Below are 144,179 nucleotides of genomic sequence, written 5' to 3' on the forward strand. Positions count from 1 at the left end.
TCCTGAATGATGAGACAACTTATTTGAAACTTTCCAGTAATCCAACCAAAGTCTTACAAGCCGAACTGGATAGTCATCTTCAAATGGGCCTCCAAAAAGGTGTTATATGCAAAGAGGAATACGATTACATGATGGTCAAATTTCCAACAGTTCCGATCTTCTATCACATCTCGAAGGTGCACAAAAACGAACAGCAGGCTGCAGATACCCCAGGAGGCGATGTCACTTTGTGGGGTGCAGACGGACTTCAGGGTACCGGCAGGAGGCCACGGGCAAGTAGCACTGGTATCACCGGCAAACAAGCAGGAAGGCACGGAGAGGTCAGGATTCCCAGAGTCAGTAACAGGGCGGACTAAGGTGAAGGCTTAGGTGAAGGTGCAGTGGACAGGAGTAGCCAGGAGTCTCCAACTGCACAAGGCTAGGAAACCTTTGCACTGACACCAGTTCACCAGGACAGATCCCCTAAATACATAGTGGATAGCTGTCATTGGTTTAGACGGTGCAGGAGGGCAGGAAACCTGAACCTGGCATCCAATCTGCATTTTGCCCACATCCAAGATGGTGGCGCCGGCCTCCCGGCACCTCTTCAGTCACAACTCCCCTGAGACTCACAGGGACCCGCCCCCAACACACAGTGCCTCCCGGCCAGCCAGGACACAGCAGCGCGCCTGCACCAGAGCCCCAGAACGGACAGGCGTCAGCGGGCACGGAGGGGTGAGTACAGGACCCGCCGTGCCCCGCCACGGCCTTCCGTGACAAGGACTCTATTCTTCAATACCACATTCAAAAGGCCTTGAGTCAATCAGAAACATCCTAAAAGCAGATCCCAATAAGAGCTGTTCCGATATTTCCTTCTTAACCAGCAGTATCAAGTTTATACTTAGTCACAACTTCAACTGGGAATTTTTTCTCCAGCAGCAAGGAATGGCAATGGGGACAAAGTTTGCCCCTGCCTATGCCAATTTGCATATGAGGGCGTGGGAAGATCAACATGTTTTTGGCTCAGCTTTTAAAGACATCATCATATTGTACGGCAGATACATTGATGATCTCCTCCTCATATGGCAGAGAGATGAGACAAGCATAACTAACTTTATGTCTTACATTCAAGTGAATGATTTCAATCTTAAGTTCACACATAAAACTGACCCAAGAAAAATCTAATTCCTGGATCTGGAATTGGAGGGCAACCCCGACAATGAAATTGTGACGAGGACACACTTTCAAACTGTAGAAGCCAATAGTTTCATTTCAGCTGAAAGTTGTCATCATCCTACCTGAAAAAACGACCTCCCCTACACCCAATTTTTAAGAATCAGATGTACCTGCAGCACCAGCGATGACTACTGGTTACAATCAGAACTTCTATATACAAGATTTCTGGAGAGGGGTTATAAAAAAGATTTCATTGAGATCTAATGCAAGATCTAATGCTGCAATTAAGGAAAGAGATACACTGCTAGAACAAACTCAAAAAATATAAAAAACATGGATAGCAGACTTTTTGTAACTCAATATAACTGTGACAATAAATCTATCAAAAAAATTCTAGAACGCCATTGGAATACACTCCTGAGAGATCCTATTTTGGACCAACACCTTCCCCCAAAACCAAACGTCGTATATCGAAGAGCCTCTAATTTAAAAATCTATTTTGGCACCCAGCAAGCTGAAACCGATAGACACAACCAAAACTTGCAGCCAAAACAACTTTTTAGTAAAAAAAGCAGGTGTCACGACCTGCAACAAATGCATCAGCTGCAAATTTTTGGACAAAACCCCTCTCAACCTCACTCTGGATGACGGACGAGTTTACTCCATCAAAGATGCAGTCATGTGCGATTCAGACTACATTGTCTACATGATTACTTGTGGCTGCGGCCTCAAATATATCGGAAAGACCATCAGACAGGCCAAAATCCGCATACAGGAGCATATGCGAAATATCAAAAACAAAGTGAAAATACATAGCCTCCCTAGGCATTTCTTGGAGAAGCATAACTCAACAATAACCAAAGAAAATGTCTCATTCACGATTCTAGAAAAGATCTCTCCAAACCCTAGAGGGGGAAATAGGGGACAAGAATTGATAAAAAGGGAGAGCTTTTGGATTTATACAATCGACACCTTAACACCAAAAGGCCTTAATGAAGGAATAGATGTAGTGGCATTCATATGATCTTTGTCACACCCAGATCCCTTTTCTGTTCTTTTCTTTATCTCTTATTTTACCCAACATCCCATACTCTTTATAACTAATAATTCATCCCTGATGTGTAAGAGCCATATAAGCCATAGGTTGTGTAAAAGCCATATAGGTCATATGAGTTTAAGACCTGTATGTGTTATTGTATAAATAAAGCGTAATTTTCCTTAAGTTATGGTACATACAACCATTGTACACCACTACATGAAATTGAAATCGCTTAAAGACCTATAGGCTGTATACAAACCCATTGTAAATGCTAGTTCAGTTTAACGGGTATGTCCCCTTTTTTCCTTTTTTTCCTTTTCCCTGTTTCCTTTTTTCTTGTGGAAATTTGGCATATATTGTACATATATTATTTGTACATATATTCATTGTACATTTGCTCTCTTTAATATTTTTGTACATATATACTCATTTTAGCCTATTAGAAGTCACAATACTTGCATATAGACATTTTTTTCCTAGTTAGGTAATTTCACGTTATAAAAGGTAGATGGCGCCATTTATAGGTCCATCTATGATATTTCAATATAGCTGCAAATTTCATTATAATCAGCGGCACACAGTAGTCACTTAAATTATAGCACATTAATACATGCCGATAGGGGCAAACACTAAGATAAGAGATAAGATAAGATAACATTTATTGTCATTGTTACACAATATAAAAATTGGACAACAACAAAATTACATCTAGGACACAGAAAGAAACAATTAACAATCTTGGTTAAAATCGGTAATTGCCATAGGGAAGAAGCTATTTCTCATTCGCGTAGTTCTAGACCTAAGACATCTTAGCCTTTTTTCTGATGGTAAGAAAGAAAATATATCATTATAAGGATGGTAAAAATCATGCATAATACTATCTCTCTTCCGTCAGCAGTTTTTAACAAAGATTTCCTCAACAGAGGTCAGATCACAGCCAATAATGGTCGCTGCAGTCCGAATCACCCTATCCAATTTCTTAAGGTGTTTTTTTGTGCTATTTCCAAACCACCCCACAATGCAATATGATATGATGCTTTCAATTACACCCTTGTAAAACCTAATCAAATTTTCCTGAGAAAATTTAGCTGCTTTGAGCTTTCTCAGAAAAAATAAACGTTGATGAACTTTCTTGACCATCATAGTAATATTTACAGACCAGGAAAGATCATGTGAGATAGTAACCCCCAGTAACTTAAAATCCGTAACCCTCTCCACTACCAGGTTATTAATCTGAAGGGGCTCTAATTCCATCTTCCTACCTCGCCTGAAGTCAATAATAATTTCCTTAGTCTTACACAAATTTAGTAGCAGGTTATTTCCAGTGCTCCACTTGACCAGATTATCAACTTCTTCTCTATAAGCCCTCTCATCCCCATCCTTAATAAGTCCTACTACTGTAGTATCATCCGCAAACTTTATAATTAAGTTGGTATCCGCCTGCGGATAACAATCAAAGGTAAAAAGAGAAAATAAAAGCGGACTCAAAACACACCCCTGTGGCGTATCTGTACTAATCTTGATAACAGAGGATACAAGTTCGCCAAGTTTTATTTGTTGAGGCCTGTTGATAAGGAAACCTAAGATCCAATTGCATAAAGTCACAGAAAACCCTAAACTGCGTAATTTGTTTATCAATATATTAGGAAGAATAGTATTAAACGCAGAACTGTAATCTATAAAGAGTAGTCTAACGTACACATTGGGTTTATCTAGATGGGATAGAGAGGAATGGACCACTGACAATAGTGCATCCTCCGTTGATCTTTTTGGTGTATACGCAAATTGATTATTATCAAAACCGGCAGGTAAATACCTCTTCATGTGTGACATAACTAACCTTTCAAAACATTTCATAATAAGGGGGGTCAGGGCAATTGGGCAAAAGTCGTTTAGGCTTTCTATTTTAGTTTTCTTAGGAATAGGGACCACTAAGGTGGTTTTAAACACTTCTGGGACAATACTAGTCTTGAGAGCCAATTCACCAGCACAGCCTTTCAGGACCCTTCCCGGGATTCCATCTGGGCTGGCTGCTTTCCTAGAATTAACCCCTAACAAACCCATCCTGACCTCATGTACAGAAAGAACAAGTGTTGGTTCATCTTCTATCGGGGGAAGTTTATGACCTGTAGTCCTATTGTCCCTATCAAATCTAGCATAGAATTGACTCAGGTCATCCACCAAAGATGCCTCAGCCCCTTCTGGCAAGTGAATACTTTATAGTTGGTTAAATTATGAATACCCCTCCACATACTTCTAGAGTCATGATCTTTGTTAAATTGGCGTTCTATTTTTTCTGAATATTCTTTTTTTGCCTTGCATATCCCCTTTCTTAACAGGGTTCTAGCTTCCCAATATGCCATCACATCCCCACCCTTAAAATCCTGATCTCTGGTCCTCAGCAAGGATCTCACCTCCCCGCTTGATATAGAATTAAACCTATTTAGCTACTTTCATCAACTGTACACATTAGTCACTCAGCACACTAATATATGCCACTAGAACGTATCTCCGCCAGGTGGAATGCAGTATATGCCAAATTGCGTTCCACCCGCTAAAATCATCACTCCCTCGAACCCAGTATAATGCGGAACAGGATATCCACCAGCTGGAACGCATATGCGTTTCACACACGGAGTGTATCATTGACTCCGTCCCGCTTCCTCAGGACAAAGATGGCAACCAGGTGGAATGCACGCTAGGTTAATTATGCGTTCCACTTGCTCCATTTTTTCCTATAAACTCTCTTACCATTCTCCACCATTAAAATTGACCTATGTTAGATTTATAAGTTGGGCAAGAGATAGTAAGTAAGGTTCATCTCCGCATAAGAGACAGAAATCAGTGTTTTTAGGGATTTAGTAATATATTGATCCCGGAAGTGAGGTCATCCAGCTTTTGCTATATAACCACGCTGGACAGGCAGTGCTGTCATTCCCTGTGGTGAACTCCTGCTGTATGCTACTGCTCCTGAATACATTGTATACATTTCATACCCTTTTTGAATTATGCCTGTGGATTTATCCCATGGACTGAACTAGCATAATCTATCTTTGTTGTTGCATTATTATCTGCTAAAACTTAGTCAATTTTGTTACTAGATTGTGGGGATATCATCCAGCAAACCCTCTAAATAATTCTACTTAATTTAAGGAAGAATCTTTTGTTGTTCCGGTATGTAAAAACATTTTTCAATGAAGTGGTATCATGTATACAATATTGTCCAAATTTTGATTATATGTCAAATTTATGTATAGAATTATTGGGATTGTTCCGGACTGTGTTTGAAATCCTCACCTCTGGATACCCCTATATAGGACACACATAGATATGTGTTTAATATTATACCACCATGTGGTGTTCTGGGATACTCTATGTTTTCTAAAGGTGATATATCCATCTTGGTCTTTGTTCTTCTCCTCCATTTCCAACCCTGTTCCTGCATCCTTCATTCTCATTGTATTTCCTCCTTTTTTTCGACTTTTTCACTTATTATATACTATTATGACTTACACTTATTATCGGTTGCATTCTTGCCCCTGATGAAGTCATGACCATGACAAAACGTTTTGGACTTCTTACTTCAACCGAACTGACCAACTAACGAGAGTTGTACTTACTTCTGTGATTGTTCACCACCTGTATATTTATGATACCCCATATATATATATATATATATATATATATATACATACAGAGTAGTCCAGTCAATATGCGCAAATAGTTCCTTGTTTAAAAGAAAAGTCCATATGATGGTGGTTCATGCAGTGCAGCTGTTTTTCTGGTGAGAGGTAACACCAAAACCTCAAGAAGACGGACATGCAGGAGAAAAACCAGAAAGCGCACGATGTGAGTATAATGCAAAGAGTACTTTACTGTAATAATAAGGTCACATACATGTAAGTTTAAAATAGCAGGTATGCAGGTATAATAACCCGGGGAAGCAGATCAGGCATCAACACGCTCACAGAGTATAGCGCGGCAGCAGCTGAAGGAACTGTCCTGGTCCCGGTCTGGAGCCTTCAGCTGCTGCCGCGCTATACTCTGTGAGCGTGTTGATGCCTGATCTGCTTCCCCGGGTTATTATACCTGCATACCTGCTATTTTAAACTTACATGTATGTGACCTTATTATTACAGTAAAGTACTCTTTGCATTATACTCACATCGTGCGCTTTCTGGTTTTTCTCCTGCATATATATATATATATATATATATATATATATATATATTAAATGTCAAAACGTTGCTGTAGATTTTGAGATTTTGTGACCATGTCTTCATTTCTGAGTGCTGCTGCTTGTGGATATATATATATATATATATATATATATATATATATATATATAGGCAGGTAAGCAGCATTATAGGGGCCACACGTTCTATAATATATGTCTACATATATATATATATATATATATATATATATATATATATATATATATACATATATACACTGTATATATGTGTGTGTAGCAGATGGTCTGGCACAGCCACAGTAAATCCAATACTTTGGTGGGTGCCCCCACACAGCCAAAAGCAGGTACAGAGATGCAGAGTGCAGTGCTCCAATCAGGATAAATACATAGTTTGTAATGAAAAGTGCTTATTACAATGTTTCAGTACAGAGTAGTATTGTCATCAGGCTACTACACATACAACATTTTTACCATAATTACTGTCAAACAGCATCCATCGGCCTGCGTGTCCCTTACTGGATGATGTCATACTACAGGCGTCTGAAAACGGTGCTTCTGTCAAGTCAAATGTATCACCATAATGACATATAAACACACATGTACTGTACAATATATACAATAAAAATAACAGAACAATAACAAAATTAAAAACAAAATCGTAATTAGCGGAGAATAAAACAATTAAGGACATCATACAATATACATTACTGTATATTTTATTGAAAGCTTCTTATTTTCTCATTTCATTGCATTCTTTAATTAATCTCTCTTTTTTTATTTAAAAAACTGTTTTTTTTATTTTTTTTTATAGATTTATTATTTATTTAGTGGATTTAGCCCAAATCAAAATGCCCTTACACTTTAAATGAAGGTCATTTTGCATCTAAGGAGTTACAAGAATAGCTACTGATATGAAAACATGTTGCACATTTTATTCCCTTGGTTTTAGCCTTTAGTTCACTGCCAATACGCTACCAAGTTCCATTTATCACTTCTTGCTCCCAACACTGACATTATCTTGTCTTGTGGTGTAGATCTTGAGTAGTAAAAATACAAGTGTTTTTTTTAATGTTTACATTTTTTTTTTAAGAATTATAGTTTTAATTTTTTACTTTATTATTTCATTTTCATTGAAACTCAAATGCATTTGTTAATGTGCATTTGTTTTGGAAATGGAGTTAAACTCCAATCTGATTTGTTTTATATTCTAAAGCATATTCTTTAAATAAGTCCCTTTATAAATACCTTGTTTTATCATTAAAATAATAAAATTACTATAATGATAATATAATATATGATGATACTATAATGGTAATAGTATAATATTATGGTAATAAAATGTTTTCTGATATTTAAAATTGACTGTTGGGTCAACTTTTTTTCTTTTACCATTCAACGAGTGAAATGATCAGGCTATTGATGGCTTACTTTTTATTATCTCTGGCATTGACGACTTTTCCTACCAGAGTAATTGATTCTACTATTGGCCTTTCTATAAAGTACCTTATATGGGTGGAAAGCTTTAGAGAATGATCTGTTCTAGACAAATTCAAAACTGCTAAATATGTTTTTTTTTCTTTTACAATATCTTATTTAAACTATACCCTAAATAGACGCTTTGCAATCATCTTGTTCTCTGATTTGCTTTAACTGTTCTCTGATCTTCATGATGGTGCCCTTGTTGAGAAATACACTAATGAACTGTGTGGCTTTTCATGGGTTTATTTTTAATGTAATGAAATCATTTTTTAAACAGCTGGACTCCAATCAATTCACTACTTGACATCTGAAGATGATTGGTTACACCAGGGTTTAAATATACTGTATATACTGTATACTGCTCCACACTACTACTATTACTACACCCATCCTGCATCTTAATCCACACGACTACTATTCCCATGCTGCTCCCAGCAGTGGCAGCATGTATGAAGCTTATGTTCCATACCTCACAGTGTTCACCCTAAATCACCATACCCTGCCACATGGAGATACCTGTAGCTTATCCTACTCCTGGCTTCCAGAACATTCCCTAACACTTTTATTACCTGACCCCGAAGATGTCCTGTACCTTCTAGGCCAGAGACATACAATACATATACTGTGCGCTGCCGCAGCGGGCTGTCCCAGAAAATTTCCAGGCATACCACTATGTAGTAGGTGCGTGCCAGTGGTGCCTCCAGTGGAGTACCACTGTACACTATGGGAGTTATTCTGGTTGACACAGTGCGCTGCAAAGTTTGCAGAGATGCATGTCATTTTTAGCCTGCCCGCAACTCGATCATTCATATGCTGTGAATTCGTCCGCACAGCTGTGAATGGATGTTTTGCATAAATATCCATTCACACCCTACAGGGTGACACCCACCTCATTCGATGGTTGCCGACCATCAGATAATGTGGTGTGCATATGCAAAACTAAGACACTCTCAGGTGTCTTAGGCTTGTGTGTATCCTGGAGGGGAACATGGTGGTTAGCTGACATCTGGAGATGTCAGCTGCCCGCCCCCAGCTCCTGAGTCATCAGTCCATTAGCATTAGAACGCTCAGCGTTTTCATTGGAACACCCATAAAATGCTCAGCGCTCCCATGGGCGCAACTACCCGTCATCTCCCCATGCCCCCCGTCTGCACTGGTGGGTGCGAGCGCCCGGCAAACACTCTGTTCGCCGTGGCCACTTGCACCCAGCACGTGCACTTGCACAGAAATGTGCATGCACAGTAAAGAAACATCATGCTCCTGTACACATTTACACAGGTGCACATGGACCAGAATAAGGTCCTATACATTATAAAAGTGGTGGCAGCAGATGACAATGGTGTTAGAGCAAGGGGCCTGAGGCTGCGGCCCTGTGGGAAGGAGACAAGTGGCGGGGTGGGGAACAGTTGACCAGGAAGGAGGGGAGGGGAGAAGGCAACCAGCATTACATTGGATGGGATTACAAAGGATAAAAAGTGATGCCTGTCACCCTTTCAAATTCCTGCTCTTTTATATAATTATAGATGGCCTTTTAACCAAGATTTGGTACTCTTTACCTAGAAGGGCGCCCACGATTTTGATCGTGGGCATCGTTATTAAAAACAAAGCGTGGCGAGCGGACGCGGACAGCTGTGAAGCCCGCGAGGGGACGCGTATACCTGTGAAGGTGTCCGCGTCCGCTTGCCACGCTTCGGGCTCGGTGGCTCGCTGCACTCGCCACACTTTCTATTCTCAACTCCACACCGACGTGGATAGTGGGGGTATGAAAAGGTCGTAGGGTGCGTACCGACGCCCCTCGCGGGCTTGCTGCGCTCGCCACGCTTCGGGTTCACGTTGATCGTGGGGTGGCGTTAACAATTGTGGGGGCCATTTCACACTTCAGGGTGCCTATTTGGCCTCTGTGGGCCATTTAACATTGTTTCCTATGGAAAAATCGGGTCAATTGAGACATTAAACAGGAAAATCGGGTCAATTGGGACATTTAACATTGTTCCCTATGGGAAATCGCGGGCATCGCGTTGGTCGCATCGCATGCAATTTTTTAGTGCATGCGATGCCCGCGATGGCCGCGATGGGCGCCCTTCTAGGTATAGAGTACCCAAGATTTTGTTTAACATAATTCATACTGCTTTCAATAGTTTCCCAAGTTTATTCAGTATATTCTCAATGTTTTTATGATTACTGCTATAAGTGGTTATAAAAGAACTGTATAAATCTATTTCTTTCTTTTTAGTTTTCCCTTTTAATAGGATCACTCTAGCTATCTGATCTACATTTTCTAATATGGCCTCGGGGAATTTTCATAATTCCTTTTACTCAGGAACTCATTTTTTTCTGTTGGCAATAGCCCTCTATCATTTTGTATTATTGTATATAGTTCACACATTTGCCATTATTAATATATCACATTGTTTCCATAATATATTTCCTAATTTATTTATATTGTCCTGGGTATCTTTTAAATATGCATTTCACCAATTCAATTTGTGTACATTTTTAGACTGTTGGAAAATTGAGCACGGTATGAAAACTTTTTAGTTAAAAATGCATCTGCTTTTTACTCTTTTCCACTGATGCAGATTAAACTTTATTACAGTTGAAACTGCATCTGTGGAAAACCATATTGAATAGCCTAAAAATCCAGACATGATTGATATCCTCTCTTATCTTTAAGGGGGGTATTCAATCACCCACAGCCATCTCCCGACGGGGGAGATGGCTGCGGCGCCCTATTCAATGCTGTCTCCCCCGACAGCATTGAACAGTGGATCTTGCAGAACGAGCCCGACTTCACAAGCAGTCAGGCTCTTCTGCCAAAAACAGCTGGGAAGTGACGAGCTCCCGGCTGCAGCTCGCCTCTTTCCGTTCGCGGCTCGTGGCCACGCCCCCTTCTCATCCCGCGGCAGGTGGGACATTGAATCCCACCTATGACTTCTCAGTCGAACAGACCAAGAACAGGACAGAAGTGTGGAGAATAATTACGTTTATGAAAGGTAAGCCCGCTAAAGTTCCAGTGAGCTGTGTTTACATATATATATATATTCACTTACCACTATAATCTGGAACAATCCTGTAGGTGAACTGTGAATTATGACACATGGGGCCAAATGTATTAGGGTGTGGGAATCATTTTTGAAACGGCAATCATTTTAATGAAAAGCCAGGTTGATTTTGCCAAATAATTGATTGCCGCTTTAATAAAATGGAAAAACTAACCGAAAAGCTCTCATTTTCTGATTTTCACACCCTATTACATTTGGTCCATGAACTGTGTTTTAACCCTTTGAGTGCCAACGTTGCTGTGAGAGATGTGCAAAATATCCGCTACAAATGCCAGGGCTGTAGTCAAGGAATATGAATCATTTTTATTATTGCTGGCAAATGATCTGAAGTCAATTAATTGATGTTTAGTTAAATATAGCACCAAATAAAGCTTCGCAGTGAGCGAGGCAGGCTATTTTGCACATCTCTCACAGCAACATTGGCACTCAAAGGCAACTTTTTATACAATTAAATATATTTAGTTTTTTTATTGTAATGATATTCAGAAGTTAATATATACTTTAAACACCTAAAAATATTAGAATCATAGAAAGGGGACATTCATTACAGCACAGTGATTTTCTTTCTATCTATCTATCTATCTATCTATCTATCTATCTATCTATCTATCTATCTATCTATCATAGGTGAATCTAAGGGGTGGTCCGGGGGTCATAGGTGCCGATTTATGTTTTTGCTGGTGGGTGCTCAAGCCAAAAATATAGGGGAGTGGCTTAAAGGGGAAGGGGCGTGGCCACAAAATAATACCAGAACGCAGCAAAGTTGTCTCCTATATTCAAATTACGGCAACAGTGTTCCCCTTTTTACATATAACTTGTGGACCTGCCGCTGTTTCTCTATGAAAACCGTGCATACCCCCATGCACAGGAATGCTGGGAAGATGCTTCTGTCAGCTCTGTTAATGGAGCTGGGCAGCATCTTTTGTGCGGCAGCCGCTGGGTCACTAAAGAGCGGATGGAATACACTCTTCCCGGCATACTGTTTGCCAGGCGGCAGGGCAGTCGATGTGGGTGCTGCAGCTGCAAATTAGCAAGTTAATATGGCGGCCCAGCAGCGCGACTCGGGCCCGTGGGTGCTCATCAATTTCCATGGGTGCTCGGGCCCTTGAGCACCCACAGAATCGGCACCTATGCCAGGGGTGCACCGAACCACACAATTTAAAGAAATGACAGCCAGGCAGAGAGAGCTGTGAGCTGCTTGGCTGTATAGTCTAAGCAGGTCTGTCGATATTTTAAATTCTCCCACTGGACCGTGAGCCAAAAGGAGCTCACTGTCCGGCAGCCAATCAGGAGAGGTCACCAATACCACCAATGCCACTCTTGATTGGTTGCCGGACCACGAGCTCCTATTGGCTCCTGGTCCAGCGGGAGAATTTAAAATATCCACGGACCAGCTTAGACTATACAGCTGGACAGCACACATCTCCCTCTGCCTACTGTCATTTCTTTAAATTGTGTTCGTCCAGCAGCTGTCGTTCTCACTCCCCCCTTGGCAACGAGCTATTCCCTCCCACTTGGCAACAAGCAATTTCACTCCCCCTTGGCAATGAGCAATCCCCCCCCCCCCAAGGTATGTTATGGGCATAATGATGTGTGGGACAATGGGCGGGATTCTCTAAAATCCGCAGCCCTCTTCGCCGGCCACCGCATTTCTAATGACCGCATATTCTCTAAAATATGCGGACATTAACGCAAGGGACAGCTCTTGCGGTAAGAGCTGTCCCTTGCGATGCGGCGCCGTTGCTGGACTTCCGGGTCTATGACCCGGGAGTCCGCCTGCGCATGCGCAGACTGACGCGCCGGCCGCAGGGCATGCTGGGAGGGATCCGTGACGGATCCCTCACACACCGCTGCGGTAAGAAGCCCATAGGCTTCTGCAGGGAACCGCCAGCTTTTGCTGGCGATTCCCTCCGCAGCGGTGACACTGCGGAGGGACATTAGAGAATACAGAAATGCGGTAAAAACCCCGATAACGGGGTTTTTACCGCATTTCTGTAATAGAGAATCTCGCCCAATGTGTAATGGGAATTACAGTGTGTGGCCTTATGTGTATTTATGTGGCTTTATGTGTATGGGTAATGGGTATTACAGAGTTTGCATCTGGGCATCTGAGTCTGGGAATTACGGTGTGTGGTCTAATGTGTAATACCACGCCCCTTTTTGTGATGCCAAGCCTCCTACCCATGAGGCCATGCCCCCTTTTTGCTGCGCAGCTTTGCCACTCAAGGGTCTGTCTTGCTTATGTATTTGCATCTGGGAAAATACATTACCATATTTATAGATTTGCCTATGCTATCTATAATATATAGGACACAATACACAAAAGAGTATAAACATACTGTAAATTACAGTAATATACTGTTTCTTTTAAGTCAGGAGCATTTTGCAGTATTTATTTATTCACAGATTCTTATATAGCGCAGCAGATTCCGCTGCGTTTTACAATTGAAGACTGTGATAAAACAAACTTGGTAACAACAGACAGACTTGGAGCTAAGAGGGCAGCAAAACTAGATAAGGTGGAGGGACATGAAGGCTCACCCTGTGTGCACTGAAGTCCCATTGGAAGTACAGTACTAGCCACCAGGAAGCAGAGCAAGGATGGTTTAGGGATATTTCTACAGGACCTGAACAGGGTCAACAATGTGATTACTGACAAATTAAAGGGACCACACTTTACAAGAAATTATTGATTGGGCAGTCGCTGGACTCAACCTGGCGAATGCACATAAGTGTTTCATACAGTATCATGTGAGTGTCATGGGAGTATAGTGGGTGTGTACGCTGACTTTCTTGCTTGACAATAGCATGTGGATGGATATGGTAAACTTGTTTCAGGAACTTTTCTATGTACAATGGGTGAAGTCCAATTATCATGATGGTTGTGGCTGCAGACAATAAAACAGTGGGCAGGATAGCCTACCACATGCAGTGGTTTTTTTTTTTTTTATCCAAGGGCAGATTCTGACATTAGCTTAGCCCTTTGAGTGCCAAGTGCATTTGTCAAAATAGGTGAAAAAATTGGCAAGACAACATTTTTAATTCATCATTATGACCAATAATGTTCACATTTATATAGGAAATATAATCTTTTTTTTTCTTTGCATAGCATTTCTAATTTGAATTTATATAAACAATGTGAGCAACGCTGGAATTTGTAGCCGATATTTTGCACATCTCTCACAGAGATGTTGGCACTCAAAGGGTTAATAAGTAGCATATCATAGCCGATTGAAAAAGCAAGACTTCATGCCAAAGGTAATAATAATTATTATCCTAGCTATGTTTCCTAAGTATCTAAATGTAGTTAATAATATAGAATGATTATCCCGAGACACGTCAGATTGTTTCCGTATGTTCCTTGCCCTTTTACAAAAATTATGTGTTCTTACATCCAAACAGTTATAAGATTATAAAAGTGATTATTTTAACTGTCGTTATCTGTCTCCTAGGCAGTTCCTGTAAATAAATAAGAAGGATAACAACTTCAACTAAAATTAGATGTTGTTACTCTCCGGTGACTTAAAACAAAATAAAAAGTTTTTCCAAATGTATTTATTCGAAATTTATTGTCACTGCACTTAGGTATTGATATAATTGTCTCATGAATGGATTTAATTCTAATTACTGAATCAAGTAACACAGCTTAAAGTTCATTGTGCAACACATATGTGAATGTGAATCCGATGTATTGTACTTAGAAAACTTTCCAGGTTAGGAAATTAATTCTGTACACGTACAGCCATAAAAATTCAGCACAGGTTGCTTCAAAGAACCTATTGCTGATCCATGTTGTTGAAAGATGAAATCCCAACCAAATCTAAATGAGTTTTTCACAAATACCATGTCAAACAATGGCAAATAAAACTGCAATAGCACAAATAGAAAGATTAGAATCCACGATGAGAGATGTCAAACACTGACTAAGACTACATTATGTTAAATAAATGTATGCAAACTGCTACCATCAAAAGGACATACAAAGTACAAATATGTTATGTAAGGTCAAGAATAGAAGTAATAAGAAAATCAGTAAAATAATCTCTTATGAGCACTCAGGTATTCTAGCAGCTTACTATTCTGTACTTTCTCTGGAACTCATAACTTGGTTGTTGCTGAAGGAAAAAACGGTTAAGTACAAAAGGTCACTGCTGACAGCTGTAATGAATCTTATTTAAAATATTTAATGTACGTATCTATCCTACAGTATTCCACAGAGAAAGAGTCGGACACAAACCAATCAATAAGCTCAGCTCCTTCTCTCTCTTAAATGGCAACTATTTAATTTTATGTATGTTTCAAAATCACTCAATTTTGCAAATATATTAAAACCAGTCTATCAGAAATATAAACGTTATTACCACATCTGTTCCCTTACTTTAATGCATCCCAAAATTCAGCAATATCCTTTTTTTAAAGAATTAATAAAAGTATCAAGATCAGTAAAGGCTGTGCTGACCATGTAATGGTTCCTGTTGGTAGGCCAACTGTGTCTAAGTAGTCAATAAGTCGACCACTACTGGTCAACAGACATGAAAAAAGGATTGACGTGCACTAGGTCGACAATGACAAATGGTTTAAACAATCAATAGTTCGATGTAGCAATTGTCGACACATGAAACATGTTGACATGAGTTTTTCAGGATTTTTTTTCATACAACGGTATTGCTCATACTTTACAATCCACGTGGACTACAATTGGGAATGGTTAAGTGTGTGTACGCGTTTCTACAACAGATGTTGACATAGACAACAAAAGAGTGAAAAACTAATTTTGACTACCATTTACATGTCAAACTTTTGCTTGTGTCAACTTTTTGTCAATGCCAAATTAGCGCATGCCGACATTTTTAATGCGTTGATTTTTTCAGTGTCGACCAATAGTGTTTGAGCTAATTACTGTCAATCCAATACCAGTCTTTCTAATAATGCAGACTCCCACATAGCAGTAAGGACTGCTTATCACATACTGTATAAACATACGTGTTGTGATTTATGTACTCTACTGAGTGTGCTGGATAGTTCCCCCAGGGATCAGCATTGGGTGTGGATTTACTCACAGTCAGTGTCTAGTGCGATAGTCATTTGGTTGACATTGAAAGGTAGGCATGCACAAGATCAACATTGACAAAGGGTAGAAACCAGCAAAATGTCAACACGTGAAAAGGTTGACATGAGTTTTCACAGGGACCTCCAATTAGAGTCTTGCCTACCCTCACATGGCTCCCTTGGTTTCCATGCTTCAGTCCAGGTGAACGTTTCCATTCCCAATCGAGGGCCACGTGGATGCTAAAATATGGAAAAGTTTCAAATGTAAATAAATAAAAAAAATTCCCCAAAATGCATGTCGACCTTTTCAATTGTCAACATTTTCCATGTTAAGTTTTTGCATGTGTCGACCAATTCTCAATGTTGACCTTGTGTATGTCGATCTTGTGGTCGATCTTGTGGTGTCAACCTATTGACTGCTGACCTAGTCAGTCAACCATCTGGATGACATCAAGATTATCATTATCTGATGTAATTGGGCTGATTCTATGTGGGCTGTAAAGCGAATAAAAAAATTCAAGTAACTTTGTAAGTGGACAAACCATTTTGCAGTGCAAGGCATGAAAATACATTTATTAATGGTTTTTTTTTATTTGAATGCAGAGTAAATATTTGCTTCTTTTGCATGTATCCCACAAATGCTGGACAGTCACTTAATCAGTCAGATATATGAAAGAAGGTACAGTAGGTTTATGTGCTTAAGAAACAGAATTTTCTCTCTACATACTTGAACTACAGTATATTATATTGAAGCATTGACATGCTGCTGTTTCTTTCTTTGATTGTGTGCATTAGGGGATATACACAGTATATATGCAGTTGTGGTGCAAGGCCATTTGCCTATCTAGTGTTGTTATTTACATTTATTTCTTGAAATTGAAGGCATTAGTAAGACCTGAAGGTATAACTCAGATATTTACATTGGCATTTTACAGACTGGGCTGTCAGATTACATAGAGAAACAGTTGTTGATGAATTGTCTGTAACACATAGCAAAGTGTAAGCTGTATTATTAGTAAGATTCTCAACAGGATTGTGCATAAAATGTAAAGTGGCACTAATATTACTATAGGAGAGAAGCCTGGTGTGTATGGCCATAATATTAATGCTGCCTTACATTTTGAAGTCAAACTTGCAGGGAATTAGAAACAATTTCTTATTAAATATACTGCCAGCAGTCACTGTTTTTTACCGCCCATCGATTCAATGGAATTTTTAAAATCTCCTGCCAACCTGCAGCTGCCTGTTCATAGGGCAGTATTCAATGAAAAAAATTCGCCGTGCATGGCGAGAGATTTTTTCTCTCGCCATGCACTCGCCCTGTTCCGGAGGGCTCGCTGCCACTCCTGCTCCCTCTATTCAATGTGGTTAAGACTCGCCGCCACTCGCGGCGAGTCTTAACCCCTGCAGCGGACAAACGTCCGCAACAGGGAGCTGGCAGGGAGCCGTGGGACGGTGGCAGCCAGGGAGATTAAAGTCTCCCTGGCTGCCCCAGAACATATGTGGAGGGGAGGTGGGCTCCCCGGGACCCAGGCAGCACAAGCTGCCCCCCCCTATAGCCAGCGGGGGACCCAGTATTCACTGCACCCGATCGTGCATATGTAATGATCAGATGCAGTGAATAAATATATATATATATATATATATATATATATATGTATAAAAAAAAAATTTAAATTAAATATATATTCATGTGCTATAAGCACATGAATAAAAATAACATGCCCCTTCACAGAAAAAAAATCCTGATTTTTTGACACCAAAATTAAAAAAAAAAACCTTTTAGTTTAAAAGTTCACATTCCAGCTCTCCATGAAAAGATGGAGAATTGCTACACGGAGAGAGACGGCGAAAATCACTTAGAAAGACGGCGAATATTTCACATTGAATAGGGTTACTCACTTTTGGAGAGAAAAATGCCCCGTCCAAGGCGAAAAAAGCACAAATTCGCCATAAAACTGGGCAAATTTTTCTCATTGAATACTGCCCATAGATGGCGCTGCGGATGCTCCCACAGTGCAGATGCACTATGGGCAAGGCAATGTTGGCACACCTAGTTACAGCCCTGTACAAAGGATATTTCCCTTTGATCCATCTCTATATATCTGGTACAAATGAAAAAGCTAATAAAGGGTACATTACCTTTTCGAACTTCACACACACACACACACACACACACATAATGTAATATAACTGTAATATCCCAATAGCATGTACAAATTATAAAAAGCAACTTTTTGAAGTGGAAGATCCGTCCTCATCTCCCTTCACATAGAAAGACACTGGCCACTCTTCTTCCACTTTGCACTTTGCTTCCTAGTCTTGGAGGTAGAGAACTTCATAGTTCCCTTCACCTTTGAGCAGAAAGAATTTTTGTCATGCAAGTAAGATGGCATTCCAGAGCTGTAATCCCTTGCAGTGCCAGCTGTCACACAAGCAGGGAACTCATTAACTTCAGAGGCGGATAGAGCCCCTGCACTGCAGTAATGGTGCTAGTTACAAGGAGATTAACAGCAACTGTACCGTTGTTACACTGATTGGTAATCCTCTGATTGCAAGACCTTTGAGATGTACATATCATTAAATAATAGACTTAATGGAACATACAGAAATGAAAGTCACTTCCTGCACAGGGATTCTCGAACACAGAGTTAAACAAAAGTGGAAAAAAGATTAAACTCCTTCCCTCATCTCTTATCAGTCTTTTTGTCAGTCTACAGTGTGCCTTCGCATATGCGGGTATTTAGGTGCATTCGCATGCTCAGTAGAGTTCAGGTGCTTGGGCGCATTCGCACAGTCGGGTATTTGGGAGTCCTCTCCATTTGCCCGCCCAGCTTGCAGGGGGTTTCTGGCTTCCTCTACAGCCATGGCACCATCACCAGACTGCTGAGAGGTAATGGTGAACAATCCTGCGTTTAGGTGGATCAGCTCCTGCCATGTGCTCAGCTTCCTGTCCCACAGCAGGTGAGTCCTAACCTGGACAGCAGTGTCAGTAGGGGACCGGAGCTGTGGGTTGATCATTGCAGCATCTGTGCCTTTGTCAGCAGCTCATGTGTGTCTTAACTTGATGTAATTAAATGCACATTCAGACATGTAAAACTATGCTGTTGCTCACTCCAAAGATGTTTGCTTCCACAAAGATCTGGTTCACGCTCTGTAGAAATTTGGTTAACCCGCTTAGTGCTTGAGTCTGGCCTGCGACGGACAGTACAGTGACTGTATGCTCGCTCTATCCCATAGCCCCTATGTGTTTTAAATAGTGAAATGAGATGGAAATTCAGAAGCACATGCAATGTCGATTCTTTTGCTATAGTATTTAATTGGACATCTCACACATGTGCAGTGGTGATTTTACAAAGTGACATCTTGTCGCCATTTGCCTTGCTGTGCGTCTAGTTGCATCGCCTTGCTCCCATGCACAATGTGACACCATTATCGGGACAAATGTCAAATGTGGGCTAGGTGAGGCTCTTTCAGTATCCTTTGGATTGTGCACAATGATATGCAGCTTGTGCCTCGGGGTGCCCCCACTCCTAAATTCACCCCTGATTCCATGCAAATTAGAACAAACAGTGTGAAACTATTCTTTTTTTTTCTTTTCATGCTCACTTGACAGTCCACGAGCCTTTATTGATCTTTACAGATTTCCAGCTGCTTTTTTGTATAATTGATTATGTCTCATTTAATAGACATCATTGTTACTCTAGGTCAATCATTTATTCAGCATGAAGACATCAGAAAAGGTCAGACGCTATTTATAATCATTTTTAAATATATTAACTCGATGCACAGTATTATGCATATGGGCTCCAAGCCATTATATAATGATACGTATCTGATCTAAAAGTTAATATTTTGATGTCCAATAAATATTGCCGTTGCATGATTCCAAATGTTTCAGTACTAACATTGGATTTAAAATTATATTTGGAAATAAAAATGTTTTTTTTTTTTTTTGTTGCTATATTCTTGGTGAAGATAAGACAATACATCTGTGCAGTGTTAGCCAACTATCGAATAACATTCATATGATGACATGCATGCACTGCTAAGAACTAACTCATATTTACCTTTCTTCTGAAAAATCTATTTATTTGAGTTATTATGTTAGGACCAAACTTATATTCCTGATAAATTAGTATACATAGAAACAGAGTAACATAGTAATTAAGGCTGAAAAAAGACGTTAGTCCATCAAGTTCAACCTATCTAACTTGTAACTACTGACTTGAGTAAGTTATATCTATAGGATTCCCTTAGTGGCCAAAAATGTATCCAGTTGTGATTTAAATTCATTAACAGTAGTTGCTGTAACCACCCCCACCGGCAATGAGTTCCAGAATTTTACTGCTCTAATGGTGAAGAATCCCTTACTTAATTCAGTGCGGAATTTATTTTCCTCTAGCCTCAGTACATGCCCACATGTCCTAAGTACAGTAACTGTTACTGATCAAAGCATCTCCCAGTTCCATATGATTCCCAATTCTGTATTTGAACATACTAATCATATCTCCTCTCAACCTCCGTTTCTCCAGTGAAAACATATTCAGTCTGGTTAACCTACAGTATCTTCTCTGTACCTGTTCCAATTCATTTATGTCCTTTTTAAGGTGCGGTGCCCAGAACTGAACACAATATTCCAAGTGTGGTCTCACCAATGCCTTGTAAAGAGGCACTATCACATTGGCATCCCTGGAATCCATACCCCTTTTAATGCATACCAGTGTCCGGTTTGCTTTTGCTGTTGCACTTGAGCAGTGTGCACTATTACCCAACTTTTCATCTTTGATGACCCCCATAGATTTATGTAAAAAGATTAAAGTGATGAGGTCAATAAATAATTGATGTTTAATCTTTATGAGATCTCCAGTATACAGTACCTCTGGAGGACCTGACAAATCAGACAAGAAGACATTAGTGAAAGTAGACAAAATGGTCAACCTAACATGGAGGAGTAATACATTTTAATTTGATTATGTGAGTGGCTGATAACAATATTTTGTCAATGTCAGGTGCTATTTATAATCATTAGTCAGTGTCAAATTTTGTTGGGAATGAGTAACTTCAGAAAATTGTAAGGACAATGGGGATACCATGGTCCATTCCAAGGTGGAGAATCTGAAGAAGATTGAGCAATGTAGCCCTTTCATTTTTAAGGACTATCAACTGTTGTAACATAACACTGTCTAAGCTGCTATATGAGACCAGTGCTCCAAGGTAGAGGATGAGTAGTAGACCCATTTGTAGTCGGTTACTACTAAAGAAAAAGCTACTCCATCAGTACAACAGCCAAAGACATGGCTGATACACTCCTCTAAAGGTATGACTAGTATTATTAGTATTATTCCCTATCTTGTAGGGAACACAGCTATGGAGGAGCAAATGGAGTACACTGAAATTGGATGAGAGGGAGTGGCTTGCAATCTCCATTACAGTTCATCCCAAAGGTTCTCGATGGGGTAGAGATCAAGGCTCTATGTAGGCCAGCCAAGATCTTCCACATTGAACTCTTCAAACCATTTCTTTATAGTCCTTAATTTGTGTATTGGACACAGACATGTTGGAATGGAAAAGGGCCTTCCCAAAACTGTTGCCACATAGGTGGAAGCATAGCTAGTAAGCATTAAGATTGACCTTCACTGGAGATAAGGAGCCCTGCCCAAACCCTGAAAAACAGCCCTATGCCATTATCCCTCCTCTTTCAAAATTCACAGTTGGCATAAAGTAGTCATGCAGGTAATTTTCTCATGGTATACGCCAAATCCAGACTCCTCCACCTGACTGCCAAACAGAGAAGTGTGATTCCTCAATCCACAGAAAACTGCTCCACAGTCCAGTGTCTTTGTGCTTTACACTACTCCATCCGACACTTGGCATTGGACTTAGTGATGTGAGGCTTGCATAGCACTGCTTGGTTATAGAAAACTATTCCATTAGCTCCCACCACACAGTTTTTGTGCTTACAAAAAATACAGAGGCATTTCAGAACTCTTCAGCTACTGCATGTAATTAGCAGAGCATTGGTGACTTTCACGCACTATGCCCCTTAGCAGTCGTTGTCCCCGCTCTGTGATTTTATGTCATCCTCTACTTTGTGACTGAGCTGCTGTTTCTAAACTGCTTACGATTTCTAATAATATCACTTACAGTTGACCATGAAATATTCAGCAGGGATGACATTTCCCATATTACAAAGGTGGCATCCTATCACAGTACTACACTTAAAATCACTTAGCTCTTCAGAATGACCCATTTTGTATTGCAAATATTTACAAATGCATCCTGCATTGCTAGGTGCATGATTTTATATACCTTTATATAATCCAAAAATATACTGCTAGCTTAATTGGCTCTCAACAAAACTAACCCTAGAATGTCTGTGTGTGTGCGTGTAGATGTGATAGAGAGCATAGATTGTAAACTCCACTGGGGCAGGGACTGATGTCAATGTTGAAATATTCTTTCTGTAAAGCTATGTGGAATAAATGTGCGCTATATAAATTAGGGATGAGTGAGTTCGGATTGGGGGAATCTGGATACCCCTAATCAGGGCCGGATTAACAATGGGCCTGATGGAGCTACAGCTCCAGGCCCACTCTCCAAATAGGCCCATTTTGTAGCTGAGGGCAAGGGCTTTCCAATGAGCCCAGCTCCGCGTCGCTAGCCCCCCGGGAACCAGAGATGCATCCAGGCAAAGCTGGAACATTTTCCCCATAGGATAACATGGGACCAGCTAATTCCGACCCCAACCTGGTTCCAATGGCTGCCAGTTGCCCCTCCGGCATCACAGAAGTTCGAGGTTGATCTCATTGGAACCCAAATTGCTGGGCCTTCAATCTGATATCAGATTGGCCCATATAGGTTCATTGGTTCTAGAGATATTGTGGGTAAAAACAAAATAATTTCTAAAATGTAATTTCATGGCTGTTCATTTTGTTTGGAGGACAGATTTCTCTGGAACCAAACGGCCCAGTTTCATGGGACCAAAATCATTCGACACCTACATGTAAATGGGTCAGTTGGTTCCAGAGAGGCCACCCCAGAAATGTCTCTGCATGATCCGGGGACCATATTCCCAGGTAACTCCCTGCATTTTCTGGTGTGAAAGGGGTATTATTTCAAATAGCCAGGACCTGCAGTGCTCTGAATACAGCCGGGCAGCCCCCTGCTCTCTGCCCAGCTGTCAATGGCTGTCATGTCTGCCCAGCGGCGGCTGTCCCCCAGTTACTGTAAGCATGTATTCCACCTTGGCAATGAGCATGTAATCCCACATGGCAACAAGCATGGAACCCGATGAGCATGGAACCCTTGGCAATAAGCATGTAGATAAGCAGCAACATTTTTAATAGGCATTATGGTGTTTGGCATAATATGTAATGGACATTATGGTGTGTGCCTTAACATGTAATGGGCATTATGGTGTCAATTTTTTATGTCCCTGTTTATGCATTTTGTGCATTATTGCTCAGTCTGTTTGGTATAGTGTGTATTTTGGCTCAATCCATGTGGCAAAATGTGAATTTTGCCTTAAACTGTGTGGCATAACGTGAAATTTTATTTAATCCATGTGCCATATTGTGAATTTTGGCTCAGTCTGTGTGAATTTTGGCTCATTACATGTAACATAATGTGTAAGAGGCAAGTACAGTATAAGGGGGTTACTATTGTGTTGCATGATTTGTATAAGGGGTATATGGTGTGGTACATTTAGGTGACCACATAAAAGGTGCTGAAATGTTGTCTACCAAGTTTCGGCTTTCAGTATTTTTTTTATGACTGGAGTGCCGCCTCACCCCGCAAGTATCTTAGGACATCGGTGCCCTGCTGGTGCACCTTTGGAGGGCACCTGACAATATATCTCCCTTGCATTTTTCCTATTCCAGCCCCCTGCCTTATCCAGGCATATATTATTAGTTGAAAGTATTTACACAAATAGAGACACAACCATGAGCAGACCACCCAATTAGAACACTGGTCACGCCCCCATATTATTAGATGCTGGCCACAACCAGTATTATTGCGCATAATAGGCCCTTGATAATTGATCAGCTCCAGGCCCATTTAGACCTTAATCTGGCACTGCCCCTAATCCGAACCCACTTTACAAGCCTGTTCGGGATTTCCCGCCCAGGCTCGGAGCGCGGGTCTCGGGATCTGGAGAGATCCAGACCCTATATACAGTCAGGTCCATAAATATTGGGACATCAACCCAATTCATATACTGTATTATGGGCTCTATATACCACCTAAATGGATTTGAAAGTTGTTCTTTAACGGCACACTTTCAGCTTTAATAGGATGCGAATTTGGAATTCGCCTCTGATTTTTTACTAAAAATCACCACATGAACAGACCAGGTTGTGATGGGCGGTTTTGAAACAGACCAACTTGAAAAAAAATTGAAATGGTTATTTTTTACACAGGTGTCCCCTACTATCATCCAAAACTCCCCTACATCATTAAGGGTACGTGTGAGAGTCTGAGAGATGGAATTTTGCAGTCTGGAGTTGAGCTGGTTGTCTGTGTGATTGGCCGTTTAGAGGAGGTGCGCAGGTGGAGGGAGCAAGCCAGATCCAGGTCCCCAGACCAATTAATGCTTCATGTAGGTGTGTACCTGGACTCCCTCTCTAATCAACAGGTGGTGGGAATGTTTTGGCTGAACCGCACTAACCTCTTGAACTTATATGAGCAGGTGAGAAATGATTTGGAGTCTTTTGGGGCTGCCAACTATGCTGTGTCTGGGCCATAAAAATTGTGTGCCCTCCACTTCTTTGCCACAGGCTCCACTCAGTGTGTGAGCTTAAGGTCTTTGGGTTTTCACAAGCCATTTTCTCAAAGCAATTTACTCATGTGTTATATGTCTTGAAGAAGCTGTGGCACACATATATCACATATATCACATTCCCATGTTGTGAGTCCGAGTGGCAGTAGCTGAAGGTGGCATTCTGTCAGCCCTCAGCATACCCTAATGTGCTGGGAGCAATTGACTGCACCCACATTGAGATTCTGGCACCACATGTGTATGTCGTCATCAATAGACGTGGGCGCAACTCCCTCATCGTGCAGGTGGTTGGTGATGCTTACCTGCCATGATGCCTATATCCTGCATCACTGCATGGCCTTTGGGACTGCTTCCGGGAGCACACCATACCCATGGAGTTTATGTCTGCCCCACATTTTTACACTGTTTTGTTCATACCTGTTAATTTTATCAACTAAAATTTGACTTCAGAACCTCACAAACTCTCAGTTAAGGAGTAGCATGAGGATATCATAAATCTCTATTTGTCTTTACAAATGTAGCATAAATTTAGCTCAATTAGGAATTATTATCCCTGTAAAGCGCACATTAAAGCTCATTTACATATCACTCCGGACAAAGGGATTACTGAAGCACAAAAGAACAATTTAATACAGTGTTTTAGCATATTGCCCTGAAAGAAATGCTCCCTTTAATGATTCATAAATAATCACAAGGAGAAGTCCGCACAGCAGGGCCCCACTGTGTAAGGATTTAATATCCTTTTTAAATTCACACTGTCTCTGTCTTTATATGTTTGTTTTGTGTCAATATTTTGCAACATTTTTATGAATTGTTCTAATAAAAGTTACATTTTATCAACCTCCTCTTAGTGCACCACACAGAGACATTCTTTCTCTTTCCCATTGAATTGACTTGGGATATAGGTGTCTCCCTTGGCTAATGACACCTCTACGTAACCCACAAGGTCCTGCACAGTACCACTGCAATGATTCACACTTTACCACCCACAATGTTGTATTAGGACTGATTATCCGTTACACTGCTTAACCACCCAGAAAACGTGGTGATTATAACCCAGGCTTGCTGCATGCTGCATAACATTGCCCTTGGCCAAGGCAATTATGAAGAGGAAGGCATTGCAGCAGTTGTGGAAGAAGCTGAATCTACCCAACATGGGAGTATGCGGAGGGGGATGTGATTCGGAATGAGCTGATACGGCAGAATGTCTCATGTATTTGGATGTGTCAAATGGGCTAAATCAAAATGTTTAAGAAAAAAACACAATTTACATCCCTTCATGGATATTACCATTTTTAATGTTAATGTCCACAATATTTGCGGGATTAAGGACCAACCCTTAAGAAATTCTGCCATACTTATTGGATTATTTCATGCCCTACATGCTGGTAGGTATGGTGAGAAAATGTTGAAAATACCATTGTCAATGTACTTTACCTTTTTTACCCATTTAAAATCATATCAGTGCAACAAAAGTATTTATACATTTTTTGGACATATTTCAAAGCAATTATTAACATTGAAAGAAATAAAAAAAGACCAAACTGCAGGTTTGAGTAGCCAAACGTGTTTTACTCTTGAGCGGAATGCACACATATACATTCACAGTGTACTTTAAGAAAAGTACATTCAAGAAATGTCAGAGAAAGACAACAAACCTCCCCCCCCCCCCCCCCCCTCTATAATTAAGGCTTTCTGGACTGGGTTCTACTACGGACCCCTCTTCCACCTTTGCCAACACCACCCCTGCTTTCAGAGGTCATCTACGTGACAGAGTAGTTGGGGAGGTACTGATAGGTGTGCTTGAGACACTGCTGATAGTTGAAGGGGCAGTGAGAATTATATTATCTGCCTGGGTTATAAATTGGGTGTGTAATGACACCAAAGCAGTGGTGTCATTACACACCTGACTGATTTCCAATAGTTAGCTATCCTTAGTGGCAGCCATGTGTATTTTTGTGCCATCAGTTATGAGGATTGTGTTGGCTACCTTACGCCATTGCTGGCACATATTTCTAAGATACCACTGCACGTGTTGCATCTGATTTGTTTGGTTTGCCATGAACTCCACCTGCTTGCTTTTAAAGCTGTCTAATGACCTTGCCAAATTTTCTGCAGTGGGTGCTGTAGGGGCTGGTTGGGTAACTGGGGTACATTGGGGTTGCATGACACTTGGCGCCCTTTGCATGGTGGCTGGCTGTGTTGCTTCCTCCACAGGTTCAAAAGACTTGACTGTCTCCAGAAGAATTTCTTGATCCTCCTCCATCAGTTGTGATGGTACTTGTGGCTAGAGCAGTGGATGTGATGTCCCTGTGAATATGTGGACATTGGTAAACATGTTCATACTACTCAGGAGTATGTTTAAGTGTGCCATTTTGGAGCAATGTTAGGATATGCAGATTCCTAACCCTCCTTTATACTGAGACTTTTAAATCACCATATGGTTTAACATATATTGATGGGGTTCCTTACTAAATAATTATATTTTGATTAATGTAATGGGATGTGGGTATTAAAAGTGGTCTGTAAACCATCGCCCACAATAATGCTCAGTAATTGGCCGACATAAAGCCACCATTATATTTCATTATGTGCATATTCACCCAGGAAACATGGCTTACTATGGGGCGTTGGGTTAGTTGTTATAAAATATTTGGTTTAGGATTTTAAAAATGTAGAGAAGCGTTTTTGTTGTGCTGGAGTTTAACCTAGGTGTTACATGCATGGGTACATAGCGTTTTTGGACATTTTCCAAGGAATTACTCACCAGCAGTGTGTGAATCGATGCTTAGTCACTGTGCAGTCTGCAAAGCAGAACCCTTTCTGAGATTTGGAGCTGTAAAAACATTGGAGGACACTGTTTAAATGATTTGCATTAAGGACATTTGGAATCAGCATGCATGAACATATGTGTACATTGATCTGAACTAATTGACTACATGGTGAATATTAATTTTGTCTCTTCCTCAAAACTTTGGAAACTAAAAAAATGGATGCAAGCGAGAAAACCAGAATAACCACTTATAATCGTTCACCTCACTCTCTTGTCACCTCTCCAAGGCATCACCCTCTGTCTGCAAGGCATAACTTCCTCTTCATGTCAGTCACTTCCTCTCTCTCCATCACGCTTTCCTGCAACTCCCTTTTTCTCTCTGCCTTCCACTATGTTTGTCTGAATGTGTAAAATACAGGAATTTAAATTGTTTTGCAAATACAAACTTAAATATACTGTTTCTGGCTATTGTGTTAAGATTTATTTTAGGTTTCCTGCGTAATGAAATTCAACATTTATACAGATAGTGGTAGATGCTCAATTAGTTCAGTAACATTACCCAGGTGCATGAGGAAGGGGTTAATACTGGTTAACGAAAACAAGACCTTTTTTCCCTCAGCACACTGAGTAATGTTAGTAACCAATCTTGAACACTACATGATAATAGAATTCAGAGATATTGGCTACATATACTTGCGCAGGTGTATGCTATGCCCCCAAGCCACGTCAAGGCTTCTCTGTATATTGGGGGTCCCTAGCGCTATATCTAGGTGCAGGGTGCGGCACCCCAAAAACTATCATAAGCTGGGAAGCCCAGTGCGGCATGCCAGTGATATACTAAGTGTTAATAATTAGTGATAAGCCAAAGCTATATATAAAGAGAGAGATAAATGATATGTAATTAAAATAGGAGAGAGATAGTGTTAGTGAGGGAAAAGTGTTAATAGAATGTAAGGGCATGCCGCACTTAAGCCACCCAGTCCATCCAGTCCAGGAGCACCGCACCCCACACCACCATTACCCTAAATTGGGTCTACGATTAACCAGCAAGGAGCCACGTGATAATGGCTCCTTACTTGATATATCCAAACTAAGAGCTACCTACCTTGGAGCAACCCCAGTCTACTCCATGTGGCATATCAGGACCCACATCTCCTCCTAATATGGGCTCCCTTCTGCCTCTAAAAACATACATACAGATAGTGGTAGATGCTCAATTAGTTCAGTAACATTACCCAGGTGCATGAGGGAGGGGTTAATACCGCTTAAGTAAAACAAGACCTTTTTTCCCTCAGCACACTGAGTAATGTTAGTAACCAATCTTGAACACTACATGATAATAGAATTCAGAGATATTGGTTACATATACCTGCGCAGGTGTATGCTATGCCCCCAAGCCGCGTCAAGGCTTCTCTGTATATTGGGGGTCCCTAGCGCTATATCTAGGTGCAGGGTGCGGCACCCCAAAAACTATCATAAGCTGGGAAGCCCAGTGCGGCATGCCAGTGATATACTAAGTGTTAATAATTAGTGATAAGAAGCCAAAGCTATATATAAAGAGAGAGATAAATGAAATGTAATTAAAATAGGAGAGAGATAGTGTTAGTGAGGGAAAAGTGTTAATAGAATGTAAGGGCATGCCGCACTAAAGCCACCCAGTCCATCCAGTCCAGGAGCACCACACCCCACACCACCGTTACCCTAAATTGGGTCTACGATTAACCGGGAAGCGGTCATCTATTAGAATGAACTTAGGTCTACAGTCATTAGGTCGACCCAACTAGGTCGACTGGCAGGAAGGTCGACCTGACTTAAGGTCGACATGGGCCATGGTCGACATGACTTAAGGTCGAATTTGCATAAAGGTCGACATGAGGAAGGTCGACTGGTCATAAGGTCGACATGGGTTTTTCACTGTTTTTTGAGCCGACATGTGCCGACAGGCGGTATTTCATGCCCTACCATCCACTAGGGCGTGGTGGGAGAATAAAATAGTGTGCCGAGCGCAGCGAGGCACCGTGCTCGAAGCATTGCGAGCGAAGCGAGCGATGCGAGGGTCCGATTCTCATTGCCAACTGTGTCCATGTCGACTGTGTCGACATTCGGATAAAAAAACAGTGAAAAACCCATGTCGACCTTATGACCAGTCGACCTTCCTCATGTCGACCGTTATGCAAATTCGACCTTAAGTCATGTCGACCTTGGCCCATGTCGACCTTAAGTCAGGTCGACCTTCCTGCCAGTCGACCTAGTGGGGTCGACCTAATGACTGTAGACCTAAGTTCATTCTGACAGATGTACCGCTTCCGATTAACCAGCAAGGAGCCACATGATAAGGGCTCCTTACTTGATATATCCAAACTAAGAGCTACCTACCTTGGAGCAACCCCAGACTACTCCATGTGGCATATCAGGACCCACATCTCCTCCTAATATGGGCTCCTTCTGCCTCTAACAACATACATACAGATAGTGTTAGATGCTCAATTAGTTCAGTAACATTACCCAGGTGCATGAGGGAGGGGTTAATACTGGTAACGTAAAACAAGACATTTTTTCCTCAGCACACTGAGTAATGTTAGTAACCAATCTTGAACACTACATGATAATAGAATTCAGAGATATTGGTTACATATACCTGCGCAGGTGTATGCTATGCCCCCAAGCCGCATCAAGGCTTCTCTGTATATTCAACATTTAGCCTTCCCTCTAGAAATCCTGAGTTCACATATGCCTCTACAGAGTTTACACTGAATAAAACAATATTGGACAGTGAACAGTAATATAAATATCCCTGAGATAAAGTCCCATTCCTATAGTGCCGCCAAGGTGCTGAGTGCAAATGAACAAGTAAAAGTTACTGGAATTTACTGGATTTGGAGGCATGCTGTTATATCCACCATGGTGTTAATCTGAGGATGTATTTATCTGCTGCTATGCATTCCAAACTAGACAAACACCTCTAGCGGTCATCGTGGTAACTACACCCTCAGGGGTTCCTCCTAAAATTCCAGGAACTTTCATTTGCGCATTTGCACCCTGCACATTGACAGCACTATAAGAAAGGGGACTTCATCTCATCAGTGGTATTTACTGTATGGTATTACACAAGTGATCACTAGTTCACTGTCCGATATTGTTTTTATATGTTTTTTTATTCATTTATTGTCATTTTACAAATTTTTTCCTCGTTGGTTGGTTCAGCGCCACTTTTTCCCTTTCTTCTTTACACAAACTGCTGCTGATTTGCTGCCATGCTGTCTTTCATTGTATAGTTTCTACTGCAGATCTCTTACTCTCTGCATATTGAGGTAGTCACTAGAAAGTTCTCTTTGTTTTATGGAGGACAATCAAATGCTCTTTGTATTGTATATCGGTCATGATGATCATCTCTATTTTGTATGGATACTGTGCAGATCCTCACTAACCCCTCAGAATATTGATAAATCTGTACATTTATGTCCAAGGCTAAACCATAAATCAAGATTAAAAAAAAGGGATGTTTAAGGAGAGACCTGAAGAACATCATCATCCGCTCTCACAAACTTCCATTCTGTCTCTTCTTTGTACATCCTCTGCTCCTACCTTGTCAGTCAGTGCAAAGGAAAAGGCACTGCCGTCCAACAGATCAAATAATATTATGCATTCTCACATTCTCAGACACAGCAATGTGCTCAATTCAGCCTAACAGATTGTAATTGTTTTGTCAAGAACCTCAGTTCTCACGCAGCTCGCACACGCTACTTACCGGCACGCTGGTGTATTCTGCACCACAGATCGGCCGCTGATGCGCTCTGCAGTTATTGGCATGATGTCTCTGTGTCACAAAACCTGTCCACTGTCACATGACCTAGGTAAACTCCAGGTGTATTTCCTGGATCTGTGTGTGCTGCTGCAACACAGTCTCCGGATACCTGTCGGTTCTCGTACCGATTGTCACTCTCGGCTCCCAGGCCATGCTATCGGATCCCACTCCGAATACCTTCAGTAGGCTCCCAGGCCACACTATTGAATACCATCAACCATCTCGCAGGCTACACCATCGAATACCTTTGACTGTTTCCCAGGCCGCACCTTCGAATACCATCGACCAGCTCCTAGGTTGCATCATTGGTACCAAGCCCTGCTCCATCATTGTCTTCCTGCTTTAGTTATCCCTTTGTATTCCCCAGTAATCCCCAGTGTTGCTATACAGCATTCAGTGCCATCGATCCACCATCGATGGTTAAAGTATTCCATTATAATCATCACTCTGCATCCTCCCAAGTACTACTCCTGTCTGTCACAGTGGAATCCGGGTAAAGGGCCATGACCTGTCCGCCATTCGCAACAAAGTCCATATCCCCTTGCGGGGGTCACTGGTGAAAACCACTGATGGGTTAGACTCCACGCCTCTGCCTTGGGTCTCTCCAATTCTCTGAGCTTCCCATAGATATCTCCACTGCATTCTTGTGCGTGAGTTATAAATACCTGAAACCATCTAGCTTATGGTTCCCTGTGCCCTCCACTGGCTCAGCCATGACGTGTTGCCTTTAGTCTAATATTAATCAGTGGCAGCAGTAGTAGAATTATGTGCCTCCCTTAGTTTTGTATAATCGATAACCTATTAGTCTAATGATATATGCCCATTGTAGTCTAATAATTGTAACAAACGGAGTGAGTTACAGTGCAATTCCAACAATATCGCTCCTGAAGGGATGCTTAATTCCCTTAGTAAGATATCTGCCAATAGTGTGTCTGTGCATACGTGCACGTTCTGTGTATGAGTGACATGGTGGCAGACAGATGTCCTCTTAGGTTCTGGAACAGAAGTATTGCAGGATGACGTTGTGGGACTCTGTAGCTAAGACTAGGGTAAATTTACTAAAGTTTAAAAAACTTTAAATAGGGGATGTTGCCCATAGCAACCAATCAGATCCTGGCTATCATTTTCTAGAAAGCAATAGAGAAATGATAGATACAGTAAGCTCTACAATGGGTAACATCATCTATTTTTTTTTTACCCCATCTCTTAGGGGTCAATTTACAATAGTATGTTTTGAGCCGGGCAGTGGCATCTTTATTATGGGTGCCCACACCACGCAAGCTGCACCCACTTTTTATATTTTTACTCTCTAGAGAAGCGGTTCTCAAACTGTGGGTCCTGACCTTCTCAGCATGGGGTTGTGCCTCCATGTTGCTGACCATCAGGCTGATGACGTTCTAATCTCAGTCAGTGATTCAAGGAGTCTGAAAACTCTGTTGAATTGTCTGTTTTTTTAGGCTCATTACATAATTTTGTGCCTCCACAATGCTGCCATGTACAGTATGTGCTGTCTGCTGACTACACATGTGACATGATGATCTTCTGCAGTCACTTGCTGGGGTTCTGTAATTATTTTTATTGTCTGATGGGTCCAAGAGAAAAAAAGTTTGAGGACCCCTACTCTAGAGTCCAAGGACGGCAGCAGCAGCGCTGCAAAAATCACCAGAAATTTGTCAGCTGGACCATTTTCCTGGTCCGTGTAAAGCCTCATCCAGTGGCATAACTATTGATTCGGCGTCCCCCTGCTGAAAATGTTGGCATCGCCCCCCCCCACCCTGTAGGGTAAACAAACCCCCCCCCCCCCGTGTCCCCCCGTGCGGCCGTTACTTCCGAGTCCTGCCGCATCTGTCTGTGCAGAGTCCCAGCTCTCCTGGCTACTGCTGATAATGAGAAGTGACACTCGGAAAATGCGGAAAATGGGCTTCCCCCATACAGCAGCCTCCTCTAGCAACCTTAAAAACGGTCTGCTGTATGGGGGAAGCCATTTTCCGAGTGTCACTTCCCATTAGCAGCAGTAGCCGGGTGAGCTGGGACTCGGCACACACAGATGCGGCAGGACTCGGAAGTAACGGCCGCACGGGGGGAAAACGGGGGGGGGGCGGGCGGAGGACAGGTTTGTTTAACCTATGGGGTGGGGGGGCGATGCCAATATTTTCGGCAGGGGGACGCCAAATTAATAGTTACGCCACTGGATGAGGCTTCACACGGACCTCCTCCTCTTCCAAAATGCACTTGAGAGGGCGGGGGGTGGTGAGTTATAACACGATGCACAACCTTTCATTACACTGTAGATATACAGTACACAGTGCTTCCCTTGCTGCTAAGTTTCCACCAGCACCTCTCTATGTATACCTCACAACTTTGTTAGTTACAGAATCAGGACAATCCCCTTCTAAGCTGCAGTTGACTTGAAAAGGGTGAACCCCCGGTTGGTTGGGCAGGGCATATATTCAGTGATCAACAGCTTCACCAACTGTAAAAAGAAACCCACCCGCGGGACACTGTGGACTACGGATGGAACAGTGGCCCTCATTCTGTTGATAAACTGTTATGCGCAGCCGCTTGGTGTGAGTGGGCGAGTGAACTGCTTGTTCCTCGTCCCATTCACACCTAGCAGTGTGGGCGAGGGGCGGCAGCAAGGGCCTGCATCCATGGGAAGGCCAAATGTTTCATGGGTCTCCCCAATGAAAATGCTGTGCGTTTCCATGTAAATGCGCCCGTGACATGGGCAAGGGGGGGGGGGGCAGCTAACATCAGCGGATGTCAGCTTCTTGCCCACTTCCCTACAGGGCATGTGTGTGGGGATGTTCAACGTACATGCTCGGGGGGGGGGGGGGGGGTATGTGCGGGCAGAGTTAAAATTACACGTATGTCAACCAGAATGACCTCCATCGTCCGGGAGGTATGCACTAGGAGTCTAGGTAATTGGACACTGCAGCCATATAACAGAAGTGCAGTGTGTCCTGTGCCATCTATATATAAGCCCCCTCCACCTACATATTTTTATAAAGCTCTACACCAAGGGACCCAATCCCAAACCCCCCCCCCTCCCAAAAAAAAAAATTCAAAATCACTACACTCATTTTCGTCTGCAAATTATCATGACCATTTAAATTCTGTTCACCTTTCTAAGTTTCTCTCAGCATAATACAGCAGAGGCAGACCTCTGGGAGGCAATGGAGTCATCTGCCGCTGGGCTCCTGCTCTCAAGGGGGCACCTCTCCACCACTGCCAGTTTAAAACCATTAAAATCGCTTCTGTGGCTGAGTTCTTAAATATGTGTTCTCTCTCTCTCTCTCTCTGTATATATATATACAGTATATAAAATATATATTTCATAACAGACTATATATATATATTTTGAATAACATTGTGTGTGTGTGTGTGTGTGTGTGTGTGTGTGTGGGGGGGGGGGGGGGGGACTAATATTCATCTTGCCTCCGGGCAACTGGGACAAACTTACGCCACTGTAATACAGTATGTATTTCTCATCTCCTGTGCCTTTGCAATGCCATTTGTTTATTATTTTTTTATTATAAATAGGTTCAGTGTGTACAGTAGCTACAATAAAATGTGGAGGTGGTGGTGCTAACATACCTCCCAACATGACCCTCCCCAGGAAGGACACAATGCTTTGTTCCTGGACTTTCATCTTGATGTATGATTACCATCACCTGTGTTGGAAAGGTTAAGTGCTAAGAAAGTTCTTCCAACACAGGTGATGGCAATCCTACATTAATAGGGAAGTCCAGGAGCAGAGCATTGTGTCCCTTCTGGAGAGGGTCAGGTTGGGAGGTATGTGCTAATCTGTGGTGCTGTTTTAGTTGATTTAACGGGTGTGGATCAGTTGGTCACCAGCAAGTTGTTAGGTCGACACCATTAGGTTTACAAGCATTTAGGTCGACATGTGTCTAGGTCCACATGCAGGAAGGTCGACATGGGTCATAAGGTCTATTAAAAAAAAATTAGGATATATATTTATCTGCGCTTAAGGCAGCCTAGTTCTTATTGAGATAAGGGGTATCACCTGACCCCTCGATATACACAATTGAAAGAAAGAATATCTCAATCAATTTAACAATGGCGCCTACATGTACATAAAAATAAACAGAATACTCCCCTGTTAGTGTGGTAGTTCGGGGGTCCCTCTTCACTTCTGTGATTGAGTGGTATAGGAAAAGAATAAATATAAAATACGCGCATCTCCTCGTGTGGTACTGATATTTTTCAGATGTACAATATTCCAGCATATTAATGTAAGGAATAGTTGTGGGCATTAGAGGCTCTTACTGTTTGGGAGGAGGAGGGCTGCCGCAATGTGTGTCCCCCCCCCCCCCACTGCTGCCGCTGTCACTGCTGGCGCGCTGCACTGCCGCTGGTCCCCTGCATGGGGCCATCACATGCGCAGTAACTTCATACAAACTATGCATGCGCTGGGCCAAGCCTCCAGGGGCTGCCTTTGCAGCAGCCCCCAGTGGCTTGATCGGGTTCCGGCGCATGCACAGTATGGTCCGCACAGAGAGGCATCCCGGAGGGAGGGAACACATCCCGATGGGATGCCTTGAGTGACTGGCAGGTCGGACTTCCAATAGGAAGTTACTGCCACTAACAGTGAAGCCAGAGCAGTCTCACTTACCAGCATGGGTCAGGAAGCCTGGTGTCATGTCTGGGGAGAAGTGTACTGGAACCACCTGCCATGTCACAGCTGCCAAGTGCCAGATGGTGGTTCCGGTGTGGAGACACCACATTGTCTCATACAGTGCAAGGAGCCAGGAGCTAAAAGGAGCCATACAGGAAGAGCACACAGTGCTTATGGAGAGGCGGCAGTGGAGTCTGGAGCCGGAAACTGGTGGCGTGGCAGCTGTGGGCCTGGAGACTGAGGGTGACGTGACAGCCAGGTACTGCAGTGCAGATGAGGAGATGAGAGGAGGAGCCGGTGCGTGGGTAGCGTAACCTGTCCTGCATCACAACGGATGTCTGGCTATAGTTCCTACAGCGACGGATGATTATGTTCGGTTGGGGCACTATAGGCTCTTGGCTGATCTGGTGGCTTAGGTAGCAGGCTGAATTGGGTGCAGGGGGTGCAACGGGCCCTAGAAAGAGCTCGGGCCCAGTAGCAGCTGCATCCCCTGCATCCTCGGTAGTTACGCCACTGCTTTCCACCTAAATTGGAGCTGGTCCCCACCAGTGTAGAATGTGGAAGAGTCCCTACCACACGAGGAGATGCGTGTATTTTCTCTTTATATTTTTCATATACCACTCTGAGAATCACCGGAGTGAAGAGGGACCCCCCCAAACTACCACACTTACAGCGGAGTATTCTGTTTAATTTTATGTACATGTAGGCACCATTGTTAAATTGATTGAGGGTCGTAAGGTCGACAGGATCATTAGGTAGACAGGGGTATTAGGTCAACATGGTTTAGGTCGACAGGGTCATTATATCGACATGGTTAAGGTCGACAGTAAAATAGTCGACATGTTTTTTTTATATTTATAATTTTTTTTTCTTTTTTTTTTTTACCCATACTGTATGTCTTAGTGGATGGTAGGGCATGAAATACCACCTGTGGGCACATGTTGTGTTGACATGGACACCGAAACGTACCGCTGCGCTCACCGTGCTTCGGGCACACTATTTTATAATCTCACCACACCCTAGTGGATGGTAGGGCATGAAATACCGCCTGTTGGCACATGTCGTGTCGACATGGACACCGAAACGTAAATGTACCAGTGGTCGCATGGCTCGCTGCGCTCGCCACGCTTCGGGCACAGTGCTTTGCTATGCTCAGCACACTATTTTATTCCACCACGTCTTAGTGGATGGTAGGGCATGAAATACCGCCTTTTGGCACATGTTGGCTCAAAAAACTGTAAAAAAGAAACCCTGTCGACCGAATGACCCTGTCGACCTAATGACCCATGTCGACATAATGACCCTGTCAACCTAACCCATGTTGACCTTACTGCATGTCGACCTAAGATCATGTCAACCTATGAGCATTTTGACCTAGTGGTGTCAACCTACTTGGCGGTGACCCAATGACCGTATCCCAGTTTAACATGGGTTCACTAGAAGTAATCCATAAAAGAGAATTATAAAGATGTTCTTGATAACTCCATGCCCCATACATTGTAGCAGTTCTGCGGAAAGGACAATTTTTTATCTTGACAATTTTTATGCTTTCCAGGGTGACACTGGATTGCTACAGAAAAATCCAGAAACAGAGGGGTTTATTCTGGTTCACTACTTCTGGCAAATTCCTTCTTAGAGGGACAAACCCATGTGCACTCCAGGGGGGGCAGAGATAATTAGATTTGGGTGGGGTTTTATTTCAAAGTGAGATCTATATTGCAGTGTAAAAATAAAGCAGCCAGTATTTACCCTGCACAGAAACAAAATAACTCACCCAAATCTAATTCTCTCTGCACATTTTACATCTGCCCCCCTGCAGTGCACATGACTTGTCCATCTAAGAAGGAATTTTCCAGAAGGAGTGAACCAGAATAACCCCCAGAGCATTGTGTCCCTCCTGGAGAGGTCATGTTGGGAGGTATGCATTATGTGAGTTATTTTGTTTCTATGCAGGGTAAATACTGCCTGTATTATTTTTATGCTGCAATTTAGATTTCAGTTTCAACACACCCTGCCCAAATTGAACTCTCTCTGCAAATGTTACATGATCATCTGCCCCACCTGCAGTGCACATTTAGCCATTTAGTTTCAACACACTCCACCCAAATTTAACTCTCTCTATACATGTTACATCTGCCCCACCTGCAGTGCACATGGTTTTCCCATTTTAAGAACAAATTTGTACTGCGATCAGATCTGAATAAGGGCCTATATGTAACATTGCATTTCCATAGGGCCATCTTAACGCATGGGCTTATTGGGCAGCTGACCTATGGCCATACAATTCTAGGGGCCTTCAGGCAGGGGATTTGCTGGTGCCTCTGAAGTTTGTTGTGAGGCTAGTAGAAATTGCTGCCCGGCTGCTTTGGTTGTGAATCAGACAAAATCAGAGCTGCTGGGAAACATTCTCTACCGGCCTGCAGCCAAACAGTTAATGGTGCGTTTTACGGGTGCAATTAGGGATGGCCATCGACCATGGATGATCCAAAATCATCATTGGTTTATGGCCGATGTCGAATACGTTTGCCATTGATGGGGGAGAACCAGATGGTTTCTCTCCATCGATGGCATGGCAAAATTATGTTTTGCTTTTTTTTTTTCTCAAAGTGCAGGGGCATGGAGCATAGCACCGCCCCCAACACCCGAGAAGCCCCGCCCCATGTTTTGATTGGCCCACGGGGCAACCAGTCAAACACAATGGATGACCATCAATAAGTAAAAACATTGGTGGTCATCCATTGCATAGTTTAGCACTATCGATGGCCAGTTGCACTATTGCCATCGATGGCAACCATTGATGGTCATCCCTAGGTGCAATGCGATGCACACTCCCGTGCACATCCCATTGCACAGTGATGCGAAGTAGTCCAAAACGCATCCAAATATTGCACCATGTATGGGCACCTTAATGCTATTGGATAGCTCAGTGGTTCCCAACCCTGGTCCTCAAGTACCCCTAACAGTGCCTGTTTTGCAGGTCTCCACACAGAAACACAAGTGCTATAATTAACTCCACCTGTGGATCTTTCCAAATGTGCCTGAATAATGAGTGCACCCGCTGGGTGACCTGTAAAACGTGCACTGTTGGGGGTACTTGAGGACCAGGGTTGGGAACCACTGGGATAGCTGATAGCATATGGAGAGACACTGCAAGAAAATGTGATTTTTTACTTAAGTGGGGGTCCCAGTGCATTGCTCTGCCTATGGCCCACAATGCCATTAAGACGGTCCTGCATTTCCAAATGTGTCAACTGCATACCTCCCAACATGACCCATGCCAGGAGGGACAAACTGCTCTGCTGCTGGACTTTCCTCTTAATGTAGGATTGCAATCATCTGTTTCAATAAGAAACACAGGTGATGGTAATCATACATTAAGAGGAAAGTCCAGGTACAGAGCACTGTGTCCAGGTGCCCATACACGTTACAAATATTGTATACAATATCGCATCTCATCCGATCTCGGTTTTGCGATGAGATCAGATGAGATGAGATCTAGTACAAAAAGTATGTGCAGCACATACTTTTTGTACTAGATCTCATCTCATCTGATCTCATCGCAAAACCGATATGCAATGAGATGTGATATTGTATACAATAATTGTAACGTGTATGGGCACCTCCCTCATGGAGAGGGTCATGTTGGGAGGTATGGTCAACTGTAGGGCTAGCTAGATACAATATATTAAAGAAGACATGTTGCATGAAACTACATTTGCATGTTTTCCTCCAGGGGGCAACATTACACAAGTAGAACCAGATTGCTTCCTGTGGGTGGATATAGTTAAACAATACACATTCAGTAACTGTTCACACAGTTACTTTTGTCTCAGAGGCCAAGTGTGCAGCAGCTCTTGTTGACTCCTGAATTTTCTGGACTGAGGTAATGTTAAAATTGTACAAACTTCTTTTCTTAACATAGTATACAACAATGACATACATGTAATTCGGTTATATATATATATTTTTTTTTTATAAAAGTGCCTTTATCCTAAAAGGGTAACTACAATCCTCTTCTAATGCATACTTCTCCCCAGATGGTTTTTATAAGTCTGAACACATACTAACCATTCTCTGCAAAGAAAGCGCAAATACCTCCTTTAACACACTGCAAGTGATGAACCACTACCTCCTTTATCACACTGATCAGCTGACAGGATTATTTTCTAGTCAATTTAAAGTTTTGTTATAAAAGTGAAGTCATGATGAAATATGTTGAGAAATGTTATATATGCCAATGTGTTACATTGTGTTTCTGTCACACCCAAGTTGTTTTTACTCATGCAGCCTACAGTTGCACTGTCCTGCAGGAATAGCTGAGCTCAGCTAGTGTTAACTAAGCTCCAGTCAGACATTACATTTAAAAGATAATGTCTAGTTGTGTATTGAAGGCAAAATATAAAAACTCAATGAAAAATACAGATAGTTTCCCCAAGCACAGTAGTAAAAAGCCTTAAACTGACAGCGTAAAAGTTTTCTAAGGGTATGGGTCAAAACCAGACCAGGACAAGAACGCCGGAAATCAAACTCTGCATTTGGAACTAGCGAGAGGAGGAGGGGGAGAATAAAGCCTCTCTGTATGGTCCGGACATGTAGCAAAAACCAGATGGTCCAGACCACATGGGGAGGCTGTAATCTCCCCTTCCCCATGTCCCTAGTAATAGCTATCACAGGGACCCCCCGGACCGGACACTACAAGCTCCGGACTGCAGATTTTGATGTCCAGTCTGGCGGTCCGGGTCCGGTTTTTATAGTCCTGTTTTCTAAGGGAGTTTTGTTCTGTAGCCCTCTAATGTATCATCCGGGCTATAGTCATAGGCGTGAATTTACTAAAGCTTCTAACAATGAAAAGAGTGGATATGGCACAAAGCAACCAATCAGATTTTGCATCCTACAAAATGATACCCAAAATCTGATTGGTTGCTATGGACAACATCACCTCTATCATTTTAGAAGCTTCAGTAAATTTCCCCCCTTAATGTGTTTCAGTCTATGGATAGCCAGTGTGTAGCAGAGCCGGCCCGAGGCATAGGCATACTAGGCAACTGCCTAGGGCATCAGCCTATACCTAGGGGCAGCACCGGCAGTGGGGGTTAAAATGCCTTCCAGGGACTCACAGGCAGGTGAAACTGCAGTGCAACGGTGGCCGCTGAGGGAACGGACGGCAGGATGAGTGCGGGCGTACGGCAGCGCAGGATGTACTGGGGTGGAGCCGGGACGGGAGCTGCAGATGCGGAGGACAGCAGCCCTGTCACAGGGGTCCCCAGCAGCAGCTTCCCGCAGCAGGACCGCCCGGTCGGCCAGCGCCGGTACTATAGAGCTGTATGCAACTGCAGCAAAGGCAATTTTCTGGCGCCGGAAGCAGCAGCATCATGGTTAGACGGATGGCAGTAGTATTTAGTAATGCAGCTGCAAAGCGCCAGGCCTACCAGCAGTAAGGTAGTGGATTTATTTATGTATATCAAAGAAACAGTGTTTGTATGCATGCATGTGTGGCAGTGGTTGTATTATGTAGTATGTGAAAGAAGTATATATGTGATGAGGCAGTGCACGTATGTATGTCAGGTAGTGCATACATACTGTATCAGCAGCAGTATCTGGAGGTGAGTGATGTGTCAGTGTGAGAGTGGTAGTGACATTATTAGAGGAAATGGAGGCAATGGCAAATTAGACATCACTGCACTTAGCCATCCAGATATAAGTCAATAATGCTGTGTGCCCTGATAAAGGTCCAATACAGCAAAAGTATTCCATATAAGTCCTAGGTCCTGGGACACAAACCAGCACTACAGCAGATAGATGCAAACAATCTATTTAGCTCAATGTTTTGGGGGAGGCACCATCGGATGAATTCGCCTCCACGCGCAAGGCTGCGAATGGATGTTTACGCTAAACATCCATTCGCATGTGTGATGGGAAATTGGGGAGGGGGGGGGGATGGGGGCACCAACAAAAATCTTGCCTAGGGCATCAGATTGGATAAGGCCGGCTCTGGTGTGTAGTTATGAAGTCAATGGGATATATATATATATTTCACACACACACGTGTCCACTCAGTACCTTGCAGGGTTCTTTGTAGAAATAAGAGGCGGCACTCATCGGGCTTGAATTCAGATGAACATTATATTGTGTCAAAAAATTACAGCATCATTCAAAGATAGTGTGACGACGTTTCAAGACCATTTACGGTCTTTTCATCAGGTTTCAGCGTAATAAAGTTACATAGTGCAATACAACAAACAATAGTATCTTGCCTCCCGGGAGACCTAAGATACTATTGTTTGTTGTATTGCATTATGTAACTGGCTTCATAAAGGGGCTCTGCCCCAAAACGTTGCCACATGCACCAATAAAACCATTCTGTTACTGCATATGTGTGCAGGTTAACTCCTGCTCCCAGGAGGGCACCAGGGCAGCATACCATACAGCAGCATCAGGGAGTGCTGGATACTTGAATATATATATATATATATATATATATATATATATATATATATATATATATATATATATATACAGGTAATGGTAGTCATACATTAAGAGGAAGTCCAGGAACAGAGCATTGTGTCCCTCCTGGAGAGGGGTATGCTGGGAGGTTTGTCAGGGTTGCCTACCTGACCCTCTCCTTCAGGGAGAAAAACACTGTGGGGTAGATTTATTATAGCGGCGCCTATCGCGCCGCTATAACAGTTCCTGCTTCGCCTCATTAGCGAGGCGAAGCAGGGGGGGGACACCGACAAGATCTATTAAGATCTTGCCGCCGGAGTGGGGGAGCGCTAACTCCCCCCTCCGACGATGTCCCTCCTGGAGACAGCGCATCAGTTAATACTGATGCGCCGTCTCCTTCCCCCCCGGCCGGCTCACTGCGCATGCGCGTGATCTCGCTAGTCTCGCGAGATCCCCAGGGCTGCTCAGCGCCAGCAGCAGGGACAGCGCTGTCCCTCTAATGTATCATCAACAATATTGTGGGGGCCCCCACAGACCCCCCCCCCCCCGGTACCTGGTCAGGCGGGTAGAGGGTCTCTGCAACTGTCTGAGCAGTCAGCGCTAGGCCGGGGTCCCTGCAGTGTATGAGAAGCAGGGGCATAAAGAGGGAGGCTGCTACTTCTGCAGACTCTCCCTCAACTGCTGATGAACAACTTCAAGCGAGCACGGCCCCATCCCCGAGGACCCCGGATGCAGCGGGGAGGAGGGCGAGGAGGGAGCCAGAGGGGGAGGAGAGATCACTGATTAAGGAGGTACATTTGACACATTGGACGGGGAGCCGCACTTCATGATGCTGCCAGCTCTCACGGCTGTCTTGTCAGGCACAGCGTGACCCGGCAGCAGCCGACCCCGCACACAGCCCGCCCCTGGTGAGAAGTCAGCGTCCGGGTACCTGCAGCAGATGGGAACTAGTATCGGTATTGGCTACTAGTTTCCATCCGTCAATTGGACCCCGTCGCTTACTTCCCAGGCCGGCACTGACTGCTCAGACCGTTGAAAGGACCCCCTGCCCACCTGCGCTGCCCAAGCACGGGGCAACAGGAGCCCCACACTGGCAGCAGTGCTGGTGTGGGGGCCCCCAAATGTGTGGGGGCCCCGGGGCGACCGCCCCTGTCGCCCCGTGCTTAATCCGCCACTGTATATATAGTAAGCCCGCACAAAGCAAAAGCTTTGAAAGCCAGTCTGCTACCTTCTTTGTGTGAGAAAGGGATGTAATTTCACTCTCTACCAGCAGATGGCAGTGCTTTGGAAACTCACGGACTATCTATATATAATCTTTTTTCTTTTCTTATATCACAGTACACAATACATAATTTTTGACTGCGTGGTAACAGGAAAAACTACCAAGGAAAGGGTAAAAAAAACTCTTTGCCATATATGCTCTAAACTATACTTAAATAAAATGGCTGGGTGTGGTATAGTTCACAGTCAATGTCAAGGTCGACTTGCACAAAAGGTTTTGAGATAATAAATCGTGAGCCCCCAATAACCATTGTTAACGCCACCAGCACTATCAATGCCAACCCGAAGCGTGGCGAGCGCAGCGATCCCGTGAGGGGCGGCGGTACGCGTCCTTCGACCTTTTCATACCCCCACTATCCACGTCGGCGTGGAGTTGATTTTATATAGTGTTGCGAGGGGACACGGACTACTTTCCATGTATTCCGCGTCCCATCGCCGGGCTCGGTGGCTCGCTGCGCTCACCACACTATATAAAATCAACTCCACGCCGACGTGGACAGTGGGGGTATGAAAAGGTCGGAGGACGCGTACCGCCGCGCTCGCCACGCTTTGGGTTGGCGTCAATAGTGAGGTGGCGTTAACAATGGGGGGGCCATTTCACCCATGAGGGGGGGGGTTAGCAATTAAAATTGGGGTTTTGGGGCCTTTTTACATTGATTCCAATGTAAAAATCTCGTCGATTGCATCATCTCGTGCATCTTATGCCGCACATACACATAAGATTCATGAGATGTTTGAGATATCAGCCCCACACATACAATCTACATCGTTGGCGCCGTGCTAGGAAAGCAGTACCAAAAACTCATTTCACACTTTTCCACTTGATTGTTGACCTTTGGATTCGATCTATTGACTATCAACCTATACATTGTCTGCCAGATACCGATTTATGTTTTCTTTGTATCAAAATGATGATGGGATAATCAGTTATTTGTGATGATTGTGAAGTGCCACTAGAAAATCAAGTGAAGTCACGACATTTTTTTAGTGACCAAATTTTCCCAGCATAGAGTATGTCTTGGTGCAAGCATCACATAGGAGGAGTTCTGCCTGTAAGTCAGTAAGGGAAATATTTATCATCTTTTATTGGCCTGTTACTTTCCAAAGAGCTAGATAAGGTCACCTTCTCACTTACCTACAGTATGTGTTTATCGACCACTCTGATTTACCACCAAGTTTTTGACCAGCTGGAAATGGTAGCACAGCATATCCATCCACTGCTGTTTCCAGCAAATTCCAAAAGCTGAAAAAGAAAAGAGTTTGCTTGCAAGAACCAATCATATCTTCAGATGGAGCTGATTCTTGGAGACTTTCTCATTCTATAAGAATGTAATCTGGAATTGTAAAGAGGGATCCAAGTGTATTTCTCTACCACTACTACATACAGTAGGGTGACCTTTGGCTGTGCACATGTGTGACCTCAGCCGTTCTACTGATCATGGAATCAGCTGAGTATTTGTCTCCATACTGAAGCAATATGGAATTGCTCCAGCAATGTAATATCCACCGTCATTCTGCGCCAAATGATGAAAAGTGCGTAATAAATTAACTCTTCTTACTTTATTTTACTGGAGTGTGCATTGCATTGCAAGGCAAAAGCACACCATGTATGGGCACCTTACGGTCTATGGCCAATCGGGTATGGGTTATAGGGTCAACACTATGAACACATGAGTTTTTCACACTTTCTTGTCCCAAATTTCGACGTAAGTCAACATGGACATTGTGTCAGTGTACCGCATTGCACTCGCCATGCTTCGGGCATGGTGCCTTGCTGTGCTTGGCACACTATTATATTCTTCCTGCAAACCCTAGTGGATGGAAGGGTATGAGAAACTGCCTGTTTTGGAAGAAAAATGTGAAAAACGTATGTCGTACTTTTGACTGTTGACAAAATGCTTGTGTCAACCTTCAGTGGCTGACCTAATGTATGTCGACCTTCATAATGTCGATCTGGCGACTGTTTCCCGGCCAATCCGTCGCTGTTAGTAAGGAAGTTGCTCTACCTTATGTTACAGAATCACAATTGACAAACACTTAAAATGAAGAAAGCAATTCCATAAAATATGTATATAGCATTGAGACCGATAATGATTTCTGTGTTATATAGCCACTATAAGAATAACTTGATAAACAATTTTCCAATTCTTATTTATTCATTGTGCATTATATCCAAAACAAACAGATAATAAGGTTGCTAGGATACAGCTGATCGGCCTTACACAAGTATCTCATCAGCCCCCATAAATGTTGCGGCTTATCAACATTTAATTAATTATTTTAGTATGATACTAGATCAATATATCTGTAGAATATAACAATAATGATTATATTGTAACTCAGCACTGTCTGCATCATTTAAGAAATGATCAACCTTCATTATGTATTTTATTTTGGATATATGATTAACTGTAGGAGTGACTGCTGTATTATGTATGAAGAATATACAGCATCACAGTATGCAGGTAGGATGGAGTCAGCTCTTGTGCCGAGGTACTGTAGCAATGAATGGTTGGTAGGGATGTCCACAGGCCAGTTTATGGAGTCCATGACTTGTTCAGACTAAAGCGCTGGAGTGGGTTGTAAGGTCTAAATTTGGTTGAAAGCACTAATGCATTCACTGCATGCATGCATTCATGCAGTGGAACGCATTTTCTTTCACCCAATTAATGTTAATGTTGGTAGCCTTGGCAGGTAGAGATGGAGAAGCAGACAGTGATAAGTTAAAGAAGGTCAGTAAGGGGGAAGAGGAAGTTGGAGAAGTCTGTAATAGCACAACGGTGAGTGAAGACTAGATCAAGTAAGTTCCCACTTAAGTGGGAGGGTGAGAAGGTCCACAGGGACTTTCACTCAAGCAGTGCTCATACGCTTCTACAGATGTATAGGAAAAAATTCCCTATTAGTTTAACTGATGGAACCTAGCGGTTTATGGTGGACAACAAGGCTAATTAGGTCAAACCCCAAGCAAGCAACCCTTGTGGTTTACACTAATTCACCTTGTGGTCTACCACAAACTGCAAGGTTCCCACTGTTAAACTAATTGGATATTTTTCTCTATAGAAAAGTATGAGCTCTGCTTGAGTATCAGTAAATCAGGAGAGTGCTGCTACATGAAAATCAGTTGGCTTCAAGTTGATTTTGAATAAATAGGACACATTTTATAATATGCACTTTACATTGTATAAACTTTGAGTCTGATCTAGAGATGAATGCAATGTTTTTGCTGTATACTGTACGCTAAAGAATTTTTTTTTTTTATGTTACTACACATGTGCATAAGTCACACATTTGATGTGTCATGATGATCTTGCAACAGAGGTTGCAGTGATGATTTCTTCACAAAGTGATTGACTTTTTTTGGAAGATAACCGGGGTGTTGACTCTAATGCAGGCATGTCACAACCATTACAGAATCATAGCTATTGTCTGTGGTCCTGTATGCAGTTACCATGGCTCTGTCATCTTACATTTGATGGTCATGTTGTGCGACCATAAGGTTATTTAAAAGACTGATTATAGGCAAATATGCATTCATTGGTGGTGACTTTGCACCTAGTCCAAGTGGTGGGCAGTTCATGAAAAATTGGGTGTCCTTCTGGACCTTTCCCACCCGACAATCAAATGTCAAGATTACTGAACTACCTTTTCATCTTCCCAGGACACCCACTTTTGTTTAGTAAGTAGGTAGATCCTGTCAGTGGTGGCTATAGCTCAAGGAGAATTGCCCACTCTTTCCAGGGGGCAGGAATGCCACACAATTTTTGAGAGTCTCCCAACCATTTAACTAGAGTAGGCAAGCATGACATATTTTGATAATGTCTATGATTAAGACTGAAGAAGTAGAACTAAGTTGTAATTGGGCATTATCACCTACAGTGGCAGAAATTTACTAAGACCGAATGGGTATGATTGCACTCATTCGTAACCATTCAACCTTCATCAGGGCCAGGACCCGGTGCACAGCTCATTTACCATCAGGAAAATTTGTCTGATCTGACGTTTTTATGAGCGGCAAGCTCAGCCAAATTCGGCTTTATGAATGATTATGCCAACGATAGAACTCGGCCGCATATGGCCATAGCGTTCTATCAGATCATCACATTTGCCATCATTGTTATGGCTGAATTCGTCTGTGAATAGCTCAAAATATGAATTAAAAACGCAACACGCAACACATTTCTGTCTGTATTTGCCGAAGCATGCACAGTGACCACCCACACCATTTGCAGTATACATTTATTTATTTACATACATGCACACACGATACATACCACATACATACATATACTCGCCTATCTTAACACATCTGTTCAGTCCCCTTATCCAGTAGAATCCACTATAAACCTGTACAAAAAAAATTTGATACTTACCACCTCTAGTGTAGATTGGTCCTCTTTGGCCCATGTAGGCAATCCAAGGGTTAAAAGAAAAAAACTAAAAAATCCATATCCAGCGGACTGAGGAGCTGCATATTTAGACATGCAGCGACTCATGGGAATCCCACGGACATCAGTCTGACACAAGTCTACATAGTTGATTGTTTTCTGGCATGCACAATGCGAGTCAATGCGCACAGAATACACTAGTGTAAAGCTGACATTTCATAAACCCATGGGCGGATTGGCCATTAATCTCCCTGAGAAGTTTCCTGGGAGGCATGAGGCTGCTGGATAACCTGGTCCGGTGCCTTTAAAAAAAAAATAATATAAAAAACCTGTTGGACCCGGGATAAGTGGGTGGTGGGGAGTGGCAGCTCAGAAGCTTTGAGTCTCTGAACGCATACAGAGACCCTGCGCCCCTCAAAAGATGGCCGCTGCCTGGTTTGGAGACAGACACTGGTTTGGGCAATGAGCAATTAACTCCCCCCTAGGCTGTGAGCAATTAACTCCCCCCTGGGCAACATGCATGTAATCCCTACTCAGCAATGAGTATTTGACTCTCCTGGCAATGAGCATGTATTCTCCCATGGCAATTAGCATGCAATCCCCATGGCAACGACCATGTAATTCCCATGGCAACAAGAATGAAACCCTTGGCAAGGAGCATGTAACCCCCAAGCAACAAACAGTTAACCCCCATAGCAAAGAGCATGAATCCCCTAGGCAAAGAAATGTAACCCCCTGCAAGGAGCATGTAACCTCCAGGCAAAAGTGATGTGACCACTGGAAATGAGCGTGTAACCCCTGGCATTGAACAAGAAACACCTGACAACAAGCACGTAACTCCTGACGATGAGCTGTAATTAAGCGCCATTTATGCAGCATATTATGTAATAGGCATTATGGTGTGTGGTATAATATGTAATGGGCATTACTGTGTGTGGTATAATCTGTAATAGGCATTACTGTGTGTGGTATAGTATGTAATAGACATTACAGCGTGTGGGATAATATGTAATTGGTATTACGGTGTGTGGCATAATTGGGTTATTACGGAACTCCTTTCGTACGGAGAGTTTGATGGTGAAGATCTGCGAATATGCGCATGTGCAAATCTTCTCTGTAGTTGCCTTCAGAGACTTGCTTAGTCTCTGTTGCGCTCGCATCTGGGGGGGGGGGTGGAGTAGGCGGCCAGTGTTTCCTGGGCATACCCGTGAAAACGTTGGGCATCCCAATGCGAACAGGGGGGATGCCAGCTGCCCACCCTGTTTTCGTAGCAGGGCGGCGCTATTCTACAGTAAGTCACCAGAGACTGACTTAGATTAGCTGCAGAAATCATACAATGGTTGGCGACAATCGCATGATTTTGGGCCCCCACACAAGCCTGCAAATGGATTTTTATGCAAACCATCAATTTGCAGTGCTGCGGGGACATCCGACGTTTAGCAGGGGTGGGTATTTGCAAGCCCAGATGGTGGCGTTACATGGCTTGCAAATCAGCGAACTACTGCTGCATTGTGAGCCAACCAGAATCAGGCCCAATATGTAATGAACATTGCCATGTGCAACAATGTGTAATAGGCATTATGGTTTGCATAATCCTGGTGCAGTGTCTAAGGGGCTCAACCTGGCACAATTAGGCAGTAGGGGGCAGCTGTCACTGATGTGCTTAGGGGTGCCCTCATCCCTAAATCCGCCCCTGATTGCAGGAGGGCCGATGCTTTAGCCTTGTCTGTTGCCGAGGTCATAGGTATAGTGATGTAGTAATCCTGTTTACTGCTATGCTGGCTCCACCGATTGGGCACTGTATGTATGTATGAGCGAGACAGTGTTTATGCGTGTATATTTGAATGAGAGAGGCAGTGTATGTATGTATGTATGTATGTATGTATGTATGTACAGAGCACAGGGTTGTTGTCACCGTTGTCCTATATGTGATAATTATCCTAGAGATGGTAAATGGACCAACAAAAGTAGATTAAGCTGCTCACAGCTGGTATTTACACATTGGTGGTGTATCCAAGAGTCAAAAATGTACAGAATTTGTTATTCAGAGAAAGTAGTCTCTATGGGCCTTATTTTGGTTCATTCTTTCTGACAAAATCCTTCTTAGATGGGCAAAACCATGTGCACTGCAGGTGGGGCAGATGTAACATGTGCAGAGAGAATTAGATTTGGGTGGGGTTTTACTTCAAAGTGAGATCTATATTGCAGTGTAAAAATAAAGCAGTCAGTATTTACCCTGCACAGAAACAAAATTACTCACCCAAATCTAATTCTCTCTGCACATGTTACATCTGCCCCCCCCCCCCCCTGCAGTGCACATGGTTTTGTCATCTAAGAAGGATTTTGTCAGAAAGAATGAACCAAAATAAGGCCCTATGTGATGGGGCTCTCTTGTGATTAATAGTTTTACTTTTTTATACATAGCTTTATACATAGCTTTAAATTGTATCGCGGTTTCATTCACAGATAGACAGTATTTGTGTGTGTGTGCCCACACACCCATACAGCTAATATTTTGTTTTTTAAATATTTTTGTAACTGCCTTGCTGTGTGTAGTTCACAACTTGGCTAGATATTAAATCCTGTAATCCACAGTGTTCAAGAGGCTGGGTTTTTATGACTGTATTATGAATTAATATTCAGTTACAGACTGGTGAGGTTTATTCCTTCTGAACATAAAGCAACGTTTTGAAAATTATTATATGGAATCCCTTACATATCTTTGTATTTTATGGAACCATGTCCTGTTAGTGCCATCCTTAGATAGGGTATGCACACACCCTGGTAAGGTAATTTTCGATAATCGCTAAGGAATTTTCACTGGTGTGACTGGTGTTTGTAAAGTAGATAGATTAGTAAAGTAGATAGATTAGTAAAATAGTGTATTACGTAGTTGAGATAGTAACCACGGGTTTCCCCTGGGTATCTGCTGCTGCCCCACCGTGTGCCTTGGCAGTGAACAATGGGTTGAGTGTGCCCAGGTGTAAGGGGAGAACCACAATTTTGGTTATGATACTAGTGATACAGGTCTGCTGTTGTCGGTGACTTAACCCCTTCCTGACAGAGCTAGTTTTTGCGTTCCTGACAGAGCCATTTTTTTCAAATCTGACATGTCTCACTTAAGTGGGGATAACTTTTTTTTGCTTTTACTTATCCCAGTGATTTTGAGATTGTTTTTTCGTGACACATTGTACTTCAAATTAGTGGTAAATTTGGGTCGATACAGTCTGTGTTTTTTTGTGAAAAATACCAAAATGTCGTGAAAAAATGGAAAATTTAGCGATTTGCAAAATGTTAAATTTTCTGCTTGTGAGACAAATAATCATACCACTCAAAATAGTTAATAACTAACATAGACCATATGTCTACTTTATGTTGCCATCATTATTTCAACTTCCTTTTCATTTTTTTGGACACTAGGAGGCGTAAAATATGAATAGCAAATTCTCAAATTTTCAAGAAAATTTCAAACACTGATTTTTTTAGGGACCAGTTCAGTTCTGATGTGACTTTGAGGGACTTGTATGTGAGACACCCCCATAAATGATGCCATTTCAAAAACTGCACCCCTCACAGTATTCAAAACAGCATTTTGGAAGTTTGTTAACCCTTTAGGTGTTTCACAGGAATTAAAACAAAGTGTAGGTGAAATTTCAAAATTTCATTTTTTTTGCAGAGTTTCAATTTTAATACATTTTTCTAACGAATACAGTAGATTTTACTAGAGAAATGTGACTAAAAATTGATTCCCCCAATTCTTTTGTTTTCATAAATATCCTATATGTGGCCCTAGTGTGCACGGTGACCAAACCACAGGCTTCATAATAGAAGGAGCACCTACTTGATTTTGGAGCCTCCTTTTTATGAGATTATTTTTTAGGCACCATGTAGGTTTCTAGGCACCATAAGATGCTAAAAGTTAGGAACCTCCCCACAAGTGACCCCATTTTGCAAACTACACCCTTCAGGGAATTCATCTAGGGGTATAGTGTACATTTCAAACCCCCAGGGGTTTCACCAATTGTGGTACAACTGGGCAGTGAAAATAAAAAAAAATAATTTTTCATTTTCACAGCTCAGTTGTATCAAAATTGGTGAAACCCCTGGGGGTTTGAAATGTACACTATACCCCTTGGTGAATTCCCTGAAGGGTGTAGTTTGCAAAATGGGGTGACTTGTGGGGGGGTTCCACTGTATTGGTGCAACATAGCACCCACCATTCATTCCACCAAAATCTGTGCTGCAAAATCCAAAAATCACTCCTTCCCTTCTGAGTCCTGCCATGCACCCAACTGGTATTTTTTGGTCACATGTGAGGCATTGCCGTACTCGGGAGAAATTGGGGCACAGATTTTGGGGTGCTTTGTATCCTTCATTCCTTGTGAAAATGAAAAATTTTGAGCCAGAACTGCATTTTTCTGTAAAAAATTACATTTTTTTTACACAAAAATGCAGATCTGGCTCAAAATTTTTCATTTTCACAAGGAATGAAGGATACAAAGCACCCCAAAATCTGTGCCCCAATTTCTCCCGAGTACGGCAATGCCTCACATGTGACCAAAAAATACCAGTTGGGTGCATGGCAGGACTCAGAAGGGAAGGAGTGATTTTTGGTGGTGGAATGAATGGTGGGTGCTATGTCGCATTAGCAAGACCCCCGAAGCACCAATACAGTGGAACCCCCCCACAAGTGACCCCATTTTGGTCACCAGCTTTGGGAGGGGGGCTGGCGCTGCGGCTGGCGGGGGGGTGGGAGGGGTGCTGGCGCTGCGGCAGCCGGGTGGGTGGGAGTGAGGGGGGCTGCCGGGTGGGAGGGGGGGGGGGCTGGCGATCGGTGGTGATCGGTGCTGTTCTTAACAGCACCGATCACCACCGATCACTGTGTTACCGAGCGGCTTAGCCGCCGGTAACACAGAAAACGCTGCAATTGGCTGTTCACATTTGAACAGCCAATCGCAGCGATCGCCGACCGGGGCTCAGGGACAGCAGACATCTCCAAACTGTCACCGCGTCTATGGACGCGGTGACAGTTTAAAACCATGACGTATATATACGTCTTCGGTCGGGAAGTACCTCCCGACCATGACGTATATATACGTCTTCGGTCGGGAATATCTATCTGTATATATATATATATATATATATATATATATATATATATATATATATATATATATATATATATGTATGTGTGTATATACACACACATATATATATATATATATATATATATATATATATATGTGTATATACACACATATATATATATATATATATATATGTGTGTATATACACATATATATATATATATATATATATATATATATATATATATATATGTGTGTGTGTATATACACACATACACACACACATATATATATATGTGTGTGTGTGTGTGTATATACACACATACACACACACATATATATATATATATATATATAATCATTTCATTTTATTTTTTTTCATTTTTACTATGTCCCTAGTGCTGCTGCTGCTGGCGGGGGGAGGGAGGGAGGGAGGGGGGAGGCAGCGCTGCGGCGCATAACAGAGGGAGGAGAGCGGGTGCCGGGTAAGCACATAGTGCTGCCGGGTGGGAGGGAGGGGGTGTCCGCGGATCGGTGGTGATCGGTGCTGTACTTAACAGCACCGATCACCACCGTTTTCTGTGTTACCGAGCGGCATAGCCGCCGGTAACACAGAAATAGCTGTGATTGGCTGTTCACATTTGAACAGCCAATCACAGCGATCGCCGACCGGGGGGGGCATTCCTGCCCCCCCCGGGCGGCGAGGGGGGATGTCTGCTGTCAGGGACAGCAGACATCTCCAAACTGTCACCGCGTCTATAGACGCGGTGACAGTTTAAATCCATGACGTACATTTATGCCATGTGTCGGGAAGTACTTCCCGACCATGACGTAAATGTACGTCCAATGTCGGGAAGGGGTTAAACATAGAATTTGATGGCAGATCAGAACCACTTGGCCCATCTAGTCTTCCCCTTTTTAAAACATGTTGGGGGACATTTACTAAAGGAAATTTGTAAAAAAAAATAGGTGTATTTGTATCCAGAAATACACTTATTTTTGACATTTACTATCCCGAAAATACGGCAATTCGTATTGATAGCACATCAATACGACTACGAATTGCCGTATTTTCTGGATAGTAAATGTCAAAAATAAGTGTATTTCTGGATACAAATACACCTATTTTTTTTACAAATTTCCTTTAGTAAATGTCCCCCGTTACCTCAAACCATATTTGATCCTTATTTCTTTGTAAGGATATCAATATGCCTATCCCAAGCATGTTTAACTTGTACTACTGTATTTGCGTCTACCACCTCTGATGGTAGGCTATTCCACTTATCTACTACTCTTTCTGTGAAGTAATTCTTCCTCAAATTTTCCCTGAATCTTCCTCCCTCTAGTTTCAGTGCATGTCCTCATGTTCTGTTGCTCCTCTTCCTGTGAAGAATGTTTCCCACCTGTACCTTGTTAAAGCCCTTGATATATTTGAAAGTTTCTATCATGTCCCCCCTTTCCCTTCTCTGCTCCAAAGTATACATGTTAAGATCTTTTAGTATTTCCTTGTAAGTTTTGTGATGTAGGCCATGCACCGTTTTAGTTGCCCTTCCTTGTACAGTCTCTAATGTATTTATTTTATTTAGAGTCTGACCCTCCTCAGGGGGGGTGCTGGTATATGGCATACCCCAGCAATGAGTGCCTGTGAGAAGTGAGGTAAGATGTTTAATAAGCTACAGGTCTGCTGTTGGCACTGATGGTGTTAAACTAGATCAGGAGGGTACTGTGTGAGGAGGTACGATGTCAATGAGCGTCTGGGAAAATATACGTTTGGCGTGGTTGGTATGAGCGATATGGGTACCCACAATACCTGATATTCTCTGGTCAGGCCCTCAATGGTTTTGCTGCCAAAATCTGATGGGATTGGGCCCATCCCATAGAGTAGGATCGTGGGTGTATGAAGCTCACCATTTGTATCGAGTTGTGCAGGAGAGACACAGTAGAAGTGAATCAGAGAATAAACGAGTTAGCAGAGTAAAGGTTTTGTAGAATTTAACTGTAATACAATTTGTTTACAAATGGTAATAAGGGAGGATCAAACCCCCTTCGAGTTTACGTTTATGATCCGCAGCGTATATATGAATATGATAGATGTCACTTGCTTAGAACATTACCGGTAAATAAAATATTCTACAATATTTTTATCTGAAATAGCATTTGTCCTTCTGTTAACAAATAACACTGAATAGCATGCCTTTTTACATATGTTTCCACCAGGAAAAGTGACAACTCAAATTATATACATTTGTAGCAATTATTTACCCACAACACATTGTCTTACTTCTACAGTACCTTAATTCCTACCTAGAGGGAAGAAAATCTGCGGATTGAAATAAAGCGGTTTTCTCTTTCGTCCAGTCCGGTGACACAGCTTCACGATGGGATGTAGGAGGGTCCGCAGGAGCCAGGCACCTATGCTTCTAATTCTTTGGGAGCAGGCTCCTCCCTACTGCATCCCATAATGCTTCAGTTAGTTTTAGGTGCCCACAGGAGTGGGTGCTATGCTGTGCAGCTGCGCTGCAGCTGCGTTTTTTCTTTGGATTTTTTTTCAGATTAGTTAGGCTTTTTATTATTTTATTAATGCACTAGCTAGAGCAGGTTTGCCAGTGTGTCGCTTCTCACAGAAGTGTACACACACTGAGAGCGCAGCAGAGGCTGACAGAAGCGCTTCCTGTCAGCTCTCTGTGTGCAGAGGGACACCTTTTTATTCCCTCTGCACAGTGCTTAGTCTCTTTAGGATAGAGACTTTCCTGGGCCCCGGGGGTGTCCTAACCGGCTCCTTGCAGAAGGGGATCGTGGGGGACGGACCCCCCGCGATGGCGCCCGCCATCTTGAAGGGTTTAGGGACGGAAATCCCGCCAGGGAAGTGAAGTCCCTTACAGGAGTCCGGCTCTGCTGGACAACTCCATTGTGGTCCCACTGAGGGAGGTACAAGGAGGTGAGAGAGACAACTGCGGGAGCGGCCGAGGGGGAGAAATGCACCAGATGGGCTGGTCTCCCTGCTGAGGCAGAGACTTGGTCTCTTCCTGCTCTGTGTTTGGCGCCTTTTTCACCGTGCTGCGGAGCTGACAGGGTGATTTTACACAGACTCCAGTCTCTTCACAGAAGCGCTTCCCTCGCTGACAGGATTACCAGCTCAGATAAGTATTCTGATACATTGCTCTGTGCGGTGCCTGTTCATTTTGCATTGTGTTTAGACACATGGCTGAGGGTTTTACTTCTGCTGCGGTGGAGGAGGGAGCGCTGGACATGTTTAGTTACTGTAAAAAGTGTGATGCTAAATTTACATGTGAACATGAGGATCAGGGGGATTTATGCCCGGCCTGTGAAGCTGTTCCCTGTGGGTCACGCGCCCCCAGACCGGAGATAGCTGAACCTGCGTGGGCTTTGGCTCTGGGCAGGTCTATGAATGCTCTTACTGAGGCTTTGAATAGGCAGAAGGATTCTTTAATAGGATCTCCTGGCCATTTTACATCGTCTCAGGTGTCTGGGGGATCACTTACCCCAGCTCAGGGGGACCCCATTTTGCTGCAAGCTATGCAGAATACTGCTCAGGGAGTTCATAAAATGACTGCCCTGATGGAGCAGTTTACAAAGTCCTCTGATGAGAGTGTGCTTAGGCACCCTGTGTCTACACCACCTGTTATTCAGGATTTGGATGATGATGGTGGGTGTGATGAGAACTGGAGTTGTGACATGAGTGATGAAGCTGAGGCTTTAACTTCAGGCATTGAGGATTTGATTGTTGTTGTTGTTAAGCAATCCTTGAATCTTACAGAGGAGGAAAAGACTCCTGTCTCTTGTGTGTTTAAAAAGAGTCGCAGAGACCCTGTGTGTTTCCCCTCTGATGAGGGAATGTCATCTCTTTTAAATGAAGCAGGAAAGACTCCTGATAAGAGATTGTTGATGGCAAAGAGGTATGCAAATATGTACCCTATGCCAGAGGAGCATACCAAATTATGGGAAAAAGCCCCATTAGTGGATGCATCAGTTGCTAGACTGTCTAAAGCCACTGCCTTGCCGGTCCAGGGGGGTGCTGCCTTTAAGGACGCGGTGGATAAAAAAGTGGAAGGCTGTTTGAAGGCTATTTTTGAAGGTGTGGGTTATACCTTGAGACCCATTATTGCGTCTGCTTGGGTCACAAAAGCCATGATTAAGTGGGCGGAGGAGCTGTCTGGGCTACTCCACCAAAACTCAGAGGCTTTTATTCTGGCAGAAAAATTGAGATCTGCCGCAGAGTATGTGTGTGAGGCTGGTGAGGAAGGAGCTAAGATGGCGTCCAGAGTGTCTGTCTGTGACTTCAGTGTCTGCGAGAAGGGCTCTTTGACTCAAGACTTGGGAAGCTGATACTGAGTCTAAAAAGTCCCTTGAAAACTTGCCTTTCAAGGGGGAGTTATTGTTTGGCTCGGAACTGGAAGCCATTATCAAGCAGGCTACTGGGGGCAAGAGTACGTTTCTTCCCACCACTTCCAAAAGTTCAGGCTCCAAGTTTTGGAGTTTTCAAGCCGTCCTTTCAGCCGCCATTTCAGGGCGGGGCGTCCAACAGAGGACAGTCCGGCCGTGGCAGATTTCAGGCCGGCAGAGGAAAGGTTTCCAGATGCCGCTTTGGTGCCTTTACAAAAAAGCATGCAGCCAAAGGGGATGACAAGTCCTCTGCATGACGGGGCGGGGATTCCCCTTTCTGGGCTCAGAGTGGGGGGTCGCCTCCTACATTTTCGGGACAGGTGGAGAGAATCCATAGTAGATCCTTGGGTCCTTTCCATCATTTCCGAAGGTTACCGGATAAATCTCAGGGGCATGCCACCTAAGAGATTTCTCCCTACACCCTTGCCGCGGTCAGCGTCTCTGAGGTCCGCTCTGTTGGGAGCAGCTGTGGCTCTCAAAGAAAAGGGAGTGGTAATTCCAGTTCCCCAGGAAGAGAGAAAACAAGGGTTTTATTTAATTCTGTTCCTTGTCCCAAAGCCAGACGGGTCTTTCAGGCCCATACTAAATTTAAAGTCTTTAAATCTTAACTTGTGGGTAGATCACTTCCGAATGGAGTCCCTGTGCTCTGTGCTCCTGAGCATAGAACCGGGAGAGTTCCTGGCATCTGTCGATATTCAGGATGCATATCTCCATGTGCCCATCTTCAAGGGTCACAAAGCTCTCCTAAGGTTTGCAATTGGAGAAGACCATTGGCAGTTTCAGGCACTGCCGTTTGGTTTGGCAACGGCTCCGAGAGTTTTCAAAAAGGTGATGGCGGTCATGGCTGCAGCTCTCCGTCTAAGGGGAGTAGTAATTATTCCTTATTTGGACGACCTTTTATTCAAGGCGGAGTCGGCGGGAAAACTTCAGGAACACCTGAGTGTTGCGACGCAGTTCTTGCAGGAACAGGGTTGGGTGCTAAACCTTCCCAAGTCACATCTAATACCCACACAGAGTCTGCAGTTCCTAGGGGTTATCTTGGACACACACCTTCACAGGGTGTTCTTGCCTCACCCCCAAAGCGGTGGAGATTGGGCAGATGGTACTGACAATTCTCCGGGCCCCTGCACCGACGGTGTGGCAGGGAGTAAGGCTGCTGGGCAAAATGGTAGCGACCTTTGAGACGCTGCAGTTTGCCAGATTCCATTCAAGGTCCTTCCAATGGAACATACTAGCATGCTGGTCCGGCAATGCCAAGACAATGAAACAGGAGAGGCTGATCTTGTCTCAGGAAGCAAGAATATCCCTGGAATGATGGACATAGAGACCCTGCAGATGGGGCGGTCCCTTTGCGCATGGGACTGGTTGGTCATCACAACGGATGCCAGTCTCAGGGGCTGGGGGGCAGTAGTGCTTCACCTGAGATTGCAGGGCCTTTGGTCAGTGGAGGAATCCAGTCTTCCCATAAATATATTGGAACTGAGAGCAGTATGGAATGCCTTGGGCCAAGCAGAGGAATTTCTGAAGGGTTTACCAGTACGAGTACAATCGGACAATGCCACTACAGTGGCATATTTAAATCACCAGGGCGGTACTCGGAGCAAGATGGCGATGGCAGAGATTGTGAAGATTTTCACCTGGGCGGAGGTTCAGGTTCCAGCACTGTCAGCTGTTTTCATTCCGGGGATCCGGAATGTGGAGGCGGACTACCTCAGCAGGGCGGACCTGCTGGAGGGGGAGTGGTCACTCCATCGGGACGTGTTTCAGAAGATGGTAGACAGATGGGGACTGCCAGACATAGATCTTATGGTGTCCAGGACCAATTGTCAAGTACCGAGATTTTGTTCTCGGTTGAGGGATCCGTTGGCTTGGGCAGTGGATGCCATGACAGTTCCTTGGTCTTTCCATCTGGTCTACATTTTCCCCCCATTCCCAATGATCTCGAGGGTGTTGAAGAGGATAAAGAACCAGAGGGTGCCGGCCATTCTGGTTGCACCAGATTGGCCCAGGAGGTCATGGTACTCAGACATACTGAGATTATCGACGGAATCGTGGCGACTGCCTCTTCAGCCGGACTTGCTAAGCCAAGGGCCGTTTCTGCACCAGGACCTAGCTCGTCTAAATTTGACTGCGTGACGTATGAATCCTTCTTATTAAGAAAGAAGGGGTTTTCAGAAGAGGTCATACAGACCATGCTAAGGGCCAGAAAACCGGTGTCTGCGGCCATTTACCACAGGGTGTGGAGTATCTACATCAGGAGGTGCGAAAGGCAGAGAGTTCATACCTCCAGGTTTAAGGTAGCAAGGCTACTGGGGTTTTTACAGGATGAATTGTCGTCTGGGTTAAGTTTGCAGTCTCTGAAAGTGCAAATTTCGGCACGTTCCATTTTAAATCAGTAATAAATTACATTATGTATTTAGAATTTATTTACAGTTTCTTATATAGTGCAGCAGATTATACAATAAAGGATTATAAAAGTATAAAAATCAGCAGGGTAAACCTGTTTAGACAGCATACTGTATGTACAGGTCTCCAGATATGTAGTCAGAACAGGTTCAGTTAGAATAGCATTACATACCCCTCAAATCCCAGCTCATGAACTCTGAGTGCATTCTCCCTTTCATACCATACATACTTTCACCTAATTTGGCCCTTCCTAAACTAGAATGGATAGTCAAATAAGATACACAAAATATTTTAGCAGCAAAGAGCATGAACACTGTGACACCATTGATGGGCTTGGTGCTTTGATTGTATTTCTTGCACGAGAGGCAGTACTGTGCAAGTGAGTAATTATGTTCATAAAACACAGATTTTACTAACCTACTAGGTAAAAGATATGATCAATTGGCCATGGGAGCTGCCCCAGAGGGGGTGGGAGGACAGTTAGGTACTTAGGTACGAGAGGTCAAGAATAAGCAGAGAGCAATGGCCCTTAGATTTGGCAGCATGAAGATGACTGCAGACTTTTGTGATGGCAGTTTCAGTGGAGTGGAGAGGATGGAAACCAGACTGGAATGGATCAAGTAGGGAGTGGGAGGGAAGAAAGGCAGTAAGGCAGTTATAGACAAGGTGCTCAAGGAGTTTGGAGGCAAAAGGTAGAAGAGAGATGGGTCGGTAGTTGGAGAGAGTGTTAGAGAGTGTGTCCTAGAAAGAGAGGTGGTGTCTGAAAAATGACAGTAGCTCGTTGGTTACTAGTTTAGCTCTGCCCACCTTATCACCATACAAAGCTTAGTACATAGACCCCATAGTGGTTTGTTTGCTATGAAAGGAGTCCTATTGAAGATGAGGTATTGCCCATAGCAATCAGAATCTACTTATTTATTTAGTACCTTCTAGAAGATAATAGCTATAATAATATATATAATCTGATTGGTTGCCCATAATAAACAATAAACCCAATTGTGTGAAAGAAGTGAAATAAACCCTTCAACCAGCGCTAATTATAATGGGAAACAATTTACTTCCCTTGATTGAATATCCAGAGAATTCCTGTGTCAGATCACCAATTTTCCGATCCTTTTTCCCAACCTCGGAATCAGTTCAACATGCAAGATAAGTATGTACAATATAATCGCATAAGATGTATTTTTAATTTGAATCAACAAGATAAAAACATATGTATGGATAAAAACATCATGATTTACATAAATGGCACACAAATAAAGTGACTAAGTGCAGCTTTGAAAGGGGTAATTACCAGATGGTAATGAACTGTGTTGCAAATACGGTTCAAACAGGCATGGGTATTGCATATATGGGTCCTGGGTCACATATAGCTACCAGGTCTGCGGTAAGTGCCCTCCAAGGTCCGCACCAGGTCACCTCTCACCGATGCATTTCAGATCCGCCTGGATCCTTTTTCAAGGTGCAATTTGGTGCCTCCTTGGGGGGGCTGTGGATGCGGCCGCCACCGACATGCTCCTCCATGGCATGGGGGGTGATCCACGGCAGGGGGGGGGGATGCGGCACTGACCAGCTTCTCCCGACATTCCCTCCCCCCCTCCTCACTGCAGCACGGCAGTGGAAGCGGCCAGCCCTCCTCCCCCCCCGGCGGCACTGGGTGGGCAGCCAGGATACAGGACATGGGCATTGTTACAGCGAGTTTAGAGGAGGGGGGGTGGTTAGGGGCCAGTCACCTCTGAACCGGTCGGGACGGGGGGTGGGGGCAACGCTCACCGGAATCCACAGGGGTCCAGGCTACAAAGTGCTGCCCTCCAGTTGCCGGCGCCCCAGGCAAATGCCTAGAGCTGCCTAGGGCCCTGCTTGAAGGTGAACAGAGCTCCAAGATCTAATATCAAATATATTTAAAATGGGGGTAAAGTACGTGTGATCAGTCATTAAATGATTTTAGTACAGCACATTTTATGCAATATTTGATTAGATTTGCACATGTAAAATGATGAAGGTCAGTACCCAAATCACATTCCAACATGATGTTATCTAATGTACTAGTAACTTAATAATTAACAAGCCAATTTGAGTACATTGCAAAAGAGAGGTCAGTTGCATGTACAGTAATCGACATTTAGATCTGTGGTGCTAAACATTAACATTGTATGCAACCAGTACTATTCCAGATCATGTAATTGTGAACTAAATCATACTTGGTTCTATTTTACATAGACTGATGTGTCTTTTTACATCCAAAAGCTGCATCCCTCTTAGGCAGGGGGTGGTCATGAAGTAGACCCTTCAGCTTTGTGTGAGGCTTTCCCTCCTTATGAGGATGTCACTGATGGTTTTCTGCACAACTGTCAGGTCAGCAGTCTTCCCCATGATTGTGAATTCTACTGAACCAGACTGAGAGATGATAGAAAGGCTCAGTGACCGTTTGCAGGTGTTTTGGACCAATTAGCTGATAAGAGTGTGACGTGTTGAGCCTACAATATTGAACCTTTCAACAAGATTTAGATTTTCTGAGATTTTGGATTTGGAATTTTCACACTTTAAGTTGAATTACTGAAATAAACGGTACTTGTTTCCTAGCACGGCCACATCGATGTTGATCGGGTCGCATCGATCGCATCGCATGCGATGCGACCGACGCGATGGTCCCAATTTTTACATTGTTTGAAATGTGAATAGGGTCCCTGGGACCCTATTTTAAATTGGATTCAATGTAAAATTATCCCCAGACCCCAATTTTAACCCCCTCAACGCCACCCCACGATTGACGCCAACCCGAAGCGTGGCGAGCGTAGCGAGCCCGTGAGGGGGCGGCGGTACGCGTCCTCCGACCTTTTCATACCCCTACTATCCACGTCGGCGTGGAGTTGAGAATATAAAGTGTGGCGAGCGCAGCGAGCCACCGAGCCCGAAGCGTGGCGAGCGGACGCGTATAACTTCACAGGTATACACGTCCCCTTGCGGGGCACGCTGCGCTCGCCACGCTTTGGGCTCGCTGCGCTCGCCACACTTTATATTCTCAACTCCACGCCGACGAGGATAGTAGGGGTATGAAAAGGTCGGAGGACGCGTACCGCCGCCCCTCGCGGGCTCGCTGCGCTCGCCACGCTTCGGGTTGGCGTCAATCGTGGGGTGACGTTCACAATGGGGGGGGGGGGCATATACAATGAAAAATGGGCCATATTGGCCCATTTCCCATTTTTTTCCTGATTTCAATGTTAAAAATATTTAAACATTGAACCCTATGGCAAAATCGGGTGCATCGCGTCGGTCGCATCCCATGCCATGTTAATGCACCCGACCGACGCAATGGACCCGATTTTGCCTTTGCCGGCAAAATGGACCTGATTTCAAAGGAAATCGGGTCCATCGGGGGGAATCGTGTACCTTAAGTTAAGGTATACGATTACCCCCGATGGTGGCCGTGCTAGGAAACAAGTACCAAATAAACTATTGCTAATCTTTTTCTAGTTTCGTGTGTGTGTGTGTGCAGGGCCGGCGCCACCACTAGGCAGCTCTAGGCATTTGCCTAGGGCTCCGGCACCTGGAGGGCGGCAGTTCGCCCCTTACCGCCAGCGAACTGTGTAAAAAAATTGCTGCCCCGGCGTCCCTGCAGTGCTGGGGCGGTCAGGGGTGTCTGTGCCGTAGGGGTACCTGTGGCGCCGTCATGTGTATAAAGCTGGCTGCGGCCGGCGGGGTCCCTGTAGTGAATAGCAAATAACTAGCGCTATGCGCGCCGCGGCGTGGGAAGCGCTAGTTATTTGCTATTCACTACAGGGACCCTGCCGGCCGCAGCCAGCTTTATACACATGACGGCGCCGCAGGTACCCCTACGGCACGGACACCCCTGCGCCCCAGCACTGCAGGGACGCTGGGGCATCAATTTTTTTTACAGAGGTACCACCCCCCCTCCCTCCCCCCGGCACCGGGGCGCCCCCACCCCGACTCGCCTGGGGCGCTCCAGTGCCTTGCACCGGCCCTGTGTGTGTCTGTGTGTGTATATGTATGAAATATCTATCTATCCAGTTTTGTACATAGCTGTACATTGTCACTGCTTGGTAGACCAGTGGAGAATAGATGCTGTGCTCATGTATTTACTGGAGACAGAGGGACAAGGGGCATGGCAAGTAGCTCACAATCTTGGCATTCTTTATAAGCCATGCCCCTTTTGGTAGCATGCAGTTCCTGCATTTCATCTGTGGATGGGAATGAAGTACCAGCCAATCAGCTTCTAGCTGCCATATTACAGGCTGTGTTTAAATGTCAGACGCTGGTTGCATGGCTTGCAATGATAAAGAGCACAGGGAAATTATACTAGTCATCCATTTCTCTGGTTTATTTCTTTATTTTCTTTGCAAGTATATAGCAGCTATTTAATGTGAGTACAATCAAGGTAAATTGACAGACTTTTTAGGGAATCTGGGAGATTCCTGCTTTTTCTAGAAGTCTCCCTGACAATCAGACGGATGGCAAGTATGGTGCATGTTGTGTACATGCCCTTACGGCACTGCCAACAATCATACAGCACTGGTCATAGCCATTGGCGGCTTGTACCTTCTTGGGGGAGGAGGGCTGCCTCTGGCCGCAGCCGCCGGGAGGTACCCTGATGCAGACACCCCGCTGCCGCTGCATAGACCCGCTCTCCTCCGAGTCCTGGTCCCTGTCTCCTGTGCTATAATGACAGGCGCCGGGACTGGCGCATGTGCAGTACTGCGCATGTGGCCAGCTTCAATGGGCTGCTTCGGCAACAGCCCATAGAAGGAATCTAGGTCCCGATGCCTGTACAATACAAATGACAGGCACTGGATCTATCATAATGTATGTGAAAGAGGGGTAGTGGCGGTGTGGTGCCTGCTGCTGTTCAGGTGTATCCTGACAACTTACCTGGCAACACCCTGTCACCTTCATGCTGTGATGAACCATGGTCCAGGCAATCTCCGGCACCCGGGCACGAACACCTAGGAGGAAGGAGAGGTGGCAAATATGGTTTCAACTTAGCATAGAGACATCCCAGAATGCCCTGCAACAGTTGTAGCATGGCCACATAGCAAAACTGTAACAAGGCATGGGGGGATGTGTAGTTCCACAACAGCTGGAGGGACGAAGGTTCCCCATCCCTCGGGGACAGTCATCCTCGGCACACGGCCTTAGAATCCGGAGAGTCACCTATTGGCACTCACGCACCTAGGTAGAAACACACATGGATGCAAGGTCCACGTTTCTCTGAAGGAAGGGAGATAGGCAGAGACGGACACACACAGCTGCACGGATAAGATGACTTGGTCTTCAATCTTGCACTTCACCCCTCAATTCTCCTCCCAGGTCCCTGTAAGGAGACAAAAACACCAGACAAGTGCAGAGCCTAACCCTACCTAAACGTGGCACAATTATGATAACTTCAACACAAAGCCCTAGAACTGATTAAGTGTGTGTGGTGAAACACAACTGTAGCAACAGGCTAAACAACTTTGCTCTGCATGAACACCATATACAATACAAGATTTACAACCGAACTGTCTCTTTAAATCTCTGCCTATTTTCTGCTGTTAGAACTCCCTTCCTAGATAGATCTGGCCAGCTTACACACACCCTAAATGTTCCCGTTACCTTCTTGGGGACAAGAGATGTGACAGACGCACAGCCTGTCCACCTCTTTTCCCAACCACCCACAGGAAACTTCACGCTCTGAGGGGAATCACAATACTGGGCCTAGCGCTCCCTAATCACCCGCAAGCCTAATGCCTGGTCTGCAGCCTCAGGCCTAGTGCCTGCATATAATCACACCAGTGACTATGGCCTAGTCAGGGCGGGTGCTAGGGTGTCTGGCGCCTTCCTGAAAACCATACATTTTGCGCCCTTTCACATTGCCATTGCTAGCAGCCCATTGCAGCTTGTAGAATTGCTACAAGCTGCAGCCCGATTGTGGGAGCAGATGTATGTACATGTATGCATACACCATCTGATTGCTGTGTCCGCAAAATGTTGCAGGCACTAAAGGTGCCCATACACGCTGCGAGAATCGCATACGTTATGGACTAGATCGCATCGCACGGCATGCATGCAATGTGTGTGCGATGCAATCCGAAAGCAGTACAAAAAGTATGTGCAACACTCGTGATTGAGGGGGAAAGGAGGGGAGAGAAGGAGGAGATTAGGGTGACCAACTCATCCCTTTAATCCAGGACACATATTAATTACACAGGTTCTGTGGCTGGCTTTCACCTGGTTTTAAACTGCCAAGACTCCATTTCACTTGGTTTTAAACTGCCACAGAACCTGTGTAATTAATATATATGTCCCGGAGATAGAGAGGGTGGAGTGTTGAGGACTGGCAGTGGCACTGGCACAGCACACTGAGAAGAGCGAAGGAAGGTGAGGCGGCGCTGCTGTCTGTTCATCATTTGATTGACAGCTGACAGGCGCAGGAAGCAATGGGTAGGGGGCGGATCCGGACATGACATGTCATCCAGGCATTCACAGACAGCGCTACATGCCTCAGCGCAAGTGTCCGTGAGGAAGAGGGGGCAGGTCGCAGGAGGAGGACAGTGTGTGCGCGGTGCAGGGAGCTGCTCAGCCTCTCCATACTGCCGCCCGCTGTCAGACAGGCGCTCTGGGCGGCGTGCCGGAGGCAGTGGCAGTGAGGGCTGAGGCAGTTTTAGCAGAAAGGGAGACAGCGCCTTTTCAGCATGGGGCCTCCCTGCTTTACAGGAGCTGCTGAGTGGGTAGCGCCGGCCCTGGGCCTAGTGCTAGAGTCACTTACAATCCTCCTATATGCTCCCAGACCTAAACCCTCTCAATGTCCACAGGTCTAGTGCCTGAAAATAAAGCCCACAAGCCTAGAGCCTGACCTACAGGGGCCTCAGGCCTAAAAAAGGGACCCCTACAGTTGCCACGGGCCAGAAGGGCCCAACAATCAAGTGGCCATGGGCCAGGAGGGCCCGACTAAGGTGCCCACAGGCCGGAAGGGCCTGACTCTGCCCAACGGCCGGATTCAGTATGAAATCCCGGCGGTCGGGATCCCGGCGTTCAAAATCCCGACGCCGGAATCCCGACCGCCGAAATCCCGACAAGGGGGGGACGTGGATCGCCCCCCCCCCCCCTTGCGGGCTCGCTGCGCTCGCCACGCAGTGGTCCACGCTAATTTATTCTCCCTCCAGGGGTGTCGTGGACACCCACGGAGGGAGAAACGGTCGGGATTTCGGCGGTCAGGATTCTGAACGCAGGGATCCTGACCGCCGGGATTTAAACTGCATCCCCAATGGCCTAATGCCCAAATTACTGGTGGTCTAGGATAGGGGGTAGATGGTACTGAGGCCACCTACCTGATGTTGGGAGAGGCCTTGCAGGGAGTTTCATTAGTTTGCATCCAACTCCCGCTGGCCTCTCCAGGACCAGAAATCATCTTTTTTTATTCTGCTGCTGGCCTGTCCTGGCCAATGGTGTGGCGCCACTTTTCCTCTTCTTCCAGAAGGCGCCGGAGATCTTCTTTGTTGATCCCGGCATTTTCTGGCCTCTTCAGCGGTTGCTCTTCTCTCCGCTGCCACCTTCTTCTTCTTGCCGCCCAGTCTTCTATCTTCAAGAGCACTCCGCTGACTGGGTGCTGCCTTTTTCTGCCGCCTCCTGGAGGCATCAGATGCTAGGGTGGGGACGAGTATGGTGCAGCAAATGCTGCTTGGCTCACCGTGGACGTTTCTTATTGCCCACCAATTCGGGAGCTGTGATTGGCTCCCGAACGGTGGGAAATGGATACCACTACGGGCAGCGTTTCTGATTGGTGGTCATAATGTCTCCAAATTTGAAATGCCACTGTTTCCGCTGCCACTTCCAGTCCAGCATTGGGGACCAAAAGCTGGTCCCCGCCCTGGCCACCCAACGCTGCCTCGCTGTTGGTGCGGGTATCAGACAGCTGATCCCTGCGCTGGGGTGAGCTGTGTCCTGTGGAGGACACAGCTCCATCTCCCGCTGTCACTGCTGTTTCTCCGGTGCTGGGAGCAGGGGCACACTACTAAATATGTTCCTGCATTAACCCTCTTTTGCCAGGAATCCTGTGGTCTACCTGGTCAATAATACAAATTCCTGGTTAAGCTATTCATCAGTAATTGCAGGGTGATTACCAGGAGTGTGGAAGTCCATGCTTGCAAAAACTTTGGGGGTACAACTGGGAAGTGGTACAGAGGGACAGCAGAGGATGTGTGTTAAGAAGGATAGGCTTTAATGATCAAGTGTGCATTAGGGGCATATTTGACTTCCTGTAGTCTGGTAGACATTTGGGCAGGGAGAGTGAGATCCTAGTAAGGCCAGATACATGAGAGGTTGAAAGATGTAATGTGTATTATAAAGTGATACCTACTCTAAATTCATACATTTATCAATTATTTTAGGACTGAAACATGCCAAACTACAAGCTCACCTATTTTAACTTTAAGGGAAGAGGAGAAATTATCCGTTACCTGCTTGCATACACAAATACTGAATTTGAGGACAACAGAATTGAATTTAAAGACTGGGCTGCACATAAAGCTTGTAAGTATTAACCCATTACTGTATGATATACTGTACTTAAAAACATTTTTTTATATGGAATAAATATGCTTCATATACTTATCACTAACTTGAATAATGTTTAATCATGTTGATGAAAGGTATATTACATTTAGAAAATATGTGGTTGTCAGCAGCACAGAGAAAGCATACTTTACATATTAGAACATTATGCTCTATACACTTTTTCGAGCATAAATCCAAATTCAATTAGCAATGTTAAGCCGTTATATATAAGTTAACATGGCCGCGTGGGAAAAAAAATTCTGCCTAGAATTACCGCACAACAGCAATGATTATTTATTTGCTAGTAAGCCCGCTTGAAGCAAAAGCTTCAAAAGCTAGTCTGCTACCTTCTGTGTTTTGTGCATATGTGAGAGAGATGTAGTTTCACTCTCTGCCAGCAGATGGTAGTGTGTCAGAGACTCACAGACACTATACGTGCCCTCTGTTCTCAGCACCATGCAGGCCATTGTGCTTTTACCCCTGCCACCCACTGCCTCTCCCTGTCATCCTTTACAATTCCCACTGGTTTTTTGACTCCCTCTGCCTGCCGCTCTCACCCTCTGCCTCCCCTTGCCTTTTGTTGTCAATGGCTTCCTGTATATATCAACCTCTCCCTGCAATACACTGTCACGCTCTGTCTTTCCCTGTCACCCAGTGCTCCCCCGCATTCTGCTGTCAACCTCTGCCTCCCACTGCCTTATGCTATCACCCTCTGTCTCTCCCTGTCACCCACTGGTTCCCCCTTCCCTTCTTACACCCCTGCTTTTCACTGTTGCCACCTGCATTACGGTCACATTCTGCCTCTCCCTGTCACCCACGGCTGTGTAGCATATTGTGAACTAGGGTTGGAGTTGCACCTGGGCCAACCACTCACTGATTGTCAGGAAAGAGTGTTGATACGATAAAGCAAAAGTTTATGATGGTTAATTGAATTCAGATCCTAATGTGTACATAGCCAGGTCCATTCAGATAAAAAACAGAACACCACTAGCAATCGCTAAAGGGGTTACATCCTCCTTTAAGTAACCTTAGATTACAGCTTCTTGTCACTGTGGGGCAGAGGTATAAAGCTTTAACAATAGATAAATCCAAGGGTGATAGAGAGATAAACGTCCAGCCAATCACCTCCTCACTGCCATGTTACAGCCTGTGTTTGAAAAAAGTCAGTAAGGAGCTGATTGGCTGGAAGTTTATCTCTTGTTAAGGCTTAATACATCTGCCCCTGTATCTCTTACACCATCCATAGATGGGAGAGTGACACGGTCCCCAATGCCAGCAATGAAATCCAGCGGAACCTTCAAAGCACTGCTGGGTGAAGAAGTCATACTCATGCACAGACTAGACATTACAAGAGGAGGTCATAGCTAGGCCTTGTCGGCGAGTAAAGTTTAATCCCAACAGTATATTCATTAGGGGTGTGGCATGGGGGTCGACCGTCATGATTCCGATGGTCATTAGACGGACGTCGGAATCACGACTGCCAGTACTCCAAAAGATGCCTTGTTGCTCTTACCTCAGATTCTATTCTCCCGCTATGGGGGTCAAGGGAGAATAGCCCTGTAAGTTGGGATTCCAACATTGGTTTACTGATCATCGGAATCCCAACTGTCGTGAGGTCATCCGGCACCCATACATTAGTATCACTGCAATACTATACAAAATATGCCAGTAGTTTTAAGACTGCTTGTTAAATGGTGCCCAGGGTGTTATCTGGTAATTAACATATGACTATGCATAAACAAAATTAGAAATGCAATATAAGACGAACACAACCAGTTAGCACATTCCAGCATACCATGCTCCCCTCTTCAAAGCCATGGTGGAAACCAGTAGCAGGACTTCATATACATACACTCACACACACACACACACACACACACACACACACACACACACACACACACACACACACATATATATATTCCACTGAAGAATGCATAAACTAAATTCTCTTCATTTCAGTACCATAATATAATATAACTAGCAGCCCACACCGGTTTCACATGGGAGCAATATTGAATTTACATGTACTACAATCTATGTTCACTTTTCGTCTCAGTATAATGGTAATTAAATATTTAAATTTGAATTAAAGTGCTCTTAAAAAAAGAGTGACACCACATCAGACGCATTTACTATGGGGAAGTTTGTGTATATTTTCATACCGGACAGCCACACATACGCCTTTGGCCATCCTAGCGCTTGAACAGACATTTTTTTTCTTTTTACATGCTTCAAAAAAATTGTCACCTTTTTGTTATAGACTAATCTTCATGCTACATCTGATCACCAGCCACTAGCCTGGAGTAAAGGAGGGAGTAAATGCGCAATAACGATGGTGGCAGAGGTTACAGATATGGAAAAGGCCTCAGAAAAACACATGAGGATGGAGTGTCTGAGGAACACAGGCACATTTGGGGAGGGGAGATTAGGCACACATGGGGAGGTAGGATGCAGAGGAACTCATGAGGAGGGAAGTCAGAGGGTGAATTGGAGGGGCAGTGGTCAGGGGCATTCATGGGTATGGGGGACAGATATGGGAAGTGGAACATAACATGGTAAGAGGTACACATACTGTAAGGTGGTAGGAGGACAAGGCACTCGTGGAGAGGCATGCTTGGTCAGACAGGAGGCAGAGTACATATGGAGAGGTGAGATGTATTAATTTTATATAGGCTTAACAGGAGGACTCACATCTTCATAAAAGGTTTAAAGCTTGCAAACTAAAGAGAAGGTATAATTAAACATCATTGGGGCTTGCGGCTCCCCAAATCCACCTTTCTATGTAACACTTTTATGTTTATTAAGTGTACTTAATTAATAGCATGTTGATCTGCAATTGATCCATGATGTGTAATATTCAGCTTTAGCTTTATTTGTATAAGGTGGTGTCATGTGGAGTGTAAAGCTGGTATCCTTATGCATAGCCCATTAGAATTAGAACTGCCAGCAAATAATCTACCAGAAAGATGATGCTAAAATTGAGGTCTTAGAAATCTCTGGCTAGCCGTTCTCACTAGCATGAATATGGCTAACATTTGCGGCTCTAATAGTGCTTTTCAAACTCCATCCTTAAGGCACGATCCTCAATCAAGGTTTTAAGAATAGCAATTCTCTATCAAAGGTGATCAGTAAGTCAGTCATTTTGATTTACCCACCTTTTCTGGCTTTGTATGGCTATCATTGGAAAATGGATTAGTGTTTCCTGAGGAACATGGTTGTAAAGCACTGCTTTGTCTAGAGCAGTGGTGGCCAAACCTGTCCTCAAAATCTACCAACAGTTCATGTTCTTCAGGCAACCTGTGGATCTCTAGTAGGAATGGTGCAGCATGTTTGAAATGTGACAGTTAGTAATGACTACAGCTGTGCACCAGCTAGGGGATTGGTAAAACGTTGACCATTGGTAGATCTCAAGGACCAGTTTGGCCAGCGCTGGTCTAGAGGATACCAACTCATTGATTGACCCAAGAAGTCTAGAAAAAAAGCAGTACACTTTTCCCTGAGGATGTCTGTCTATTGCACAGATGGAAGACTTTGTGGCAGAACATGGACATAAGTTTTGAGGTTCCTAGCTTCAGACAACCCAGTCTCCCAATAACCAGAGAACCTCTTTACAGCTGGCTATGTGACTAGCACTAGATGTTGAAAGAGGAAGCACGCCTGGACCCCTGGAGAAGGCACTTGCAGGAGCTGATGGGTACTACTGAAGCAACTACTGTTTCTGGAAATTGTTGCTACTACCTGGGTTTTTCTGTTATCCAATTATACAGAGAGAACACAATCACATCCAGTAGCTGTGGATAGAGAATGCACCAGTGCATAAAAAGTGCCACAAATACTAGAATTATAGCATTAGTAATTAATGTTAGCTCTTCATTTAGCACCTCAGTACATACACATTAACAGTGAGCATTAGAGAGTTAACCACTGCCACACAACTACAGTATATCTCCTGTAAGAGGGGCTCACACCCCTTTCCATCAGAGTTAACCTTCAACCAGTGGTGGCTCCGGAGGTGGGGATGCCGCACAGTCCAAAATTCAATTAGGGGAGCCACACGAACTTTCAGTGAGTCAGTTTGGAATGGCAGCTGGTGCATACTTGCCTACTGCTCCTTGACTTCCCTGGTAATGTATGATGGCCAGCACCAGCGAGGAGCTAGGTAATTGATAAGAAAGATGTTTCACCATAGGTGATGGCAATCTCACATTACCAGGGAAGTCCAGGAACAGAGCATTTTCTCCCTCATGGAGAGGGTCATGTAGGCAAGTAGAAGCTGCTGTGCTTCCCTGTTCCTGTAGCCCCTACTCTGGAGCGTCCACTGCCTTCAACCGTAGTGAGAATCCTCTATGTGAAAATAAGCCTAGTAGAAACTTTAATCACTGCAGCATTAGTTTTCTGGCAACCAAGAAGTAAATTAAGAGGCAATTGAAAAACTAGAATAACTGTCAGTCTATTTATAAAGCAATATTTGCTTTAATTTACAAGCCAGTAGTACATCAGATTCCTGTACTGATGTTTAAAAATGATTTCTGAAATGTATGCATCCTTCTTAAAAATTCAATGGTAGATGTAATCCCAAAATAAATGCTTAACTGAAACCTACCAGTTTCTTTTTCTTAAGAACCACACCCTATGGTCCAATTTCAAGTTAGGAAGTTTAAGAAAACTAAATAGGTAATCCAACCTACCCAAGTCAGTCTATTTCACAAACATCTCATGGATCATATTACCAAAGTTAAAAACTGTAATCAAAAGGAATAAAAAGACAAAAGAAAGTATCAGGCTTCTTTGTGTGTATATAGGTTGTGCATAATATGTTATGGTCATTGGAATCGATCCCCTCTGAGTTTTTCTGCATTCCTTCGTTTCTATACCACAATAAAGAAAACTATAGAGCAGTGATGGCTAACCTTGACACTCTAGCTGTTGTTTCACTTATCCCAGAATGCCCTGCATCAGTTTTATTTTGGCCAAATAGTAAAACTTTAGCAGGGCATGCTGGGATGTGTAGTTCAACAACAGCTGTAGTGTCAAGGTTAGCCATCAAGGATATAGAGTTTATTTACTAAGGAATAGCAATAGACTGCTTGTTTTATTGCCATTTATTGAAGTACTATAAAACCAATTAAACCCATGATTAATCATTAAGGCCACTATCTAGCCTATCGTGACACAGGGTCAGACTGTCCAACAAGGGTACAAAGGAAATCCATGGTGGGCCCCACTGCCTGAGGGCCCCTTCACCTATTCTAATGTCAGTGCCCTAAAATATACATGGTTTCTCTGTTACAGGGTTAGTTACCTGTAAGAACAAGAACATGGATGAACAGACCATGCACTGTAGAATCCATGTTGTCTACAGCCCTCTATAGTGGCTGGCCACATTCTTTAAAGCATGGGCCCCTACCACTTCCTTTACCTAGTGAGCCCTCCATGCCTGAGCCCAACACTGTTTGGACATGTCCTATATATAACCACTGACAGTAGCAGTGTAGCTGCTGAAGGTAGTCCTTGCCGCAGAAAAAACTTGTCACGCCGGTGAAAGCTACACAATGCAAAGCTTAGGAAACTTATATAACCAGGAGCATGGCATCTCATTGCAATCATTAATAATTAGGCTTCCCCATCTTTTACGAAACCATACAATTTTTCATAATGGAAGGCTTAAAATGCAGGATTACTTGAAAATAACTTTACAGTCAATTTTTACATTTTCTCTTCATTTTTTTATATTTTCCTATGTACAAAACACGACAATCCTATTTTAGCACAATAGGTCTTGTTATGCTTTTAGTGCCAAGCAGAAATGTAGATAAATATTATTTCAAGGGGTTTATTTAGCAATCACAATAAGCCTAAAAGTTACAGGAAATATCACAATCTGAAACAGGAAATAAAAGTTTAGTAAATATTTCTAGATAACGTTTAAGACATTAACGGGCTAAAAAAGTGGGATTGCTTAATTCAGACATACAGACAAATAAATTCCATTTACACCCCTTGTATTGTTGTTGTTCCTGGAGCAAATTGCTCCAATTTTTTTTTTTTTTTATATATATATATTTTTTTATTTGCTCCATAAAGTGAACTCAAATTATTTGATTTAGTTTCTATAGGTCATGGTACCTTTTTCTGTGTACCAATTTACAGACTTAATTCCTGATGTTTGTATGGAATTAGGGGAGGGATGCATCAGTCTTCACATTCTGAATACGATACATCCCACCACTCATCACATGTTTATCAGCATTACCTAACGCTGTATGCAGGACAGTTCTTCCAAAGAGTGCTGGCCTTTGCAATGCGGAGACTTTCGGAATTATGAGCCTGGTTTTGGTTGTTCGATTGACAGTGTCTTGGTTGACAGTCACTGTTGGTCGACATTGGCAAAAGGTTGACCTGTCAATGGTTGACACATTAAAATGTCGATGAGTTTTCACAATTTCTTTCTCTCAGATAACTTGTTCATACTTACTGTTCTAAATTGTAGTTTACATGGATTGTAAAGTGTGCAGATCGAAGCGAGCCCATGCAAGGTACACTAACTGTGGGTCCACGTCAATAGATCTTGACATAGACACCTGTGGCATCTCAGAATTGGGTGCCTCCTTCTTGTGCCCCTGAGTGACATTGGTGGCCAGCGCTGCCTATCTTAATCCTGTGTGGACACTGTACATCATGTCCAAAGTCCGGCCCGGGGGCCAATTGCGGCCCGTGCTGTAATTTCAAGTGGCCCGCAGCCTCCAGCCAGAAGCGGGTGGAGCATCAGATGTGGGAAACACAGCACTAAAGGTGGGGCCCCGGCGAGTGTGCCTTTACCTTGCTGTCTGCAGCAGTGAGGAGGTGCCGGCCACCACAGTGAGATGTGTTTGGTGTCTTTTGGGTGAGTATGCATCCAACCCCTGCAGCTGCAATTGTATATCATCCTCCTCTGCAATGAGCTTGCTCCCGTAACATGCAGAGTGGAGGAGGGCGGCAGCGGGAGCCCAAGCTTCTCCTGTCCTTGCAGTTCCTGCTTTGCCTCTCCATCCTCTGGCTCACACAAGGGGCTGGGAAACATACAGAGAAGGTAGGGGGCAGGCAGGGGGACATACAGTCAATGGGGGCAGAGCTGGGGACATACAGTGAAGGAGGGTCAGGCTGGGGGACATACAGTGAAGGAAGGCAGTGATGGACATTCAGAGAAGGGGGGGGCAGGCTGTGGGACATAGTGAATGGAAGTCATACAGTTAATGGGGACAGATTGGGGGACATACAGTGAAGGAGGGTCAGGCTTTGGGACATACAGCGAATGGAGGGTCAGGCTTTGGGACATACAGTGAATGAAGGGTCAGGCTTTGGGACATACAGTGAATGGAGGCAGTGATGGACATTCATAGAAGGGGGGATAGGCTGGGGGACAGAGTGAATGGGTGCAGAGTAGGGAACATACAGTGAATGGTGGACATACAGTGAAGGAGGAGCAGGCTGGGGGACATACAGAGAAAGATGGTCAGGCAGGGGAATATACAGTGAAGGGGGCAGAGTGGGGGACATACAGTGAATGGGGGCAGGCTGGAGGAAATACAGAGAATGGGGGGGCAGTCTAGGGCATATACAGTGAAGGGCTCAGGCTGGGGGACATAAAGTGAATAGGGGCAGAGTGGGGGACCATTCTGATGTGATTAATGATTCAAAGAATGTCAGGCTGAATGGTCGGCCCCCCACATTTTTACCTCACCAAATCTGGCCCTCCTCACAAAAAGTTTGGACACCCCTGCTGTACATGTGTCCCCCCCCCCCCCCCGGGGGATTGCTAGGCAACCACCTCGCAGCAGCATTCACAACATGGAGGACACTAGGACCCAGGGGGGATTACCTGGTCCTTGGTGAGCGGGAACGGAGGAGCTCTGCGGTGATTGGTGTCCCAAGGGTGCCAAGAGAGTCTGGTGTGCCCCAAAGTAAGGAGTAAGCAGTGGCGCTGGGCGCTGCGGAGAGACCCCAAGCAGAGCTGCCAGAGGGAGAGAGCTGGTGGCACCGAAGTGAAGGGAGACAATGTGGTGCAACGGTCCCCAGCAGAGTGCCCGGCGGTGATTGACAGCTGGTGCCCGCCACAGAGAGGGAGCTAGCTGCGGGGAGGGGGAGAAGATGAGCGGCCGAACCCACAGCCGCCCTGTGACAGACAGCAGGGCTCAGAGCAGTGTGTAATAGAGCCGCCGAGGAGAGAGCGAGGCATTATGATGTGGCAGTGACCCCAGGAGCCGCAGCAGCCCGGGAAGCATCAGGGGAGTGGGCACAGCACCAGGGGAGAACAGCGGCATCTGGTGCACAGGAGAGAGAGCCTACAGCCCAGCAGTGAAGTGGGCAGTAGGGCCTGTATTCCTGGCAGCCGTTGGGACCCCAGAGAGCTAACCAGAGGTCAAAGTACCAGAGAGCCAGCAGCGCATCACACAGCCACTTGGAGCACAATGAGTCGTGACGTAGTAGTAGTAGTCGTAGTCATAGTAGTAGTGGTAGTGGTAAGTTTATTTATAAGGCGCCACAAAGTGTCTGCAGCGCCGTACATAGCAAACAAAAAAACAAATTACAAGGTAACGTACAGGGTGTGTTGATAAAATATTTATAGGGGTATAGCTGGTAGAACTAAAATCAGCATCAGTTCTGAAGTAGGTGTCGAAATTGTCGAGGAGACTGAAGATGAAGTAGAGCACAGGTGAGGTAAAGAGGTAGGGTGAGTACGTGAGGAAGGAGGGCCCTACTCATAAGAGTTAACATACTAAAAAGGAGGTGGGTGGACAAACGAAAAACAATAGGATAAGTAGGAACGGATGGGAACGGAGGCAGGATAGGAGGATCAAAAGAGGTTAGGAGAAGGGATAGGCTAGTCGAAAAAGTGTGGGGAGGGGGTGCAGCACTGACAGGAGCCAATGAGCAGGTACTGTGCTACTGCCCCCGCACACTGACAGCCTTGATCCACAAGCACCACAGAGACGGGGAATTACAGTGCCCCCCAGGAGCCTGACCTTATTTGACTGTATCACCTTTAGGCCCACCTACGCCTTTACGCAGGAGCCATCTTAAGCCGAAAGCACGTCGGCCATTTAGTGAAGTCTTTTGTGAAGTACCTTCAGTGTTGGCATTGTGCCAAAGTTCAGGACACTTCTTTTGCCTTGAATTACAAATTCTGCATTAGTTGCTACTTCAACTCATGGTGCACCTAGGCCAGAAAGGTACCTACCTTTAACAAACTGCGCAGTTCAGGGACTCAGTCTTTTCAGCCTGGACACTTGTTTTATTGACACAAGGTACAAATTGTTTTATATTAATGTAATTTATTTAAATGGTGCTGCATATTTCCTTATTAACGGTTGCAGCTGATTGTTTCATTGCATAGTTGCATAGGATTATTCAAGGTGCAGGATACCATGCGACTTGTGGCCTACAGGTGCTACGGTAGCCCCATCGCACACGATATCCTTTCTTAGACCATTATTACTCTTTTTGTCCTTTATTGCGTTGATTATTGGAAACAGTATATTGCATTTATTGTATTGTGTGAGGTGCGGCCTACAAGTGCCACAGTGACCCCATTGCGCACAATATCATTCTCAGTGAAATCTTCTGCCAGTCTTTATCATTGATTTCAAAGTATTGTTATCACCATTGCACTGTTTAACCTCTTTCATAACAGTGATCCGTGAGTCGCCATGCAGCAAAATAAACTATTTTGATCACCATGCTCACATGGGGTGACCATTCTGTGTGGTTGTTTTGGGGTATTGTCTTCCCGGGGTCCCTTTGTCCCTCGGCCTTCCGAATTGCAGGCGAGTGAAGCAGGCAGGTCGCAGCCAAGCGGTGCCTAGAGGAGAACAGGAACACCAGGTAACGGTCACACACCTGCCCGCAGTCTGACAACATCACCCACCCACAACAGTGAAAAACTCACGTCAACCTTTTCCTGTGTCTGACATTTCTATGTCAACCTTATACTTGTATCAACCTTTTTCCAATGTTGACCTTTTCATTGTTCAAAATTCATGGTCAAGCTAATGACTGTAGATATAGTGATCTACACCCTCGGAGCCTAGCTGCAGATTCATTGTATGACACTTATGTTGTGGGGTGTACTGGGAGAATTCCACTCAGTGGGCATTGTGACTAGACGCTATATGCAATACATATTGGAACTTGGACCCAGTGGGGTAAATCTGTTTTTAGACAGCTTTACCCACCAGATCCAAGCCACAAAATGTATCATTTTCTGGAGCTTTGTGTATTTGTGGCAAGCGTCCAAACCTGTAGAAAACTTAATTTTTCAGAAAATTGACCTCATAATACACATTGATGCATCTGGAACATAGAAATGTTAGGAGTGATAGAATAGAACAGGAAAACTGCAAATGCTTTGCTAATGAGACCTGCGGACTATCATTTTAATTATATGAGCAGCAAAAGTAGTACAACCAGGAGCAGACAGTCAGAGAACTACAAGGTAAGTCCCATTCTGGCAGTAAATTGTGGCTTCTTAAGGTTACCTCTTTAATTTTTTTTTTTGTGTCTATCTGAGTTTGGATGTACTGTACGAAGGTTAAAATATCAAAGTGCAAATTAATATGTAACTGTTACAGAAAGAAATTGGCATAAAGTATAATTTTTCTAAAATACACAATCATGAACTCTTGTACAGAAGCCAGCTAGAGGCAGAGGACTCTGGGAGGTCAGAGCCAGATTAAGGTCTAAATTGGCCTGGAGCTGAATATGATCAAGGGCCTATTATGCGCAATAATAGGGGTTGTGGCCAGCACCAAATAATGTGGGTGGCGTGACCAGTGTTCTGTTTGGGTGGTCTGCTCATGGGTGTGTCTGTATTTGTGTAAATACTTTCAACTAATTATATATGCCTGGAAAAGGCAGGGGGCTGGCATAAGAAAAATGCAGGGAGATATATTGGCGGGTGCACTCCAAAGGTGCACCCGCAGGATGCCGATGTCCTAAGATATTTGCAGGGTGAGGCGGCACTCTAGTCATGAAAAAAATACTGAAAGACGAAACTTGGTAGACAACATCTCAGCACCTTTTATGTGGTCATGTTAGTTTACAACACCATATACCCCTTATACAAATCATGCAACACAATAGTAACCCCCTTATACTGTACTTGCCTTAACACATTATGCCACAAGAAATGAGCCAAAATTCACACTATGGCACACAGATTGAGTCAAAATTCATGTCATGCCACACAGATTCAGGCAAAATTTACATTTTGCCACATGGATTGAGCCAAAATACACACTATACCAGGCATGTCCAAACAGTGGCCCTCCAGCTGTTGTGAAACTACACGTCTCAGCATGCCTTGACATAGTTTTAGCATTCCCTAAAAGCAAAACTATGGCAATGCATGATGGGACTTGTAGTTTCACAACAGCTGGAGGGCCATAATTTGGACATGCCTGCACTATATCAAACAGATTGAGCAATAATGCACAATATGCTTCATAAAAAGGGGCATTGCGCGCCAAAGGCGCGCTTTAAAAATTTACAACATATTGCCCATTACATGTTAAGCCTCACACCATAATCTCCATTACGTATTACGCCAAACACCATAATGCCTATTAAAAATGATGCTACATAAGTGTTGCTTACCTACATATTCATTGCCAGGGGTTCCATGTTCATTGCCAGGGGTTTCATGCTCATTGCCATGTGGGATTACATACTCATTGCCAAGGGGGAATACACGCTCGCGGTAACTGGGGGACAGCCATGGGGCAGAAATGACAACCATTGACAGCCGGGCAGAGAGCAGGGGTCTGCCCGGCTTTAATCAGAGCACTGCATGTCCTGGCTATTTGAAATAATACCCCTTTCATACCAGAAAATGCAGGTATTTACCCAGGATCATGCAGAGACATTCCCGGACTGGACCCTTTTACGCCAGCCAAGTCCCTGCATTTTCTGTTGTGAGGGAAGAGAAAACCGCCCCCATCCCCCATTAAACAACCAGCTATTTCTTCGAAACTAACTGACCCATTTACATGTAGGCTTCGAATTATTTTGGTCCCGTGAAACAGAAAAATCTGTCCTCAAACAACATGAACAGCCATGAAATTACATTTCAGAAATGAAAAAAAAAAATGGTTTACCCGCAATATCTCTAGAACCAATGAACCCATATGGACCAGGTATCAGATTGAAGGCACAGCGATTTGGGTTCGACTGAGATCAACCTCGATCCTCTGTTATGCCGGAGGGGCAACTGTCAGCCGTTGGAACCAGGTGGAGGTCGGAATTAGCGGGTCCCATGTTATCCTATGGGGAAAACGTTCCAGGTTTGCCTGGCGGTATCTCCGGTTCCTGGGGGGCTAGCGATGCGGGGCTGGGCTTGTTGGAAAGCCCTGGCCCTCAGCTACAAAATTTAGATAGTGGGCCTGGAACTGTAGCTCCATCAGGCCCATTGTTAATCCGGCCCTGTGGGAGGCAATGTAGTCACCTGCCGCTGGGCTCCTGTTCCCAAGGGGGCACCTCTTCTTCTCTCCTGCAAGTTTGAATATGTTAATTTGAAGCCGTCGATTATTGTTTCTGTGGCTGACTTCCCCTCCTAGCGGGACTATAGATATCACAATCTCTTCATTCTAAACATAATTTTTGTGTCTGTGTTCTTAAATATATATGTGGTCTTTTATTTCCCCTAAATTTAGAGCCTTTGCTTCTGAAGGGAGGTTAGTAAAATGTGACATGTTGCTGTTAGTACAGGTTTGACACTTAAAAATATGCCCTTTTAGAAAGGTTAAAAAAAAGGTATCCTGAACTTTAATTATTTCTATCACACAAGCCTTAGGATACAGAATAAAACTATAAAGCTAGTTTAATTTATACATGTTTCACTCCAATCTACAGTCCAAACTTGACAAAGACATAAGTTATGGGGCAGAATTAAATGTGATATTTCATACTACAGTATATTGCGCAGTTCCCTTGGAATGATATTTGTACTTAAATTGGCAAGAACATTGTAAAAACAAAAACAAACAAACAATTGTTCACAACCATGTCCTGTTCACACATTTTGTTTTTTATTATCATTTTATGCCTCTTGCATCACATATTGGACCTTATTCTGGTTTACTCACAAAGCTGCGAATTTCACAGCTGTGCGAGTCCCACAAGCCCCCCCCCCTCCACCCGGCATGCTGAGTTTCCCCGCACACATGCAAATTAATGATTTGCATAAACATCCATTTGCAGCTTGTGTGCAGGAGCAAATCATTCAATGGTCGCCGTCCATCTAATGTTTTCTACAGCGCTCGCAGATGTAAGACACCTGGTAAAAAGAGGGCAAGGGGCCCGCACCATTTATTTATTAGGGATTATTCGGTTATGGATGGATAAACCTATCTATTCCGCGGGGAATATTATATATACTACACCCCGCTGGCTTAGGGTGCTCTCCACTGATTTAGACTGTACGATACGAGGAAAGAAAATAAAATCAGTTTTGTTAGGATGCACTCGTCATCCACAAAGTCGCATAGGACTTAAAATTCCAGTGTATAATATCTTTATTAATGTTAAAAAACTATAACTAGGATGTCGTCATCCTTGCATATTTATGATTTTCAATTGTATTAATAATATGTGACCTTGTAATCAGTACCCCTGTATTAGGGATTTAGGTGGCGAAATATTAAAAACAAACTAATAGCTACAGAAAAAGAAAGAATATGAAGATTAAAATTGGTCTCTGGTAGCCGTTGTTAGGTGAAGTTTATTTTTAAATCTTTATTGTAGAAAAAAATAATGCTGTGCCAATATGTACAACAACTTTAGTAAATACTTTCAATACCAATAAATGTTGTGTATTACTTTATTCCTTGGTGGTATACCGATTGTACATGCCTGTGCTGCAATCTTCTTTAATAGAGGGTGTCTTACATATACTGTTGTCATTTTGGAGTCACATTTGTAACTTTTTAGTACATGTCATGATTCTAGGACATGTTACTCAATGGTTACTTTGTATCTGGAGCATCACCACCATTTGTGGGTTAGATTATAGAAAAAGAGAACTTTCATGTGAACTGCGACAGTCTATTCTTGTTCAAAATTAAGGCTATTCCATGTGAGAAATTGCCAAGAAACTTGGCAAAGTTTCCTACCACAGTGTGTACTGCTCCCTTCAGAGAACAGCACAAACCGGCTCTGACCAAAGTAGAAAGGGAAGTAGGAGGCCCTAGTGCACAACTGAGCAAGAAGACAAGTACATTAGAGTCTCTAGTTTGAGAAAGACCTGCATTAACTGGTTCTCAACTGGCAGCTTCATTAAATGGTACCCACAAAAAGCCAGTGTCAACATCTACAGTGAAGGGGCAACTCCAGGATGCTGGCCTTCTAGGAAACGTGGCAAAGAAAAAGCAGGAAGAACATGAAGATTGGAAAAAAGTTTTGGGAACAGAAAATCGAATTTTGATGGGTACTTATGTAGTATCTGGGCTGCCGATTTCTAAATCGGGTCGAATCGGGCACATCGCATCGCATCGCATGCGACCATCGATGCGATGCGATGCGATGACCCGATTTTTCCATAGGAATCAATGTTAAAATGGACTGAGTCCATTTTAACATGGAATTCAATGGGAAAAAGGGGTCCTTTTCATACCCCTACTATCCAAGTGGGCATGGAGTTGGATATAAACCTGTGGCGAGCGTAGCGAGCCACCGAGCCCCAAGCGTGGCGAGCGTAGCGAGCCCCGCGAGGGGACACAGAATACCGGACCCTCGCGGGGCTCGCTTCGCTCGCCACGCTTCGGGCTCGGTGGCTCGCTACGCTCGCCACAGGTTTATATCCAACTCCATGCCCACTTGGATAGTAGGGGTATGAAAAGGACCCCTTTTTCCCATTGAATTCCATGTTAAAATGGACTCAGTCCATTTTAACATTGATTCCTATGGAAAAATCGGGTCATCGCATCCGATGGTCGCATGCGATGCGATGCGATGCGATATCGCATCGCATCGCATCTGATTGTATGCCTTAACTTAAGGCATACAATCAAAAAATCGGCAGCCCAGATACTACATAAGTACCTTTTGATGTGTTTGGATCACACAGAAGAACAGTTGTGAGATGCAGAACAAGTGAGTGAAAACATGCTGGAAGAGTTCCTGATGCCATCTTTCAGGTAATGTGATGGTCTGGGGCTGTTTTGGTGCTGGCAAAGTGGGAGGATTTGTACAAGGTAAAAGTGATTTTGAATAAGGAAGGCTATCACTCCATTTTGCAATGTCATGCCATGCCCTGTGAACAGAGCTTGATTGGAGCCAATTTCCTCCTCCAACAGGACAATGACCCATAGCACTTCTCCAAGTTATGCAAGAACTATTTAGGGAAGACAGGCAGCTGGTATTTTGTCTCTAAATGGGTGGCCAGTGCAGTCACCAGATCTCGACTCCATTGAGCTGTTGCGGGAGCAGCTTGACCTTCTAGTACACAAGAAGTGTCCATCAAGCCAATCCAACTTTGTGGGAGGTGCTTCATGAAGTGTGGGGTGACATTTCTTCAGATTACCACAACCAATTAACAGCTAGAAAGCAAAAGGTCTGCAATGCTGCACAAGGAGCATTCTATGGTGAAAGCAAAGTTTGAAGGACAAACTGATTATTTAAAATAAAAATCATGATTTCTAACCTTGCCAATGTTTTGACTATATGTTCTATTCAGTTTGCAACTCAATTGATAAATAAAAGTCAGTTTTCATGTAAAACACAAAATTGTCTGGGTGACCCCAACCTTAAACAGTAGTGTATTTAGTAAAGGGGAAAAAATATATTACAAAATATAATGATTGAATGAAAGTATATAATTGCTATTATTGGTAACAGTTATGTTATAGTGCCATCATGATCTGCTACTTCCAAACGCCTATCTAATGCCACAGAAACAAGACAAGGCATTAATAAAAATAAAATGGATTGTTACTAAAAAGCTATATGAATATATCACATACTTATGTACTAAAAGTTAACATATATTCATAATGATTTCATAAATCCACCTGTTGTTAATAAGGGTTATCAAACATAGAATTAATCCGCACAGCCTATAAATGTTGTAGTTATCCAATCCCTCTATATTAATGAAATCAATCATTCTGAATTTGTTTGTATGGGAGGTGCACCCAGGAACATGTGTTTAAACCCGATGAAATAAGAAAAAGGATTCCAACAAGGGGCACTCTGGACTTCTATTATGTTATATATGTACAAATATTCACTGTATTCTCTCCACAAAGTGTCTCAAGAACATTATAAAATTTAGCTTTTATTGGCTAAAAGGTGAAATATTGAAATAATTATGGTGAAAATGTTATGGTGTGTATTAAAGGGAATTTCATGAAATGAGTTTGTCCGCTATGTGTTTAGTTGTTGTTATTGTTGTTATTAGATATAAAGGATTGAAATATGGGAAAATGGGAAAATGGGTGTCTCTTAACTTGAGTAGGATATTTATATGCCCTAAATCCAGGATACCCAGAATAACCACTCCTGTGTGTTCCTATAATTAGATATATTTATCTGGAGATGTTATTACAGTAGTAATGCTAGTATATTGTCTGTTCTATTCCAACATGTATCAATTACACTGGCACTGGGTATGGTAAAATAAATGATACTGATTAGCAACAATGCCTCATATTTTGACATTTTGTTGTAACAATTTTAGAACAGAATCCTATTCTGTAATGAATGTTGTCACATGAATTTTCCCCAATAGTATATACATTTGCGCATTAACTGTGTGCATATAATGAATTCTTCCTTGGATAATATTAACTGTCTCAGTTAATCCATTACTGCATATACTGCAATACTGCATCCAAAACAAGTGGGGATTTAGCATAACATGTGACAGTGCCAGTGTAGTTTATTTGATAAGTGGTAGAGCCTCACATAGGTATCTTAATTGTACAAATTATCATAGTTTTTAATATTCAATCTAGGCATGAGTGTTCTGTCCTAATTATTAATCATACACATGTGTCCTCAATTTACACTACACAATCTATGCCTAAATAAATCATGCTATGTATGTGGTCACACCTCAGCGTGCATTTACTGTTTATTACATAAGATCAAATTCATCAAGGTTTTATACATATTCCTTGTCGGGAGATGTTTTACATGCACTTTATTGTACCATTCTGACCAATTCACGAATTGGCCTGCATTAACACAAATTCCATCATTCTAAGCAGGTTAATGGAATAGTATTATTCTATTGTATATTGCTACTAATCCCATTAGGCACTGGTTGAGAGCAGGATGTGTAGCCCATTGATTAGGGGTTATAATCCCATTGTACAGCTTCTTTCCCACCTTAGGTCACTGGGGAAATATAGCATTAAATTACATGTGCAGACTATGTAATATTGTGATAATACTCTTAAGCTGGGTACACATATATACAATTGTCGGGCCGTTCTTTCGTTCTGGGTCGGACAGCCGTTCAATTGTATATGTGTGTACGCTGTCCCGTACGAGCGATAAACGGCAAAAAACTGTCTTGACCGTCCATACTCGGTCGGTCAACGGTTCTTTGCTGTTTAATTTTTATCCGACAGGACGGCCTCATATCGGTACAAAAGTGCAGTGTGTACGCACGTTCGACCAATATGCTGCCGTCCTTGCGACTATACTGCCAAAGCTGGAACGCCCATGTGGGCGTTCCAGCTTTGACAAAAAAAAAAAAAACCCGGCGTGGGGTCCCCCCCACAGCTGTAACCAGCACCAGGCTGAAAAAGCCGGGGCTGGTATTAAAAAATCAGGAAACCCGACAAATAGGGCTTCGCTGATTTTTTAAAACCATCCCCAGGCTCCAGGTCAGGGGCTGGTTCCCAAAATACGGGGGACAAAATGACTAGGGGTCCCCCGTATTTTAAAAACCAGCCCCAGGCCAAACCAGCCAGCAGGGTAATACCACAGCCGGGGGACACTTATTATATAAGGTCCCTCGGCCAAAACATTCAGCCCTCTGACCGGTCAGCCTGGCCAGGGGTCCTGGGGGAGTGGGGATCCCCCCAATAAAGCCCCCCCCCTCCAGGACTTACCTGACCAGGCTGAAGCCTGGTGCTGTCCTCGATGCCCCTGGGCGGTGGGCATTGAGCTGATTTCAGTGTAAAAAATAGATGAAAACCTATTGTCTTTTCCTGTGGAACTATGAGTCCCAGCAAGCCTCCCCCGCATGCTGGGACTTGGAGAACCACAAGTCCCAGCATGTGGGGCATTAAAGGGCCTGCTGGCACTTGTAGTTCCACAGACAAAAAAAAAATAGTTAAATAAATACACACTGACACATTAGAAAAATAAAACTTTAATACATACATTACACAAACACACTGATACTTACCTATCTTGATCCCGTAGGTAGGTCCCAGGGTCCGGGTCCGGGGCTCCAGGGCTGAAGAGTCCGGGGTCCAGGATCCGTAGTAATCCAAAGGGGTACCTGTGGAAGGAAATCCTACTCACCTGCTCCTGTGGCGACCACCCCGGCATCTGCTGTTGAAGTCCCGCTGCTCCCGGCTGCAGTGGTACCCGTTCCGCCTCCGCTGTATACTAGAGACACAGAGATCCTTCTTCCTCTGCGTCTCTGCTCAAAATGATTTCTGGCCAATCAGGAGCCGACTTTCTCGGCTCCTGATTGGCCAGAAATCATTCTGAGCAGAGACGCCGAGGAAGAAGGATCTCTGCGTCTCCAATATACAGCGGAGGCAGAGCGGGTACCAGCAGCTGGGAGCAGCGGGACTTCAACAGAAGATGCCGAGGTGGTCGCGACAGGAGCAGGTGAGTAGGATTTCCTTCCCCAGGTACCCCTTTGGATTACTACGGACCTCGGACTCTTCAGCCCTGGAGCCCCGGACCCTGGGACCTACCTACGGGATCAAGATAGGTAAGTATCAGTGTGTTTGTGTAATGTATGTATGTATTAAACTTTTATTTTTGTAATGTGTCAGTGTGTATTTATTTAACTATTTTTTTTGTCTGTGGAACTACAAGACCCAGCGGGCCCTTTAATGCCCCGCAGGCTGGGACTTGTGGTTCTCCAAGTCCCAGCTTGCAGGGTAGGCTTGCTGGGACTCATAGTTCCACAGTTTAAAACAATAGTTTATTCATCTATTTTTTACACTGAAATCAGCTCGATGCCCACCGCCCAGGGGCATCGAGGACAGCACCAGGCTTCAGTCTGGTCAGGTAAGTCCTGGAGGGGGGGGACCCCTTAATTGGGGGGGTCCCCACTCCCCCAGGACCCCTGGCCAGGCTGACCGGTCAGAGGGCTGAATGCTTTGGCCGGGGGGACTTGTATAAAAAGTCTCCCCCCGGCTGTGGCATTACCCTGCTGGCTGGTTTGGCCTGGGGCTGGTTCTTAAAATACGGGGGACCCCTAGTCATTTTGTCCCCTGTATTTTGGGAACCAGCCCTGGACCTGGGGCTGGTTTTAAAAAATCAGCGAAGCCCTAACTGATTGGTTTACTGATTTTTTTTAATACCAGCCCCGGCTCTTCAGCCTGGTGCTGGTTGCAGCCGTGGGGGGGACCCCACATAGTTTTTTTTATAATGAGTAAAAGGGTGACTAAAATGTAGACGCAGTAACCCGTCTACATAGAAGTTTAGTCACCCTGCCGGCTTACTAAAATTTAGGCGCAAACCCGTCTATATAGAACTTTAGTCAGCCGGCAGGGTGACTAAACTTCTATATAGACGGGTTACTGCGTCTACATTTTAGTCACCCTTTTACTCATTAAAAAAAAAAAACGTGGGATCCCCCCCCCCCCCCACAGCTGTAACCAGCACCAGGCTGAAGAGTCAGGCTGGTATTAAAAAATCAGGAAACCAACCAGATAGGGCTTCGCTGATTTTTTTAAACCGGCTCCAGGTCCGGGGCTGGTTCCCAAAATACAGGGGACAAAATGACTAGGGGTCCCCCGTATTTTAAAAACCAGCCCCAGGCCAAACCAGCCAGCAGGGTAATGCCACAGCCGGGGGGGGAGACTTTTTATACAAGTCCCCCCGGCCAAAGCATTCAGCCCTCTGACCGGTCAGCCTGGCCAGGGGTCCTGGGGAAGTGGGGACCCCCCCAATTAAGGGGTCCCCCCTCCAGGACTTACCTGACCAGGCTGAAGCCTGGTGCTGTCCTCGATGCCCCTGGGCGATTTCAGTGTAAAAAATAGGTGAATAAACTATTGTTTTAAACTGTGGAACTATGAGTCCCAGCAAGCCTACCCTGCAAGCTGGGACTTGGAGAACCACAAGTTCCAGCCTGCGGGGCATTAAAGGGCCCGCTGGGTCTTGTAGTTCCACAGTAAAAAAAATAGTTAAATAAATACACGCTGACACATTAGAAAAATAAAAGTTTAATACATACATACATACATTACACAAACACACTGATACTTACCTATCTTGATCCCGTAGGTAGGTCCCAGGGTCCAGGTCCGGGGCTCCAGGGCTGAAGAGTCCGGGGTCCTGGATCCGTAGTAATCCAAAGGGGCACCTGGGGAAGGAAATCCTACTCACCTGCTCCTGTGGCGACCACCTCAGCATCTTCTGTTGAAGTCCCACTGCTCCCGGCTGCAGTGGTACCCGCTCTGCCTCCGCTGTATACTAGAGACGCAGAGATCCTTCTTCCTCTGCGTCTCTGCTCAGAATGATTTCTGGCCAATCAGGAGCCGAGAAAGTCGGCTCCTGATTGGCCAGAAATCATTTTGAGCAGAGACGCAGAGGAAGAAGGATCTCTGTGTCTCTAGTATACAGCGGAGGCGGAGCGGGTACCACTGCAGCCGGGAGCAGCGGGACTTCAACAGCAGATGCCGGGGTGGTCGCCACAGGAGCAGGTGAGTAGGATTTCCTTCCACAGGTATCCCTTTGGATTACTACGGATCCTGGACCCCGGACTCTTCAAACCTGGAGCCCCGGACCCGGACCAGCCCCGGAACCAAGCCACCGGACCCAGGGACCTACCTACGGGATCAAGATAGGTAAGTATCAGTGTGTTTGTGTAATGTATGTATTAAACTTTTATTTTTCTAATTTGTCAGTGTGTATTTATTTAACTATTTTTTTTGTCTGTGGAACTACAAGTGCCAGCGGGCCCTTTAATGCCCCGCATGCTGGGACTTGTGGTTCTCCAAGTCCCAGCATGTGGGGGAGGCTTGCTGGGACTCATAGTTCCACAGGAAAAGACAATAGGTTTTCATCTATTTTTTACACTGAAATCAGCTCGATTCCCACCGCCCAGGGGCATCGAGGACAGCACCAGGCTTCAGCCTGGTCAGGTAAGCCCTGGAGGGGGGGACCCCTTTTTTGGGGGGTCCCCACTCCCCCAGGACCCCTGGCCAGGCTGACCGGCCAGAGGGCTGAATGCTTTGGCCGCAGGACCTTATATAATAAGTGTCCCCCGGCTGTGGCATTACCCTGCTGGCTGGTTTGGCCTAGGGCTGGTTCTTAAAATACGGGGGACCCCTAGTCATTTTGTCCCCCGTATTTTGGGAACCAGCCCCTGACCTGGAGCCTGGGGCTGGTTATAAAAAATCAGCGAAGCCCTATTTGTCGGGTTTCCTGATTTTTTAATACCAGCCCCGGCTCTTTCAGCCTGGTGCTGATTACGGCTGTGGGGGGGACCCCATGCCGTTTTTTTTTTTTAATAGGAGGGTGACTGCTATAATTATGCCCTAACCCAGCCCATTATGATAATTTTGGTCACATGTGACATGTCACTAGCCCAAATCGGGAGAGTGTGTACGGTGGTACAATCTTTTTCTTGCGACTGTTTGGACGGGAGTACATCAGACGTCGCAAGTAAATTGTACAGGTGTGTATGAGGTGTGTACGCGCGTGTCGGCTGTTGTTTGTGGACGGTCCGACGGGAGTACGGTCAGCCGAACGGTTGCAAAAAATAAGGATTGTATATATGTGTACCCAGCTTTAGGGCCACATTTAACAGTTTTATCAGAGCTCTAGCTATAAGTAAATCAGTAAAAGGGCCAAGCTCTACTTTTATGACCCTGCCTCCAATTTAAAGAGCAAAAGTGAAGTTCCTCACATTGGATCCATGCTCTATGGGGGGTTATTAAGATGTGACAGGAAATGCTGTTCATGCAGAAAATTGATCATCTGTATTTTGCTCAGAATGGGTCATGCGACAATGTATGCACTATGGCATCAGATCTTCAATGATTGTCAGTCTGATGTGATATGGGGATGGGATGAGGTGGAATGGCCTCCGTTTCCCTAAACGGACATATTGCCACTGTTTAGGTAGAAGAAATACGTATTCTGTGGTTACATGGACATTCTCTGGCCTCTGCAACAGGTGATTTCCAAGGAATCCGCATTGATCGCAACTCCAACTGCACCCAAATCAGGCCCTATATTGCAATGTACTATGTTCTATCTCATAATGGGAGCTGATATATGAATTCCTTGCTTTGATAAGCAGAAGGCCTGAGCAAACCTGGCCCTGGTAGGTCAATACCAAATGGCTTAGAAAGTCCAAGAACCAAGACTTATTAGCAACTTGTATGAACCTTCTTACGTAGTTCACACAATTATATGAATAATAAGCTGCGCCCTATACACTGGCTTCTTACCACATACACAGTTATTGTTTTATTAGAAAAAAAAGGAAAATATATATTCTGCTAGAGAATATGTAGGGCGCCTCAAGTGTGAGTTGTTTCCTCCAAAGCAGCTGCTGGGTTATAGGGATAGTCAGTCCATATTTAAGATTTTTATCCACCCTGCGAGTGAGATACCCCTTCTATTTATAAGTTCTTAAGTGTATTTGATATATGTATGTGTGTTAATGTCAATGTATTGCTAATATTTACTATACATATAAAGTCTATATCTCTTTATTAATTGAGTCCTCTATTCATTGTAGTTTCAGCGCTGCTTCTTTGTGTATTGTTTCATTAGAGATTAGAAGAAATAGCAGTTACAGAAGGCAACTGTTAAATATCTGTATCTGGTGCACATCAATTGTCCATGATTTTGATGATTTGTGACATTGCCAAGGTGTCCTAAAGATAATGCTGTTTGTCATAGACACTGCCTACAGACCAAGTTTTTGTATATACAGTAGTACAGGTTAGAACAAATGTGCCAGACTCTCACTATATCAGAATTACAGTCTTAAGCATAGTAGACATTCCCAAATCTCCAGTTTCAATACAATAATCTTCACAACAGAGGACTCCTATAACAGTACTGGATCTCTGAATGACACAACTCCCTTTTCATGTAGTCAACCAAGCAATCGCTACCTGTACATTAATGATGGTAACTAATACCACTTTACATCTGTTTTCCTTTCCTCCACAGCTTACCCTTTCGGAAAACTCCCAGTTTTAGAAATTGATGGGACCGTTTATTATCAGAGCCTTGCTATAGGCAGATACCTGGCCAAAAAAGCAGGTAATGTAAGATAAGTACATAATTCTAATTCTAGGATACTTCTAATCCTATTTAGGGGAAGGGCTTAGCAAGAGGGGTGTGGATCAAAGGTTTGATAATGTCTTATGGCCAGATGTACTAAGCTTGAAAAGTGATAGAATTGAGAGTGTTGAACAGCCATCCAATCAGCTCCTACCTGTCATGTCACGGGATGTGTTTAAGAAATGTCAGATAGGAGCGGATTGGTGGGAGGCTTATCACTCTTCATTTTATCACTTTTCAGAACTTGGTACATCTCACCCTTAGTCAACAGGTCGACATGGACTGTCTATTTTACTGTTGACCTATGATCTGGATATATGCAAGAGTGGCCCAAAACATTAACCTTTTGCTCCCAGGATTGTGGTTATTGCCATATATGTAGCTGTACATACAGTATTGACATCTTTTCAAAAGCATTCAACTTAATAAATGACCTGTTTTATTACTTTACATTCAGCTGCTGCTTAAAATGTAACCTTAAAAGAATGAAGGACAGAAGCAGTTATTGAGTCACAAGTAGCACAGTGTAAGGAAATGGAAAGGTGACAAGAGTACCACAGAGATTTCTCTAACCTCTTATGCAGTAAAATAAACTGATGGGAAATGTCCTGCTAATGGAGAATGAAGGACCTATAAGAGTTGACATACTTGTCACTTCGGAATGTGATGAATTATTTAGTTAGATGAGACAGAGGTCACAATGATACAAATTACTTGGCTGTTTGGATGATTACAGGCACAGAAAAAACAATATACTGTACAGTATGACAAAGGAAAAAGATTTGTTACAGTAATTGGTGAAGGACCAGACTCAGAGAATTTGCTAATGCATTTACAGCTGCAACTTGGTAAACCTTACCTGTCTGACCATATGCTACATCTGCTGATATCTGGGACTGTGTTTAGGTGCCTATCGGTGGCCTGAAAAGCCCCAGGGGGAAATTTACGGTACTTGTGTATTATCACGGCGCCCAATTTCATATAAATCTCATCCGATATCTCATACGATTTGCGGCCGTCTCGAGCCGTGATGCAATTTTGCGCCCGATTTGCCGTGATTTTCTGCCTATCCAAGTCAGCCCGAAGCGTGGCGAGCGGACACTATACGCATCCTCCCGACCTGTTCATACCCCCACTATTTACGTCGGCGTGGAGTTGACTTTATAAAACGTGGCGGGCGGGCGGACGCAGAAAACGATCCCGAAGCGTGGCGAGGGGACGCAGAATAAATGTCAAGTAATCAGTGTCCCCTCGCTGTGCTCACCACGATTCGGGATCGTTTTCCGAGTCCCCTCGCGGGGCTCGCTGCGCTCGCCACTCTTTATAAAATCAACTCAACGCCGACGTGGATAGTGAGGGTATCAACAGGTCGGGAGGATGCGTACCGCGTCTGCTCGCCACGCTTCAGGCTGACTTGGATAGTGGGGGTGTGCAAGAATGGAATAGCACGCAAATTGGCCGCTAAATCGCATTCAATTTTTGCATGCAATAATACACAAGTACCAAATTTACTAAGATGGGAGTTCTATTTCACATGGGATGTTGCTATGGGCAACCAATCAGAATCAATTTAACACCTTCTAGAAGATAATATATGGGATGTTAGGGGGGGCAACCATTTTCTATCTGAAATAGAAATCCCATCTTAGTAAATTTCCCAGTCAGATTCTGTGCATAAAGACCAAGCATCTGTCGCAGATCATTCTAATATCAGTTGTGTTGTGTAGCTATATGGATGTGAAGCATGGCTGCAGGAAGTAAGATGCTGATGTCCTTTCTACTGCATATGGGATTGGTGATGCAAGCTTAGACCCACCCCAAAATGGTTGTGACATACCTGCATTTTTGCTTCCACTTCCAGTTACTTTCCATAAACTGATCTTGCGGTCAATAACTTTGCAAAACATTGTCTCTGCGACTGTTGTCCTAATGCATGGGCAGTTGGCCAAGAATCACTGAACACTGGAAACAAATTGGTTTTGTGTTGATCTCTGAATCAAGCCCAAAGTTTGCTACTTTTTTTGGATTGTCAGAACTATGGGGTTATTCAGCTCTGCTCTGCGAATTTCCAAAGCCCTGCAGTCAGATAGCCACCACCCCACCAGAGTGAAAAACTGCCCTGTGCAAGTCTGCGAATGGCTTGCCAGAATTTTGGAAAAATCATTCGATGTTGAGCAACTCGCTCAACATCAAATGATTTTTCCATTCCATGTGCAGTCTGTGTATATCCCTGATCCTTCCACAACTCTGAAATAGAAACCAGCTGATTGAGGCTGGTACTGATGCCTCATTTCCTCCCGAAAAATGCCTGGGCACACCCATGTAATGCCTGGTTACCCACCCCACAACTGGCAACTTCCTATGAAACAGCGTCCGGCTTGCTATGAAAAAAAAATGCAGAATTTTGCTGCTGTTTGGTGTCAAGCATGTGTATGGTTATGTGTACGGTTATGTGTACGGTTATCCGTACGAATGCACAATCATTCGATGATCGATCTCTGTGCAAATTCCCACAACAGTGATCAAATTTGAATAACCCCCTGGTGTTCTTAGGCAATGCAATACAATTATCAGGTTACATTAAACCAGGTTCAAGAGCTTCCATGTTATCTGGCCAATAGCTACCGTATGCTCAATTTATTATATACTTTTGTCATGTAACGCTCCTAGTAACAATTACGTACAGTGTATTCTTACTTAGACCTTACAACTCCTAATTGTCAGATTTCAAACATAGCTGATTGGCTGGTGCATTATCACCTTCTACTTTATCTCTTCACCATGCTTAATGGCCCCTCTGTTTGAAAAATGACAGGAGCTTGTTGGCTTAGTAAATAGACTCCTTGGCTTTCAGAGTTTAAAACTTCAGATACTGTTATACCCCTTTTACACTAAGGCAAAAACCTGGGTTTTTGCCTCATGGACCCAGGTGAAAAAAAAAAAACCCAGGTCCATTTTCCTGGGTCCTGACCAGGTCCATTTTCCCAGGTCTTGACCAGGGTGGAAAACAGGGAGGACCCAGGTAACGGGGCAGTGTAAAGGGGACCTGTTCACTGCAGTGGAAAAGCGGCATTGGGAGATGCTCATATCTCCCGGTGCCGGCCCTGGACCTGCCCCCGGTGATGTCAACCCTAGTGACCGTGGTAGTGCTGCCATTTTTGTCTTTCTTTCTTCTTTTATTCAGCAGGTCTGGACTATGCTACAGAAATAAGTCTGACCAGTCGTCAATATTATTATATATATTTTCTATTCCCTAGGTCTGGCAGGAAAGACTGAATTGGATGGCCTTCGCGTTGATGCCATAATAGACACCCTAGATGACTTTGTGTCAGTTTTTCCATGGACTGGGGACAAAAATGTACAGTATAGTATTTCTACTGTCACTTTTCTGATAAGGCGTTATTTATTTGTAGGAATATGAAAACCCTAATTATGTTTAGTACTGTATGTATTTAATTATAGTTTCTTATATAGCGCAGCAGATTCCGTTGCACTTTACAATTGTTGAAAATGATATTATTACTTTTTCTTTTATCACGTTATTATATACAATGTAATACAATAAATAAAAACAAATGCTTTGATGCATTGAACAATAAAGCTATTCTAAAGAGAATTTCCTCCTATGTTCTAGTATGAGATATCACAAGCCAATGCAATGTGAATGAAATATATTTCATTTAATTTGCATTGAGATGACCAGGCAGTACTTATAATAATCTATACTTTCATTGACTCTTTATGTGTCATGGTTGGACATGGTAGCTGATGCTGTACACAACAATTAACTGAAAATAAGGAGTTGTAATTATTAAAATTAGTAGGTGTGGCTACATTTGTTTTAGAATAATAATTCTAATTTTTAGAATTTTATGTATTTAAGAACTTACTGGCAGTTTGATCATTTTAGCTTTTGTTATATTTAAAATACAATTCAATTACATTTTGTTTCCGTACTATAGAAGGTGTCACAAAGGAAACTTAATTAAAAGATAAGCACAATTGTTGATAGAAAAAAATATTTAGCAATTAAAGTGGATCTTTCATCTACCAATAGAGAAGTCACCACATAATTAATATTGGTGAAACCTGATGTAAATCATGTACTGTTTCTAATAAACTGATAAGCAGCTTTAAAAATAATCCAGGATACATTCTATAAAAGTCTTCTTCCACTACTGTATGTGACCTGTTTAAAGACCTCTTCATAGGGCATGGCACATTAACACCATTGAAATAGAGTTTTGAGTTGAATTCAGTCATACAGATAGGGTCTGAATGGTTCACCAATTAGCTTCAGGGTATGCAGATGAGCTGGCCCCCAATGCATCACTAATATCTCCATTGTTTCAGTTGCAGAGGCAGGACGTCAAATCTGAGTTGCTAGAGAGGAACATTAGATGAGTAGCAGAGTTCATGGTAGATTTAATAGGGAAAAAGCCAAGCAAGAACCTAATTCTATAGAGATATATTGAATGTGGTGGGCAAAGAAAAGGGAGGAGTCAAAGATAACACCCAGGAAGTGGACTTGATGGACTGCAGCAAGGAAACTATTATATACAGAAAGACAAAGTAGTTAAAATTAGGAGGACCGGGAAGGAAGAAACAATGGGTTTATTTTTATATAACTGAGACATCCAAGAGCTGATGGCAGAGGAAAGAAGACATGCGAGTAATTCCTGGGGAGAAATTTCACAGGTATACATAAGAGAAGAACAGTTACTGAGTACTGAACCAACAGAAGAAATGCTCATGTACTCTTCATAGAATGAAGAGTTTGAAGGAGAAGGGAGTTAATGACAAATGACCATTGGCTTTGGAAGTAAGAAGTACAATGGTGTGTTTGGTGAGGGCAGTTTCTTTGGCATATGGGACATTAACCAGATTGTAGAGGTTCAAGTTGGGAGTAAAGGAGTGCAGTGAGTTGGAGATATGAAATACTTTTTAGGAGCTTTGAGGAACAGGAGAGGAAAGAAATGTCAGTAGTTTAAGAGGTACTTGTGTAGTTTCACGGCACCAGCATGGCGCCGTGCTACTTCCGGGTGTACGCTCGCCACGAAATATGTCCAAAAAAGTAACTTAACTCCATGCCAACATGGATAGTTCATACCTCCACTATCCATGTTGGCATGGAGTTGATTTTAAATAGCGTGGCGAGCGTAGTGAGCCACCGAGCCCGCAGCGTGGGCGAGCGAAGCGAGCCCCGCTAGGGGACTCAGACGCACGGTGCCATGCTGGCGCCGTGAAACTACACAAGTACCGTTTAAGAAAGTGAGGGTTTTTTAAGCTTGTGTTCAACAAGGACAGGCTTAATGGATGAGAGGAGGATGCCAAAACAGAATCACAGGTTGTTGAGATGGGAAAAATAATTCCCCAGCAGACTGTGAAGTAAATGAGATTCTCATCCTACATAGTAATAGCAATTCAGAGATCACAACACCATTTCAGTTATGAGGTTTTTTTAACTTAAGAGTGTTTGTTTATTTAAGCCTTGAGTTCCGCACCTCCATTTTCTGGAATTTCTTATGTGAGGGCATGAAGATATATTCAGGGTACTTATATGTTAGTTGGGCGCCCACTATAGTTAGTACGCTCATACCCCCATTATCCATGCAGGCATGGAGTTGATTTTATATAGTGTGGCGAGCGCAGCGAGCCACCGAGCCCGAAGCATCGCGAGCAGACGCGGAAAACTAACCAAATAGCTTAGTGAGCGCCCAACTAACATATAAGTACCATATTCAGTTAGTAGGTGTGCTAGACCCATAGCTAATGTTCTAACACAGGTTTGGTTTTAAAAATGTTTAAAGATACTTCATGCCGGATGAGCAGTAACCAGCAGGTTGTGGGTTCTCCCAAATCTGGGAGATAAAAGGGGAGAGAGTGGTTTTGTAGCTGTGCTGCAGTAGGGAGCCTCGAGTTCATGTAAGGATGGCTAATCACAGTTTGGTTGTGTGTGGAGAGCTGCCTCAGGCTGCCCTAAACTCGTAGAGCTCATGCTTCAGTAAGATTTCTTTCCTAAAGACACGGGTGGTTAATATTTTCCGGATTACCCTGCTTCTGTAACCCGGCCAGCAGGAGCAGACTGGCGGGAGGTTCCATGGCAATCGAGGGGCTATGACTGGCTGAGGATTAGATTCCAGCTTGGCTGGCACTGGCATACTGCTCTGACATGATCACATAGATGCGACCATGGCAGAGAAAGCCCAGCTTGACATTTCCGCATCTTATGCAACCACACCAGGCAAGTGGTTAAAAACTGCCAAAATGCTTTCTGATTATAAGAGTGTATGTAGCATAAGTTTATTTCTACAAACTCCATTTTACTAAACTTAGCTTCTTTCTTTTTTTCATTAGGCAGTAAAGGAGTACATGGAGAAATCAGCCAAGCCTGTCCTGTCCGGCTTAGAGAAAGAACTGGGAGATAATAAGTGGTTTACTGGTGACTATGTAAGTATACTGTAATAGAAGATATTTTTAAAATCTTATTAGAGATTTTTTTAACTCAAAACTATATATTGTGTTTTGAGTGGCAATATCACAGAATATTTTGGTAAATCTTGTAAGAAAAAAGGTGTTACCCCTTTAAAAAAAGTAATTAAAAGTGCTCAAGTACAGTATAAGTATTTTTTTTTTGTAAACAAATTTTATTCGGTTTTCAAATTAAACCAAAAGAAAGAATCGAAACATAAAATTATCTGAAAAAATTGTATGAATAATAAAAACGCATAAGAAGCAGTAATATGGGTCGAAAACAAAAATCAACTAAGTGGAAAAAAAAAGACAATAAAAAAAAGTTTTTTTTCGGATAAAGATGGGAACACAATAATATAATTTGTCAGATAAAGAGAATGTAAATATTGAGATATATGGTTTATGCTTTTATATAGAAGCGGGTAAGGGTAGATAGAGTGGAAGGAAGGGGTATTGAAATTGAATTAGTAGGGAGCATAAAAAACTTGTGGTAGAATTATAGGTAGACAATAATAATTATAAAACATAAGCCACATTACTGGAGGGGAACAGATAGAATTCATTATGCTGGAGTAGAAACAGTACATAATAGGTAACACTTTGTATTTACAAATGGCTTTAGGATGACAGACAATGTATCAGGAGGAAGGGTGGTAAAGTAACATTCCCATTTATGAAAACATTTGGATACCCCTGACTTTATATCAGAATGTAATGAGGTGCGTCTGTCTGTTCATTTAAAGAAGGGGAAGTATAGGATGTTTCCAGTGAAGTAAAATAACTTTTTTAGCTTTTAGAATCTATAGGGCATAATATTTAATAGCCATTACTGTGTGTTATATATGGAATAGGCATTATGGTGTTTGGGATAACTTGTAATGCGCACTATCCCTCTTGTCTCAATTTAAAGAAAAAAATTGTTGAGCCATGGCATAATGTGTAATGAGCATTTCGGTGTGTGGCATAATGTGTAATGGGCAGGGCCGGCTCTACCACTAGGCAGCTTTAGGCAGCTGCCTAGGGCGCCAGGATCTGGGGGGGGGCGCCACCAAGTCTGCAAATCAAAAAATCAAGGATGTCTATGAGGATCCTTGATGTACTTAATGCAGGTGGAACTTTAAAGACCTCACTTCCATACTTACCTTGGATGATACTTTCTACATTGATACCCCCTCCTCCTTGTACTCTGTTGTGGGTGGCAAAGGGGAGGGTGCAGAGTACCTCCAGGAAAAGCAAGGGACTTGGGTGGGGGGGGGTTCATGGGGGTTGGATGACCACATTTTCTGTGGGGGGGGGGTCATGGGGGTTGGATGACCACATTTTCTGTGGGGGGGGGGATGGGGTTTGGGGGGGGGAAGTAGGTTGAAGTCTTGCCTAGGGTGCTGAGAAGCCTTGCCCTGGTAATGGGCATTATGGCATGTAGGGTTGGTGTGTGAAATGTAATAGTCATTACGGTTTAAGTTTTTGTCACAACATGGATCCCTCCCAGGATGCCCCATGGCAGCCTAGGTGTCTGCACAGGTAAGAAACCCTGAAGTCCAGGCAGCGTCAGGGATCGCAAAGAGCAGCTCTTTTCGGGAAAGCTGCCCTTTATGTTGCTCATTGTATATATGTCAGTACATTTGTGATGAGCATTGTGACAATGGGCATCGCTGCTTGGTACATTCCATTCTCTATCACTCAAGGGCCACTTGCTTGTGTTTGCCCCCCAAGCTAAAAGTTGCCAGCCAGGCCCTGCCTCCAACTGTCAGGAGGCCCAGTTGCATCACTGGGAAGTGCAGGGGGTGTGGCCCACACACGGTTGTCACCCTTTAGCAGGGTAAAGCCAAACAGAGCTGCACTCACACCCATGCTGTGGTATGCACATCCCCACTGGCAATTCGCAACATACTGTAGGAGGAGAAGCACTGGGTCACTACACCGGCTGACACAACCCTAGTGATGCCTCTGAGGAGGCCCAGAAGGCTGAGGGGCTTCTGAATTTTGGCATATCTACCTCCACTCATATCATAGTGATTTACCACTGTCACTGCTGTTGTACCATATATGATGAAAAAAAAAGGCGAGCAGAAGCAGGAAAATCGTTATTTGGGCTACAGTATTTTACAATTTTATCCCTCTCCAAACTTTGATAGAGATACATTAGCTGGTACCTTATCTCACTTAGTTTTATCCCTGTCGGAGCTTTGATTTAAAACAAACAAAAAACCTTTTCGGAGTTCTACAGTATTTCTCATTTGCAGCAAACATTTGAAAATAAAGATACAGTAAACCTAGGTTTCAACATCAGATTTAATCATCATGGTCATGTGGCATCAGGGATTTTTCTTTATCAAATGGAAATGTACTGTACAGGCAAACACATGACTAAATTGTAACAAAGGAAATAGTTCTCATTTGGGAGTAACAAAGAATGCCTATTCTTTACTGAAAGTATCTCTATACTTGTGCAAGTCTCCCACATAACATTCCAAGAGATATTTATTGAACTTTTTCAAAGAACCTTAATGAGAAACATTTTCCGTACAGAATAAGATAGTTACTAAAAACACATCTGACTAAGCACAACTGATATCGATCGCTATTGAGTGCAGTTTAATGCATTTAGTAACAGCTCTACATATTGCATTTGCTTGTGTGTCATTGTGAAAAAAAACAAGCTGCATATGTTTAAATGGAATATATCCCAGTGGAGAGATTAAGTATACTTAGCGTCTTCGTTCCACCTCCCATAACTCTAACCTTCCCTTCCCACAACCTAACTCTAACCTCGTTGCCTGCACCCTAATCCTCCTTTTTAGGTGTTTATTTACTAAGATGGGAGTTTTATTGAAGATAGGATGTTGCTACTGAAAAACAATTAGATCATATCTACTATCTTCTAGAAGGTGCTAAATAAAGAAGTAAATTCTGATTGGTTGCTGTGGGCAACATCCCATCTTCAGTAGAACTGCCAACTTAGTAAATAAACCCTTTGAGTCCTTCCATCCGATTTGGCACTTGACATTTTTGGCAATTTATTGCATGTAAAAGGGCTCCCAGGGAGCTGCCGGGGGTGTACTAGTGAAATTGGGTGTGATACATCGTAGGTGCTGAAAAGCACCTGCCATGTGCATTGACTGCTGCACATCTGTTTTATCCTTCATGCAGCACATCTGACCTGATGCACATTGGATTGGATTGGATCGGATGGGATGTCAGAAGCATGCAATTTGGCCACTTTTCACCAGATTTCTCGGCCTGGGCCGTCGGAATTGGGTGAAAATAGGCCACATGACATTTTTGTGTGGGGGCCTTAAGGCAAATATGTTACATTATGCACAGGTCACCCACATAGGGGCATAGCATGAGGGACGAGCCCTTATAATGACCCCGCACACAATAAACACATCCCCCCTCAGACAGGACACAATGCTGCTGCTGAGGTGCCACCCTCCATCCAATCCCCCTGCCTCCTCCTACCTCTGTGCTGACCCTCCCCATCTCCATCATCAAGTTGAGCCTACAGAGCTCCGGAGTCGAGGCACCACCGGGTGACATCATCACTTTGCTGTGCTGAGCCGGGAGTTTCCTCCGGCTCCGTTGACCTCTGTGGGACAACCGTTGCCTACCTGCAGTGCACGCAGGAGGCAGCTGAAGCGCTGCATACATAGTGGGACGGAGCTTCCGGCGTGTGACCAACTGAGTTACATACTGAGGTATCCACCTTGGAGTGTGACACACAGGGGCTTGGGGCGCCAGCCCGCTGTAGCACTTCAAAGTGAAAGTAACTGTGAGTTGTTCCAGCCAGCACACACTGCTGAGCATAACAACTCAGCACCATTACACTGATTCAGATACCTCTGCTTTGTTATTATATACCCACTGTTTTCATAATAAATTACTTCCACTTATATACATTCTGACTCAGTGGTGTAAGTTCGTCCCAGTTGCCCGGATGCATGATGCATACAACGTTATTCAAAATATATACAGTCTATTAGGAAATATATATTCTATACTGTATGTATATACAGAAAGAGAGGGATAACACATATTTCAGAAGCAATTTTGATGGCTTTCAATTAATGGATTTAAACTGGCAGTGGTGGAGAGGTGCCCCCTTGAGAGCAGGAGCCCGGCGGCAGATCCATTGCCTCCCAGAGTTCTGCCTCTGTTCTGACTTCTATCATTATATCATCAGTTTACTACATAGGGCCAAGGGGATTTACAGAGAGGTTGAGCGCTGTGCACTACTACTATATCACACCCAGATAGAGTGTTTGGACCACTCAACAAGCCCAGCAGCATCATCACTTAGATAGATAGGGTATTGCACTTAATCTTCTCCTAACTAAGCGCCCAAGCTCATGCATCCTACAGGTACCAGGCTATGGCATGTGGGGGAGAGTGCAACTAGCGCTGTCTACAGAGTGGAAGTGGACAGTCCCAAGTCACTTCTCTAGAAAATGTCTCCGGTGCCGGCCCAGGGCTGCCTACACTGATCCCAGGGCCCCCACTGCCTGCTCCCGGACTGGGGGTGACCTGGGTGTGCATGTCAGCATAGAGGCCTGCCGGTGCCATGGAAGTGGGTGACACATGGGGGGGGGTGCTCCTAGGGTGCTGCTGCCTGTCACCCTCCTGCATGCAGCCTAGAAAGCAGTTGGTGAAAGTTGTAGGATGTGTCCCGCTGGGCCGCAGAGCAGGGTATAGGCCATAGGCACTAATACATGTTGCATATAGTGCCTTCCGCCACTCCCCTACCACAGTATTCACACACACAGACCTTTACAAGCCGCCGCACCCGCCCCTCCAGCACCCAGGGCCGGTGCTAGTGATTACAATGCCCCAGACGGGGAGGGTGATGCGTCCACCGCCGGGTCACTCCAGGGGGGGGGGGGGGGGGGGCTCTCCCAGGCGGCGATTGACAGCGGGGGCTCAGGAAGCGCTGCTCTGCTATGATAGTGCCAGGGGAGAAGCTTGTGCTGATAGTGAGACAGTGTTCAGTGTCCCCATGCACTGTGTGTCCGATGGCACCATCATAGCAGAGCAGCGCTTCCTGAGCCCCCGCTGTCAATCTCCGCCCAGGAGAGTTCCTGCACAGCGCCGCTGGGGATTTCTGGTCAGCACCACTGCTCACCCGAGAAGCCCCTTACGATGGTGTGAAGAGCCTAGTACAGTATATAGTAACATTGTTCTCAAATGTGCCCCCTTAGATTAATATCATTCAAATTTGTTATTTTGATTTATTTTATTGTTAAAAAAGGGAACAATCTATACAGATCAATCATACCTTCTGACTGACATGTAGTAAAAAATGAATCACTTATTTTCTGCTATACAGTACTCTAATTTTGTTTTAAATAACATTTTGCTGAGTGCACTATTTGTACTTTAACTGTCATGTTTTATTTATGACCAAATTAACTACAATTGGCCAGATGTACTAAGCTTTTTATGGTGATTGAGTGGCTAGAAATAAACTCCCAACCAGCTCTTAACTGTATTTAAAAAATTGACAATTTAGAGCCATTGGGTTGTATTTTCTCTCCAAGGCTTAGAACATATGTCCCTATTAAGAGCGTTATCTCTTAGAAGGGGCACCTATGATATCCCCAATTCCCCAACGGCGTGGGTGTCACTCTTGACTCCTCCCTCTCCATTTTTATTGTCTGATGGGGTCCCAGAACAAAATAGTTTGAGGACCATTGCAATAGTATATAAGTTGTCTGTTTAAAAATGCAAACTCTTAAGTTAAAGCCGAGCATTTTTTTTTTTACATTTCAGGTCACATGGGCTGACTTTTACTGGGAAACCTGCAGTGACGGCATTGAACACTACCAGCCTGGCTTTGCAAAAGATTACCCAAAACTGATGGCTCTTAAGAAGAGAGTTCAAGAAGTCCCACAGGTTGCAGCATGGATAAAGAGAAGACCACCCACAATTTACTAACATTCAGTAGTATTTAATCTACTGTATGTGGTACATATCTAACAGCAAAAAGTTACATTTCTCCTGCTGTTAATAAAATCTAATCAGTTTAAACTTCTTGTTCTAAACTAATTATATGTAAGTTACTATAGTATCTCTATATTGCAAACCTTTCTATAAGGAGGTGTTACATTTCTTCCAGAAGATTGCATATATTGAACATTATACCAGAACAGGCCATTTAAGTGGGAAAGTTTTTGCAATATAATCATCCAGTTTTTATTTGGCTTGCAGTCACATGCAACACCATTCTTCACTATATTTGTAAATTTTCTTTATTAACACTGGAAAAAAATGTTGCAGCATTTTTCAGAACAGTTTTGAAAGCAGGATGGAAACCTGATCATTGGATGATACACCTTAGTCAATACCTGACGTTAATAGCCAAAAGGAAAATAAATACCCGGCTGCTATATGAACCAAAGTGTTGGCCAAAATGTGCTCAGTTCTCTGAAATGTCTAAAGCCACCTACACAGTACCCGATCCCATCAATAAGATGTATTTTAATGGAAAATCCACACACAAAGATGCTCAATGCTACCGAATCACACCATAGACAGCCCTTCTAGTTGTAAAATGCTAACGCGTAAGGAGGCTAGATTTCTGTGGAAATATCTGTAATAGGTAGACCCAGCTGAAATCCTTGCCTATCTAATGGTGGGTCCGAAAGCTGCAATCTCTGCATCAGCAAAGCACCGGACCTGGCAGAGAGTGCAATCTCCGATATGCTGCTTCTCCTGCCCATTGCTGAGCAAGCCCCTCACCTGCACATCCCTATTTATATTCTACAACCCTGGTCCCCTCTGATGCTACCATACCAGGCTGCACTTTCCCTGACATGGGCGCATCTGATTGGTGGTTGCTGGAAGATATTCATAAAGCAGCTGCCAATCTTAGGAGGAACTCCCAGTCCCCTTGAATATTGGCATTGTCCTCCCGATGTGTGCTGATCACTGCTAGCCACAGTGATGAGACAACCCTCAACCCCCCTCCCTCCCCCTCTTCAGCTCTGCAGTCAGTGCAGCAATGGCTCTGTTTAGAGCAGGGGTGGCCAAACCAGGCCATAAGATCTACCTTGTTTACCAGACCGCCTTGCATCTGTAAAATGTGTCAGTTAGGAATGAATGCAGAACATCTTTAAAATATGACTTAGTAGTGGCTACTGCTGTGCACCAGCTAGGTGGTGTGGAAAATATGGTACTTGTTTCCTAGCATGGCGCCCATGGGGTCCCATCGCATACCTTAACTTAAGGTATGCGATGGGACCCGACCGACACGATTTCGGCTTTTTTTGAGGTTTCCCAACAAATGTAAAATCGGGTCCATCGCATGCCATTATAATGGCATGCGATGCGACCGACCCAATTTTACATTATAAGCATTGTATGTAATGTTAAATTCCTATGTAAAATCGGGTCTCAGGGACCATTTCACATTGGTTCCAATGTAAAAAATCGGGTCGGTCAGGTCAATCACATTGCATGCAATTTGGTTGCATGCGATGCGATTGACCCGATTTTTGCAACCCGATTGCATACAATTAAAATCAGTGGCGCCGTGCTAGGAAACAAGTACCGAAAATATTAATGGTTTGTAGATCTTAAGGACCAGTTTGGTCCTCCCTGTCTTCAGTGGCGGCTCCTGCTATTGGGCTGCAGGACTGCAGTCCCTCCAGTGAAAACCAGGAGGTTTCCAGTGTAAAACAGACAGCCAGCATCAGAGCTTCGGTGTGTGCGCGTGTTCACGGGTGCGTGCGCGTGGTTGTGCAAGAGGAGGGTTTGCATTCTACCTGCGGGGAAGCATGTGGGATCTACCTCTGGAGGTCTCTGCTGTCTGTCTGTGTCTCTCCCAGTCCTCATGTGTCACATGATCACATGTCTTTCCTGTCAGGAGTCACAACACCAGGTTCCATGTGTGACCTCCTCTCGTGGGGAGGAGTTCAGTATGTAGTAGCTTCCTATTGGAAGCTGCTACTGTACATCATACAGAGGACTGAAAACTCCTCCCCCACTTGGGCTGCCAGTACATGGAGCGATGACAGCAATAGCTTTTCCAGCAGGAAGCCATTCTGTGCACGTCACCAGAGCACACAGTGCTTCCATGGGCTGCTGCCTGTGCAGCCCAGAAGCAATTCCTCTGCAGTGAGCATGCCCAGACTTCAGTGAGTCACTCAGTGTGATGCAGCTGAAGGAAGGTATGCATTGCACAAGAGAGGTGCATGGAAGTTTTTTTTATTTTTATAATATTTCAGCCTCTGTGAATAATAATTATTTAATCTATAATTTGTGTGTAGATCTTTAATAGGAGTATAAGTTTCTGTACTTTAATATTAAAGTTATTCAAAGGGCAGTATTCAATGGCAATTTTCAGCATGTGCAGTGAATCCTGTTTAGGATTCGCTGCACATTTGCTGTGTCCCGGAGGGCTGGAGCATTCGCTGCCAGTCCTCCCTGTCACCCTATTCAACGTTGCAGGGGCTCGTTGCTCCTGACAGTGAATTTTAATCCCTGTGGTCAAAGCCGCAGGGAGCCGGGAGATGGCGGCATTCAGGGAGATGGAAGTCTGAAGAAAAAAGGGTATACAGCGCTTGGGTTAATCTGAATAATGACTAAATACAAATATAGTAAAAAAAATACAAATACATTTATTACATTACACAACAATTTAGAGAATTCTCTATATCTGAAAAAATGGGGATTGCGCAATGGATAAAAAATGGGAATGTTAAAAAACAGTCAATGCATGCATATTGCTCCAGGTGGGAATAACAGGCAGTTCATAAGAGCCAAAGTGTTGGGTATAGTTACCACCGGTGATGGACAGATGTCAAGACCAATTGGGCAATTCCGGTCTATTTCCCAGCGTGTGGATCCTGATGACTTCAGATGGATTGAGCAGGAATGGCAGGTGGAGTGGTGGGTAAACAACTGCTGAAAGTCACTGCAAAGGGGGTGTGGATCTGTGGAAGGCACAAGTTGGTAAAGGCTGGTCCAGAAAGGAGTTCACCGTAATGGAAGCTAGAGCATGATGCTATTGTGGCTCTTGATTGGGGCCAGGCAGATGGTGGGGCTCAAGGCGTTTCGATGTCTTGACACGTCTTCATCAGGAGGAGTAATGACTGATAGTGCAGGGATGCTCTATATACACCTCCTAGATTAATTGGGGGAGTGTTCACTTGAGTCATGTGAGCATGTTCTTGAAAGGAAAAATACATATAAAAATCAACATACAAGTATATACAAAAATGGGTTATAGAAGGATGCACAGGAAAATGTTTCATATAGTCATTTATTCTCAATAAAACAATAGGAAAATTGATAAATGTGTGTTTGTTTCAAATACATGTTAATAAAGTTTTGGGTCACGTGATCCAGGAAATGGATATGTAATCAATATTGAAACACTGGTGTGGAGCGATCCAACATGTTTTAAGCTGTGAAATAGTTTCTGCTGGGGTCGGACTGTTGTAGGTGTTTACAGCAAAAAGTAGCCACGCAAAATCTAGCATCATTAAGCGTGTATTCGTTCAATAGCCTGCGGCGTCTGTTGCCGAGGGCGGAAGTGATGTTTATGGAGGGAGGAAGTACCCAAAGCGTCGTTGACGTGGTTGGCGGAAGTAGTATAGCTGTGTATGTATATTATCGGGCAGCAGCGTCCATGACCTATATAAGGGGCGGAAGTATCCCATCGCCATTGATGTAATTGGTAGAAAATCGGCACTTGGATTGTTTATAATCCAAAATAAATCTTTGCGGCCATCGTATGGGTAAAAGGAATAGGGAGTACTGTGTGTAACTATTATTGTAGTATAATACTATACTACAACTATAACGTAGCTGGTATCACAGTTAATGAAGTTCCTAATTGGGAGAATCTCGCTATCTGTGGTGACTTGTAGAGTTTTCCTACTTGTGTGGTTGCATGTGGTGCACCTGTTCTTGCCACATTTATAGAAGCCTACTGGTCTACATATCAACCGAGGTATTTCCCTTATCTTTGTCTTTCTCTTTTTCTTTTGTAGTCTTCACAAAACTTGGGGCTAAGATGGTGTTGAGGGATCTGTTTCTCTTGTATATAACAGATGGCCTATCTGGTAGTATGTCTTTCAGAACCCTGTCATGTTTAAGAATATTGTAGTTTTTGTTAATGATTTGTTTTATCTGTGAATGTGCATTATTGTACTTGCAGATAAATGCCATCTCTCGGTTTTTGTCAGAGGGTTCTTTGAGGGTACTGGTAAGGACAGGGGTGGGCAAATGCCGGCCCGCGGGCCGGATGCGGCCTGCGATGCCATCCGGACCGGCCCACTGCCCTCCACCCCTCTCCTTACTGTGCGCTGTGTTAGGAGCGGAGTGCTCGGCATCCGTCTCCTAGCAACAGCCAGCCCCCGGCAGCAGCCCCTGGACTGCGCACACCGTCGGCAGACTGACAGCGCTACTTTTTGCTGTAAACACCTACAACAGTCCGACCCCAGCAGAAATTGATCTGGTCACCAGTGGCTGTACAAGGAAACAGTCTCTAACTCTGCGGTATTAACCTGCCGAAATCTTTGTTGGACTCCCAGCACCTGGAGCGCTCACCCTCAGTAGAGGTAGAGAGCGAGCTCAGAAAAAGGACTTTGTGGTGACACAACTATCCAGAGGAGACAACCAATATAAAGCCTTGACTGGGACTGGTAACTATAAATATTGCCTCACCCACAAAAGACTCATAAAGTGATAAGCCATATAAGCCTCATTAAGCCTCACTAGAGAGTATAGAAATCAGCCTCATTGAAGTGCCTAAACAGGACTTTATATGTTATATGTTGTATGTCTTGTCTGTGTGTGTGTTTTTTAATAATTCCTTTAATAAATACAATATAATGTGAAATAAATATTGTGGATCATTGATATTGGAGTGCAGTTGCACTTTCTTAGTGTCAATCTTTGATTGCCACCCATCTCCCCCCGCTCCACACCAGTGTTTCAATATTGATTACATATCCATTTCCTGGATCACGTGACTTGTCCCGGTCACGTGACCCAAAACTTTATTAGCATGTATTGGAAACAAACAAACATTTATCAATTTTCCTATTGTTTTATTGAGAATAAATGACTATATGAAACATTCTCCTGTGCATCCTTCTATAACCCATTTTTGCATATACTTGTATGTTGATTTTTATATGTATTTTTCCTTTCAAGAACGTGCTCACATGAATTAAGTGAACACTCCCCCAATTAATCTAGGAGGTATATATAGAGCCTCCCTGCACTATCAGTCATTACTGCTCCTGATGAAGACGTGTCAATACGTCGAAACGCATTGAGCCCCACCATCTGCCTGGCTCCAATCAAGAGCCACAATAGCATCCTGCTCCAGCTTCCATTACGGTGAACTCCATTCCGGACCAGCCTTTACCAACTTGTGCCTTCCACAGATCTACACCCCCTTTGCAGTGACTTTCGGCAGTGGTTTACCCACCACTCCACCTGCCATTCCTGCTCAATCCATCTGAGGTCATCAGGATCCACACGCTGGGAAATAGACTGGAATTGCCCAATTGGTCAATACATGAGGTCTTGACATCTGACCATCACCGGTGGTAACTATACCCAGCACTTTGGCTCTTATGAACTGCCTGTTATTCCCACCTGGAGCAATATGCATGCATTGACTCTCTGTTAACATTCCCATTTTCTATCCATTGCGCAATCCCCATTTTTTCAGATATAGAGAATTCTCTGTAATAAATGTATTTTTTACTATATTTGTATTTGGTCCTTATTCAGACTAACTCAAGCGCTGTATACACTTTCTTCTTCTTCTTTTCATATAGTAGGGAGCTTTACACACTCCCATATACAGCAGCTTTAACCGGATTTGTGGTTCACCTCTTTCTCTATTTTACCAGGGAGATGGAAGTCTCCCTGCCTGAGCTCTGCAGTCAGTAGTAGCCACATCTCTGCCTACAGAATGTCCTGATTACAGCAGCCACATTGACTGGGCACTTCAAAGATCACTCCCTACCTGTTGCTGGTCACATCTCTTCCCCCAAAGTCTTATGAAGCAACCCAATAAATTGACTAATATGAGAATTCTATTCAAGATGGGATGTTGATTGTAGCCATCAATCAGATTCTACTAATTTATTCAGCACCTTATAGAAGATAATAGAATCTGATTAGTTACTTCAATAGAAATCTCAGGTGGGATTTAATGAGATACGATTTTCCGACTTTTGCTATTTGTGTGATTTTTTTTTTTGCATTTTTTTCCCCCCTAAAATAGCACATTTAATAGGATGCAAATTGCGGTAAAAATCACACTTTTTGCAGTGAAAATCGCACATTTTCACCTCTTGATTTGTTCTCACACTTCAATTTGCATCCAGATGTTTTCGTATTATAAAGTATACATCTCTCAAATTTAATGAGTGGCGATTTTGGGAAACCGTTACTAAAAATTGCAAAAAAATAGACCAGGTTCTGACAGGTGAATTTGACAGATCATTGAGATCTGTGCATGGTTCTGTCTTAAAGAGTAACAGTTAAAATTATTTAAAAAAATGGCGTGGTGTCCCCCCTCCTGAGCATAACCAGTCCTGGGCTCATTGAGCTGGACCTGGTTCCAAAAATACAGGGGACAAAAAGCGTATAGGTCCCCTGTATTTCTGAAACCAGCCCGGTTAATCTACAAGCAAAAATTACACTCACGCGTTGATTCCAACTGTTATATGTGTACTGAAAAAAAAAAAGGATTTCTGTAATGCTTAACCACTGTTATAATTTTGTGCTCCCTCACTGGATCATTTATATCACCACAATTCTTCAACATGCCGGAGTACCGCTTTCAAGCTTTATCATCCACTCAGTCTGAATCTAGATATGATGACCGATTATTATTAAAATAGTAACCAATATATGTTATCACAACTCTACTTTAACTCATCTTAGTCACCTTTTGTCCAGGTATGCTATTTGATCTTAATAAAAATGTAGGATTACAAAAAAATAAAATAAATAAACATTAGACGACTATAATAGCCCTAGTGATTGGTTCACAAAGTTCACATGGTGGTTACCAATTGGAGAACCCGTAGGTCACTTGTCCGGATGTATGTGCATTGCCGGTCATGTGTCCACATTCAAGGGGAACATGACTGCGTCTGGCCAATATGATCCTCTACAGTAAGCCCAGTAGTGTTTACCACCATGTGACCCACTGATCCAGTCACAAGGGTAGGTACTCTAATGCCCCATACACATGGGGTGAGTCAGCCTTTGTGCTGAGTGACCTAGTTAAGTGCTGCACCAGCGATGTGTGCTGAGCAATCTGTCATGGTCTCAATTGGGAGAACACTGGTGATGACTAGATTTCCGCTGCATGCAGTAGAAATCTAATCAGTTGATAGCAACGCACAGGGCTTAAAGTGGTCCTGGAGAGGTGGTGGAACTCATTTCCCCTGCCATTATATAGAGAGCGGGTCAGTTCCGGGGTTCTGTAAAAAATGTGTTAAAGTTGTGGGGGGTCATTGAGCCGGACCTGGTTCCAAAACTACGGGGGACCAAAAGTGTAGGGGTCCCACTGATTTCTGAAACCAGCCCCGGACTCTTGGACCAGTCCTGGTTTCAAAAATATGGGGGATAGAAAAACTGGGGTTCCCCTGTATTTTGGAACCAGCACCGGGCTCCAACAGCCCGTGGTGTCATGCCGCAGCCGGGGGACACTTTTTACATAAGGTTCACCGCAGGGCCATCATAAAAGCATAATGGGTCTCTGTGCAAAGCCATGCAGTGGGCCCCTGACTAGTACATACTGCATACACACATACTCTAATATATATCTCTCACAAGCAAATGTTAACCCAGCGCTACAGCCGGAGGCTCTAGATGAATTTTAGACAAAAACATTGAATCCTTCGCAGGACAGAAGGGTAAATATAAAGTGGCCAAAGTCCAATAGTATGGGAGGACGCAGCACAAATGGAGAAGCCTCCCGGATCCAAGGAGGTGGAACTCTAGACAGAGATGGATGACAAGGTGCGCTTCATGGTGCATTAAACGGATTTAATATATGAAAACAGCATAAAAGCCAGGATATTGCATAGAAGCCAGGACGCCCTCTGCTGAAGTCCTAGTGACAAAACATGGGGATGCAGTTAAGATCCCGGCGGTCGGGATCCCGGCGTTCAGAATCCCGACGCCGGAATCCCGACCGCCGAAATGCCGACACTTTCTCCCTCCTGGGGTGTCCACGACACCCCTGGAGGGAGAATAAAATAGCGTGCCGAGCGTAGCGAGGCACTGGGCCCGCTGCGTGGCGAGCGCAGCGAGCCCGCAAGGGGGGGCGATCCACGTCCCCCCCTTGTCGGCATTTCGGCTGTCGGGATTCCGGCGTCGGGATTCTGAACGCCGGGATCCCGACCGCCGGGATTACATATCGGATCCCAAAACATGTCAGGGTAGGCCTGCCACACTCACCTCTCTCATCTTACCTGACGGGTTTCCCGATAGGATTGGTACTAAATCCCCGCGTTCAAAATCCTGACGCTGAAATCCAGACAAGGGGAGGACATGGATTCCCCCCCCCCCTTGTGAACCACAAGTCCCAGCATGCAGGACATTACTGGGCAACCTTGGACTTGTAGTCCACCTGTAAAAAGAATCTTTAAAAAAAAACCACAGACACAGAACCGTAAAATTTTATTATGCACACACTTATTTTACACCTATACTTACAAATCCAGGCTTCAGCGCTGTCTCTGTCTGTCCCCGGCAACAGCTCACTACACACTGACTGCAGGTTGAGACACCTTCCTCTGCTGTCAGAATTGCACTGCCCCTGTGCTTTAGAAGCATTCAGCCCTGATTGGCTGTAGGCATCTCCATGGAGATTGGGGAGGCCTGCTGGGACTTGTAGTTCACCTTTAAAAAGCTATTATTATTTTTTTACATTTTACTCTATCAGCCCAGAGGCCAGCTCTGGACAGGTGAAGCCTGGGGGGGGGGGGGGTCCACACTCCCCCTGGTACACCGTCCATGGCCGACCAGCCACGGTGCACATAATACAGCAGGGGGACCTTACGTAAAAAGTGTCCCCTGGCTGTGGCATTACACTGCAGGCTGTTGGAGCCTGGTGCTGGTTCCAAAGTACGGGGACCCCCAGTTTTTTTGTCCCCCGTATTTTTGGAACCAGGTCCAGCTCAATGAACCCGGGGCTGGTTATGCACAGGAGGTGGGACCCCATGCTATATTTTTTTTTATTTTACACAAAATCACAAAACCTAAAAATAGCACCATATCGCGCCATATCACATATTTTGCTGCAAATTTGCATCTCATTAAATAGTGGAATTCTTCCCAAAAAAAATGTGATTTTGAAAAATGCTATAATGTGTGATTTCAGGACCTTACTAAAAATTGCATCTCATTAAATCTCACCCTATATTCCTCAATTGGTCTACAATAAAGGTAGAAACTAGAGAAAACTATTTCCCATTGACTCATCACTGAGGAAACCTAGTCTAAGTATTCGGACAAACTTGGTGTATAAGTGGCTTTTTTCACAATCACGGCTGCTGCTGCCACTCAGCAGTGAGCAGACCATAAACAATAAAAACATTGTTAGGAGCCAGACTTGCTAGTATGCTGATGTGTGGGAAATCATTACATGTCCCTCTATAATGAATGTCCATTTTACATACAGCACACATATTTGGATGGTAAAATTTTAATAAATTATATTAGAAAAATAACCGCAAATTATACTTCCATAATTCCATTTCTTCGGAATACTCCATTGCAGCCCTTTATAATGAGTTTAGGCCCTTCCTCCCAGCAACAGACATGTAGGGTGACATTTTTTAGAATGAGTGTCTTTCGCACTTTCAAAATCGCCCACTATCGCACTTTTTTTAAATCAAATTTTTGCCGCGGATTCGCATATTTAATGAGGTGCATGTTCTGGAAAGAAAAGTGCGACTTAGTGCGATAATGTGCAAATTTTCGGCATAAAAATGTGCGAATTTTAGGCATGAAAATGTGTGAATTTGAGGAAATGTGCGATTTTGTGTTTGTAAAAAAAAAAATGGCGTGGGGTCCCCCCTCCTGAGCATAACAAGCCCCCTCATTGAGCCAGGCCTGGTTCCAAAAATACGGTGGAAAAAAAGCGTAGGGGTCCCCCGTATTTCTGAAACCAGCCCCGGACTCTTGGACCGGTCCTGGTTCCAAAAATCTGGGGGACAAAAAATCTGGGGGTCCCCCGTATTTTGAAACCAGCACCGGGTACTTATGTAGTATCTGGGCTGCCGATTTTCTGATTGTATGCCCTACCTTAAGGCATACAATCAGATGTGATTCGATGCGATTTTGTATAGGATTCAATGTTAACAAGGTCCTGTTCATTTCCCCACTATCCAAGTGGGCATAGAGTTGATTTTATAAAGCGTGGCGAGCGCAGCGAACCACCGAGCCCGAAGCGTGGCGAGCGGATGCAGATTTCTTAAAAAGTATTCTGTGTCCCCTCGCGGGGCTCGGTACGCTCGCCACAGGTTTATATCCAACTCCATGCCCATTTGGATAGTGGGGAAAGGAAAAGGACCCCTTTTTCCCATTGAATTCTATGTTAAAATGGACTCAGACCATTTTAACTATATAATCTTGACCCTCCCCTGACTCCTACCCTTCCCAGTCCTGACTCCTTGGGACCACAAGCATTTTGGATATTGGATAGGGGTGCCGCGAGTGGGGGAGGGGGGGTCGGAAGTGCCGCAAGTGGGGGAGGGGGGGGGGGGTTCCAAAGTGCCGCGAGTAATACAGAGGATGCAGATAGTACAGTAGCAGACAAGTCACAGACAAAAGAAACCCTTGAGCACATAGTAAGCATAATGCAGGATTAGTGTAGGCCAGGCATTCCCAACTACGGTCCTCAAGGCACACCAACAGTGCAGGTTTTAATGATATCCAGGCTTCAGCACAGATGGTTTAATCAGAATCACTCAGGTACTAATTACGTCAGCTGTGCTGAAGCCTGGATATCACTAAAACATACACTGTTAGTGTGCCTTAAGGACTGGGGTTGGGAATGCCTGTTGTAGGCATTTTGGATAATAACTTCCATGGGTTGTGTACTCCACCCTGAAAAGATACTAGGTGTGGCAGCCATTTTAGGTGCTATGTGTAGGATTACCCTGGGTGGAATAGATTACCCCTGGGAAGAAATTACACAATATGGGTGATTTCAGTGTAGACTCAGGTCCATGTATTTTTCATCCCATCCACAAGTGCACCAGATGAGGCAGTCAAGGTTACACTGTAGGAGACGAGCCATACAAGGACCCAATGCATATATTGGAAAGCAAATACTTGTGTAGTGGTATGATATATGAGAAAATGGGGGAATTGTTGCTACATAGGCTGGCTCTGGTGCTTCCCCTCACAGCTCCATGCTCACCATGAGGAGTAGGCCTGGGGGCAGTCCAGATGTTCTCAGCCATTGGGGTGGTGGGCCTGGCTCCAGGTGTTCTCATGGCAAAGGTGAGTTAAGGCCACATGATGTTCCTGAGTTTTGTGGTGATAATGCCATCCTTCAGAAGTAAGGTTGATTTGTTGTTTGCCATCTGGTTTCCTTTGGTTTATCGATTCCAAGTCGATATTATGACATGATTACATAGTTACATAGTAGGTGAGGCTGAATAAAGACTTGCGTCCATCTAGTTCAACCTATGTTTATAATAGTTTATCCCTTGTTGTATAGTATGTTCTGATATTTTAAAGACAGATTATGTTACTTATTCGTACCCATGGATGTTTTTAACCAATAAATGTTTATCCAATCTTATTTTAAACGTAGTTATAGTGCCTGCCAACACCACTTCTCCAGGAAGAGTGTTCCAAAGTTTGACTGCTCGGACTGTAAAGAATTTTTTGATAGTTCCTTATATTGGTCCCCTAATATTTTTATACACGTTGAGCATGTCCCCCCCTTAAACATATCTTGGTACTCTTTACCTAGAAGGGCGCCCGTCGTGGTGATCGCGGGTACATTTATGTCTGGCCGCGACGCGACCGACGCGATGCCCGCGATTTCCCATTGAAACCCATGTTAAACATGGAAATCGCGTCGGTCGCGGCCGGCCATAAATGTACCCGCGACGCGATGCACCCGATTTCCCATAGGAATCAATGTTAAATGGCCCGACCGACGCGATTTTACTGTTAAATGCCTCAATGGACCCGATGTGGCCATAGGAATCAATGTTAAATGGGCTACAGAGCCCAAATAGGCACAATTAACCCTTAAATGTCCCCCCCAATTTTTAACGCCACCCCACGATCCACGCCAACCCGAAGCGTGGCGAGCGCAGCGAGCCCGCGAGGGGCGGCGGTACGCGTCCTCCGACCTTTTCATGCCCTACTATCCACGTCGGCGTGGAGTTGAGAATAGAATAGTGTGGCGAGCGCAGCGAGCCACCGAGCCCGAAGCATGGCGAGCGCAGCGAGCCCCGCGAGGGGACGCGGATACCTTCACAGGTAAACGCGTCCCCTCGCGGGCTTCACAGGTGTCCGTGGCCACGCGGACACCTGTGAAGTCCGCGAAGGGACGCGTTTACCTGTGAAGGTATCCGCGTCCCCTCGCCACGCTTCGGGCTCGGTGGCTCGCTGCGCTCGCCACACTATTCTATTCTCAACTCCACGCCGACGTGGATAGTAGGGCATGAAAAGGTCGGAGGACGCGTACCGCCGCCCCTCGCTGCGCTCGCCACGCTTCGGGTTGGCGTGGATCGTGGGGTGGCGTTAAAAATTTGGGGGGACATTTAAGGGTTAATTGTGCCTATTTGGGCTCTGTAGGCCATTTAACATTGATTCCTATGGCCAAATCGCGGGCATTGAGGCATTTTACATTAAAATCGCGGTCAATCAGCCTTTTTAACATTGTTCCCTATGGGAAAATCGCGGTCATCGCGGGCAGCAGATTTTTATGTACCCGCGATTTACCCGCGATGACCGTGATTTTACCCCCGACGCCCGCGATTCCAATCGCTGGCGCCCTTCTAGGTAAAGAGTACCCATATCTTCTCTAGTGTAAATAGTCCCGAATTGCTTAATCTTTCCTTAAATTCTCCATTCCCCTAATAAGCTTTGTTGCTCTTCTTTGGATTTTTTCTAATTCTATGATGTCCTTTTTATAGTGTGGAATTGTACTCCGTATTGGAGGTGCGGTCTAATCAATGATTTGTACAGAGGCATAATTACTTTTGAGTCCCTAGTTTCCATATCCCTTTTAATACATACTAGAATTTTGTTGGTCTTTTTTGTTGCTATATTACATTGAGCACTACACCCCAGTTTGTTGTCTATTTGGACTCCTAGATCCTTTCCGGGTACTAAATTACCCAATTCATCCCCGCTTAGGTTATAACTAGCACACTGGTTATGTCTCCCAAGCTGCATGACCTTGCATTTGTATACATTGAACCTCATCTTCCTTTTATTGCCCACTCATCTAGATCGTCAAGATCATTTAGAAGTGTGGTGGCATCTTCTGATGATTTAATAACTCTTCTCAGTTTTGTATCGTCCGCAAAGATGGACAATATTATTACCATCATCAACATGTACTATACAGGGGTCCTCAAACTATTTGCTCTGGGACCCCATCAGACAATAAAATTAATTTCAGGATCCCAGCAAGTTACTGCAGAAGGTCATCACGTCACGCGTAGTCAGCAGACAGCCCATATATGGCAGCATTGTGTATGAACAAAGTGATGGGAGGAGCCTAACATAACAGACAATTCAACAGATTTTTTAGACTCTTTGAATCACTGACTGAGATTAGAAAAGTCATCAGCCTGATGGTCAGCAACATGGAGTCGCGACCCCATTCTGAGAAGGTTGGGACCTATTTTGGGGTCAGGACTCACAGTTTGAGAATCACTGTACTATACCATTCTTTAGTCATATTTTCCTTTTCAAAATTCGTGTACTAGATATATTTACAATGATACTAAGAACTACCAGGAAAATCAATTACCTCATCGAAATATATATGCTAAATCTCTTTACATATAAGTTAATTTGTGATTTCTCTTATTTTGATTTAAAGTAAAATATAGAAATAGATATGTCTATGTCAATTTTAAATTTATAGTATATGATCATACACTTTGAATATTATTTATATATGCAGATACACACCCGGGTGTTGCTAGGCAACACAAGGGACACTGCCAGTGTCATTGGGGTTTCTGGAACTTAGTCCCACCCCCTGTCATGTGACACTGAGTGGATACAAGTCATCAACTGAGTCTAGACACACCAAGCATTTAGGGGACGTCTCCTTCAACTCCCGGCTAACGTTCCCACTGCGTGATGCGTCTGGGAACCATTGCTGGGCAACGTGGGAAATACTCCCGTTTCTTGGCTGACATCCATATAACGTGAACGGTCATCTCTATCTTTTTAGATACATTTATTGCAATTAAATAGAAAATAAACAGGACTGCCTCCTATTATATTTATATAAAGAAATGTGTTTTACAAGACGGTTATGGGATTTTATTTCATTAATGAGTGAGACTCATGCAGGTGAAACAATTCAGCAATTAATGCAGTGGTATAAAACAAGGTACTGTGTACACAGTCAGTGGCGGATTCAGGGGGAGGGCACCCGGGCACGTGCCCCCCTGTCATTTATTTTGTAGCTGAGGACCAGGGCTTTTCAACGAGCCCAGCCCCGTGTCTCTAACCCCCCGGGAACCGGAGATATCGACTGGCAAACCTGTAACGTTTTATCCCCATAGGATAATATGGGACCCGTCAATTCCGGTTCCGACGGCTGCCAGTTCCCGCCCTGGCATCACAGAAGCTTATGGTTAATTTCATTCAATTTCAAATCGCTGGGCCTTCAATATGATAACAGGCTGGTCCAAATCGGTCAATCGGTTCCAGAGATATTGCGTGTAAACCGATTTTTTTATTTTTGAAATGTAATTTCATGGCTGTTCATGTTCTTTGAGGGCAGATTACTCTGGAACCAAACGTTCAGGTTTCACTGGACCAAAATCATTTACAGCCCACTCAAAAGTTCTTCAATATAATACTTGTCTCATGTAAATGGGTCAGTTGGTTCCGAAGATATAGCCGGTTAAATGAGATAACTGGTTTAAAGGGGGAGGGGTGGTTTTCTCTACCCCTCACACCAGAAAATGCAGGGACTAGGCTGGTGTAAAAGGGGCCAACCTGGGAATGCATTTTCTGGTGTGAAAGGGGTATTATTTCAAATAGCCGGGACCTGCAGTGCTCTGAATACAGCCAGGCTCTGCCACTGTCAGTGGCTATCACTTCTGCCTGGCGGCAGCTGTCCCCCATTTACCACGAGCATGTATTCCCCCTTGGCAATGAGCATGTAATCCCACATGGCAACGAGCATGGAACCTCTGGCAATGAGCATAGAACCCTTGGCAATGAGCATGTAGAGAAGCAGCACTTATCTAGCATAATTTTTAATAGGCATTATGGTGTTTGGCATAACACATAATGGACATAATGGCGTGTAACTTAACGTGTAATGGACATTATGGTGTAAATGTTTAATGCGAGCCTTTGGTGGACAATGTCCCTGTTTATGAAGTGTATTGTGAATTTTGGCTTAATCTGTGTGGCATTATGTGAATTCTGGCTCAATCCATGTGGCATTATGGGAATTTTGGCTCAATCCATGTGGCATTATGGGAATTTTGGCTCAATCTGTGTGGCATTATGTGAATTTTTTCCCAATCCGTGTGGCATTATGTGATTTTTGGCTTAATCCGTGTGGCATTATGTGAATTTTGGCTCAATCCATGTGGCATTATGTGAATTTTGGCTCAATCTGTATGGCATTTTATGCATTTGGCTCAATCCGTGTGGCATTATTTGAATTTTGGCTCATTCCATTTGGCATCATGTGTAAGGGGCAAGTATAATGGGGTCTAGTATTTTGTTGCATAATGTGTAGAAGTTGTATATGGTGTTGACACGCACCCTGTTGAGTGGCCACACACCCTTTTTCGGAGCGCGCCTTTGGCGCGCGCACAACTACATCCTTCACTTTTGTCGCCATGGTGGGCCTGCGTACTTTAAATGCCAGGGCCTATTTTTTATTCCATTCCCACCCTCTCCTGCCGCTCTCTTAGCATGGACACTGGCACCACTAACACCGCCCCTCCCCCACCCAAACCCTTTTTTATCATGGTGCCCCCCCCCATCATTTTATCCTGGATCCGCCCCTGTACACAGTCAATACTTGCTCCTGAGGAACCCAGACACTTACTAACTGGGGAAACGCATTGAGCACCACCTAATCTTCAGCTGACAAGAGTCCTTTTTGGTGACTTCTCTTGAATTATAGCACACCTTGCTGAACTGAATCTGAGATCGAAAAAGTTGTTGGATAACTAGCACGATCCCTAAACAAATCGGATGCCAGAGTGAGCTACATAATGAGAGTCTTGAGCACCCGGGAAAGATTGGTCGTACATTAACCCCTTGGTTTACAGATTCCTCCTACAATACTTCAGAGGACAACCAAGGATGGCCATATGAATTCAACCTTGTTCAGCTGATTTATGGCTTTTTAATTCTATCCATACCACATAATACAATAGAGAGACTATGCCATATATACTGTCAACTAATTCATCTGCTTTTTAAACAGTATTTTTATTAATTGTATATTATTCATTTATACCATTATATTTTATTTTGATAATTAAAATGTGTTAATTGATTTACAGTCGTGTTTTCTTCAGCCAGCGCTGGCACAAACACTCTTTTTTATCTACAGTATAATATACTGTACGAGGGATTGAATACCCCTAGTGCCAGCCACTGTTAACTGCGCACCAAGCGCTTTCTTTTTATCTTTGTTCCCAAAATTAAAGTTTGGTGTCATCAAATTGTGAAATTAAGTGAAAGTCACTAATAATTCCACATGGGGCCTCAAAAGGATTCACATCCAGTCCTTGGTTTGTAGAATCAATTTATTTTCTCTCTTCCAATGCTCTCAAAGTGTTATATGGAAAGCAAAAAGAGAGATGACATTGCACATAATTTTTAAAACAATGTCCTCTCTCTTTTTGCTTTCCATATAACCCTTTGAGAGCATTGGAAAGGCAACCATCGCAGCAGATACAGAATACATTTTAGAGAAAACAGTGTAAGTCCATCTTTTCATTGAGACCATTGGGGGATACGGTGCCCAGGTGCAGTATCCAGGCAGCATTAGACATATTGAAGGGGGTATATGGTCTATGATGATCTAACATAGTGTCGCTACACTGTGGCCGGCCTGTATGTAGTGTCGTGCAACAGGCTGATCAGTTTCTTTTCAATCGCTAATGTAATGAATGAACGGTGTACTGCTATCCACTCCAGCAGAGTTCTGTCAGTCTTACTGACATAGCCGAGACGGCAGGAACATGTGATCAGGTATATACTAAATGATGCAGTGCACGGAACTCTATGTTTGATGAGGTAACGCTTGCCAATGTGCGAATGGCAAAGCTATCACCTAGCCTAAACAAACAAGTCAGGCAGTTCATGCATTTGAAACAATCATTGCGGGATGCCATAAAGTGTGTTAGGAGCAGGTTGTAGTGTAGCGGGCACTGGCAACTATTATACTTATATATATCCACCTCAATGTAAATGGAATTGGAGATGTCAATGTTAGTTTTGTTAGAGGAGAGATTATCGCCACTTATATGGAACTATTTTCTATGTTTATTTAATATTTGTGATTATCATATAGGTGGCGCTCCTAGCAATAAGCCACCACCTCATTTTTGTATTCCATTATTAGAGGGAATAGGGAACCCCTCTTAGGTGTATACAACTATATCCCTTAGTTTTGGCAATTGTTGTACATTAAAAAAAAAAAAAATACCTGTCTGTTGCTGGGAAGAAGGGCCAAAACCCATTGTAAAGGGCTAAACAAAATAAAGATAACTCTCCACTAGAACGAGGTTTGCACTAAATCAGTGATGGCTAACCTGGACACTCCAGCTGTTGTTGAACTACATATCACAGCATGCCCTGCATCAGTTTTAGCATGGCCAAATAGAAAAACTGTAGCAGGGCATGCTGGGAGGTGTAGTTCTACAACAGCTGGAGTGTCAAGGTTAGCCATCACTGAACTAAATGTTATCACCTTAGGTACAAATTCAACATAAACATATATACAGATGGATGTGGCGCCCCCTAGTTGTGGTACATGAATAAGTAATATGCTTCTAACAGTTTAGTAAGGGTTGAAAAAAGATAAATAAAATCTTACAACTTCTTTCAGAGTAATAACGTTCTTATTGAGTGTTTTGTATGCAATAGGTATGTGAAATGATATTCTTTCTGTTCCTTTACTTGTCCATAGTGTCAAAAGAAGAAACAGAAAATAAAGTATAGTGTAGTAACTTCTGAATAAAATTTCAGAGTCTCCCACGAATGTTAGAATTCCCTTTTCAGAATGGGATCATGAAGTTTATACTTCTACGGGTCACCTCTGTGATTTACATCAAAACATCTGCTTACATTAAGCTTACTTCTAATAAATCGGTAAATACCTATAAAAAGGTGTCTTTAAAGGGGATCACCTTATATTACCCAAAGTTACACAAATGGCTTACATGTGAACAGCTTGGTATCCTCTTATCCAGGTTTCTTATGCTAAAACAATATTTACCATATTGGGGGAAATGTGTTTTGAAATGATTACCAAAAAAGTTTTACTAATTGGGAATAAAAGAAATACGTACCAAAGTTTTAATACCATAACCCATGATGAGTTGAAAGGAGTCTTTTCACAGGTTAATACTACAGTTTAAAAGACTTTATTCCGGCTATAAGGAAATATATTCCATTTATCGATTCTCAAGTAAAAATCATATGAATACCACCTGGGCAAATATCTATACGTATGGAAATGTGGTTATTTGGACAATCAACAAGAGATTATTGACTTTGCACAATTTCTGGACAATGTTACTGAACTTTACAGGACATTTTTAAATATGATGGACATTATCTAAATGCTAAAAGCAATGGACTATTTAACAATACAATCCGGAGAATATTGTTTAAATGTTTGAAAGTAAATGTTGTTGTAACTATTTGACTGATAATGTTACAAATTCCTGATATGAAGGAGAAACATAGAAAATGATATAATGATAGAATACTATAAATGATACATGATAGTCATGGGTAGATCATAGGCCATGTTTCCCAAGAATAGAATAATGATGTTCAGTGACAAAGTTTATTCTTGTGATACAATACCAATTTTGATAGTGATAGGGAACATGTACACTATAATGTCCCTGATCAAAGGGTGGAATTGTTAAAGGTATATGATTCAAGCCATTCTATAATCATGTATCTCCCCAGGAGATCCAGGCAAGCCCTGGATCCTGGTGGACCAGATGACATGCATCTTTTAGTTATCTAATTAAATCCAGATGTTCTGTTGAAAACAACAGGATATGTTATGTAATGATCCTTCCAGAATAGTCTTTGGAAAGGACCCTTCACACACTGAAACTAAGTGCCAATAGAATACGCAGTTAGAATACCATACTTGGACTTAGGAAATGATGGCTATGACGTATTACTAGGAGTGTCCACCCAAATCATCAAGTTATAAAACTAGCCACAACTCCACCCAAGGGTGAGCTTGTTGTATGGTGGTCGTGGGTGTCACATAAGGAGTGGAGTTAAGCTGTGATGGGGAAGCCAAGACGTGAAGATGTCTTGTTATGTGGTATTGTATTGAATTACATTCTTGTGTATGATGAAGAATAAATAATTATATATTTTATAATACTTCTGGTAAATGTCCTTCTTCCATGAGCGAAGCAATGGCACTATGTGGGGGTAAAACAACACGCTTCAACACTTTATATCCACTTGCGTTTGAATTTGTAGATATTTCAAATCAATATCACCAGTATCCAATACTATATTTATTTTTCAATAATAAACAAAGATGTGTTTCAGAGAATAACATTGTGCTGAATTATGTATTATGTTTAACAGTAGTTGTACAGTGTTCTCAGACCGTGCAGAGGACAGTATGTAAATAAACAACATTTCTTTAATCGAAAAGAAAGGTAATTGATGGGAGCTGATAGCAGAAAATGAGTGAAATGGAGTTTCAGGAAGTATAAAAGTGTGTTTTTAAATACTATACTTATCTCCATTTATTGGTCTACACCCCCTTACCTCAAGTACAATACACTCAATGATCAAGACTTTATATTAAACAACCAATCCCCTCCCTACCTTCATAATCAGCCATATATCCCCCTGCATTCTGCCCCTCTCACAGAATTAGACTATGAGCGGTATTCAATGTGAATACCATCGAGGTGCAGCGAATCCTGTTTAGGATTCGCTGCACAGTCGCCACGTTCCGGAGCCTCGCCGGCTCCGGTATTCAACGAGTCAGGGGCTCGCTGCCCCTGACCGGCGAATATGAGCTGCTGCGGCGAACGCCGCAGGGAGCCTGAGGACGGTGGCAGGCAGGGAGATGGAAGTCTCTCTGCCTACCCCAGAGCGTGTGGGGGGGGGGGGGGGGGGTGGGGGGGGGGGGGTGGGGGGGGGGGAGGTGGCCTCCCCGGGTGCCAGGCAGCCAGCAGGGGACTGGGTATATTCACTACACCCGATCGTGCATATGTAATGATCGGGTGCAGTGAATATATGAATATCTAATGAGCGGCTCGGCTCCGGTGCCCCCTGCTGGCTGCTGTGTAAAAAAAAAAATATATATATATTTTTTTATTAAATATATATTCATGTGCTTACAGCACATGAATACAAATAGCATGCCCCTCCTCAGAATAAAATTCCTGATTTTTTGACACCAAATGTAAAAAACAAAACACTTTATTTTAAAAGTTCACATTCCACTTCACCATAAAAAGATAGCGATTGCTACTCGGTGAATCATGGCGAAAAAAACCTTCAAATGTATTCGCCATCTGGTCATTGAATAGGGTGATTCACCGTTTTAGTCAAAAATTCGCCAAACAGCACAAATTCGCCATAAAAACATGGCGAATCAGGCTCATTGAATACCGCCCATTGAGTCTCCTTAATCTTCCCCATTTACACTCACTGAGCAGGACTTTTATTGTATTCTCCTAAACAAAAAAAAATCATCCTTCTACCCTCCATATACACAACTAAAGGTTAGTAACACCCCTCATTCAATAAACACATACAACGCCAAGAATGCATACCTTGGACAGTCAATGTGTCACACTGTGTGTGGCCAAAACAACATAATAGAGAGTCTCATACAACGCCAAGAATGCATACCTTGGACAGTCAATGTGTCACACTGTGTGTGGCCAAAACAACATGATAGAGAGTCTGTCTCGTTTTTGCATGTCTGTATAGGCACACTAAAAAAAAAAGCTCCTCTGATGAAGAGGAGGTGGAGCAGAAGGGACTGAGAACACTTTGCTGTGCTGTGTAACAGGATAGCAGCACAGCCAGCATGAATGGAGACATTTCCAGAGTGTCTGAATAATCCCAAGCAGCAAGGGTCTCCTGTGTTATTCTAATGGTAGGGACTAAACACTGCATATCAAGACCGTCTATTTTGGAAAAGCTCTGTCCCAGTCGATAAGAACCTTAGGCGGTACTTATGTACTAACTGGGCTGCCGATTTTGAAATCGGGTCCATCGCATCGCATCGGACCATATAGCATGCGATGCGATGGACCCGATTTTTCCATAGGATTCAATGTTAAAATGGACTGAGTCCATTTTAACATGGAATTCAATGGGAAAAGGGGTCCTTTTCATACCCCTACTATCCAAGTGGGCATGGAGTTGGATATAAACCTGTGGCGAGCGTAGCAAGCCATCGAGCCCCGCGAGGGGACACGGAATACCGTCCCCTCGCCACGCTTCGGGCTCGGTGGCTCGCTACAGGTTTATATCCAACTCCATGCCCACTTGGATAGTAGGGGTATGAAAAGGACCCCTTTTTCCCACTGAATTCCATGTTAAAATGGACTCAGTCCATTTTAACATTGAATCCTATGGAAAAATCGGGTCATCGCATGCGATATGGTCGTATGCGATGCGATATCGCATCTGATTGTATGCCTTAAGTTAAGGCATACAATCAAAAAATCGGCAGCCCAGATAATACATAAGTACCCCTTAGGCTTACCTATTGTTTCCGCTTCTAACACAAACTTCAAGAACTGAGTGTTTACTTGCCCAATTTATCCTACCTTTTGGCTGTTGTCATTGTTACAAGGTAATCAACATATTACACTTCACTGGTTAGTGGTTTTAAAGTTATCCCTGATCATTGTATAAAAAGATGTAAAAAAAAACACATTGAGCCATTTGTAAATATTTTATTTTTTGAACTAGAAAAAAATGTTTGACAAAATAACTGAAGTAACAGAACATTGTAAAAAAAACAAACAAGAAAAAAGACACAAATATTAGAATACACCGAATTGCAATATAGAGGTAGGGAAAAAAAAAAAAGTATCGTACAAAAATACTGACATCTAAAGCACTAGTGGATATCCTGTTATCAATACCACTTCCCCCTACTGAGAATGTATTTCAAAAAAGTTGGTTCGTCAGCTGCCATAGGTATTAAATAGTAAATGTTCTGCCATAAAACAGCTCAGGTTATCTAAATGGCTATACATTTACAGTATAGTTCTTTTAAGAAACAATTTAAAAAAAAAATCAGAAATAGTTTGTCAGTCCAAAAAATTCTGCCTATAAATTTCAGCAAAAGCAACCAACATCACATTTTTTTTTAAAGACCTAGAGATGTTTTTAATAAAGTGGCCATGTCAAGAGGAATGTTTCCTTCATCTCCTAAAAAAAAAAGGGAGAAAAAAAATATGTTATTTCACCAGGGTACACCACCAAAAATAAAAAAAAAAGACCTATAGTCTCATTTTAGGAAAATATAAGAAACGGAACCAAACAAGGAAACATTCATATAAAGATTTATTGCTGTACAAAAATATATTTATTTCTACACACATGTACCTCCTGAGACGAGGTGATGGATGGAGACACCTTTTACGGTTGCAATTCAATTGGATTTTCCATTTAAGGATTTTGGATGATTTTACCAAATCCACACAGATCCGGCCGAGAAATTGGCCCAAATCGGATGTGTTTGAGACCTTATCCGACCTGATGCACGGTTCCGTGTGCAACCGGTCCGACCTGACAGATTGAACCTTCTGCAGGTTCAATCTGTCGCATCGGACCCATCAAAGGCATATTGCAAGTGATTTTTAGCACCCACAATGTGTTGGTCTGATCCGTAGGTGTGTGACAGCGGTGAAGCACTGCTGTCACACACCTATGGGCAGCAGCAGGGTCCGGGCAGTGGGGTTCCGGGTGTCGTGGGTCGGGCAGCAGGGTCCCTGTGGCACTAGGAGGTAAGTCAGTGTCAGTGCAGTGGCTGGGAACTAAGCAGCACTTTTTTCTGGGTGGTGGCACAGGAAGAGCTGCTGAATTTGGAAATACTGGCCTGACGGCCCGTCTTTTCTAAATGTTTTCAAATTCACCAGCGCTTCCCACGCCGCCACCCGGCAAAAAGCCCTACTTAGTTCCCAGCCGCCACACGGAACTGCAGACTTACTGCCAAGCACCACAGGGACCCCGCTGTATGCCCTGCATGGACCCCACCAGCTCCCCGGGGAGATACATGCAATAAATTGCATGCGATTTATTGCATGTATAATTTGGCCAAATCGTAACAAGGCTCCCGGGGAGCTCTCAAGGGCAAACTGGCCCGACTTGTCCTTAGGACAAGTCAGACTAGTGCATGGGGGCCTTTAGACTTTATGGTATGAAAGTACTAAAGCTTCTAAAATTAAAGAGGTCATGTTGCGCATAGCATATCAGGTTTGATCCATCAATTTCTAGAATGCAATAGAGAAATGATTGACATAAGGTTAATTTTTAGAAGCTTTAGTAAATGTATCTTTATGTCTCTTTGCGGTGTTAATTCTGTGTTCTACACCAATATCGTGAATTGCCCTGTTTAATTTGCAATTTCTTGTCTAGCACATTGCAGGCAACCATTTTTTTTCCATAGCAGAGCAATGGGGATTGCTCTGCTATAAAATAATCATCACTCTTCTATACACTATACTATTATCAATGCATTTAAGCTTGCAGCCCATATCACTGCAAGGCCCACTGTAACAACCAGACTCTTATGAAGAGGACATGCAGTGAAATGGGAGCCCCTTGGTGATGGGCTACAAGCTTAAATGCATTTATAAATTCATGATATATATATACTGTTTCTTATATAGCGCAGCAGATTCCGTTGCACTTTACAATTGTTTACAGTGATAAAACAAACTGGGTAACAGACAGACAGACTTGGAGGTAATATATATATATATATATATATATAAATACACACACACACACACACACACATATACACACACACACACACACACACACACAGGGCAGCAGAGCATGTGCTGGGTTGAGAAAAGATGCTACAGACCGGTAATGGCGGCCCCACTGGGCCGCTCCATCGTGCCTGCGTAATTAGTACCCCCCTCCCTTGGCATCACTGTATATACACACACAAAAAGTGTATAAACTACTTGTTACCTGTTTCAGGGGGGGGGGGAATGTAATATTTCAATTGCCAGTTCTGCTTTTCTACCCAGAACAAATGCAAACCTGGTGAATGATTATTACTACTGAATAGACCTACCTGTATCTGTTGTTGTCATATCTTGTTCTAGTCGCAATTTTTGTTGACTGATCTTTAGCATGGACTCCTCAATTGTATCTTTGCCAATTAACCTAATAACATTAACTTCCCTAAAAAAAGAAAAACACAAAACAGCATTTGTCTTTAGTCATTTTCATACAGTTATTTTAATATGTATGCTATTCTCTTATTGCTAGCAACATGCCCATCTATGGTGACAAAAAAACAGTCACTTATTGTATTACACACATTACTATATTCAAAAACAATGGGAAACCATGAGAAATGATGTGATAACATTTTTTTTGAGTATTTTCCACTTTTGAGAATATACCTTCTATAATAATAGAAAGGTAAAGCATGCAGTTTTCTATTTCTGAAGTGTTAGGGCTTATTCACACTTTGTCCACTTCTAAATACTTTTACAAGCAGGTTGGACATGATGTGTTGATTGTGTATAGAACACTTGGAAAATCCAAGGTCATCTACAATAATTGGATGCTATGGTCACCAGACCTGCTGGATACCAACAGGACACAGACTCCTCAAAAGTCTATTCTCAGCGTGTTAGGGCAGCTTAAGTCTGCTGTACAAGATGGGTCATATTCGGGAGATCATTTTAGTAAATCTTAATAGTTTCAGAAACCACACAAAATTTCAACCATTTCTCAACATAATGAGCCTATGGACATTGTTTAATTTGAATATATTAACGTTTCACATATGTCAACAAAACAACTTGACCACTAAAATAAAAAAAAAAAAAAAAATCGGTGGAGTCACTTATTATGGCATCCAGATGAAAAGTCAACAATGTCTAGATAGACAATAGGTTGAATAGCACAAGGTCGATATTGATAAAAGGTCACCGGTTGGCCCATGAAAAGGTTGATATGAGTTTTTCACATTTTTTTTTAATTTTTTTTGGAGCTTTTCATAGTTAACCATGCACATGTACTCTGATTGTGAACTGTAAAGTAACCAGGCCCGAAGCATAGCTACACGGTACACTAATTGGGGCTGTGTGCTCAGGTGTTGACATTGACACCAAATAAACCCATGTAGACCTTGGTCAATGCCACCTTTAGTATGCCTACTTTTTGCCTGTCAATCCTATGATCCATACCCCTTACTGTATATAACAAATACATTTTCTGCAGCTTAATGCATTGTGAATTCTAAGCATGTCATTAAATAACAGTGACTTATAGAAGAGTAATTTAGGACCTATAAAGAAATGCAATGGAAGCACCGCACTGTTTCTTTAAAACACTTGTGCCATGGATTCATGCACATTCACCAATATGTATATAATATTTGTTTAATAAACAAAAGTCAATACGAAAAGAGATATAATAAAAATACTTGGTGGCCACCAGTTGATTAATAACAGCAGCAATGATCACACATATATTTCCTTCATATAATATAAGACAAAATATCCAACAATATATTATAGTAACTTATTATCAAAGAATGATACTATGTCCAATAATTACTTATTTTATAGATGCATCTTATGTGCACAAATGACAGTCAACTAAATGCCTAAGTAGTATTTGATGGTGTATTTACTTGCCAATATACTGGATAGACGCAGAGTTTTCAAAATGGTGCCGTTGGTATCTGTTGTGGTGCTGGGACTCGACACCCAAAGCAAGGGTCCAGATTGACGGCGCTGGCTGAATGTGAATGGGCAGATGTGCTGGATTTCAGGGCAGCATATTACCGTGTGGCGCAATGTAATTCCACAGGCGTGCTGGGCACAGCGTCTCTAACCCGCTGTGTCACAACCCATGGCATGCCACACAGGGCTTGGATGATGGAAACTTGGCCACAGAAGGGTGCTGCTGATAGATTAGGTGCGGGGATGTGTCTCACCCGCAGTGTGTCATTCCCCCCCTTTGCTCCACGTGCAGGCAGATGGACTTCGCTCTAAACGGCTGATGAATGCAGGTGTGAGTGATGGCAGTGATCCGTGTTTCACCGTTAGTGTGGCGGTTGGCTGTCAGAGTATGCACAAAGGCTAGTTGGTATCTAGTGGCATCAAATAAAGCTGCACAGTGTCCATATACTGATACACTTATGCGTTTCGCTCATAGGAGCTTTTCCAGAGAGTGAAAAACAATACAATCTGCAGCCTTCATATACCGCATCTGTAATGGGATTCCATTTACTATTGGTCAGACATAAGTTTAATTCAGGTGTGATCTAGTTCAACTACTTACACCAGGGGTGGGGAACTGTTTGCCATACTTGTTTAGTTTCACGGCGGCAGCGCAAGGACGCTGAAGCTATGAATATTGGCAGCTTGCCAAACTGCCTTAAGCCACGCTATCAGCATAGCGACTGTTGAATTCTGGCAGCTTGTCAGCTGCTTAGTTGTTTAGTTTCAGGGCGACAGCGCATGCTGCCTTACTTCTGTAACGTACGGTTTCAGCGTGCTACGCTGACTCCTCCTGTGAAGTGAGCGCCTCTCACACAGCGCTTGTGCCTGCATGATATCCTCTCTGTGGAGAGGGCATCATGAGGGCGCTGGCAGAGAGGCGCTCCATCTTTGTGATACGTAGGAGCGTCTCAGACGCTCCAGCAGCAACGCAATGATATCCTCCTGCCTCTGACCTCTGAGTAGCTATTGCTCAGATGTATGATGTGGCAGGTTTGAATGTGTTCCTGAAACACCCCCACCATCCACACCACCCTGAAACGTGGTGAGCGCAGCGCGACGTTACGCGTCCTACCAAACTTTTCATCCCTGCACCATCCAAGTCGGCGTGGAGTTGATCTTATATAGTGTGGCGAGCGCAGCGAGCCCAAAGCGTGGCGAGCACAGCGAGGGGACGTGGATAACTTCACATGTATTCCGCATCCGCTTGCCACGCTTCGGGCTCGACACACTATATAAAATCTACTCCACTCCGGCGTGGATGGTGGGGGTATGAAAAGGTGGGTAGGACGCGTAATGCCGCCGCTCGCCACGCTTCGGGATGGTGTGGATAGTGGTGGTATGAAATGGAGGCATTTGCTTGTATGTAACATGGAGCACTGGCAAATGGTTACAACAAAGAGTGGTGTTTATACCCTTCACCAGCGCGTACCTTATGGAGTTATAAACTGGGGTGTTCTTCAGCACCCCTAGATTGACAAATGGTTACAAAAAGAGTGGTGTTTATACCCTTCACCAGCGCGTACCTTATAACCAGACACCAGCAGCTGCTTTTGCGCAGAACTGAGTTAAAAACCCAACCTTTCCTATATAAGAGCACTGGCAAATGCCTCCTTCATTGTGCATGATACGCAATTGCGTCCGTACCCGCTTTTTATACAGGAGAGGCACGCGCTGCTCAGACGCAGAAGTCTCATTGCTGGAGCATCTGAGACGCTCCTACATATCACAAAGTTGGAGCGCCTCTCCGCCGGCGCCCGCATGATCCCCTCTCCACAGGAGAGAGGATATCATGCGGCACAAGCGCTGTGTGAGAGGCGCTCACTTCACAGGAGGTTAGGAGTAGCAGCGCTGGGCTGCCTTGGAGGAGTTAGCGTAGCACGCTGATAAGGTACATGACAGAAGTAAGGCGTCACGCGCTGCCGCCCTGAAACTAAACAACTAAGCAGCTGGCAAGCTGCCAAACTGCCTCCAGCTACGCTGATAGCGTAGCTGGAGGCAGTTTGGCACGCTGCCAATATTCATAGATTCAGCGTCCTCGTGCTGCCACAGTGAAACTAAACAAGTACCCGTTTTTCGGTCCAAGGGCCATTTGTAATGTGATTAAATCTTTCGGGGGCCATATGTACAATAGGCAGTGGCACTTACACATTTCCTGCTGCACATGTCCCGCGCATTTCCTGCTGCACATGCTCTTACTGCCACTGATTAAGACAGTTCTCGCAAGATCTCCCGACATCTCACGAGAACACACCCTTCCTTGAATCCCAGACAAGCCACCGGGCGGGTCAGTCACACTGGCTACGGGGGCCGTTTATGGCCTGCTGGCCGGAGGCTCCCTATCCCTGACTTACACAGACTTGCACTTTTCACAGTAAAACATGGATCACGGACATCACTGACACCTGCATTCATCAGCCACTGGGAAATAAGTTAATCTGCCTGCACGTCGAGCGAAAGAGGAGAACTACACAATGCGGAAGAGACACATCCTAGCACCTAATCTACCAGCAGCACCCGCCTGTATTTAAGTTACCATCATCCAAGCCCCGTGTGGTGTGCTACAGGTTGTGACACAGCGGATAAGAGCCGTCAAGCCCAGCATGCCTGTGGAAATACATTGCACCACACGGCAGCTGTGATATGCTACCCTGACCCCCGGCACATCTGCCCATTCACATTCCGCCAGCTCTGTCAATCCGGACCCCTGCCTTTGGGTTTCCGAGTCCTGTCACCAAAACAGATACCAGCGGCCAGGAGCGTAGGGAGGGTGGAGCACAAGCTCCAGGCGCCGAAAGATCACAGGGCGCCGGAGTGTGCCTGGCTGAGCTCGCCCCTCCCTGCTGTGCCTGGCTGAGCTGCCCTGTTCGACGCTATTTTCAATGAAGTCTCCCACTGGACCGTTAACCAATAGGCGCTTGTGGTCCAGCAGCCAATCAGAAGCAGCATTGGTGGCTTCTGGACTGCGAGTGCCTATTGACTAGCGGTCCAGCGGGAGACTTGATAGAAAATGGCGACAGGGGGAAGGCAGCAAACCATGCCCTTGCTCCAGGCACCTACCTGAACCACTGCCAGCGGCACCATTTTAAAAACTCTGCATTTATCCAGTATATTGTAAGTAAATAAAGCATCAAATACTTCTTAGGCATTTAGTGGACTGTCATTTGCGCGCATAAGATGCATCTATAAAATAAGTAACTATTGGACATAGGATCATTCTTTGTTAAGAAGTGAACATGATATATTGTTGCATATTGCTTATTTTGTGTTATCTTTTATAATATTATATGAATCATTGCTATTGTTATTAATCAACTGGTGTCCACCCAGTATTTTTATTCTCTTCTCATATTGTCTTTTGTTTATTAAACAAATATTATATAAATATTGGTGCATGTGCATTAATCCATGGCACAGTATAAGTGTTTTAACCCCTTCCCGACATTTGACGTACATTTACGTCATGGTCGGGAAGTACTTCCCGACACATGGCATAAATGTACGTCATGGGTTAAAACTGTCACCGCGTCTATAGACGCGGTGACAGTTTGGAGATGTCTGCTGTCCCTGACAGCAGACATCCCCCCTCGCCGCCCGGGGGGGGCAGGGATGCCCCCCCCGGTCGGCGATCGCTGTGATTGGCTGTTCAAATGTGAACAGCCAATCACAGCTATTTCTGTGTTACCGGCGGCTATGCCGCTCGGTAACACAGAAAACGGTGGTGATCGGTACAGCACCGATCACCACCGATCCGCGGACACCCCCTCCCTCCCACCCGGCAGCACTGTGTGCTTACCCGGCACCCGGCAGCCGCTCTCCTCCCTCTGTATGCGCCGCAGCGCTGCCTCCCCCCTCCCTCCCTCCCCCCGCCAGCAGCAGCAGCAGCACTAGGGAAAAAAATGAAATGAAATGAAATGATTATATATATATATATATATATATATATATATATATATATATATATATATATATATATATATGTGTGTATATACACACACACACATATATATATATATGTGTGTGTGTATGTGTGTATACACACACACACATATATATATATATGTGTGTATATACACACATATATATATATATATATATATATATATGTGTGTACATATACATATACATATATATATATATATATATATATATATATATATATATATATATATATATATATATATATATACAGATAGATATTCCCGACCGAAGACGTATATATACGTCATGGTCGGGAGGTACTTCCCGACCGAAGACGTATATATACGTCATGGTTTTAAACTGTCACCGCGTCCATAGACGCGGTGACAGTTTGGAGATGTCTGCTGTCCCTGAGCCCCGGTCGGCGATCGCTGCGATTGGCTGTTCAAATGTGAACAGCCAATTGCAGCGTTTTCTGTGTTACCGGCGGCTAAGCCGCTCGGTAACACAGTGATCGGTGGTGATCGGTGCTGTTAAGTACAGCACCGATCACCACCGATCGCCAGCCCCCCCATCCCACCCGGCAGCCCCCCCTCCCTCCCACCCACCCGGCTGCCGCAGCGCCAGCACCCCTCCCAACCCCCCACCAGCCGCAGCGCCAGCCCCCCTCCCAAAGCTGTGGACCAAAATGGGGTCACTTGTGGGGGGGTTCCACTGTATTGGTGCTTCGGGGGTCTTGCTAATGCGACATAGCACCCACCATTCATTCCACCACCAAAAATCACTCCTTCCCTTCTGAGTCCTGCCATGCACCCAACTGGTATTTTTTGGTCACATGTGAGGCATTGCCGTACTCGGGAGAAATTGGGGCACAGATTTTGGGGTGCTTTGTATCCTTCATTCCTTGTGAAAATGAAAAATTTTGAGCCAGAACTGCATTTTTCTGTAAAAAATTACATTTTTTTACACAAAAATGCAGATCTGGCTCAAAATTTTTCATTTTCACAAGGAATGAAGGATACAAAGCACCCCAAAATCTGTGCCCCAATTTCTCCCGAGTACGGCAATGCCTCACATGTGACCAAAAAATACCAGTTGGGTGCATGGCAGGACTCAGAAGGGAAGGAGTGATTTTTGGATTTTGCAGCACAGATTTTGGTGGAATGAATGGTGGGTGCTATGTTGCACCAATACAGTGGAACCCCCCCACAAGTCACCCCATTTTGCAAACTACACCCTTCAGGGAATTTATCTAGGGGTATAGTGTACATTTCAAACCCCCAGGGGTTTCACCAATTTTGATACAACTGAGCTGTGAAAATGAAAAATTAATTTTTTTTATTTTCACTGCCCAGTTGTACCACAATTGGTGAAACCCCTGGGGGTTTGAAATGTACACTATACCCCTAGATGAATTCCCTGAAGGGTGTAGTTTGCAAAATGGGGTGACTTGTGGGGGGGTTCCACTGTATTGGTGCAACATAGCACCCACCATTCATTCCACCAAAATCTGTGCTGCAAAATCCAAAAATCACTCCTTCCCTTCTGAGTCCTGCCATGCACCCAACTGGTATTTTTTGGTCACATGTGAGGCATTGCCGTACTCGGGAGAAATTGGGGCACAGATTTTGGGGTGCTTTGTATCCTTCATTCCTTGTGAAAATGAAAAATTTTGAGCCAGAACTGCATTTTTCTGTAAAAAATTACATTTTTTTACACAAAAATGCAGATCTGGCTCAAAATTTTTCATTTTCACAAGGAATGAAGGATACAAAGCACCCCAAAATCTGTGCCCCAATTTCTCCCGAGTACGGCAATGCCTCACATGTGACCAAAAAATACCAGTTGGGTGCATGGCAGGACTCAGAAGGGAAGGAGTGATTTTTGGATTTTGCAGCACAGATTTTGGTGGAATGAATGGTGGGTGCTATGTTGCACCAATACAGTGGAACCCCCCCACAAGTCACCCCATTTTGCAAACTACACCCTTCAGGGAATTCATCAAGGGGTATAGTGTACATTTCAAACCCCCAGGGGTTTCACCAATTTTGATACAACTGAGCTGTGAAAATGAAAAATTATTTTTTTTTATTTTCACTGCCCAGTTGTACCACAATTGGTGAAACCCCTGGGGGTTTGAAATGTACACTATACCCCTAGATGAATTCCCTGAAGGGTGTAGTTTGCAAAATGGGGTCACTTGTGGGGGGGTTCCTAACTTTTAGCATCTTATGGTGCCTAGAAACCTACATGGTGCCTAAAAAATAATCTCATAAAAAGGAGGCTCCAAAATCAAGTAGGTGCTCCTTCTATTATGAAGCCTGTGGTTTGGTCACCGTGCACACTAGGGCCACATATAGGATATTTTTGAAAACAAAAGAATTGGGGGAATCAATTTTTAGTCACATTTCTCTAGTAAAATCTACTGTATTCGTTAGAAAAATGTATTAAAATTGAAACTCTGCAAAAAAAATGAAATTTTGAAATTTCACCTACACTTTGTTTTAATTCCTGTGAAACACCTAAAGGGTTAACAAACTTCCAAAATGCTGTTTTGAATACTGTGAGGGGTGCAGTTTTTGAAATGGCATCATTTATGGGGGTGTCTCACATACAAGTCCCTCAAAGTCACATCAGAACTGAACTGGTCCCTAAAAAAATCAGTGTTTGAAATTTTCTTGAAAATTTGAGAATTTGCTATTCATATTGTAAGCCTCCTAGTGTCCAAAAAAATTAAAAGGAAGTTGAAATAATGATGGAAACATAAAGTAGACATATGGTCTATGTTAGTTATTAACTATTTTGAGTGGTATGATTATTTGTCTCACAAGCAGAAAATTTAACATTTTGAAAATCGCTAAATTTTCCATTTTTTCACGACATTTTGGTATTTTTCACAAAAAAACACAGACTGTATCGACCCAAATTTACCACTAATTTGAAGTACAATGTGTCACGAAAAAACAATCTCAAAATCACTGGGATAAGTAAAAGCAAAAAAAAGTTATCCCCACTTAAGTGAGACATGTCAGATTTGAAAAAAATGGCTCTGTCAGGAACGCAAAAACTAGCTCTGTCAGGAAGGGGTTAAAGAAACAGCATGGTGCTATCATTGCATTTCTTTATACTTTATTTGCTCTGCTTTGCTCCCCTAGCGTTACAAGACTGAGTTAAAATCATTGGGCGTGAAGACACCAAAATGCCGGAAGCCCGCATCTATATTGAATTTAATTCTTTATACCAATACATTTCTTTTTTATTTATTTATATTATTTTTTAAATAAGCACCAGAGTATTTTTTGCTCAATTTTTTTGTCTGTAATTTACGACATATTTCATAAACAGAAAGACTGCTGTTCCCACTATAAAACTTACTACATCTTCTGTATCATGAAACAGTTAGGATATTGCCCAACCTCTTACTAAAGCCACTATTTATTCAATCCTGTTTACTCATATAGAGCAAATATTTAAGTTTTTAAGAGACTGATGTGATAAGCCAAAACTAAACTGACCATTTTTTAAGCAAATATATTGAATTCACTACAGAAATAATATTAGCTTTAAACTAAATTTATTTGCAAATAATTGGTTACAAATTAGTAGGGAGTACTTTAAATACAGAGGATTTTATTATATTGTAAAACCTTTATGGCATTATTGAAAACCCTTATATTAGATGATCATGGTTAAGATACCCATTATCTAGGAATGTGAAACTGATCTATTTTCATAGTTTTATTTTAAACTGAAACACAACAAATGGCATCCAGACATTAGGGGAGGGGGCTGGGGCTGAGATGCAGACTACAATTCTAAACATAATAAGTGCTACCTGTTCATTAATAGGTCCTAATTTAAAATTACATAGAAATAAAGAAACTCTTACTTGGTCTGTCCCACCCTGTGGCATCGATCTTCCGCCTGTTTGTCATTGTAAGGATTGCAATCTATGTCATGAATGATTACAATATTTGCTGAAGTAAGATTAATACCAAGTCCACCCGCTTTTGTAGATAGAAGAAATATGAATATATCCATTTCAGAATTGAATTGATCTATAAGGTGTATTCTAAGAGAAAAAAAAACATCAAGTGAATCAACTACAAGTTACAAATTGCAAAGGTACAATCAATACTGAAGTTCAATAACTTTACAGAAGTCCTTAGCATTGCTACTACTTGAGGCTTTTCACCATGAACCATTTGGTGCTGGCCTCTCCTCACATGGGTGGCAGGGTGTTGAGTTTTCTACAGAAAAGGTGAAAGGAACATTCTTTTCTCATAAACCAAGGTTGTTTGCCTTTTCACAGTTGTGTGCTAGCAATATGCAAACACCACATGACATACATGATCTACTGCATCCCTTGGAACACTGGGGGTTATTGCGGTCTATGAGAAAATTACTAGCCCATGTATGCAGTGTCGTAGCTAGAAATTTTTCTCCACCTGCCCAAAAAAAATTCCAGAGCGCCCCAAGAAGGGGTGAGGCGATGGACTACGGGCGCCGTAGTTACAGATGCACGGGTCAGGGACCCGCTCACTCAATATGCACTGCACTTGGTCCCCGCTCATTAGATATGTAGAGGGCGGGACCAGCTCAGGGCTCACTGCTGCCTGGGTCACCTGTCAGTTCAGCCAGCGGCGCCCACCACAGACCCTGCTGGCGCTGCTCCCCCAAGCCACCGCAGGGTCTGCCACATATGTAGCTACGCCACTGTATGTATGCATCTTTATATTTGTTGCTGGGTAAAGAACTGGCTGCAGGACTGAACAGAGGGTGGTTGTAAATGGAGCTTATTCAAGCTGGATACAAGTACAGAGGGGTGTACTGCAGGGTTCGGTGCTGGTGCCTCTTCTATTTAACACATTCATTAATGATAAAGAGAATGGAATACTTAGCAGTGTATACATCTTTGCAGATGACACAAAACCGTGTGATTAGAATGGTCGAGGGTGTCTCCAAGTAAAAATATGCATCTTCGGCGACATAACCAGGGTATAAATTATAAACCAAACGGGATAGATTTGGGCAAATCAGAATTTGAAAAGGACCTAAGAGTCCAAAGCAACAAAAAACTTGGGTGCAGTGCTTAGTGTCAGAGCGGCCACTAAGGCCAACAGGATACTAGCTTGTATAAAAAAGGGGCGATAATGTAATTCTACCACTCTATAAGGCACTGGTTAGACCACATCATCGGATGTCAGCTGCCCGCCCTGTTCCTGTCCACGATGCAAGCATATCTATAGTGTACCTTCCAAATCAGTCGATGGTCGACGACCATCGAATTATGTGGGTGTCGCTCCATAGGCTGGGAATGGATGTTTTGATAAAAGTAGGGGGGCGCGGCGTTTAGTCCACATGCAACACTGCAAAATTTGCAGCGTTGATTGTGGACCAAAATAACCGCTAAAATAAGGTTGAACAAACATTTACTGGAAGAAAAACATCCAGGGGTACAACCCATAATTAGTATTTAACCCAAAGCTACAATAGGCAAATTATATTACAGGAGGTATCACAGCTAGGCCATATACCTGGGTTAGATCTGCAAAGACGGTTGAACTTGATGGACAGATGTCTTTTTTCAACCTCAACTACTATATTACTATGTATTTTACTGTAGACCGCTCAATGTGACTAATTCTGCTTAAAACAGAAGATATATATATATTCTTGGAGGATCCGCACTCACAGCCAGCCAAGGTCATCAATTGGGGTGCTTAACTAGAGTGACAATCAATGTGTCCCAATAATATTCTGTGTGTGGGATAATTAATCCACGAAAAGCACTCACCAGTAAAAACATCAATCTTTTAATTTCGTACTTGCTTGTAATAATACATAGATCTTACTTCAAGGATCCTCAGATCCTGTAGGTCGACGTTTCGGCCACTAGAGGGCCTTTTTCAAGACAGCTTCAAATACTCACAACTGCACAGTTCGTACTTGAAATCCTTGAACTGTGCACTTGTGAGTATTTGAAGCTGTCTTGAAAAAGGCCCTCTAGTGGCCGAAATGTCGACCTACAGGATCTGAGGATCCTTGAAGTAAGATCTATGTATTATTACAAGCAAGTACGAAATTAAAAGATTGATGTTTTTACTGGTGAGTGCTTTTCGTGGATTAATTATCCCACACACAGAATATATATATATATATATATATATATATATATATATATATATATATATATATGCTATAAAAGATGAAGTGAGGTCAGTGATGAAGATTCTTTTTAGAGCAGTCACATGTGAACTGCACTTACCATACGAGGACGCTCATTTATTCCAATGTGACATTTATATTTTATTAGTCCTTGAATTTATGTATCCAAGAATAGATTTATTTTCTTACAACCCAAAATTCTTGACTTGCCAATGATTCCAAAGAATAAAGCCAGCATATACATAAAGGATTTAGCTTTACTCTGCATCAGGGGTTCTCAAACTCAGTCCTCAAGACCCCACACAGTTCACCCGGCAGGTGCACAGGTGCATTCATTACTCATTGACATATTTTAAAAGATCCACAGGTTAAGCTAATTATTTAACTTGTGATTCTGTGAGGAGACCTGGAAAACATGCACTGTGTGGGGTCCTGAGGACAGAGTTTGAGAACCTGTGCTCTACATTTTAGAAAAGAATTCTATATACATAGTTAACTGGTTATCCAGGGGGTTAAAGTCTGTCCACAGTGACTGTGCTAAGCAAGTATTTTGACGGTACTTGTGTATTATCACGGCGCCCAGTTTTGCTATGTACGGCACCGTAGGGAAATCGCATGTGATTTTGCGGGTCATGGGATGCGATGAGATTTTTTTAGTGTCATTTATTCACTGCTCTGTCAGCCCTGGGCCATCGCATGTCCCGCAAAATCACATGCGATCGCATGCAATTTTATAGGGTGTGCGATGCCATTACATTAGCTATACAATAATATGATTGTATGTCCCCCAAATAGGTTTAACGCACCCCCCCCCCCACTATACACACGAGGGGCGGCGGAACGCAACCTTTTCATTCCCCCACTATCCACGTCGGCGTGGAGTTGATTTTATATAGTGTGACGAGCCAAAGGGATTACTTTACATGTATTCCGCGTCTCCTCGCGGAGATTACTTTACATGTATTCCGCGTCCCCTCGCTGCGCTGGCCACACTTTATAGAATCAACTCCACGCCGACGTGGCTAGTGGGGGAATGAAAAGGTCAAAAGGACGCATTCCGCTGCGCTCGCCACGCTTCGGCAATTTTAAATGTATATTGAAATGAAAGCAATTTAACATGGTTGGCCACACAACATTATGGCATGTAACAAAACAAGGCAGGTGCAACATAAACCAATATAGTCTACTGTAATATTGCATAATTTATACACACCTATCTGATATTTGAGTCTTCCCATCTAATCGGACATATCTATACTGGTGGTGCTTCAGAAAAACTTCTAATATATCCAACATCATCGTGAATTGGCTAAATAGTACAACTCGGTCACCCTACAGCAATCAAAACAGCAAGCATGAAAAAACAACATTACTGTAAGACATGTATAATGCGATAAACAGGTGCATTGGTTAGAGTTCTCTGATGTTCCAGAACACTTAAAAATTCAGTCTTTATTATTCAAGATACAGAGGCCCTCATCACATTCTACACACTACAGTCTGAATTGTTAATAAATATTACAGCACTGTACCATAAAAGATGCTCTTAAGTCCAAACTATAAGATGTATCAAACAGTTGTTCCAATTGTACTAAATCCCAGTATATTGTATCCAATTGTTTCATCTGTACAGTAGGTGTGGTTGCAGATATACACCAATTGATTTCCCCATTTCATTGATTCCATTTCCTCATCTCATGCGCAGTACATCATATGGGAAGATGCAATAAATGATGGGTAAGAACAACAGATTGGGTGTATGCGCTATATGATGGTCCTACTTATCGGCATAAGGATGAACTATTGGATGACAGATCTAGTAGTGTGTGCTCAGCCTTATTGGGACAAAAAAGATACCAACCATTTCTACTGTAGTTATTTAAAATATATATGTATCATTTATAAATATTGCCATTAAAATTTAAATAAAACTATTGCCAAATATATTGGTCAAATCCACTGACCAGATTGCCCACTTAGGCTTTATACGTTAATATTCAAAATTCAAACATTTACAAATCTAAACAATATTTTTTTAACACTACTGCAGTGAAAACGCACATGAAGAGTTCTGCATAGTTTGATATTTATTTATTTTTGTTCATGGAACTGTGTTGATGCAAAACTGGCTTAAGTGGCATAACAGGATATGCCGTACCTGTCTGCTATCTGTTGGGATGTCCCCCAGGGGGACAATGTATCCAATCTAGTGGAGCTGGGTACCAGATTGCAGATCAAGCAATATTTTGTTCTAGCACTACTTACTATTAGTAGTAGTACTGTTTACACCAGTGGTAGCCAACTCCAGTCCTCGAGAGCTACCAACAGTTCACATTTTTTAGACAAACTAGCTGCTGCAAAGGTGCACTCATTACTCACTGACACATTTTAAAAGATCCACAGGTGGATCTAATTACGTCACTGGTGATTCTGTGAGGAGATCTGGAGAACATAAACTGTTGATTGCTCTCGAGGACTGGATTTGGCTACCCCAGGTTTACACCATTACAAAAATAGTCTCAGTATATTAGGAAAAAAAAGTAATACTTTAAAAAATCCTAAATTTTGTCTTTTATGGGTGAAGAAATTAAACAGGGGATTATGTGAAATACAAAACGGTGCTTGGATAAGTAAAATTTAGGTCAGTCATTTTAAATACTTTTGTGTACAGCAAAAAAGATTCAAGAAAGCTGTACTCCGTATGGCCAATTAATCTGTGGTCATGGCCTGCCATTGGCAAGTGTCACATAAAAACAAGAAATATATTTTAAAGGTTAGCAAAGCCCATTATTTATTTGCACTGAAAAATACCTTCTGTTTAATATCAGACAACATCTGGTCCAACATTTCAAATTTCCCAGAGTCTAGCATCAGCTCCTTTTCAAGTTTAAAGTGAGAGAGGCTTGAAAATTCAGAGCAGAGTCTGTGCAGTTCAAAATCTGTCATAACCTCCATGTCCTCGAAGATTAGATCGGGATTAGCTTCACGATGAGTTGGTTCCTATACAAATATTAATTTTAAAAAAAAGGAAACAAATACAACAAAAATATATAAAATGTATCAACCCCCAGAGCTTATATACAGCTCTTTATTTGGTCATATATTAAAAGTAAGGAAAAAAAATAATTCAAACACTACATCATATAACAGAAAGTAAAAAAACCTTAAGTAAATCTTAGCGAATCTGTAAATATA

General features: G+C 43.5%; 2 protein-coding genes and 1 long non-coding RNA gene across 3 annotated transcripts in view; 1 reads left to right on the forward strand and 2 right to left on the reverse strand.

Moving 5' to 3' along the window:
- Positions 1 to 26,447: 26,447 nt before the first annotated feature.
- On the reverse strand, positions 26,448 to 27,863 carry LOC146026966 (uncharacterized). Its single transcript, XR_014454601.1, has 3 exons — positions 27,800 to 27,863; positions 27,532 to 27,600; positions 26,448 to 27,074 (listed from the first exon to the last, which is right to left on the reverse strand). It is a non-coding gene; the product is annotated as an uncharacterized LOC146026966 (long non-coding RNA).
- An 11,845-nt stretch (positions 27,864 to 39,708) lies between these two features.
- HPGDS (hematopoietic prostaglandin D synthase) lies at positions 39,709 to 104,517 on the forward strand. The gene is made up of 6 exons (XM_083179100.1): positions 39,709 to 39,864; positions 68,376 to 68,517; positions 91,906 to 91,998; positions 95,277 to 95,377; positions 98,377 to 98,469; positions 104,260 to 104,517. Exons 2-6 carry the CDS (start codon positions 68,385 to 68,387, stop codon positions 104,422 to 104,424), a joined length of 585 nt encoding a protein of 194 aa, XP_083035226.1. The 5' UTR covers positions 39,709 to 39,864; positions 68,376 to 68,384; the 3' UTR covers positions 104,425 to 104,517.
- A 22,333-nt stretch (positions 104,518 to 126,850) lies between these two features.
- SMARCAD1 (SNF2 related chromatin remodeling ATPase with DExD box 1) overlaps positions 126,851 to 144,179 on the reverse strand; it is a 114,563-nt gene continuing 97,234 nt past the window's right edge. The window contains exons 20-24 of the mRNA XM_083179101.1: positions 143,796 to 143,984; positions 142,198 to 142,316; positions 138,706 to 138,888; positions 129,230 to 129,339; positions 126,851 to 127,347 (exon numbers count right to left, since the gene is read on the reverse strand). Coding sequence (XP_083035227.1) covers positions 127,286 to 127,347; positions 129,230 to 129,339; positions 138,706 to 138,888; positions 142,198 to 142,316; positions 143,796 to 143,984 — 663 coding nt within the window. The 3' untranslated portion in view covers positions 126,851 to 127,285. The remainder of the gene's footprint in view (positions 127,348 to 129,229; positions 129,340 to 138,705; positions 138,889 to 142,197; positions 142,317 to 143,795; positions 143,985 to 144,179) is intronic.

This window comes from Crinia signifera, chromosome 1 (assembly GCF_055691185.1).
Source record: "Crinia signifera chromosome 1, ASM5569118v1, whole genome shotgun sequence".
Lineage (NCBI taxonomy): Eukaryota > Metazoa > Chordata > Amphibia > Anura > Myobatrachidae > Crinia > Crinia signifera.

What these genes read in the sequence shown, in the direction of transcription:
- HPGDS (XM_083179100.1), top strand. Translation starts at nt 68,385, where the DNA reads ATGCCAAACTACAAGCTCACCTATTTTAACTTTAAGGGAAGAGGAGAA. An exon ending in ATACCTGGCCAAAAAAGCAG is followed by an intron (nt 91,999 to 95,276) that starts GTAATGTAAGAT and finishes TCTATTCCCTAG; the next exon opens with GTCTGGCAGGAAAGACTGAA. An exon ending in AGTGGTTTACTGGTGACTAT is followed by an intron (nt 98,470 to 104,259) that starts GTAAGTATACTG and finishes TTTACATTTCAG; the next exon opens with GTCACATGGGCTGACTTTTA.